Here is a 143,727-nt window from a genome sequence, read left to right on the forward strand (position 1 = left end):
GGCAGCAGCGTACCTCTCTCCTGATGGAGGAAGGCAGGGGGCTCCGCCCCCGAGCCCTCGGGGTCCGTCCTCGTGTGATTGGCCGCTAGACTGGCCCACTGAGAGATCCAGGGGTCACCTGACTCACTGGCCACGCCCTGCAAGGAGGGAGGGGAAGGGGAGGGAGGGGGACAGATCACAACTTAGTTAACATTATTTCTAGCATATACAATTTTCCGTATCGATTAGTTCGCTTGATACAGTCAAAATAGTGACCAGACGGCAGACTGTGTGGAAATCAGAATCACATGCATTCCCAAGAGGGAAAATGGTTTACTTAAATCAAATTCAAATGTATTAAATGAGAGCTTAATACGTTTCCATGACGTTTATCTTTTTCTACACCACTGAAAGTATGCTTAAAATGTACTGATTTTGTACATCCACATGCTTACTGACAACTAATGAAAATGTTTGTACTTAAGTATGAACACAAGTAAAACAGTTGAAAATACATCGAGCTGTCTATTGGTTCAGTTGGGTGTGTGACCAGTAACAGCAGTAGGAAGCTGGGCTATGTTGCTTCCTCAGTGTCCTGCTGGCCCAGCCTGCCCACACCCCTCCCCTGCTGCCCAGTGAGGAGGCTGAGCAGACGAGAGACTGACCTAGTTCATAGGGAGATAAGGAACTGTACTCTTTCCCCAAGGCAGCTTGACGTGACAAGAGGGAGGAGGCTGTGTAGTCTACAGCAGTGGCTTTCTCTCTCTCTCTCTCTCTCTCTCTCTCTCTCTCTCTCTCTCTCTCTCTCTCTCTCTCTCTCTCTCTCTCTCTCTCTCTCTCTCTCTCTCTCTCTCTCTCTCTCTCTCTCTCTCTCTCTCTCTCTCTCTCTCTCTCTCTCTCTCTCTCTCTCTCTCTCTCTCTCTCTCTCTCTCTCTCTCTCTCTCTCTCTTTCTCTCCCCCTCTCCCTCTCCCTCTCCCTCTTCCTCTCTCTCACTCTCCCTTTGTGCATCTATGTCTTTAAATAAAATGTTATTCAAACAGAGATAATCCCACAGTGGTTTAACCGTCAACAAATATTCTCGCATCCAGAGGCGAGCGTTCCTCCGTACCTCAGCTGGAAGGCAGCTTGGCTTGGCCGTCTCTCCAGCCTCTGGAGGCTTGGCGATCTCTCCAGCCTCTGGAGGTTTGGCAGAGTCCTGCTGCTTGTCCGTGGGTCTCGGCGTTGGAGAATCCTGGCTCTGGTTCTGGTCCACCCCAAACACCTGAGCACAAACACAGCAGCACATCCCTGAGAGAGGGGCCCTGGACGGCCTTGCACAGCGCTCTGCATGCTGGTGCAAACCTCCTCTGCTTCGTCTGACAAACTCACACGTCCACGCGTTAGACGGTGAAGAAAAAAGCTCTTTGAATAACGACTTGTTTATTTTTTCCCCCCATCCTCGTTCACGTCCTCTGCCTAATAAACTCTTACCCACACAGGGATCAAAGAAGTGTCCTATACTGGATGTAGTCACACAAGACCGGCGCCATGGCAACAGAGAGTGGGGGGAAAACACTTAAAGACCACGCAAGGAAAAAAACAGACAGCGAGCCACGAAGTAGCCTGCTTATTAGCGTGTCACTTAATTATAGGAATCATCATAATCGCACCTCAGGTTCAGAGAGAGCTGATGCTAAATAAAACCAGATAACAAGCAATACCCACTCTCTATTCCACAGCTCTCAAGTACCATCTTTAAATCCCCTGTAAAATGTTTATTGGAGAGTTTATCTACAATCTTAAGAGTTTATTTCTGGAAATGTAGACTCCTTTCTCAACAATAAAAGCCTTCTTCCACAACAAACCTTGAAATGTTGTCATATAAAAATGTATTCATGTACCCTGTCTAAAGGCTAACCTGCTGCTGGCACCATTAGGAGACAGAGGTTAGAATCCCCCGGGGCATAACTGAACAATGGGCACAGCTTGTCTCAGAAGGCCATTACCAAGCCATTAGCTTTCAATAGAGGATCTTAGCGGTCAGAGAATCACAGGAGGCCAACAGTTACTGTCAGAGAGGGGGAGCAAGGGGGATTCCCACCAGAGGACCTGCCCTCAGGAGCGAGATTCCAGCTCTCATCTCTTCGTTCAGGTTGAATCTAGTTAGGATAAAATGATGCTGTGCACCCAAGGAGCACAAAACGACTTCACTCTAGACACCCTGTGTTTGTTAATGAAGACCAGAGATCAAACTGGAACGCTTGGAGAACAGGAAGTGACATGAATAGTGTTGACAGGTTATTGCAGACAGTCGTCAAAAGCTCAGCTGGCTTGGAGAAGGTTGTCAACGATGCCAGTGTGCTGCCCACAGTGCCTGTCTGACTGCCTGCCTGCTAACTGGACCCGGGTCAAGACACTCAATTAACCTACATACAAGAGATGCCTCATCTTACAAATGTCTCAAATGCAGATACATCTACACTGTTCCTCGTGTCACTGGTATTCCTGCTTCTATGTGGTAGAGTGCAAAGGAAATTCACACTGGACCTCATCTCAGCCAACATGTAGATCCAAAACAAGCAAACATGGGTTTTGTGAGGTTCCAAACATGCTTTGTGGCTTTGAATGTTACGGATAAATAAATAAGAATCAGTACAATAAGGTCACCCGCCAGACTTTCCTTCAGCGTAGCGCCCCCTCCTACCTTGTCTATCATGCGCCTGGCCTCCTCCTCCTCCGGGTTGCGGTTCTCCAGTTCGATGGTGTACGTCCCCTTGTCGCTCTGGTCGTCCTCCAGCTCCTTGTCCCTGTCCTCGGGCCCCCTGGCCGTGTCCTCGCTGGGGCTGGTGGTGTGGTGCCCTGTGCTGGCTGAGCTGCGGCCCAGGCTGGGGTCTTCAGACCTCTGCTTCAGCAGCACGCGCGCCGCCGTGGGCGCCCCTGCCACGATGGCCGCCGATATCGTCACACCGCCCCTGGTACAGTCCGCGGTTGCCGTGGTGCCGGCAGTTTTGGGATGGGAGGGGGGCGTGGGGCAGAGTCCCTCCCCGGTCACGCCCCCTAGCAGCGGGGCAGTCTGGGAGAAGGAGTAGGAGCGCCGCTTGCGAGTGTTCTCCTCGTCGTAGAACTCGATCATGAAGGCCGTCCTGCTGCTGCTGCTGCTGCCGCCGCGGGGGGGGGCGGCGGCCCCTCCGGCCTGGCCGTGTGCCGCCCTCAGGCGCTCCTCCAGAGCCAGGCGGCGGTTGCCGAAGCGCAGGCCCGGCCCGTTCTCCGAGTCGCTCTGGGTGCCGTCCTCATGCTTGCTGCCTGGACGGACAGAGAGAGGTGGACAGAGCCATTAACCGGAGGCTGGACGGTTAGCCCCAACGCCACCTAACCCTAACCTTAACCGTAGACGACACAGGAAACAATTTTTTTTTAGGGTTGAATCTGATTCCGAGTCAACGAATAACCAGGTAGAAGCACATCCCACAGCGTGGGCCCTATAGTCCTGTCTGCTGGTAGTGTAGGCAGTGTGTAACAACACCAGAAAACATGCCACCCACAGCCAGACTAGCCATGCCCCCTCTGTGGGCAGGACGCGAGGGGAGGGCACTGGGTCTGGAAGGCAGACAGGGAGGGAGGCGGGAACAATCAGAGGGAGAGCGGGGGGGGGGGGCTTGTGTTTGAGCGGTGGGGGAGGGGGGACTCAGGAAGTAGCACGCTGCCAGAACTGACAGCGTGGGGTTTGAGAGGCAGGAACCAGCACACTGCTCCAGACAGAGGTCTTTCATGCTGCCTGGAGCAGACAAAGGAGCCGTTGGGATCCTCTCAGGGACCTGAGCAGGCAGCGCCGGCCCGGCCGGCCCCACATGAGTCAGACTGCTCTGCTGCCCCTCCTGCATCACACACACTCACACACACTCACACACACACACATACACACACACACATAAACGTCTAGGCTTACATCACATGTAAACATGAACAACTTACTAACCTTACACAACAAAGTATGGTATTACAAACATTTCAGATCTCACGGAATAAAGATTTTAAAAAGCAATACCTATTCTATTTATCTGAGTAAAGACACTCAAGCTATGAAAAGATACAATCTTACAATATCCAGATACCTAGACACTATTATGCCTGGACTGGTTCCACATCAGAAGATGCCAAACCCACCTGAGGGCAGGAATATTAAACCTTTCTCTCTCTAGGTTTATCGGTTTATCATCATCCTCACTCACAGCCCTTAGAGTGTCTTCCACACACACACACACACATACAGCACCCTCACACGCACACCTCAGACACACACCTACACCCTCGCACATACATACCTTCACACACACACACACACACATGCACTTCTCATTACAAGTTACATGCCAAGTTACATGCCTCAATACATAAGTTACATGAGACCACACACGCATATCTCAAAAACACTCATCCTGATCGAATATCAACGAGTATAGCAACCCCAACCTTGAGCACTCTCTCTCTCTTTCTCCCTCTCTCTCGATTAGATCAGAACTCTCCAGTCTGATGTTTCTAGCATCCAGCAGAGCAGCCACACCTAGAGCTGGAACCACTGAGCTGTCCACCACCAGCAAACGCTCTGCAGCCCTTGCTCCAGCTCCCTCCCTCCAGCCAGCCAGGACTCTGACTTCACCTTCCCAGCACCAGCACAAGCCTCGTAAATCTTTATTCATATCGGCCCCTGTGTGACAGCCCCAACCCCCACCATCATAAATTAGCACCCATTTAATTATCTAAACTCCTGCCCGCCATTTCTGTCAACGCCGCACCCTGAGGCTGAACAAGCCTACTCAGCGTTTTCAGCAAGCAGGTAGGGAAAGCACAAAGCAGAGAGAGGGAGAGGGGGAGAGAGAGGGGGGAGACAGAGGGAGAGAGAGAGAGAGAGAGAGGGTGGGGGGAGAGAGAAAGAACAAGAGAGAGAACAAAAGAAAGAACAAGAGAGAGAGAGAGATAGAGAGAGAGAGAGAGAGAGAGAGAGAGAGAGAGAGAGAGAGAGAGAGAGAGAGAAAGAGAGAGAGAGAGAGAGAGGCAATGCAATCAGTCCTACCCCAAACAGGCCCCAACGACGAAGATGTTGAGATCGGGAAAAAGTGTCTAATCTTTCAAATAAAGGTGTACAAATGAGTCATGGAGCTGGAGGTGCTTCTGCTTCCCTGCCAAGGCACCATGGAGGAGGTGTGTTTGGAGACTTCCTCTTATACGTTCGCCAGCTCGCTAACTAGCGACTAGACTGCTGTGCTATCCCATGCTAAGCCCCGTCAGTGTCTGTCAGATCGCATGGAGACAGACGGGATTGAACTCTGCTGGGAGCTAATCCTCGGGAGAAGCTAAATACTGCAGAATATATTCTGTATTAAGAAAAAATGATGCCTGGTTGGGTTTAGCAGTGGTTTGCCGCAGAGCTGAAGGAAGGAGCTTAACAGCTGATAGCGTTTTCCATTCACCACAGAGCGAGAGAGAGAGAGAGAGAGAGAGAGAGAGAGAGAGAGAGAGAGAGAGACAGAGAGAGAAGGAGACACAGAGAGAGACACACAGAGAGAGAGAGAGAGAGAGAGAGAGAGAGAGAGAGAGACACACAGAAAGAGAGAGAGAGAGAGAGAAACAGAAAGAGAGAGAGAGAGAGAGAGAGAGAGAGAGAGAGAGAGAGAGAGAGAGAGAGAGAGAGAGAGAGAGAGAGAGAGAGAGAGAGAGAGAGAGAGAGAGGGGGGTCTTAGCGGAGATGATGAGAGGGAGGGAGCCTGCACCTTTCAGCCGCTTCAGGTGAACCGGAACGTCACTCTTGATGCTCTTGCTGTCGTCCTCCGCCGATTCTCGGCGCACCAGCGTGGGGTCGTTGTGAGCCAGCCAATCGGCAACCTTGCTTTCCGACGCCATCATGGCGGCCTGCAGGGTGCTCATCTCCCGCCCTCCCGGCTGTCCCGCTTTCTTGGACCGCGGCCGGTGGTCGGGGGTGAACTTTGACACATGGTCCTTGATGGTGACCTTGCCCGGGGACGTGCTGTCGAACTCAATCGTGAAGGAGGCGTGGCCCTGGGCGGCAGCGCCGGCACCGGAGGCGGAGCTTGTGTTGAGGTTGGCCACGTCCTCCGTGTCTTTGGTGGGAATCTCGTGGATCCCGTTCTCTGCCATCTGGCCCTCCTTGGTGGGGATCTCAAAGTAGCTCGGCTCCTGTGCGTCCTCCCTGGGTCTGTCAGCCCTCCCCGCCTCTCTGCTGTCTGGAGGAGGAGAGAGGGAGGACAAATGTGGAGTACAATCATTATTAACAAAACAAATACTTCCAAGATAAATCTTAATTTGTTGAAATGTATCCAAGTGTTGAATGGTTGAAAACAACAACAAAAACTATAGGCAGTAGACAAAAAAGCAAGAGGTGAGAGGTCACACAGAGTCACCAATCAGCTGTGTCTGTTTCCAGGGCCTCGACAGTGGTCAGAATCAGTGTCTGGAGCTTAGGGGAGGAAGCAGGCCTTCAGAACGAGAGAGACCAGTCTGCATGTGGCTCCAACTCTGCCATCTGTGTCACTCAGACTGGGGGACCGGCCAGTGAAAACCCTCTGGGCTACTCACTAAGAAACGATCTGGGCTACTCATTCACTCATTGGCTCTTATTAAGTGCCAGCTCTCAATGTTCTGTGATGGATGAGTTGGTTGGAATTAAGTGACCATCTGTTTTATACTAATGGACAAAGTGATTAGCTGAGTTATCTACCAAAACCAGACTGCCGGATCTACAGATGCACGGAGAATCTAGAGGTAGATGCCAATGTTAGGTGTAAAAAAAGATAACCGAACTTTAAAGTTGAAGATAACCTAACCAAATTCAAAACTGTTTACTGGTAAACATACTGGATCCAGTATATGATTTTTCATACTTCTCTAAGCTACTACAGTATAGTCTGTGGACTGTAGAACTTCCTGTTTTTAAAACAAACCAACACGTCCTGAGAGAGAAAAAATCCCAGTGATGTCATACTCGTGAGACACCCCAGTTATAACCCATAAGGTGCTGGGCAAATGTAGGTCGTAACACTGAACACACACGTTAAGATCTACCCACTACAGGACAGGGAAGGCACTGAACTAGACTGGCACCAACCACACATACACCTTTACATATTAATGTCAGCACCCTCTTTCACACATTGACAAGACCCCTAGCAACCTGTGCAGCACTAACCACACCGACCTGCACTGAAATCCTTCAAGAGAAAACACAAGTAGTAGCTTCTCCTGCTTATTAGGCTATCTTGACTGAACATCAGAGACAACATCCACAGGTAGCCAGATGAGAAAGTGTAAGTTCAGACAGAAACTGGAGCAACAACAACACAAAAAAAGGCTTGACTTTCAACAAACGCCTTTTAAACTGACAGAGTGGAAAAAGTAAAAAGGAACACAGAAGCGTACTTACTTCAGACCCGCTAGCTAACGTGTGTTCCTGAGAAGAGAAAGCGGTTTGCTTCAGCGCTGAGAGAGAAGGAGCTGCTGAAGTGATGTAACCTAATAACCCTGCGTGACAATACAGAGGGGGGGCTGGGAGCTGCCACAACAGAGGCTATTCACAGACTGTTCCTATACTACCTCTTTCTCTCTCTCTCTCTCCCTTTCACTTCCCTTCTCCAGTTAGCTCTCTGCCTTTTGCAAGAGAAGACGTGCACTTTTTTTTTTTTTTTACTCCATATGAAAGAAATACTTTGCTGAGAGATCTATTTTAAGATCATAAGAAAAACAACAGTCTGGCTCAGAAACAGAACTGATGGGATTTAGGTTGGTTAGAAAGAGTCCCGTCTATTTTGTAAAAGATCAATGAAAACCTCGATCACTCATTGTAGAACATCTTCTACCTCTCCTAGCTTTTTGTTAAAAAAAAATTATAAAATGAAAACCTTGGTCTGTGGCCAAGTGAAGGCTGTGGATTGCTAGACTGAGTGTATGGGCTGGTGATGGTGAAAGGTCCTGTGAGGGAGAGAGGCTGGGTACAGTTGGTGAGGAGGTCTGGATATGGTGCCTCGTTTATAACAGAGGAGCTGCTGTCCCCAGGAACTTCACTTAACTGGCTACTGGTGCACTTAAGTACCCTCAAATCTCTGCTGCTTGACAAAGAGCAGAGACAACAGTTTCTTTAAAATCACCCCTCCCCCCCCAAAGGAGAATGTTTTAGTGCACTGTAAAAGCCTTTTGTAAACTTATGGCTTGTTATTTTCACTTGTACGGTATCATACAAATATCACAACAGTACAACCCTACTCTAGTTGGACTAAAATCACATTACACAGCATGACTGACTATGCACTCCTTTGGGTGATGAAGTCAAGCAAAGACGCAATCAAAATCAAACGGCCTTACCGAATTCCATGACAGACGTAACTGCTCCCATTGGTGATGTTTGAAAAGACGTTCTTCAAGCTATTCAATAGTGCATCTCTGTTGAGGATGCACTCTGCTCCACACAGACTCTATTCGCTCTGTTCTCTGTCCAGCTGTGATGGTGGGGTTTGAGGACAGTGGTAGTCTGCTAGTCTGACTGCTGCTCCACCTCCTCCCTGACCCACCTCCTCTCCGACCCCTGCACCCATTGGGTGTCCTGCTGCGATGCAGTCTGGCCTAATCTCTCTAATCCTGTTACTTCTGTCCGGAGCAAGTTAATGGGATCCCAGCCTTGTGGTCCCAATGCACACACAGATGAACACACACACACACACACATATGTGAATTTGAACACACAGACTCACCCACACCAGACACACGCACACCTACACAAACACAAAGTCTGGCTGACCGAATGGCCATTACCCCCAGCACAAACAGACAACATAAGCTGTGAGCATTAACATAAAACCATCCTTTCACTACTTATAGAAAGTATCCTGGTTTTTATATCATAGAACTTTACTCTCCTGCCATATCTCGATTATCGTACAGCACACTTGACCTCATACACAAAGACAACACAAAATCAACACATCTTCCTGCTAATATATAGTTATTCTTGGGGGAAAATACAAATCTATCTAGAGCCAAGCTGAATTTAATACAATCTACACCATTCCCATGACTACCATGTCCAGTCCTCCTATAGGGTTAGCTCCCAGATCTCCAGTCCTCCTATAGGGCTAGCTCCCAGATCTCCAGTCCTCCTAGAGGGCTAGCTCCCAGATCTCCAGTCCTCCTATAGGGCTAGCTCCCAGATCTCCAGTCCTCCTATAGGGCTAGCTCCCAGATCTCCAGTCCTCCTATAAGGCTAGCTCCCAGATCTCCAGTCCTCCTATAGGGCTAGCTCCCAGATCTCCAGTCCTCCTATAGGGCTAGCTCCCAGGACTCCAGTCCTCCTATAGGGCTAGCTCCCAGATCTCCAGTCCTCCTATAGGGCTAGCTCCCAGATCTCCAGTCCTCCTATAGGGCTAGCTCCCAGATCTCCAGTCCTCCTATAGGGCTAGCTCCCAGATCTCCAGTCCTCCTATAGGGCTAGCTCCCAGATCTCCAGTCCTCCTATAGGGCTAGCTCCCAGGACTCCAGTCCTCCTATAGGGCTAGCTCCCAGATCTCCAGTCCTCCTATAGGGCTAGCTCCCAGATCTCCAGTCCTCCTATAGGGCTAGCTCCTAGCGAGTATGTGCTCACCTGCCGCTTGGTTGTCGTGCTTCTTGCTGGACGTCTTGATCTCCTGTTTGAAGGAGTTCTCGTCGTCGGCGTCCCCATCGCCCCACCAGGACGGCTGTCCGTACAGAGGGGTTCCTCTGTGGGAGGAGGCCATGTCCCCTGGGGGCGCACAGACACAAGAGGGGGGGCTGGAATGACATCACGTCACTCTATGATTTTGCGTCTTTTTTTTTGGGGGGGGGGGGGGGGGGTTTCATGGACTGAATCCGTAAATCATTAAATGTATCGGGGACTTTCTGATGCATGTGTTGCAGTGGTATCATGCATCAATTCCTTTAAGATTTTCTGAATCCTGATTGTGTGTGTGTGTGTAATCCCCCCCCCCCCTCATACTGGGGGCTCTGGTTTGGTATTATCTGCACCACTGACCTACATACTCCAGCCAGCTGCAGGACCCAGCAGGCCAGGAGAGAGCCTGGCCTCTCTGAGCCTGCTCCCCCCCCCCCCCCCACAGTAGGACCACCATCAGACAGCCACGCTGTCAGACACACACATCCTCTTTCACTCTCAAACACACACATGCGTGTTGCAATGTGCCCCTACATGCGAGTGCACGTGGAAAACATGATCATAAAACGGACTATTAGTGGGCTAGCATAACCAGACAACCGTGAAGGACTAACGTATGGAAACACAGTCTCTGTGTGTGTGTGGTGTCTCGGAGCATGCTACATGGCTCCTCTCTCATTAGCAGCACTCTGCCACTCAGTTGCTCTGCTCAGCGCCACGTTCAGCAGTGTGGGTGGCATGTGGGGTTAAAAGAGATGGACCAGCGGGCAGTGGGCAGAGAGGGCTGAAAAACCAAAGCCTATTTCACCATCTGACCCGGGCAGAACATCTGGTGTTTGGAGGAGCCCCAGAGATTACGTCAATAATCGAGAACAACCTCTCATTGTCTACACAACAAGCTGTAAACATTTTTTTTTATACTTGTTTCATTTGTTCACGGTATTCCTTTGTCACGTCCCAGTGCAACTTGAAATTACAACCTCTGTAATATATTTATTTCTATATATCGCCTTGTAATCATTCTCCCACCGAGTCACAGAGGACCACAGAATTAGAGTAAAGTGGTCCTGATGTGACAGGAGAGAGGGGAGTGAGGTCTGGATGCCGGAGGAGACACAGGGGGGCGGAGGAGGAGCCAGGGAGCACACAGAGCAGCTGTCCCCATTCAACTTCCTGGATACAAATATAGCTCTGTGATTGGCCTACCCTTCAGTTAATGAGAGTGGGAGGATGTGGGCCAATCAGGTATGGCGGTGGTTCAGCTGGTCATGGGATAGAACGATTGCGTTTGTGATCATGGCTTTGTGAGATTCTGTTAGTTTTATGACGTGTTATTTAAACGTCTCAAACCAAACCGTAGCTTGTATATCCCAGAAAGCAGCATAAACACTCTGAAAGATTGGTCATCTTTCAACTAGCAATCTAATCAAGCCCAGTCTAAATGTCTGTAGATGGTTGTTATCATAATAATTGTATACTATTTACCAATACTTTGTATGCATGACAAGATGCAAGCAGTTTACGGTCACGTATGCTTTAAAATACATTTAACAGCAGACACAAAAATATATTTTACAGCATCTCATAGAACACAAGCCTGCTGAAATATCTACAGTCTAGTCACCATTTAGTTGTATCTGTGCTGTGATTCACACAACATGGTCTGATGTTGTGATATCCTCACCTGCCATTTTGTCCTCAGCCTTCTGTTTGTCAGCTGGTTTGCCAGATGATTCTGCAGGGACCCCTTCTGAACGCTTGTCCTCGGCAGGCTTGGACCTGGGAGACTTGGGGGACTTGGAGGGAGACTTGGAGGGGGACTTGGTGGGAGACTTGGTGGGAGACTTGGTGTTCTCCATGTTGGAGGGCTTCTTGCCCAGCTGGAGCTGGCTGGTGAACTTCTCATGCTGACAGGAAGAGGAGAGGGGGATGGAGGGAGGGAAGGAAGAGTTATAGAGAGATTAGGAGGGGGAGATGATAGGGTTGAGTGTTGTGTTGCTTGTGATCTGTTTTGCTGCTCTGCATTGTGGAATTTGGGATGGTGTGGGTGGGCGTGGGTGTCGGACGTGGGTGTGTGTGAAGGTGGATGTAGGATGTGGGTGTGTGTGAAGGTGGGTGTCGGATGTGGGTGTGTGTGAAGGGGGGTGTCGGATGTGGGTGTGTGTGAAGGTGGGTGTCGGATGTGGGTGTGTGTGAAGGTGGGTGTCGGATGTGGGTGTGTGTGAAGGTGGGTGTCGGATGTGGGTGTGTGTGAAGGTGGGTGTCGGATGTGGGTGTGTGTGAAGGTGGGTGTCGGATGTGGGTGTGTGTGAAGGTGGGTGTCGGATGTGGGTGTGTGTGAAGGTGGGTGTCGGATGTGGGTGTGTGTGAAGGTGGGTGTCGGATGTGGGTGTGTGTGAAGGTGGGTGTCGGATGTGGGTGTGTGTGAAGGTGGGTGTCGGATGTGGGTGTGTGTCGGATGTGGGTGTGTGTGAAGGTGGGTGTCGGATGTGGGTGTGTGTGAAGGTGGGTGTCGGATGTGGGTGTGTGTGAAGGTGGGTGTAGGATGTGGGTGTGTGTGAAGGTTGGTGTAGGATGGAGGCTTGTCTACTTACCTTAAGGGCCTCCTCGGGTACCTGGAGTTCCCCTATCACCACAGTGAACAGGTTGGTATGTGAAACATACAGTCAAGGTAACACACAGGTTTTAAAGCTGCAGTAGGCCACATTTGAAAAGAAGTTCAAATAATGTGAAACATGAGAAACAGCATGTTTCAGCACCCCCTTCAGATCTTGTCTGAACTTCCGTGCTTCCTCCAGCTTGACTTTGAGTGACAGTAGCTTTACAAAATAAGCCAAGGACAAAGGCCCACCTCGACGAATGGCTGAAGCAGGATTGCTGGAACATGATTGGCTGGAAAGTAGCGGGCCTCTTCAAAAGTTAACTGACAAAACTTTCATTTGTTTTTGCTTAAATTTATTTTACCTGTGGTATCTACATCCACACACACTCGAGGCTTTGGAGAGCCTTTGCAATTCATTATTCAAAATAAGGTTGCGCTTCAAAGAGGAGAGCAGTGAAAAGCGTGACATTTATGGACCGTGAGTGCTCGACAAATGAGTCATATTCAACAGTGCAGGGGAGACAAAAGCATAGATGATGAGCCTGTCTGTCTCGCCGAAGAGGGACGACCGAAGTTGAAGGACGTCAGCGTATAAAGGATATCATATCCAAATCTCAGCTTGTCATCGAGCTTTAGAGTGATGTACATCTGCTCCTGGATGCGAACATCGTTTACAAACGTCTGTCGGGGACGCAGAGGAAAAGAGAGAAGACAGCACATTAAGCATTCGTTCATTACTTTCATTCATTTGTTTAATGATACATTCATTTTTGAATCTTCACTATCTTGAGTCAAACGCTCTACCACTGAGCTAAAGACACCAAGACAGACACGGTCCCAGTCTGTCGACTGAGCTGACCTCAGCTCTTTATAGCCGAGTATCAGATGATGCCAGAAAACCTGCTTGGCTTACCGGCACTAACAAACATTCCCCACCACCAGCAACGCAGGGGAGGGTACAGCTCAGTGGTTAGAGCGCTCCAAAAGATTGCAGGTTCGAATCCTGTGACTATGGATAAAATGGTCTGCTAAAGGAGTGAGAGGAGAGTGACTCAGAAAGAGCGTATGAGTGTAACTTCCTGTCTGGGAGTGTGTCAGAGGACACATGGGCCGCTGGGGAAAACAGATACCTTCCAATAGCTTCACAAAGTCACGACTGTCCACCAGGTCAGAAAACCATTTCAGCGGTTTGCTATCATTTACTGTACTTGAGTAAAGTAGCTTGTTGTTTATACAAGTTTGGGGGTCATTCCAATACAGGTTTTTCTAGGAGTCTAAGAGTTGTTTCGTGAAAATCAATCAACCTCTTAGTTCTTGCTGCGAGTGAATTCTAAAGTCGATTGAATTCCAATTAACCCCAACAACCTGGCACATACTTAGCTGTACCCAGTAGATTCATCAAGGTGTCGTTTCAACCAACAGGATGTTAACTACAATTGACCTGGAGATGAATCAGTTGACCCTTGACCCTTATTTACACAACCTTCCTTTCTTCCCTCCTCTCTCTCCTCTTCTTACTCACCCCATTCAGACTCCCCAGATCTTTGACTTTGTGCTCGTCTGTAGCAGGTTCATAATTGATGACCGCGTGCTGTTTGTCGACACTGCGGGACTGCAAACACAGACACACATATAAGGTTACCAACTTGACTACAGATTGTATTTTTTTATTCCAGAATGGTTTGAGGACAGTAGGACATTGGTGCTATTTCAGGAAGATGAACTACTACAGGCAACGCTGGTATCAGCACAGGATCATATCCCATGTCTGAGTATGCTGAAAGAACACATTATTAACAAAGGAATGCATTATACACAATGGCAATAACCATTTTTTATGTCATATGAGATACAAAGGCATTTAAGCTCTCAACGAAATACAGATGCATAAGAGTAGCAAAATACATACAAACACGCACATCCATACAAACATGCACAAACACTAAACTCTCTGAAGGGAGACGTGAGGAAGCACAGATTGATTTTTTTCTCCAGATATAACCTAATAACCTTTCAAGTCAGAATCTATTTGAAACCTAATCATTTCCCATCTAAGTTTTCATGACTTAGCTATTGTCAAGGTCAGAGACTCCGAACCTTTCAGGATTCTTAGCAAGGCAAACATACCAGTGAACAGTCACTGTCTCCAGAAACTGTAATTGGGAAAAATGTTGTGCCTAAAGGGCGAAGGAATGGACTGGCTTCAAGGACGATTGTGTGTGAGGTACACAGTATGTGTGTGTGTGTCTATGTGTGTGTGCATGTCTGCATGTCAAGGGTTTCTGAAGGGCCAACCTTCCCCTGTAGATTAGGTTAGTGATTAAGGCAGATCAAACAAGATGCAATCAGATTAGACACAGGGCGCGCTTTCTGCAACACAAACCACAGCAGAGACGGCGGTCACACACCCGCACAGTGTCCACGCTGATCACAAACTGCATGCACCGCATATGCAGCCACACATATAGATGACTTATTGCATCGCATCGTAAAGTTAAAGAATCCGAAATGTCAACAAACGGCAAGTTACGAATCTAATCTTCTCGAGTTTACTGTGTTGAACGCCTCTAAGGCCGGCGCTTTGCAGATATCCAGTAGCCATGTGATGAGACTGAAGCCCGTGAAAACTATCACATGGGTAACACACTTGGAGTGTATTTTCCGTTGGCAGGCAAACAACTAAACAAAGTGTCTGCTCTTCTCTCCCCCCCAGGTCACTGGAAACTCCTGAGTCCTGAAGGGTTTCCTACATACCTCTGCTGAAGATCCGAATGACATAGTCAAAGATTATCTAAACTTGTTTTTGTAGTTGTTCTGAAGCGGTTTATAGTGCTTTTGTGATTAAGGTTTGGGGAAATCTGTACGTATCAATAGCAGATATACAGAGATGTAAAGTGCAATGACCTATGCACTTTTGTAAAGCTCTCTCTTGGAACTCGCTTTGAATAAAAGTGTCTGCTAAATGAATACATGTGAATGTAAACATACAGGTAATGCTGCTTTGAGAAAGATAGTTCATAAACATCGATTATCTACAGTACTGATCTATTTTTTCCAAATGACAAAGCTGATGTAGTTACACTGGCAATGCAGCAGCAACTCTACAACCCACTGAACTTGCTAGTCAGTCAGGTTACATCAGATCTAACTCAGGAGGTATCTGCCCCACTTTCTATTAATACCACTTACTCCCTCACACACATACAGTCTATAGAGGGTTTGGGATACACTAATCTAGTGCAAATAAACACAGAGTTTAAAGGACTAAGCAAAACTGATCTCTTCCAGGCTTCTAACAAATACGTTTAAAAGTTCCACATTTGTTCCACACAGGGCTGTAGTAATAACAGGAGATTCAGATCTGTGTAGGTCACATGTGCTGTCAAAGGTCCAGAGACAGCATGGTCGCGTGGAGGTGTGTTTTTAAGGTAAAGCTGAATCCCTCAGCTCGCAAACAAGGGTCAAGGGTCATGGCGGGGGTCACACACAAGGGTCACTGCTAGCTTTGTTAACGTCACATGGCCTAATCTCCAGAGGTGAAAGGTCAAGTGTGTAGTTGAAAGACTCTGAGCCGTATCGGTTTCACAGCTGCAGCAGCTCACTAATTCTCACCCCACACATGACGAGCCACTGGCTAAACGAACTGCTTCATCTCAACAAAACTGTCCTACAGATTTATGTAACTAAGCATTCTAGGTCAAAACAGAAGTTATTTCCTCACTGATGTTGAAATACTTTGGTTGCGAATTAAAATCTTCAGCCGAGTCATGGCAAAAAAATCAAAAAACCCGATGCCTCTCTACGTGTCAGTAATAACAAGCAAACCCACACAAGGGAAATACAGCATTCAGAATCAGACTAAAAGGGACTGGCTCAGCAGAGCTTTGATATTCCTACCAGATCTTCGCAGCATTGTGGCAGTTATGGCAGTTTTCCTCACCTGTAGCATGAGCTCACAATCGTCCCGCCCGACAAAGATCATCTCCCGGGGGAGGCGGTGGCGCGTTCCCCCGCTGCTGACCAGGAACCAGGAGGTCACACTCATCTCTGCTGCTGCAACGACACCCCCCTCCACCACCTCTACGGCATCCTGGAGGGAGGGGGGAGGGAGAACGTGAGCGTGGGGAGGGAGATAAATAAATAAAGTAAGTGGGGAGTGCGTGCATGGGTAGTGAATGAGGTTTTCAAGCATTTTAAAACCTCCTTACTTCCTTTGCTAGCACACAGATTAGTGAGTTAACAGTCTGAAACGGCAGTGTGTTGCCGAGTTAGTGAACTCGACATCCTCCCTAGCTTGCCTCTCCACTCCTGATCATTGCCAGATGCTACAGGAAGTGATGTAGGATTCTTGGCTGAGCCACTCAGCAGCACATTCTCTGCCCCCCCCCTCCCCCTCCCCTTCTAAAACTTCTGTTAGTCTGAAAAAGGAGGTCAGTTTTAACGGTTCCAACATTCTACTGCTTAAACATAATTAAGCTGAACTGCCTGGCTTTCAGACTTTCGGTCGACAGACCTTCTTCCTTGTTGATCTTGTGTCACGTTGAAAAATGTAATGACATTTGCCAAGGATGAGTTAGAAGAAGATTATTTCATTGTTTGTTTTGATATTTCATTACCGTTCTGTAGTAAACTTTCTCAATTGAAAACTCGGACTAGGGAGGGTTCTTGGACAAGCTAAAGTCATTGCTAGCAAGCTACAGTGGGTGCCAGGTCTATGGCATAGAAGAGGCTGCCAGCTGAAATACATCAATCAAAGGGTGAATTAAATACAGATTAATGAGCTAAATGTTCAGTTGTGTGACCTTTTAAGTATCTAAACTTGACAAATCCCCATTCCCTAATCCTCAGGAAACGTTCAGATTTGGCACACTGTCTTCTGACTGCTGCTGCGATGACAGAACTACAGTATTTTCTGTAGATGTCCACAGAAAGCCACTGGAAATGCCAGAGTAATTTCATCTCTAACCCTTGTGGTAAAATGTTTTGGTACAAGAGCGAAGTTAGGTAAAGCAATATAACTGCCCACAAATGTTATCCCTCCATTTAGATTATCCTTGTTCTGCTCTAACCTTGTGTTTGGGTGCTGTTGAATGTTATATAGCTGAACACTAGTCATGCTAGTACTCCAGAAAGACTCATACGTATAACATTAGAATTGTTTGCGGTTCTTCTCTTTGGAGATCTGCTGTCATTAGACGTAGGCCTAATGAGCTTCAGAACACCCACCACAGCGCGCAAGGACACACACAACTCCACAACACGGCTCAGATTTTTCCCTGCGTGCCAGCCGGAGGAACGTGCCTTCCAGCCTTCTGCTTATCACACATGAAAGAGACTTCACCGCTGGGGAATGTTCTGGGCTAAGGGCGTCGGAGCACCTTCCCTAGCTACGGCCGCAAACACGTACAGCACCCGAGCACCCTCACAATTAGCGTCCAGATATACATCTGTATGTCAACCGCACAGGTTGATTAGTTCGCTCATGAATCCTTAAAGGATTTTTGGTGGGCTAATGTCAAGGAAGACATAACACCGAAAAGGATCAAGCAGAAAGACCCCTGCAAGACAAGTTGATAAACATTAATGTGAGACCACACGTTGTGAAACCTACAGCTGAACTATATCACAGCAATGGTAACAAACATGTTTTCTTCTCTGTCCGACTCATGCAACAACATCCTTTTTGAGGGATGAGGCATGACTTCATGGTTTGAGAGAATCCCACCCCCGACTTGAGGTCACAGAGCTGGATTGTTGTGGGCTGACTATGCTGCTTTGTGTGGAGAGGGCACGAGGAGCAGGAAGTATGCTTTGCTCTTCCTGTGGCTCATCTTTGATTCGGCAGGAAGTTAGATTGACAGTTTTGATTTTGAAAAAGTCTAGGACGTTAAGCCAGTGGATGTTAAGAGGTTGCTGAAATTTCACTTTGATGCTGATTAGCCATTAAAATGGATTATAACTGCATAATAATAGCAGTATAATAAGCTTTTGATAATCCTTTTCTGGGCTGAAGACTTCCTCTTTTTCAGACTGTACAATGTTCAGCAGATTTCTATACCAACTTCTCCATCTCTGAAAGCCAATCCAAATCCATTGACCCAGACAGGAAGTGATGTAACAGAGCTGTGGTTCACTTCCTGGTCCATCTAATGTGTTTCCCTCCTGTTCCACATGGCTCCTCCACGTAGGAGGGGACCAGAGTGCGGCCAGATGATGCAACAGCCGTGAAACTGTCCTCTCCTCTACACACACACACACACACACACACACACACACACCAAATAGAAGAGAGGAGAAGAAATCTGTCCACTCACACATGTATTCAGGATGCTGAGCCAAGAATCTCCGCAAATGGCCGGCCCCTGCATGTAGAAAATAGCTTACTGTCCATAAACACTATAAAGTGACTAGATTGTTAGCTACAAAACCCCATAAAACATAATGGCATGCGAAACTGTTAACTCAATAAATTCAGAATACTCTTTTGTGGGAACTGAATATATGAAACTATTTGATTTTGCAATTTCTTTGGGAAAATAATACTCATAATTAATTGATTCAATCTTTTGTTGTTGTTGTTGTTTGAACTCAAAGGCTCTGTTTCTCGCCTTTGCTTCAGGGAGCAGCAGCCCAGAGCTAACAAGAGGCATTAACTGTGATATATGGCTACGCCCAAAGAGCAGGAGGCTATTTGGACCAAAGCTCAGGGCCATCAAGAACTAAAAGGGCAGCATCATCAACCAGAATGAGACAGGCACCACAGAGGGACACAGTCTGGTCTCCCATGACCAGCCTATTATTTACAGACAGACAAGGGACCATGGACGGATACCTCTCTGAATCCTCACTAAGACTGAAATGTCTGTCTGTCACATGAGGTAGCTAACGCAGAGGTTTCAGGCTATGATTTGTATTGAAGATGAGTATCTTCCTTCTAAGCACATTGCTTTTTGGGGGGGGGGTGTGCAGTTGTAATGACTCCTACAGTACTGATAGATCTCAATTTTTTTCTCCAGAAATATGCACACAGATCATCGTCTGGCCTGCAGGCACTGGCCTTAAACAACCCACCTCTTTGCTTTAAGATCTTGTTAATACAGCGTTGAATAAGATATCGACAACATGAGTGTATTAATGTAGTCATTGGGGTGTAGATACAGGTTTTGTTTTAGGATCAGTAAGTTATCATAGCTTTAACATAAAAATTGTGGTTTCATTTTTTAGATTTTTATTTCACTGCGAGGTAAAATTATAGCAGAGTTTAAGTCAGATATTATGCTCCTTTGATGGTGAACATTAAGGCCTAAGGCAGGTCAAAATAGAATCATAAGCCATGTTAAATGTACAGTATAAGACCTACAAATACGCTGCATGTTTATAAGATATAATTGGAGAAGAAAGTGACCCTTTAAATTCTTGAAGAGTCTAAAGTTAGAGTCTCAGTTGTCAGGTCCTGTTAGAGGTTAGAAAAAGTGAAGTGAACTTGCTTTGACATTGCCATCTCCAACAAGGGATGCCCAACGAGACACTGTGGAGCCAACAGAGCAGAATAAGATGTATCTGCCAAGCTCTCTGCAGAATCATCTGTCTCAATCCCTCATGTCTCTAAACAGACAACAGAGAAAGAGAGGAGAGAGAGAGAGAGAGAGAGAGAGAGAGAGAGAGAGAAAGAAAGAAAGATATCCTAAACTTACAGCTACATTCTACCATAACCCTTTTCCATGCAAACAGATTTAGTATTACAATTTTACTACCCTTACATATCGCTATACATTATGCACTGCATCAAAGGTCCTGTATTCATGATCATATCAGAGAATAGTACAGACTATTACCCTATTCCAGTAATCAGAAACACTCACAGAAATGATCTCCTGTTGTTACAACAGCAGAGAAAAACTGGAAAGGCAGCAGAAATACCATATGGTCCGGAAAGCTAGCTATGCCCATCACATGTTCACAGTTCATGTGAGACGCAAATAAACAAACGCCTCCATTGACCCAGCATCCATCCAACCTTTAGCCTTGAGAAGCAGACCACACACATGCTCACTGACCACAATAACTCGTACGACCTACATATGTAAATAAAAGCTTGACGTATATGTCTAGTCAGATATCTAAAGCGGAGACGGAGACAGTATAGAGATGTACATAACCTGCTTTAATAAAGAAGAGCTTAATAATGATTCAGTCAGCACTGTACGCGTTGTTGTGAAGAATATAGATCAAGGTAAACTGCGTTGTAGTCCTTAAAATGATTTCCCAGAGGACACGGCAGTACCTCAAGCCGTTATATCAATCAAACAGAGCAAACGTGTTCTGAGAGCCCTTCAGCTGCACTGTAAGTCTATCTGTCCTTAACAGAGACATTAGCGGACGAGTAACCTTGCAATAACGGCATCACCTCTGATAATTCACATGGCGATAACCTTTCTAATTCCTGAAGCGGATAAAAATAGTACTGAAGCAGACACTGGTGAGGGGAAAACCAACATTGATATAGGAGCTCCAGCTACATAATAGTGCCTAGGACATCAGCTGAACGTTTGTCAAATATAAACTAGAAAACTTAATGGAAATAATGTCACACCCCAGAACAGATGTGAAGGTCATTATGACTCGGTTGAAAGAGTTATTCTGGAAACACACCCACATCTTTCCAAAATACGTTTCTGATGAACAGTACACGAGGACAAAAAAATGTTGAAAATTAATAGAGGCCTTGTTGGGCTACTAACACTAATTTTACACTAATCTAATCTGCTAAAATCTCAGAATTCGTATCAGGAACAAGGTTTTGTTCTATTCTTGGTGCCTGGATGCATGTGTCATAATACCAGCATCACAACACCGAGAACTGCTACTACGACTGTCATTCTGCAGGCACGGCCTAACAAACAATATTCAACACAACTGAAGTGAGTGGAACTCATTTCCTTTGCTTCCTTCTCTACACAATGGCAACGACAAAGCAGAAAGCAGAGTTCAGAGACAGGCAAAGAAAGGTTTTTATATAAGGAAAGCTTCAATAAAGCTGAAGGAAAGTCTTGTTGAGTCCTAGGTCAGGGGCATCCTCTATATGTTGTACAATGAGATGAAGCACATCTCAAAGAAACGACGAGAATATGGACACCTGCAGACGTGTTTATCGAGAGTGTTTGGTACCTCACAGTACTGATCCACTTCTCCTTCACAGACTTCAGAAATCCTGTGACGCTGACTTCGTCTTTAAAAAATGCAGCTGACTTTACAGGGATTCTTTGGTTACAGTGAGAGAAAGAGGGAGAGAGCTGGCTGAGATTATTAGTTTAGTGGCAGAGGCCCAAACTCTTAAATTCTTGCAGGAGGAGACAGCTAGCCAGAAGACACAAACAGTGTGCTGTCGTGCTCTCTAAGAAGAACACCAGTCTCACATCGAGATACAACTAATGGTTGTTTGATGAGGAAGGAGCTTGTCACAGTAGGCACAGCCTGTATAGCTTGAATAGATTTATTTTTTTCAGGTTATTCTCCAGGACGTCAAATGATAGATCTCGACTGCATTCGTGTAATACCAGAGTGCATTCATGCCACATGGGGGTCTGTATAAATCTAAGAACTATTGATAATAATAGTATGTTACATTAATTTGGTTACATTTACTGTCCATTGGCAAATCAAAACAGCCTGCAACTGCGACGTCCACACAAAGACGGAGCGGATGCAAACCAGGCCAGCTGTCTTGACTTGAACAACAAAGCCCCCTCTATCGATAAAGGGGTCCATTATCGGGGGAGGGGAGCGGGGCAACTAAACTGAAGAATTTATCTTTGACCACCAGGCAGATTGACCAATACTACCGAGCAATCGAAGGTTAATTTGCCCCGTGGATACAATGTCCCGCTGAGATAAAGCATTTTGTCGGTCACATTGAGCTCAGTGGGCTTCGACGAATTGTTTCAGTTCTTCAGTAGCAGCGAACTGGAGCAGCTAACTATAATCTGTATGCATTTGCAAGTAGTTATCTTTTCTAGCTGATACAATGCGGCTGCGGTAATGGATGTAACAAGGGGATTGCAACAATTCTACAATGCACCGCACGAGTGATCATGCTGCTATGACAATAATGAAGCGGCTTGGTCTCGCGACACAGCCAATCGGAGCCCATTTAGGTTTTCACATTCACATTGTCCCATTTTGGATGTGTTGTTTATTGCTATAGGCTACAGTAATCTAGGTGCCATATGCAATTCTGGACAAAACTGTCGAATCACCACTTATAATCCAAGCTTGGCACAAGTATTAACAATAAAGGAGGAGAAAGAATGCGTTTAATCTATATAGAATATTGGTATCCCACGCTTTTCCACATATTGTATATTTTCCCTACAGGCCTATAAATCTAGAAAAATAGTTACATATGTCTACACACGGGGTAGTCCTCCTTAACTATAATATATGTAACATGCATAAAATAACTCACCCTTTTGTGGCTGTTCTATAGGCAACTTCTGTCTTTTATGGAGACTGAGGCACTGTGTTGAGCTGAATGCCCTGCCCTATCCCTCACTGTGAGCGTCCGTCTCCACTCAGTTGCTCAGCAATAACGCTATTCCAACTAGCGGAGACCAACATTCTCCACGCCAGCGTATGCACTTCCAGCTAAACACGGTGGGCGTGTTTCCTGCCGTTCAGCACGGTACCATTCGTTACCGATCTTCGTATCGCGCACTCATCTACATAGATCTTCCATCATTTGATGGGTGTTAGAGCGCTTTCGTGTATGGACAATATGTTTTTAAGTCCACGAAAGAAGTGGACAAATGTACATGGAGAAAGGATAGATAATAGCCCGCGACTGTTTCTTTCATATGTCGTTATTCCAAAATATTTAAATATGCCTTCTGAAAGGAATTATTATTTCTTCTAAAATGTAGTATTTGTTATCCCAATTTTAAATATTTGATCGTTTGTACTAGCTTCACGATACCACTATCGGCCTCCTCATTGTAACGTAGGCATTGCATTAAGCATAATTGCACACTATTTATAGATAAACTACAGTTGACAAGATAAATGTAATTGCCTTTAAACTAAAACATTTTATGAGAAGCACATGGTTACTGATTGGACGAGACCACCCAGTCAATGAACAGCATTTTAGCTTGCATGACAAAAATATATAATATATTATATTACCCTGTTTGCTAATTGATTTGATTTTCATTAAAAAATACAATACATTTTAAACAAATGTCTTTTCAGAAGACTAGAATATTTAATAACGCTAGACATTTTGAATTTAAAAATGGTACACTCCCCTTTTGTTTGACAGTAGGAGGCATTGAGGAAAACCAACCGAACTAGCTTATCATTGTTTAAAAAAAAACTCGATTTATAATCCAAGAGGCATCGGGGAGGAGGATCCATCCCATTACGTACAATTTCAAATAGCTGAATGTTAAGCCCCACCCCGGTACATATTGTGGTATGAAACGACTTCCCCAGACTAGTGAAGAGCCGCTGTGGTTGGCCACAGTCATCCGTGTTTTGAGTGCAGCGGGCAGGGGTTTGTCCAACCTTCCATACACAAATGGCGAATACGGATGATCCGCGGGAGGTTCAAAATTTCAGAAGAAACACTAGTTCCAGATCCTCTGTTTCAGCATGCTCCTCTCTCGCTATGGAGATCAAAAGAAAGAAAATAAGAGAAAGTACTGTGTTTTTGCCGTCCGAGGTAAGATTAAGAATATGTATCTCTGAAAGCACGAGCCGTGCTAACTTTAGTTAGCTAGCGAGATAGTTAGCTGACGTGTGAGGAAGCTAGCTAGCCCAGCCAACTCACCTGCTCAGCTACTGTAAATAAAGCAAATAACAATAGCGCTAACCCTTTTCTACCATATTTCCTACATCTTCTCGTTAGATTAGCTTGCAATAAGTAAGACGACTTTCTTTGTCAAATTCAACTAGTAAGATACGTCATGTGTAGCGTAGCTGCATGTCAGGTGCATTCCGTGCGCCTTAAAACAACGGCCTTGCAGTGTTTGTGTCAGTGCTGCAAGCTACGCAGATACAAATTGCGTTTTGTATTGGTAATACTTCTAACAACAAACCTATGTTCTTGCAGGCGAGGTGCATGAACAGATGTCCACGTTTGAATGACACGCTTCAAATTGTAGATGACACGAATTTGTTGTACATTCGACAGATTTCTAAGAAACTATAGGTAGTCAGAATTTAAGGCTCAAGGGAGCTCCCTCGAGGAGGGGAGGATGATGATGATTTCGCTCCCAAAACAACCGCTGAAGTTTAAACGCATACAAATATCTCCTTTGCTAAAACAGTGGAAAAATGCTTTTTGACCTGCTGAGAGGGTGTCATCAGAGCTTAATGTTGTTAAAATAAAATTTAAATAAACGCATACAAATTGTTTTAGCTTACAGAGTAATAAAAACATCATCATAATCCTTTTAGGACATCTGTTTCATTACTTGTTCAGAGTTTGTCAGTCCATTTAATCACGCTACAGGCCATATCATTGCTAACAACATCAAACCTGTCTGAATCTGTTAGTTCATCAGTAGCTGTAACTCATTCATTCTACCATTCATCACTGTGTCTCGTGTCTGACCAGCTCTGTATGTATCTATAGCTTTAGGATCACATGACCTCATAAACTGTGACTCATTTACTATACCTGTGGACAACGGGGGCAATCTTTTTCCTTAGGACACCAACATCCAGGAGAAGATCGATTTTGAGATCCGCATGCGGGAGGGTGCCTACAAACTGCTGGTGGTCAGCAGTAAAAGAGAGCAGGTACTAAACGCTTCGAAGAACCTCCTGACCTGCAACTCACGCATCAAGGCCTACCTCACGGAACTGCAGAAGAAGAACGAGGAACAGGATATGATGATGGCCTCCCGGAGAAGGTGATTGGTTATTGAGTGTTCTTGCCATCATGCAAGCACACGTTGGATAATTGTTTAACCTTTATTTTGTCTATCCTATAGATCGTTTCCAGTTTCTAATGAACGCATGGCTTGTCCAGGGAAAGTGGCGATATCCGGTAAAATTCCTTGGGTTTCATGTTGCTCTTTTTGGGTTCTTGAATTTGTTTACTGGAATGAATGCACTTGTGATAAACCCTTGTTTTTCTCTGCTTGGGACTGTAGGCCTGCGAATTCCGTTGATGTGGAAGGATTCTGACCATTTCAATAACAAAGGCAGTGAGTTCCCCTTTTTTTGTGTTTGGAAAATGCAGGTTCTTAGCAACAGCTGCTTGTTGAAGGAAATTAAACATGTGGTATGTAGAGTTCATTTCAATCAATTAAGTCTGTGTGGTATGTGTTAAACTTTTGGAACAGCTGATGACAAAAACACTCTTGTTTAAGGTTCACGGAGGGTGGCTGTCTTCTGCCTGTTGAGAATTGGATCACAGGTGTTTGACACAGAGATGGTGGTTGTGGACCGATCGTTGACCGACATTTGCTTTGAAGGTGTAACCATATTGTGAGTAGTGACTTTGCACTACAGCTAACATGCAGAAGTGTGAAATACTGCTAGTAGATGCAATTTGGCTGTCCTGGTTTAGTTCCACAACCACCTGAAATGAACAGGAGCGAGTAGGACAAACACGAAACAAAAAGGATAATGATTTAGAAATTAACGTCCACATCGATGTTTCACAGCAGTGAGGCATCGCCCCAGTTTGACCTGAAGGTGGAGCTGTACAGCTGTGCCATCGAGGACGAGACTACTATGGTCAACACCCCCAAGAAGCTGGCTAAGAAGCTGCGAAACTCCTTCGGCCGAACCTCCGGGAGGAAACTCTGCCCCCTGCTGGAAGCAGGAGACCCTGACGCCTTCCTCCAGTCCAATCCCATCCCACCGTATGTCATTTCCTGTTCTGCAGCCCTAGTGTTACTTACCTGCACGTGTTTCCTGATTAAATACATTTATTCATCTAGCAGACGGTTATTATATTGGAGTCAGATGGCTGAGCAGTTAGGGAATTGGGCTATAATCAGAAGGTTTCCGGTTTGATTTCTGTCCTTGTGCAAGGCACTTCAACCTACTTGCCTACTGCAAGTCGCTCTGGATAAGAGCGTCTGCTAAATGACTGTGCGTGTGTGTGTGTGTTCTTCAGAGGAGCCAGGTACAGCCTGCTGGCCTCCACTTCTCTGGGCCTGGACGAGGCTGAGGGCAGCTTCCAGTCCCACTCTCTCATCATCCTCCAGGACGGTACGAGCAAAAGCACTTATCGGCAGCTGCGATCGATACTATAAGGAATGTTCCTTTTTTATTTGTGTGTATTTATGTCCTGCTTGTTGTGCCTCTCCTCAGCTGAGTCATCCTCCTGGCTGCCGCTCTATGGTAACCTGTGTTGCTGCCTTGTGGCCCAGCCCCTCTGCATGACCCAGCACATGATGACTGGGTATCTCAGTCAGGAGGTTAGCTACACTAGCTCAGTGTTGCCATACAGTGCCATACCATACAACATCATAACAAACGTGATGTTTTATGTAGGGGGGGGGGGGGGGGCGGGAAGACGGTTATAATACTTTTTTTAAATGTGTATTTTGTTGCAGCAAAGGGTGGAGGGTATGTACCGCTGCTGTAGCCTGTACTGTGCCCTCAGCGCTGGCTCTCTGTCCTGCTACTACACCCCCGAGGAAATCACTGCCAAGGTGGAGCCCTCGCTACGCATCCCCATCCACAAGGTAAACCACACCACGGAACCATGCCTTGTGGAGTATAAGTACTATTATGTTACTGCAGAACCAATCGAACCATCAGTCTACCTGCAACAGGCGTCCAAAGACCTTTACTGTTTGGTTTCATCTATGCCCTCGTTCCAGGACACCAGGATCACAGTGGTGGATAAAGATCCAGGGTCAGGCAGGCGGTCCAACAGTCTGACCATCCTCAACCCTGCCCCGGGAGCCTCTCAGGCCCACGTCTTCAGCGCCGACACCAGGCAGGAGCTGGAGGACTGGCTGGAGGCCTTTTGGCAGCACTTCTATGACCAGAGTGAGTGTTCTCAGATCTTATGGACCCACAGCCAGGTTCACCCTCTCTCTAACTGTCTGAAAGCGCTTCTCCTGAAGTCTGTGTTTGCTCACAGCCTTCCTTGTGTCTTGTGTTTCTTCCTCAGGTAAGTGGCTGCACTGCTGTAACCAGCTGATGAAGATTGAGGTCATGTCGCCACGGAAACCCCCTCTGTTCCTCACCAAACAGGCTGACTCCGTCTACAATGACCTGAGTGGGTTCTGGATCTCAACTTGTCTAGTACCTAGATTGACCTCTGAAGGATGCTCCAGCACAGCACTCATGTTTTTTCTATGATCCATATAGATTTGTGCTTATGCAGGATTGACTGATAAGTTCCCCATAATGTTTCAGAAATTCTTAGATTTTTTTTAATTGGCTTTGTTTTTAGGTATCAACTCTCCTGGAAAGTTAGAGAGCATCACAGACATCATCCACAGCAAAATTGAGGAAACAGGAGGTCACTTCCTTATTGGCCACGAGGAGGAGAGGGAACCGCCCAACTGGTCTACTCTTTTTGATGGGACCCGCCCTATGGTTGTGCAGAAGACTGTCCTGAAGCCAATCAAAGACAGCCCCTGTCCTAGCCCCGCCTCCAGCTCCTCCTCCTCCAATGCCAACAAGAAGAGACGGGCCCCACCCCCACCTTCGGACCAGCAGCCTTACACCCCAGAAGCCACGCCCACCAGGCCAGCTAAACCCCCCCTTCCTCCTCCTCCTCCTCTTCTTTACCAGGAGAAGGAGAACAGGGGCACTCAGGCAAGACCGAGAACCAAGACTGGGCGTCCTTCTCTGGACACAAAGTTCTCCGCCATCATCCAGCAGCTCCAGAGGAACCAGATCCCGGCCCGGAAGAACGCCCCCCTGGGCCAGGTGGAGCTCTCTGGGCCCCAGCTCCTGCTGGGGGGGTACCAGGCTCCAGAGCAGGACCACCCCCCCAGACCGGTGCCAGCTCCACGCAGTAAGATGCGGAAGTCTTTCAGGGAGAAGATGAACCCGAAAGCCTGGTGATTCGTGATTATATGTTTTAAAGGGAGTCTTTTTAGAGATGATTATGGAAATATCATAGACAGACTGGTCCCAGGTACTGACTGTAAGCAATTAAGAATGATTAAATTCAGAATGACTGACAGAAGTCCTGTGAAGTTAGTATTTTCTTTAATTTATGCCACTTACATCAACACTATGACTAGAGTGAAACCACTAACTGTTCTTTCTTAACCAGAACAATAATGTCGCTGTAATGCCGTGTTCTGTTGAGCACTGTGATCAAAGTGGAACTGAAGGGAATATTTGAGATGGGGTGTCCGTTTTCAGCTTGCTCCAGTGTTCTCCTGTTAAGTCATAATGCACAGATCAGCAGGATGCATCAACACTGATGGGAATAATATCACTTTACATTATACTATAAAGACTAAGTGTACTAACTGGAATATCACCAAATAGAAGTTAATGATCTGTAATGTAGCTACATCACATAGGGCCTGTTAACTGTAAAACACTTTTCTATAGGACCAAACTAATGCACAGCATTCTTGTCAGTTTTTGCCACTTTCATTTTTGTGTACTATTTAGTGGAACGTAATTGAAACTTGTGGAAATTTATTGAACAGATTTGATGAAAAGGTTTTGTGGAATTATTACTTTTCATTTATAATAATTGTATATGAATCATGTTTTAGATTAACTTTGTCATTTACCTCTGTAATTTGTCTTGCCTGCAACGTTTACTTGGCGGGAATCCTATCTGTTTAAAATATACTGTAGTAGATTTTTACCCCATCATGTGCAATTTTTACCCTGCCATTAATGTTGTAATATCTGCAATAAAATCTGTTAACTCTTTTTGGGTGTTATTTTCATTATCTTTTTAAAAGCATGCAGTTACTCTATGAATATTATAGAATTGGGACACTAGGGGGCGATGGCTCACAATCTACTGTTCAGCTGGAGCATAAGCATGTGCGTTAGCGCTGCAGCAAATACTGCTCTTATCAAGCAAAACAAGTGTTCCTATTATATCACTTTCAAGAGTGTGGCTGCACCACAGAGCAGAATTATCCCTGATAAAATTTAACAGACTCTCAGTGGATTGTAAAGTAAACAAGCTGGGTTATAAGCCTTTGTTCAAATCCTGAGGGATTTTCCACATTTGAGTTCATATGCTGGCAGATTGCAGAGTTTCAATATTTCACTGAAGCTTCTCCTGACCCCACCCATCTGTCAGAATATAGCACCAAAACCTTTTAAAGAAGAATACAAAACAATATGAGAGGGATTACACACAGGGACATGAGTAGATATTAAAATATTTTAATTAAATATACAGAGGGTCATATAATACAAAATGTTTTTTTTCCTCTGGTTTGCCAGCTGGGTGATGGGTAAACAGATGGCACATCGTATAAAAAACACTTTAAAGGTGAACAATATGAAAACAATGTGAAACACAGTAACACAAAACAAGCAAATCAAAGTGTCCTCATTCATATCTGTAGTGTTCTTATCAGTGAAGGTGACCTTGAGATTGAGCAATAAGACAACACTACTAGATTGTGTGACCTGCAGTATGCACTTATAATATTTACAGATTATACCCTACATACAGTATACATGACAACAACAACCAATGTGTCAGAAGTCAATAATATTTACAGTATAATTTACACAGGAAATAAATCTAAAGAAGTTTACTTACAAACTATGTTTTTGAAGCTGAAATATTTAAAGGCTTATTAAGACTACCACTGTCTCTACTGGCTTTTCGGAGTCAAATGCGTAGAAAATGTACTTAACCATAAACAAACACATTAATATTAAGTGTCCTGTAAATCCATGGTGATTGGCTTTACAACGATCTTTTAACAGCACGTGTAGCAGTGTTTCAAATGTCCTAAATCCCCATTAACAGCAGTTTTGGAGGCAGTAAGAACAAGACCAGGTGTTCTCCAGTCTTCAGGCGTTGCCTTGCAGTCTGACCAGGGAAGGTTCTAGACCATTTCAATCGGGGGGCCAAGCTTTGGTCATTTGAACTGTTAAGAGGGGCCAGTTACATTAAACATTATTGTTGTCATATCATTTTCTCCACTGCATTGCAGGCATTAACAGGCAAAAGGCCATGTTTATAATTATTCAGACTCTACATTTAGGGGGGCCACAAGGGAGTCCAAGCTTGTTGTCACAGGGGCACTGCCCCCCCCAGAACTGCCCCTGTGTCTGACATACATCTCCTTCTTCATGTTAAACCTTCGTTAACCCCAAATATCCCTGCCAGATGTATAACAAATGATGGATGACAACTAGGTCAATTCATTGTTTAAGTGTGTCTCCATGTCACTTAGAGATAAAGATAAATCCTTGTGACCCTGGTGCTCTGATAAAAGATCGTAAAAGGCACACATACTCCCAAAGCAATCTCATGACACATTCAGTGGTATAGAAGGTCACTGTCCAATGAGGAAATCTGTTTGTAACAGTATTTCAAGTCAATGAGCATTTAAATGTACTGCATAAATAGGAGCATTCCACAGTAGATCGCTGCTTCATAATGCGTCACAAAACAACGTTCTGCCAAGAACGAGTACAGCACCTCAGCACATTGTGGTTTTGAAGTGAACAGCACCATGGTTTTAGCAGTCATTTTGTAGAATCCAGGTGGTTTCACTGTAACATGAACAGGTTACAACACCGCACCAGAGTAAAATGATAAAAAATAATAATAATAATAATACATTGATTAAAAATTGAGTAATGTTCTACAGCTGCATGGCATTTCCCCCTTGGTTAACCTTAAGCTTAAAAGAGTTTATTTTGAGACATTCATGGCATGTTTTCTTTATTTCTTCTTTTTGTTAGTGTTTCAACGTTATGATGGAATCCCCAGGACCGATTCAGAGGGGACTTCTGTTGTCGGTACTACAGTGATGTCGCTCATGGATCCAAAACCTTTTAGAAACCCAGCAAATAGGATTATCCCTCTCGGGTGTGCGCAGTCTGCCAATGGCTTTTTCCCTGGCTCCCTCTGCCGTCACAGATAGTAAGAAAGGACCTGACTTATACGTGTGAGAAATAACCTGCTTGGTGGAACATTACACAAACACAGTAACATGATGTGCACATGGGGACAAACATACCTTTAGGCTAAGTGGGGTTACGAAGCAGTGCAAACGGTACACACAAACAAATACACGAGCGAGGGAGGGAGAAAATTGTTTTTTTTTTTTCGTTTTTTTTTTGCCCATCTCCAACAAAAATAGTTCATCCTCAACCTTCCATAGTCTGCTCATGCTCAACGGAATCATAGAACACAACAACAACAAAAAGTTCCACTGTTCCAGAGAGATAAAGAAAAGCGGCCGTAGGACTGGGAGGGTAGATTGAGTAGGGGCGTAGCTCGGCCACTAGAGTCTGGTGCTGGGGTGCACGGAGGACAGCGGAGGGGGGGTGAGGGTGGAGAGGGGGTAGAGGTGGTGGAGGAGGTCCCCATACAGAGCCGCCGCTCCTCCAGGGTGTCTGTAATAATGGTGGGGGCTTGGCCCCGATGCCATCAGCTGCCTCTGGAGCATCATGGAGTGGAAGGCCAGGGGGGGCATGAGGGGGGAGACGGCTGTCTGGCTCTTCAGGTACTGGAGGGGGTGTTGCAGGGAGTCCTGCCTGGCATGGACCAGTGACCCTGGGTACATGCCGGGGTAGATGGGGGCATGGGCAGGGTAGGTGTGGCCTTCACCGGGAATGTGGCTGTTGAGGTGGATGGCGTGGGCCGGCTCGGCGGGTTTGAGCTCCTCGCCTTGCGGGTCGCCGCGGCGGAGCGAGCCGGCGGGGTGCATGGGCGTGACCACGCGGATCTTGCGGTCGGGCAGACCCTCGTTCTCCAGTTCCCCCAGGCTCCGCTTGCAGGGGACTCGGGTAGGGAGGGACTCGGAGGAGGGTTTGCAGCTGGGGTACGACTGGGAGGCGTCCTGGCTGCTGTGTTTGGGTGCGGAGATGGTCATGGGGGGAACCCGGCATGCCTTGGGGTGAGAGTCCAAACCTTGATGCATTATGGGATATGGGAGGCCACAGAACGAGGGCTTGGAGAAGGACAACCTTTGAGAAACCGGTTTGGAGATGCTGAAATCCCGCGGCTCGTCCTCCAAAGCTCTGTCGCCGTGTGTGTGTGTCCTCTCGTGATAAAGGGGAGCTCTGTAAGCCAGGCTTTCTCTGTCAGTGCTGCTGGAGTGGAATCCCTCCCCGTTTTCACAGTCCCTGATAAAATGCCCTCTTTTATCTCCACCAGGATAACCGCACATCCTCTCCTGATTCAAGCAGTTCTCCGTCTGCCGGTAGAGGCTGTGCAGGTGAGGAGAGGAGTAGCAGTCACCTCTATAGCTGGGCGCCTGGGGGGGTACCTGCATCAGCTTCTCCCCAGCATTCTCCACCCCATCCTGGGGTTCAGGCCGGTGGAGGTAGGGGTGCCATGGAGGGTTGATCCGGGTCTGGAGGTGACTCACCCGGCTGGAGTAGGACTCGGACAGATCCCCTAAGGGGCTCCTCTCCTGGGGTAGGTGGGGCTTGATGCTCTGGGCGTGCTGGATGACTGACGGCCTGAAGACGGGAGCTATCTCTGGGCTGTCTGGAGAAGAGCCCTGCCTCTGACCCACTGCCTCCACTACCCTGTCACAAACATCACTGATCATGGGAGGAGGGGTGAGGAGAGGAGGAACACAAGGAGGAGGAGGAGGAAGAGGGGGAGGAGGGCCACTGAAGGAGTACGGATTGGTCTCGCAGACCTGAGAGAGAAGCTTCTTCTTGGCTAGGGGCGACATGACCCCGAGGTTTACCTTCGAGTACACCGGAGCTGTAAACTGACCCTGACTGGACTCCTTCTTGCAGGCAAAGTCCTGCTTGTCTGCCATGGGGTTCGTGGCATCTAAATGCTGCTGCTTTGGAGGTGCCGGTGGTTGTTTGCACATGGGCAGCACCTTCCCCACCCTGCCTCCGTGAATCTCTACAGGCTCCTTGGTTACAGGAGGGTCCAGTCTGCCTGGTTCTGGGGGACAGTTAAATCCAACTGGCTTGCTGTGGTCCCAGGAGGGTGAGTACTTGGGGTTCCTGCTGGGGAGCCTCTCAGCCTGGTCCTGGTGGTTGGGGCTAGGCTTGTCTGTCTCCTGGCCAGAGGCCCTTGGGGCCTGTCGTTCAGGCAGGAGGCAGGGGTCTCTGATGAGGGCGGCGGGTTGAGGGCTACTGCAGTCTGAGTCTGGAAGGAGGATGACGGGGGATTTGACCTCGCTCAGAGGCTCCTCCTTCTTGAGGGTGAGCTGTAGCTCCTCCTCCTCTGGCTCGTCTCTGGTCGAGACTTCCTGGTTTGCAACGACGGGATCCGGGGTCTCCTCTTTCACCTCGTCCACCTTCGGGGGGGACAGGACACCAGAGAGCCACGATTAGTTCACACGCACAGAAATTTAGGAAAGTGAAAAAAAAAAAAAACATTGAGCCAGATAGAGAGAAATGACAGTGATTTACTACTATTCTCACCAATCTCTAAAACCAAAGGCAGATTTCCATATTTGTGAACAATAAAGATTTAATTGAAAGAATAAAAGAGTTACAGAGAGAGAGAGAGAGAGAGAGAGAGGGGGAGAGAGAGAGATAGGGAGATAGAGAGAGAGAGAGAGAGAGAGAGAGAGAGAGAGAGAGAGAGAGAAAGAGAGAGAGAGAGAGAGAGGGAGATAGAGAAATAGAGAGAGAGAGAGAGAGAGAGAGAGAGAGAGAGAGAGAGAGAGGGAGAGAGGGAGGGAGAGAGAGAAACGGCAGGTTTAACAATCTTGAGACTGACCTGTGTTTGCTCTGTGACTGTGATCGTCTCATCCTTGTCCCTCTTGGCCGTCTGTCTCTGGTTCGCTCCACTCTTGGTCCTCTTCACGCCAGCGACAGCCTTCGGTTTGCCGGCCCCCTCCACCCCCCCGCCTGCCACCTCCGGCTTCTTAGACTTGGCGGAGGGGAGGGGCTTGTCTTTTTCTCCCTTGGTGTGCCTCTCGTATGGAAGGAGGAGTCTGGAGAGGTCAGGAGGAAAACGCTCAGAGTTAATCAACCATAGTCCAAAAGGTGAGATTTACCACATAACTAAACTGTGGCAGAGGAAAAACTGGCTTCCATTACCTCAGAGGCAACGGCAAGGAATGTCTTTCACAGTAGGCTGACCAAAATAATACATTTGTGGGCGTGAATGGGTTTGTATGGAGCATGGTTCAACATAGCTTGTATGTGCTAGTTCTGTTGGCAGACATACAGTGTGCAGTGTGCACTAAGGCAAGGCATATAAGTGTGGTGATCTTCAAATCATATTACCATAAAGACATTTAACAACTTACAGCTGTGTAAACCTTCTAAAATAGCTTATTCTTAGTTCTGCTCAGAAAATGAAAAAATTCTGGCTTTTGTTACTCGGCATGCTAAATGAATATAGGATATGTGTCGGAATAATGTGAAGGGATATGTGAGATGTATTGAAAACAAATATTCTAGTGGTTAAATATTCTTTTTCAAAGCAGTTCCAACTCCTTTGTGAAGATAACAATCTGAAAAACGATGCAGAAAAAGGGTTTTATGGTCATGAGACAAGAATATAGGTTTCATCACATGTACGAATAGTACACTGACTAGTTGCTCAATTCCTTTTAAGGGACACTGCTGTGGTTAAACAAACAATAAATCAAGAGAGCTTCGTCTCCTCTTCAAAAGAAACAAAAATCCCTCAGAGAGTTCAAGTGTCTCCATGGGATTTCTGTTATTTTTCCTCTGAACAAAAGTGCTGGCAGAGAAAGCGGTAAAACTACATTTCATTCAGCTGGCACAAGGCCCCAGGCCAGAAAAGGAAATGTACGATTAAATGTGACTTATTTGAGAGAAAGAGAGAGAGAAAGAGAAAGAGAAAGAGAGAGATGGACAAAGATGAAGGACAGATGTTAATAGAGCACAAAGAAAACGATTCTCCATAAAGCACCGCACCACTGAGCCATAATGTGCTTACTGAATATGACTAACTACCAAAAACATACATATGTATTTATATACTGTACATAGAAAGCGCATTCCTATTCCCTGACTGCATCCCTTTCTCTCCACACATGATAAATGGTGGAGGATATGATCTATTGTAGGGATGAACATCACCCAGCACAGTGTTGTGTCTGGCTTCTATAGTGCGGATAGACTCACACCAACAATCACACCCCTGTGTGGATTGAGTATCTACATATATATGTAGAGACAGGGATGGTAATAAAATCATTTTTACATTGTGTTTCAGGCAGTACGAACACACCAGAAAAGACCAGGCATTTTTATCTTTCGATGAAGAATGGCTGCCTTGCCCTGAATCAACTCTGTGGAATATCATTATGGGTCTGGGAGCCACTGTGACATAGATTTCTGCCAATTGCTGCTGCTACCTTCGACAGAAAACCCCATTAGCAACCCCTGTCGCATGGCACTTTAACAGAATCAGTATTCTGGAGCTGCCCTCCATGTAATTTAACTTTGAATAACAGAATCTCTAACAAAGCAACGGTTAGCGTCTTTTTCTCCTCGTGTTCAACCGGCAGGAAGCCTGCTTCTTCTGAGATAGCTTGGAATTGAACCATCGGACTACACATGGCACCCACACAGGGGAGAGACGGAGAATGAGTCTGAGCTGTGCATATAACCGGTCCACAATCACATAATACAGCAACCATAATACAATACTACCACTTATGTAAGTAGCAATTTCCTGAAAGCATAGAGCAGGCTGAGGAGGCTGTCTGCATGTATATTTGTGTAATTTGGGAGGCTCGGAGGGGAATTCAGATGTACATTCTGTGATGAGAGTTTGCGACCTCGATGCAATAAGGGTTTTCTTACTCTTCAGGCGATCCTGCATAGTTCAAAGTAGGAAGTGCCCCCTTAAGGAATACCTCTAGTAATGAATACAACAGGCCAAGGCAATTACAAAAACAGATGCAATACACCACTCTGTGCACTAGAGGGCAGAGTGAGCACCGACTGAAAGTCCCAGGGAAAATGAGAAGGGGAGTGCTTATATTTTTATGGGATCAATAAATACTTTACTTCCGCTTACGGCAATGTTTCACTGAGGCTTTGTTTGAGCAGCCATTTTTCTTGCACATTACACATTGAAGCATGTCAAAATTACCCAATAAACTGAATCCAGGATGTTGTACAGGCAAGCACATTTTGAATATCTGTCACTTTCAACTTGTCATGATAATCGAATCAAGCAAATGCTAGCATAGCCTACAACATTTAACTTCTCTTTTTTCTAATCCCAAAGTCAGTGCTTTTTTATTCAGTGGCTCAAATGCTTATAATAAATGCAACAGCAGCAACTATGCAAAAATACACTCAACTGGCACACTACCAATGTAATGGTTGGTCTAAACTGCGTTTTAAATTACTACACAGGGTGACTAGTGTGTGGAATCCAAGAAATGCCTAAGTCACCAAATCAGTGGAAAAAGACTGCAGGCTATTCCATTCAGCACTTTTACTGATGTTGAAATTAATTTTAGCTGGCGTTGTGTTTAGTTTACAACAGTCTTTTCATGCGTTGAAGAATCCCTTTTTTTAGGAGCTAGTCGACAGTGCCTGAGGCCGTCAAACTATTTTGAAGAAAATATAAGATTTTTTATTACAACATCAATAACAAAATAAGTGTGGAAGAAATTGGAAAAAAAATGTAATCCATATTTATCAGCAACTGTTTTGATTAGACCGCTTCAAAGGTCTGGCAAAACAGTAACTCCTGTCAGTAGGAAAGCAAATAGCATGTGTTCAGAGGGGAGTGAGTGGAGGGATAAACAGACATTGTTCCCTTTTAGCTTTGGAAAAGATTTGCCTTCAAAGCTTCTCTTTTGTTGAGAAGTCAAACCACTTGAAGTGACCCTGATTCACGCCGTTAAACGGAGCCTGAGAAGGAATGTAAAACTAAGGCCTTTGTCAAGTCTGGAAATACCCGCTCTAAACTGACCTTTACCATTCCCTCCAGGCTAACCCTCATTAACTACACACAGTAAACGTTAATCATGGCAGGTGTTGGGCAAGACACCGACAGAGTGGTTTGAATTAAAGGGACAATCCGCGATGTGTTCATGCACACCTTCACAGGAAGTAGCAGAACCGGCAACATTCCTTCTTTTTAAGCTTCTAAACTTCCATATATGCATGAACATATTTAATTTGAAGTGAAGCTATATATCATTTGTTTACAAACTCTTTCCAAATTATAAATAGTACCATCTATTTTCATAAGTATCAGATTGCCATCAGTGAACAGGGAACACTTCATCTGTTTTGCATAGAGGAACACTTAATGACTATGGGTAAGGGATACGTTTCAGGATCATAGCTACACTAACAGGAACCACAGCGTGGCAAATGACCAAGAGCTTTCTAATCTTGTCGTGAGCCTATGCACTAAGCGCAGTATTCTCTCTCTCTCTCTCTCTCTCTCTCTCTCTCTCTCTCTCTCTCTCTCTCTCTCTCTCTCTCTCTCTCTCTCTCTCTCTCTCTCGCTCTCTCTCGCTGTCTCTCTCTTTCTCTCACTCTCTCTCCCTCCCTCTCTATTTGTCTCTTTCTCTCTCTCTTTCTGCAGCCTGGGCGAACACAGAGCCACATCAATACCGCGAGGAGTAAATAAAATTAATCGATAGGAGATCTGGCAGTCTACAATTGGATGTGACGTGTTTGTATCCAAAAGACACAAACCCAAGATTCCACCTCACCTGGGATATGCACAGAGTACATCTGGAATTCATCTGGTAAAATAACCCATATTAGCTCACGATGAGAGGAATTCATAAACTTCTCTGCGGTTTCTTCCACTCTGCCTGACCATGGGAGATTTAAAATAGTAAATTATTCTAAATGGCTTCACTGTTGCCATGGATATCACCCCCCACCCTCAACCCCACTCCCCACACTGCAATTACAGTAATATGCTTCGACATGGCAGGTATTAAAGCTGTAATAACTGAAAGCCTAGAAAGGCATGACATTGGTGAAAACATGTACGCTGTATGTAGGGTTTCTGTAACACGGATTGTGTATGGAGCCACAGATTAAACATTTAAGAGCAGTTAAAAAGCATTGACCTGTATAATCAAAGAAACCAGTGTGAAGCCTAAAAAGGGAGAGAAGCGCAGAGAGAGCGAGAGCGGGAGCGAGGCAGTCTATTTCAAGGTTATTGATGCCATCTTTTCATGACCTCATTTTTAATTCAGAGAGCCGAGGCCTGACAGCTAATCTGGGAAACGGTTTAAATAAATATCATTAGAGCTTTTCCCAGCTGGAGTTGCAGGCCTTGGTTGGATGTTAAATATTGATTTTTCCCTTTAAGCTAATGAACACTCAGATGACCGCAATGAGCAACTTTGGAAATGACAATTACTTAAGGTTATCGTGAAGCTCAATTCTAACGCTGCGCTCCATTATCCTGCTTGCACTGCCACTCCAGAGCAGCATAAATACAGTGATTATGTCTCCCCATATCATTCACAATAATGTCTCCTAGGCAACCATTTCAGATGATCTCCGTTGCAGTGAGGTAAATGGATAATGTGGATCATTTCACATTAGTCAGAGGTTGGGATGTCCAAGGTCTAGCAAAAAAAAAAAAGACCAAGTACTGAATGTTAACTTAATCTAACCCAATTACATCCAAAATGTTCCACATCTTTTGTGGGGAGAGGGTGTGTGTGTGTGTGTGTAAGGAACGTTCCAGAAAAAAATCTTGATTGTGTATGTGCGTTTCCTTATTGCTGAGTAATCATTAGGGGGGAACAAAGCCTCCAACAGGGAACAAACACACACTTCAACAAACACACAAACAGGGTCATTCATCATACGCTTCCAACTCAGGGAGGTGGAGGGAGGAATAGCTTTGTTTGCTGAGCTAATACAGTGAAGTTAATTGCCCTCAGAGCAACTGAAACAGTGAGCCTCAGCTAAAATCCCTCCATGTTTTGGTTTTTTTTCTCACTGATATTACTACCATTTCTCTCTCTTTCTTTCCCTCACGCTCTCTCTCTGTCTATCTCCCCCTCCCTCCTTTTTGACAGGGTGATATTCACCCCGCAGTGTGGATTATTATTGGTTTGTTTTGATTCAGCACTATTTCTCAGTATTTCTGTGGCTGGAAAGAGTGGGGGAAAGTAGCCAGCGCAGCAGTCACACCTCACTGGCCCCTCCGTCCCTCTCTCAGCCCCCCAGCCTCCCACCTCTCACTCCCAGCCCTCTGCCACCCTCTGGGTTACCACCATGGTGAGAGAATACAGCACTGGCTTGTACAAGGAAGCTTAAAGGCTGAAGATACAGTTGAAATGCTGAACCGTATCCAATTACCGGGTACACCGCACTGCTTTTATCACATTAAAGGTGATATTTACCGTAGTAACCCAGAGATGTTACTGAATCGAAAGAGCCAGCCAATTCAAGTCTAATTGTAACCACCGCGCTTGTCAATATTGCCTTACATTACATCTGCACCCATCACTCATTCACACTTTAGAACCTTTATTCAGAACAACTACTTGTCATTTTGCCTATTTCCACAGATGCTCTGTACCCCCCCCCCCCCCCCCCAAAAAAAAGCTCCTGTGCCTTCAATATTTCTCAGTGCAATATTGCTAGCTAAGCTGTCTTTTGACAGGTAAGTCTGTTTCCGCGGCGATGCCGGTGCCTGAGCGGGCGGAGCCCAGAGGCCTCGCTGGGGTTTAATCGCCCGTCGGAGAGAGGCTTTCTGAAAGAGTGGTTTTCTGCAGCCAGGCAAACTGCATTAGCCATTTGTTTAACCTTGAGAATCTGTGTGTGCGTGTATAATGCAGCTACGGCTCTCAAAGGACGTTCATGTGTTCGCTTGGGTTCAAAACCCCCCCTAGATAATGGTGTCACGTAAGAGAGAGGCAGAATGGAACTGTTGGGTATTGATCAGTTAACAACAATTAAAGATAATGATTACTTTATTACTTCTATACTGTTTAAAATGTTCTGAATATTCAGTAATAAACAGTGTTCTATGCCTTGCTATATTAAGCTTATGAGCACATAACCCTTTATGTCCAGGAGAGAAATATGCCTATCTATTAATTATGTTCCTTGATTCATTGATAAACTGTCATTATTCTGTTTTAATATGCCTGCATAGCCATAAGTTATGTCTATGTAAGGTGTGACTAGGAAAGGCCTGGGTTACTAATGTAAGTCAGAGGTCTTTATATTGCCAGAGTGTATAATACCATACAATTATGAATGAGGAAAATGGAATGGCTAAGTTGCTTTCTCAGTTTCCTTACAGAAACAGCAAGACACAGAAACCATATCAGTGTATTGTTGATTATGACAAAAAAAACAACATATACAGCATGTAGCACTAACAACTTGATGAATACGCTGGCGTGCTTCTGAGGAAAGGGTTGCCTGCCTTGGGAGTATCCAAGGCAGGCAACATATGTCAAAGTTGGACGCATGATGAGCAGGGTTGGATGTGGAGAAAACTATCTTCAGACGGGAGCGGAGGTGCCAGCCAACTGATAACTCACCTCTCGTAGTGACGGCGAGTGCATGTGGCGGCGCTTGTGCTTCCTGGGTTGCCACCCAGCTCATCATATACATTTTTCCACTGTCGGCGAACTGTGATCTGAGAGGATAGAGAGAGAGAGAGAGAGAGAGAGAGAGAGAGAGAGAGAGAGAGAGAGAGAGAGAGAGAGAGAGAGAGAGAGAGAGAGAGAGAGAGAGAGAGAGAGAGAGAGAGAGAGAGAGAGTGAGAGTGAGAACTTCAGATAACTGTTTCTCCTGATGCAGTTTTTCATACAGTAACATCTTTTGACACGTGTCTATGTCAGGGAGATACGTATTGATCCTTTTACACAGTGAGCTGCTGATATCACAAGACAAACTGGTCTGTTATGTAATCAATCTCGTCAACACGAGGAAGCTATGGATAATAGCTGTAGATAACAGCATCGCTACAACTGGGGCAAAGACAACACTGTGGTTAAGATGCTTCTTTTAGAAGCCTGACTGCCTGCCTGAATTATGAGCTTCATCATTGAACAGATACACAAACCACACAGTTTCCTGCTCACAAAGACAAACATGAAAGGGTGATAATCAGCAACAGATCAAAAACGCTCCGAAATGAAACAAGTCTCTATTACACGAGCCGTTTCCTGTTTATGGTTTGGCTGGCTGTCTATTTGTATGACTTTAACGCTGCTAATGAAGTCAGAGGCGTTTGCTACTCACATCAAAAGGCTCGAGATTTGGAAACACTTTTTGTATGAATAGCAGGTAGCTCAGCTGCCAAGTCAAATGTCTTTTCTCTGCCATCTGACTTGAATATAGCAGTCCGCTTTACGGCCCCAACATGGGAAAAAGTTACAGATTTGACCAATTTCCTCTGACAGAGGAGAGAAACATATGTTTTCCACTTAGAGGGGGTTTTAAAACAACGGCATCATTTTGCGAAATGTGGGGCTAACCAAGAATTTCTTGGGACTATACAACTGTGAGGGAGACTGCAAAGAAAGGGGGAATGGTGCAGAACATGTGTAAACACTTACCAACTCATATCCCCCAAGTCTTCTGGCTGCTTGAAACATAGTCCAAAGGTTTACTGTTAAAAGGACAACAAACAATGAGGTGATTGGTAAAGGAGACTGGCCATAAGAGACATAACTGTCAAAATCACAAACTGCAGTAGAGACATTACAAGGAAAGATATCATGGCAAAAAATGGTAATGACACACACAAAAAAAACTCTGTGAAAGACTTCTTTGTCTCTGAAGTTATACGTGTAACGAGTAGCACTTGGAACTATTTGGAACGAAGTCTGTCATTAAAACCATTGTGTTGAATTCTTGGAAGTACATACAGAATAAGCGCAATAAACATTACGATATCAGTTTCTGGTAAATGCCTTTCAAACTACATTGTTAACAAGTACATGCTAACTAATTAGCCATTTTGCAACAATAAGCTGAGCAACACTTCAATGAATGGGTATGAATCAAGATAATTGTAACGATCCAGCATAAATTATATTTGTGCCCTCAACATCAGGCACAAATGCAAATGATAGTTTGCATATTATATCTCCATGCAAACCCTGGCAGACAACATGATGTGAGGTCATAAGTACTGTGCAACGCAAACGATTCTGAGGTAATCAAAATCCTGCCTTATAAAAACCTTATAAAAGCCTGCAATCTCTCCATATCTGACATTGTATTTACCCGCAAACAATGAACTTAGGTTATTGTGCGATTTTCCCCCAAACAATGACATTTGTATCTGCTTTCTGTAACATCATTGTTTAACATTTTTATATGAAGACCTATAAATAAAAAAATAGGCTCGCCCGGGGAGAAATCCATCAAAATTCAATCTGTGCGTACACAAAGGCTTGCATTTGTCAAAATGACATTTTCCTATCTCCGCATTTGACAGCATTGATTTTTTTTTCTCCCTCTTCTCCACGACTGTTGTCAATGCACACACAGAATAACAAAGGCAGCAGGCTGGGTTTTTCATTTGAACTGAGGAGACCGGCTTTGTGTTTTCCTACTGTAGAGCTAACTCTGGCCTATTAACTGCGTTGTTGTGCATCGACTGTAATTACCACACCGGCATCCAGAATTAGGAAGGACAGACAAGAGAGATAATACAAAGAGAATCTTCTTCTTAGATGCGTCGGTGCCTGTACTTTTTTTTACTATTAATTCCTTCCATTCAACAGGGGTAATTATCAGAGAGATAAGGATAACAAAACAGGCCAACACAATGTTCCCCTGAATACACACAACGTCAATTAGACAGAGGGCTACAAGAACCTCTATTAAAGGCACAATGAAATTAATTTTCAACAACAATAATAGATCAAGGCCATTTAGAATGTGCGATGTGATGTTAAACTCTCAACTATCTCTCTCTCTCCCTAGTTCTTGCTCAGCCTTCCCATGCACCACCACCCCACCCCACCCCACCCCACCCCCTCTTTATTCTCAGCCTTCCAACTACCCCTCCCTGGACCCCTCACCACTCCCATCTTCCTCTCATACTCGCATTGGGAATGCAGTGCCATTACTGGGAGTAGCTGTTTACCCAAGTGAATGGAAGATAATGAAACTGCCTTTTGTCATGTGGCCTTGTAGTCATCAGAAGTGCATTTCTCTCCTGTCTGGGGCTGGGCTGGGCCGAATTGCAGACCTGGATACCTCCTCGAGCTCCTGCTAAACCTAAGGGTTCCAATCTATTCAGACAGATAACAGACTCTGAACTGTGGGGCTGTAGATCAAGCAGACTCTCAGCTAAAACCCTCCATTCAAATAAAAGCCGGGATTGATTGATCAGTCTTCTGCATTATTTCTCTACAATCTGTGCTCCACTGTCTGGCCTGTATTGTGCTTCCAGATGAGGAGGAATGTGTTGCTGTCTGTGTGTGTATTTGAGAGCCAAAGGCGAGAAAGGAAGATGTCATTGAATAGACTGTGTTAACAATCACACAGGAGTGTAGGAGGGAAATTAAACAGAAAATGACAGGACTACTCCATTCAAACATCATGTGCTTTGCAGTTACGCTTAATTATAGATTAACTCATGAAAGCAAATAGACGAAAAAAGGCACATATTTCAATTTTCATGACTGAAAATGTTTTCCTTTGATGCTTAAAAAGCGGTTGCAGTGGTTAAAAAGGAGTAAGAATAGCTGATTCCATCTGAGGATTTGTTGTAATAATTATATTAACTCTGTCTTGCCCCCCCCCCCCAACTCTCTCTTTCTTTTTACATGTGTCTGAATATTCCTGCTGCCAATTCAAGGACAAAGTTTAAACAGCATTACTACCAGTCTGTAATGAGGACTCTTCTCTTATGATGTGGCTGAGCTAGTAATTCAAAGCATACTCTGTATGTAAAACAGTTGGCGTTTCGCCTGCTACAAAAATACTGTGGAGGAGACAGATTCTAAACTACAGTAAGAGTACACCAAGGCACTTTCATACTTTCTCAACCACAATGACCTACTTAGCAGCAACATCTCTTGTATCGAGCATGACATATTTGTCAAAATATCAGTAGAATGGTGTTCTGGCCTTCATATCAGGGTTAACCACCACTTTTGTGTGTCGAAGAGCTTTTCAAGTGAGCATTACAGAACAGAAAGTGTCATTAAAAAGACACTCATCTTCCTAATGCACAAATTGCTCTTTCCTAACGCTGCATTGCTGCACATCGAACGTTGAATGGCCCTTCCTGTACATGGTTTTCTACAAAAGGCATTTCCTCCTAATGTGTACAGTGCAGGCCCGACATTTCAAGGGGAAACATCCGACCTACATACGCCTCATTTGATCTGATCTGTTTTACTCTGCCTGTGATGCTTCGACACTGCTAAGAAAGTGTTTTGGAGCGACTTGAGACCTTGCTACAGGAAGACAGGTGTTCCTGCCTTGTCATATGAACACACGCAGCACAGCACCTTGACACGTCACAAATCATCAGATCTGTGTCATCCGGTTCTCTGTAATTATCTTTTAGATAGGGAGATGACTATACTTTAACTGCCACACTTTACATTAGGGTTACATAAAATACCATGCAACCACATCCCAATACCTCTAGTAAAAACATTGTAGGTAAATAGGAACTGCTATGTAAATTATGTAAATTGCATTCAATGATATTGTAGGCTATAACTAAAGTCTGAGAAGGCCCAGCAGGCCCGGAGTGGCCATCGGGAAAATCGGGATAATTCCCGGTGGGCCGCTCAGCCCGCTCATAAATTGGGCCGGAAGATTGCCTGCTTAATCTTAGTTTTTTCACACACCGAATAAAACTATACATGTAAATTAAGTTACTGTGTGACTGATAAGCTAATAGGCTGCACTAGGTTTTAATTTAAATAAGCGCATGATCAGACATTGTGCATTAAAAAGTGCAGTTTTCAGTTGTCGCGCATGCTCTCTTTTCCAAACACAAGCGCGTGTACCAAGGTTGTTGCCATGGCGACAACCCTAAACCATCATTTATTGTTGTGGAGGGAGTTAGCAAGTTTAAGCTGATGCGAAAAGAATGAAATGGATGGGAAAAAGATGCCAGGAGGAACTGAAGAAACCAGGTAAAAAAAGAAAGATCTGTCACTTCATAAATCTAGGTTCCTGCAAGGGTGGGAAAAATGTATTTTCTCAAAAGCCCCGAATCTTTCAGGTAGAAAATCTGTGTTGCAATTGCTGGCAAATATAACAATATGAGTCCAACGTAATGTTTATATTACATAAAGCTCGATTTTGCAATTTTACACTGAAATTAGTTATTACTATGTAGTTACATGATAGTTAATGGCAGTTTAATGTGTTGACCTTATGCCCATAAATAATTGTATGGTTTAAAACACTACCGGTACCTTGATGGTTTGAGCAGTCTTGCAAACGACTAAGAACAAGATATTAGATCATATGATAAGCATGGATTAGAAGTTAGAGAGCCTGACTCACTCTGCTTGAACCCCAGAAAGGGGATCCTCTCGATGGGAGTGTCCCTGTCTTTCATGTACTCATACAAAGCCTCCAGGAAGGTCTGCTCCTCTGCATCACTCTCCTTTGACGATTCCTCCTCTCTCTTCTCATCCTTCTCTTCCTTCTCCTCCTCCTTCTCCTCCTTCATCCTCTCCTTCAACTTCTCTTCCACAGGAGCTTTTTTACAGATGCTATTGTTCTTGGGTTTGGCTACTGTTATCTTGATGTTAGGGATGGACACTTTGCAGTTGACTTTGATCTGTGGGTAATGCAAATGAAAGAAGTTTCAGAGGCAAAAGTGAACAACGAATAGTGGAGGTTCCATGGGTGATTGGTTCTTTCATACAAAATAATTTGTCGTTGGCATCGAAAAAGCATTCTTTTAGACAGTTTGTTTTCCTGTGGTTTTCCAACAGAACCAAAAATAGTCTAATAACAGTCTAGCAACTGAACTGAACCAAAGTGAACATGATCACAATTGTTAGGGGAGTTGGTACCTTTGTTGGGGACTTTTCTGGGCTGCTGGAATTCTGTGACCCCAGTGACCCCTGTGACCCCTGAGTTTGACCCTGGGAATCTCTCCTCTGGGAGACCGACAGCTTCTTCTTCCTGGGTCGACCCTTCAGGTTTGGGGCTGAGAGGAAGACAATAGAATTAGAGAGATGATGCAGCGGCTGTAGTAACTTTTATAACTCTTCACATCCCTTTATCTCCTTGTACTGTAGCGCTCGCATTTGAGCTTGTAAACATTGTTAATTAAAGATAAATAATAAAAATATAAACCTGCCAGATAAGATTTATATGTATAGAAAACAAACAAAACACCATCAATAATTTAAAACCTCCAACTGTTTGTACACCCACATCTCAAGTTAACTAATACCAACAGCAATGCAGTGACCTTCTAGAAACCTATGCTCAGAGGATAAAGGAGTCACTTGATTGGAGCCAGTTTCAGTCAAATACTTCACAGCAGCATTCCTAAAGCAATGACAATTAAATCATATCCAAGGTTAGAGGCAGCCGAGGGGAATCTCAGATTGCATTTTCATAAGGAAAAAAAAAAAAACGAAGCTAAATGAAATGGAAGGGGAGGACGTAATTACCGGAGGTGAAACTTATAGTGACTCAGTGACCTATCACATCATGTTATTTCCAAAACAGCCTTAGAAAATGGCATGGAAAACCACACTTGGCCTTTAGTGACAATCTTGGCAACTGCATGTTCACAACAGAAGAGTATTATACTGCACATACTATTTTCCTTTAGTTTGTTCTCTCTCTCTCTCTTCCTCTCTCTCTTTCTACTTTCTTTTCTTCTTTCTGTATAAGGCTGAAGTCTATCAATAACATCAAGTGCTACAGTATTCCTTTTAAACGTTGTGTCTGACTCACGACAGTTAATGCTTACAAGTTGACCTGAGTGTCACCAAACAGAGCTTGTTTTCTCTCTCTGTGACATTAGTTTAAACAGGCCAAGTCGTATCTGGAACAGGCAGGCTGTACTGTAGGCCCCAGTGACTTCATGCTCTGAATCTGGGACTGTTTTAGAAAACCAATCTGTAACCTTGTTACATGGAGAGCTGCACTCAACAGTGAGTGTATTACATAACAGTGCTTTATGGTGAGTTAACACTTTTTTTCACACCAAATGTTCCTTATGAAAAACTAAAGAAAAAAAGTTCCCTGACTTTTTGTTCTATTTTGAGGTATAGGATTAAACATTAGCTTGAGAGAATTACATTTTGTTAAAGCAACAGTGGTTAAATAAAAATAGTATATATAACATATATATATATATAAATATATATATATTCACTATGTGTTTGTTTTGGACAAAGCGGAACTGTGGTGATATACTAAGCTCATATGAAATCGGAATTATTGAACACCCAGTGACTTTATCATAATACGTCTGTGCTGACGGCTATACAACATTAATTACACTAGTTGCAGAGCAGCTGGAAACATATTAGGAGAGGAGAGAGAGCCCCAGGCCAGACGAACCAGCAGGCAGGACCTTTAGGATGTCAGCTTGGAACGAACTGCAAGGTCAAGTGAAGGAATGCAGGGAATCTGGCTTTATTAGTATTCCGCACCAAACTAATAACGTCTCCTTCTTCGTGGCCTACTGTTCCAGAAAGAAAAAAACATCCTTTGTGGGGCACATGAACAGGCTTGTAGGTATCAGCATGACTCTGCCGTCACTGTTATCTGGGTCACTGTCATGACTTGAGATGACCAGAGAGGATCGCTGGTTCCGGTCCTTGGAGGATCACTTGCGCACAGCTGTTAAAGGGTCTCAGCAGAATCTCACTTTGGATTTTTGTAACTTGAATGAAAGAGCTCCTCTTGGCTAAGGCGCACATAGGCTAACCTCAGGGGGGTTAAATCCATCACGCCTTGTCATTGAGCAGTACCCAGAAGGCATGAAAGTCACAATGAATTCACCAGCGTGGCTCAGTCTGACAACTTGATCTTTTGATGCATTGCAATGCTCCTCTTAATGTCTGACAGTGCTTTGTCTAATTATTTCCAATTCAATTAAGGGCTCCCCATACTTCATTATCATTCAGCGAACGCTATCATTGAAAAAGCCATTAGAGCCCCTGGAATGTCTTCTGACGCCTCACATCGACGGTGCTGCCATGGAGAACTGGAGGAAACATCATCAGGAGAGTTGGTTTGATGGCTAGTCCAACACTCAACACGGGTTGATTTGAAAATAGAACTCTCTGTAGGCTCAACACTAGCACACACCTCTTATACCGTACTGGATATGACCATGAAAGCTTCAGCTAATTGCTTTAATGGACAGAAGGTCATCCTTCTGTCAGAATAAATCATTTAAATCGGAACCGTGGAAAAGTGCTGCAAGCAACGCAACAAAGATACAGTGCTACTCCCCACTGCAACGTCGAGTTAAAATGCTGCTGCGCTCGCTAAAACGATTTCTCAACCACATACAAATGAGCTGCCCCCCTTCACTGAAAGAATGCTGACACAAGGCGCCACTTTGACTTTACTAGTCCGAAATAGCAACTTGTCGGTTTTTATTCCCACATGATTCTGTAACCAAATCAGCAGAAGATATCCTCTGTATAGCACTGATGTCTAAATAATGCCAATGAATCTTTTGACATATTTCCCAGAAAGCAAAAATAAAAAGGATGGGTTTTCCTCCAAGCCCGGTGACAGAAATTGGGTCAGAGTTCAAATGAGTAAGAGCAAACCACAAGGAAAATGGCTGTCAGCTCTGTAGAAAAACATGCTTTGTCCCTCTGGTTGAAAACCACTTAAGCACTGACATCAAGTCAAGTGTTATTAGGATAACAGAATTAGAAGAAAAAAAACAAGGCTAGTGCCCTATTTAAAGTCAACCTCTATTTCGTCTGTGTCAAAAGAGATATTAGCGTGTGGGTGAACTGCACATTAGACCTGTGTTATTAAGTTATGAACAGCAGCCAATATCAGACTTGTCTGACATGCCCATAATTTTCACTGTGGCACCTGACAGGGGAGTTATTATTTCTCTACTGTGCCCTTTGGCGTATTTCCATGACAACCATATATAAAATACTGACAGTGAAATGGGTCACATATCGTAATAATAACTATGATAATATTCCTAAGAATTTTGAAAAGAATACTGTAGGTATATATGAATGGAACAGATATACACATATACAAATTGACCTACTTACTAGGATCAAAATAGACGTAAATACACATTTCTTTCTGCAAAACAATACCAGATGATGGTGTTATTTGTACAGTTAATGTGGTCAAACACAATCAGAGAGAGCGCTTGGTGTGGAGTGCACATGAAAACACTTAAATAGTTAACTGGCATCACAAAAGAGCACATTATTGTATGGCTGGGAGCTCTTCTAAATTTAATGAGGAATGTGGTACGCTTATTCTTAGCCAAGGCAGGGGATGCTGTTAACACACAAACCCATCCAAATTATGTCAAGCATGCAAAATTTCCCTCCAAGGTATTGCCCTGGTTGTCCATTACCCAGTAAGGAAAATATGGGAGGGGGGGTCTGAGAGAGAGAGAGAGAGAGACTGAGAAAATGACAGAGATACTTAAATGACGGTAAAATGGAGGAAGTGAAAGGTGGAGGTTGAAAGAGAGAAGGATTTGCATACACAGTCTCCTGTTCATTTCCATTATCTCTTAGTGAGCGGCCATTATTCATGACTTCTGTTGCCCAATTTGCCTCCAACATTCTGCACATGCACTCCCCCCTCTGACACAGAGAACAAGAAACAAGCAGAAAAACTAGACTTGACGATTGACTCTGACTTTAACATATGCAAAATCATTGGTGGTAATTTATGTGCAATGGTGGGAACTAACCGTGTTCCCAAGGTGACACTGGATTTTTACCCGATTAATGACGCGTTTATGAGCTTGTGTCTGGTGATTTCAATGTGTGTGTTGATATACCACACCAGACATTGAGTCTTTCTGGATTATAGATCCCACAACATGACCCCATAACAGTGTCTGAACATGTCGTGTAAGAAGAGGAACTCCATCAAGGACACAACACTGTGTTCCATGTGGGAGCAAACCAAATAACGTTTACAAATCAACTAAATCTCATGTAAACAGCCTCAAGGTGGCCAGCCCAGGAACTGAAATCTATTTGAGTTTTCTCTTTCTTCCTTTCACACACACATACTGTGCACATATTTTAATACACATACAGTACTTGACTTTGACTATAAGATGGTCACTCTTTAAATGTGTTTAGGCTTGACTGATACCATAAATCGCCCCCGCAAAATTCACCCTTCTCTACTCTTACGTTTGACATAGATGGACAATATCCCAAACAAAACACGATCATATTCTCTTTGGCAGAACCTTCAATGCACCCAAACTTCTCCTTCTAGTCTTGTGTGTGCAGTACACACCTTCACCCCAACAGCACAGGAGCATTCAGACCTCTGGTCTTCGTAATGTACTAGATCTCACGCCCCCTGTGCTTCATGCACAGTGGGGTACATACACACTGTGCATGCACAGGAAGGGAGGACAGGTTCTGCACATTGAACAAAGACGTTGTGGGGTATAGCAAGCTGTGGATATGTCATTTGATACTTTTAAGTCAATGTATTTTTCTAAAAGGGTACTGTGATGAGATTGCCTAAAATTGTTTTGTAATCATAGTTTTTATGGAAGATAACATGCATCACGACGTAATGTTCTCATCTCAGAAATGGATGGACTAGATTGGGTCTCCACTGAATAAAAAGCCATTGCTACAACCGCCATTATCAAGTACGTTAATTTTAATATGCGGCTATCACCGTCAAAACATGTTCGTCTCCTGTTTATTTCAGCAATTTGCAAATGAAATTCTGCCACCATATTAGATGGGTCACATCAATTCATCCTGAAATCGATTCTATTTCTGGCAACTTCTATCACAGAGTGAGCAAATGTAATTACAAGAGAAAATGATTGCTATGCCTACCCAACAAACGTCTGTGTGCATGGAACATTAAAAACCTATTATGAAAGGGAACAATTTGACAGATATATTGTGGAGGGCAAATCCAGCCATATGTTTAGTGAAGATGAGAACAAAAAAACAGGTAGTAATTATCAATCATCATCGAAAATGCTGTCAAAACAGCAGGGCAGTTTGGACTCCGGTCCCCATGGCAACGAGCCCAATCTCAGCATGTGTGTTTACGGGATATTAAATAGTTATTTTTCAGTTCTGACTCCCTCTAAGCTTTTTTTTTCACAGGTGGACACAGAATGAATCTGCCTGTTTTTGGAGCTACAGAACACTAATGTGTAAAACCACAGCAGGTTGGGTTTAGTGTGTGTTGAGGCGAACAGGGGTTAGGGGGTGTAGACTCATGTCATATGTCCATGACTTTATCACACTCACACACAAACACTAACCTACCAATTAGTCAGCAGATATGCAAACATCCACAATTTTCTCCAAAGAGGGCTTAGTCATTGACAACGAATTAAGTCAGCAGATATTTAACAGGGTATTCGAGAGAGAGCTGCACTGTTGTGACTGATGTGGTTGATAATGAAACAGAGGTTCATGTTTCTCTCCAAGATCATGATCTCTTTCATGATCAAGTCCACGTCTCTATTTTAATGCGACGTCCACCAGATGCCTGAATAAGGATCCACTACTGGCCAATCCATGACGTATGCGCTATTCACAGTCCTGTCTAACATAGCACATCAGCATGTGTGAATTTGAATAGATCGTATGTAGAGAATGTTTTTGGTACGCTGCCAAATTGGCGCGACCCTCTGGCATACATCACTCAGTACTGTATGTACCAGTTATATCGACTATCCAAGAAGTAATATTGCATTCACTTAAAAACACAGATTTGCTAACTAACGTGATTAACAAATAAACATAAAAGCAATTTGAGGAGGAATTGGCAGAAGTGCGCCTGAATTTATTTTCCTTGTTTATCGTTGCAGTCATTTGCAAATGGCAGTGTTATTTATGCAATGTTGTTTTGCATGTGCTCCCTGGGGAGAGAGAACATTACTCTTTCATCAGATCAAATGAAGTGAAACGGAGCGATTCCAGGAAGAGCCAATTAAACTGTTCAAAGAAGTTTATTATTGCAAGGATTATGAAATCATTCTCACTGGATGGGAGAGTGTTGAGGGTGTGAATATTTGTGAATATTTGTGTGCTTACCGCTGAGAAAACCTCATAAATGGCCAGTATACGAAAGCTTTGCAATTCAACTATGTTATTAATGTATGTATGTACAGTATCAAGCGTTACTCATTACAATGAGAAATAAATCGTTCTCCTAGAAAATGAATGCAAGATACTGAACACGGTATGTAATCACGTACACTGCCTCATCACGTGAATACAAAAAGGTTGCTATGTATCCTTTATTCATTTAATTCGGTTTCCCTCTCTTTTTTCTTCTATGTGTTTCTTCTCCTCAGCTCATGTGATACACTCTTGATCTCTGTGGCAAGTCATCTACTGGTCCTCATTAATACATATCATCCTCTGGACTATGCAAGCTTTCAACCGGGGCTGTACTGCCAGCCATATTGCGGAATACGGTGACCTTTGACCGCAAGAACTTTGATAACATCAAATCTCATTTAAATCATGACATGGGGTGTGATTGCAACACACCAAAGGCACTGGCTACAGTTCATAAATATAGATCCATCTCTTCTTCTTAGCAGAAACGCACAATTGATGCCAAGTTGTCAAACGAAAGCAATCATCTGAAATGTATACATCCAAACTGCTCCTATGTCTAAATTTAAAAAAATGTATGTTTTTTTTCTTCCAAAAAATCTTGAATCGATTTGTAATCGTATTGTGACCCCAAGAATCGATTCGAATCATGAGGTACCAAACGATTCCCATCACTACTAAAAATACACAGCAGATGACATGTCTGGAAAGTTTATGTAGTTTTAAATTCTATCTGAGGTCTTGTGACTGAGCGTTGGCATGGGTTGTCAATGGCCATTGTTTAAGAGAGTAAAAATCCCTTTTAGGGATGAAAGGAAAGCTAACTGCACACAGAAAGACCATGTCGTTCCAACGCGTACGAATGTAAAACAGACAAAATAAATTACGTAATATGCGATTTGCTAAAAAACGGGCTAACCTTCAAAAACATTTCCAGATTATTGGTATTGACAGAGTGAAACAAAGACTAAATGGGGCTGGGGCTTTATGGAAATCAAACAATCTGTTTTGAATAGAACTACTGAAAAAGCAGAGGACAAGCTTTGAGGCTTATGCTATTCATTACAGTGAGGGGGGGGGGGAATCACAGCACTCTATAAATAAATGACTGCAAGGATAAACACACATGCATCAATAAAATAGATGTATTCTAATAGATAACGCTCCAGTTACACTAGATGGGATTGAGTTAACCAAGGACCTATCATTACGACTTTGTCAATTAGGGTGATCTACGTATGTAGCAGTGGAGCGTGGTGATTATAAATAATCATTTTAAATGGGCCAGCGCATGCTTTTCCACTGCCTTTTGTCTGGTTATGGAGCAATTTGTTCCTACGAGAAATTACAAAATGTTCCCTTCACTAAACAACAGGCAATACTCTTTCTTGTATTGTGCTTGTCAAGAGGAATGAGACTGCAGACATGTTAGTATTTGTCTGAGGTTATTGAAGTTAAACATAATCTATGTTCAGAAAAGACCAACATGCCCCTACCTGCACCACTTAACACCAAGGCTTACACAAGCTTCTTTATCATAGGGAGGTATTAGAGAGTACTCTCACCATTAACATCAATAGAGACTTCAGGGGTTCAGTAAATATCTTCTACAGTTACTCAGTGAGATCACTTAGTGGACTCCAGGTCCCAGCATGCCTCAGTAGCCTCAATGGAACATTTGTGTTTTACTGCAGGAGCAAATCCATATCAAACTCCTGGTAGAACTCTATTTCTCTCTTGCTCTCTCAATAATATCTCTCTCTCTTTATGTCCAGATAAATGGTATAGATCTCTCTGAGGCAGTTTACAGGGGAAATGATGGTAATAATGCCCATCTGGATAGCTTGCATGTTTCCAATTAGAACAGAAAAATAGGGAATATCATGATTCACCACATGGTCATGCTAATTCTATCAGAGGGCTGAAAATGCTTTTATTTTTAATGCCATATGAATGTCAGCTTTTTGTTAGCATGGAAATCTTTTCACTGACTCTTCCTCCTTGCTCAGAATCTATGTCTCAATGATGTGACACATCAATGATTGAATGCGTGGTTTACACAACTATAAAGAGACCAGAAAAATCACTTAATGATTCACCAAGTATGAGCACAGTGCCAGTTGCTATAGGATAGAGGCTGCACATCCTGCACAGCCTGATGTAAGCTCAGGAGGAATAAAGCATTCATGATAGCATCAAACCTTCACCAAAGCTCAGGTCACACAGTGTGATTTCAACACGGCAAACCAGCTCCATGTTGCTAACAGTTTAGAGAGGATAAAAATTGTTCTGTCGTAAGCAATCTGCAGCTCCACTGGGATCCAGTGAAGGGGAGTGACACAAGCACACAAAGGAAATCACTCCCTTATCAGACTGTTTACATTCAGTCCCCATCCTGGCCACGCTGGGCTACCCTCGGAACATAACCAGCCTTTACACTTTGCTATGACTAACCCCTGCATTTCACAACCCCTTTTAAAAATAGACCTCCATTCCCCCAATCTGTTTAGAACACATGCATCTGGAGAGCATTAACATATAAAGCAATAAATCTTCTTTTTTTTCTCTCTTTCTCTCCTCCCCACAAGAGGATTACAAAAAGGATTCCGATGGATCCCAGAAAATTCCCCCCTTTTTTAATAAACATCAAACAGCAACAGTGAAACTAAAAACACTGATGGAACATAAAAGATATTGATTCTGTTTCCTTGTGCTTGAGAGTTGGAATCTAGGGCGAATGAGAAAGGGGAGGCTAGAGCAAAAACATGATTGCCTCACCAGCTTTCAAAATACTGTTGATTTAAGCAATGAGCACACACGGGTGTTAGGTTTCTACACAAGTGGGGGCAGGGAGGGGAGAGAAGTCAGCAACTATAGACTCTCTTTGATTACAACAGAAAGGAAACTCGCCCAGCAATATTATACATGCATGCTTTTATGGTTACCATGCAGGCATGTAATTAATCCATTGTCGGGACAATGCACAGTGTCTAACGCCATATTTAAAAACTGAACAAAACAACTTCCCCTATTCATTTCTATGCATAGTAATTGCTTCTACTTAAAACACAATTCATCCTGTTATGTAATGATTCATGTCAAACCTATTATACATGTGGTTCTTACATGTAAATGTTATCCAGAATTGTGATAACATTATGTAACAGTTTCTTTCTCATTATCATCCAACAACGTCAAATATGAAAACAAATCACAGAACAAGTACAGGACGCTAAATGATCTTAACTTATGTTATGCTGTTTCCCTAACTACAACAAGTACATGTTTGCGCAGATACAAGACACCCATTTCTATTAGGTGCTCACATCCATATATGTCCTCAAGGTTCTTGTAAATGACAAAACCCACTCCTCCACCAACCTCTTACAGCTCTGTTCCAATTACACTACAGCGGAACAGAAACTCTGCAAAGACATGAAGCCCCCCCCCCCCCCCCCCCCCCCCAACTCCGCCCCCACCCACCCTGAGGAGGGTGACATACTTTTGTGAATTAGAAAAGAGATTCTCTATCAAGGGGCAATGGCAGACTAAGACTTGGCCCAATGATAAAGGTCATAATTAGCATTAAAAAAGCAGAACAAACAATCGTCTCCACAGTCCGTTCTTGTTTTTTTACAACTGGCCATTATTCAGTATTCACATTCCCCTGGCACTCAACCCAATAAATTGTGAATTAAACATGGGCAAATTTAATGTTTCCCTTACACGAGTAAAACACACATTATGCGGTTTATTCAGGAAAATGGTTGTTTACCTAGCAGCTTTTCAGACACCTTCAGTCAGTCTGAAAAGACTTGTATTATATAGTATTATGAGCCAAGTGAATAAGCAACATCAACAGGGTGTTGGGTTTGCTAGTCAGAACATATTTTCCGATGAATAAAACTGTTTCCCCTCACCTTTGCTGCTCTCTCAAAACTCAAATTACCCAACCAGTCAGCCAGCTAACTGGGAACGACAACTACTTTTGGGACGTTCCAATATTTTAAGTGAAATGAAAAAGAATACAGCTCTGTTTAAGAAACTAAGTTGAGTGCTGATGAGCAATCTTATCTTCAGATCAGTCGGACAGGGACGCTCATTAGCTGTGCTGATCTACTGATTGGGTCCATTTCATTCCAATTCATGAGGCGACTCGGTCAATAAAGGAGTCAGATGGCTGAGCGGTTAGGGAATCAGGCTAGTAATCTGAAGGTTGCTGGTTCGATCCCCGACTGTTCCAAATGACATTGTGTCCTTGGGCAAGGCACTTCACCCTACTTGCCTGGGGGGAAATATCCCTGTACTTACTGTAAGTCGCTCTGGATAAGAGCGTCTGCTGAAACGACTAAAAGTAAATGTAATGTAAATAAACAGGCCAATGACCTGATCTCGACACTTACCAAACTCGTCGCACACGCTCTCGTTCTGGAGCAGCGTTGGGTTCTCGAAGGTGTCCCTGCAGTACAGGATGCGTGTGTTGCCGTGGAGGGACGCGATGCCCCCAAGCGCCAAGACGGTGTGGTCCGTCTGCAGTGCGGACGGCTGCTCCCTGAGACGGGCTTGGACCGAGCGGTACCGACAGTACTGGGGGTAGCTCAGCACCAGAACCTTTCTGCCATCGTCTTCCTGACCTGAGAGGAAAAACAAAATGTTCAAAAAGGGATATATTATGATATTATTATTTAGCAAGTATTTATTCAATTCAGCCTGGGTTGAAATGTCACCCTACCACCCCACTGGCATGTTAACCTAACACTTCAATGATGTGAGTATCAATGCAAATGATCTCAACCCTCTCTTTACCTTAGGCCGTGTTTATATATATATATATAGCATGCGTATAACAGCGGAACCAAAAGGGCAACAGAATGTCAAGGTAAGCTCCTGGATTTTCACGTTTCGACTGACAAGCTTTAACAAGCTGGTTAAAGCGGACGGTTTACCAGAGATGGCTCACTTTAAGGGAAACAAGTGCAGGAGAAATTTTCCCCCGAGGGCAGTGTTGTCGTTCAGACTCCTGCAGTAAGGAGGCAACAGAGAGAACCTACCCTCGATCCATCACAATCCATAACGTCACACATGCTACACAAATCATTACCTTTGTTAAAGGGGAAAAACGTCTAATGTATTCCATGGCATATGGGGGGTGTAAAAAACAGGTATGCCAAGTCCAAACAAGAAACCGTTGACACATACATATCAAACACACCCCTAGTCTCCCTCAGCCCAACCACAGTTGAAAAATATCCTGCCAGGGTGTTTTGGATACACTGAATCAACTAGGTTAGAATTTCATTGGAAGTGAAACCACACAATACCATGCAACCCGTATTCAGATCCTGACATGCCTTGTGAAATATCTGGCATGACACGAATGCTATATACAGTATAAACAGACCTTTTATGGGTTAGACTTGGTCTGTCCAGCAGGATAAGGACCTACACTGCAGATCAATTCTCCACAGACTAACACAGACCCCCTCCTTATGATGCCCCTCATCGCACACACACATTTATCACCGGCTGTTTCAGCTGTCACACACCATTAAGGCATAGTGGCAAAGGCTTTTATATATCCAAATGTCAAGACTTTTATTATAACCAGCTACCACCAGACCTGCTTCTCTCCTGAGGATCCTTGAACCATTCACTTGATTAGACTCAATTTAGGCATTAAGTGCTGTTTGTGTGCATGTGTGTGCGTGTGTGTGTGTGTGTGTGCGTGTGCGTGCGTGTGTGTGTGTGTGTAGCCTAAAGTACACACAGCGTATGTACTCTCTAAATTACATTGTTCACAGAGTATGACCTATCTAAATAAAGGACGTCCTTATCTTTACACAAGCATTTTAATTGGCTGGGTATCTAGCTTGGGTCACTTGAGAGTTGAAAGACACAGAAAACCTTATGCAATATCTCTCTTACATTCTTCGTACCCCTCCGTTTTCCTTCTTTATCTTCTTCTTCATCTCTCTCTCTTTCTCTCTCTCTCTCTCTCTCTCTCTCTCTCTCTCTCTCTCTCTCTCTCCCTCTCTCTTTCGCTCTCTCTCTCTCTCTCATACTCTTGACCAAGCAACGTATTGTGTGGGTCTTTTAGAGGCCCTATGGTGATGATTAAACAACTGTGTAGCAGACTGTGGTAGGAACACATCGTAAAGCCATCACAAACCTCATAAACGCAACACAGCTTTTGTGTCATGATCATACACAACATAGAGGGACACCTGATATCATAACCACTCATTCAAGACACTCACCATTCATGGCAGGCATCCAAGACTCGCTAAGGAACATTTGGAGGATATTATACAAGCAAAAACCAATCATATGGAAACTACAGGCCTCCAGTGAATGAATAGTAATTTCTGGTTGAGGAATTAAAGAGCGTGAAAGCAATACTTCTCTTGGACTGACAGATGCTGTACCTGTAACATCTTTTGTTAATAATATCACGTTTGATAGCATCATTGATGTGTTGAATTCGCTGTGGGAACATTCATGGTCCTATGAACATTCAAATATGCATTGGGCATCTACTGACAGCGCTGCAGTATGAACACTTTCGATGTAGCAGTGGAGCATAGTGTGAACAACACTGCAAAGTCTATTTTCAGCCACGTAAATAACTGGTCTAAACAAGAAAGAAACAAATCAAATGTCCACAGCAAATTTGACTCATGTTAACTGAGTGGCTAACATTTGAACAAGCATAAACCCCTTAAGCCGGGCATGAACTCTGACAGGATCTTTCAAGCGCTGCAAGCACAGTTGTGTTCGCAGGGAGAGAAAATGCTGAAAACCATTATTCTCATACTATCTGTCACCCACTCGGCACTAAATCACTCACTTGGCCGAAATTTGCTGTTGTCGACATTTCCACATTATCTAAGCAGCCAAGGAATTTACTGGGTCTTAATGTTGTTGGGCTCATGCATGAGTCAATAACGTCACATTCATATTTGATTTAACAATTTCATACGCACTATATATCAAACCTGAATGAAGAGCTTATGTTCAGCCACATAATCAAAAGGAACTCTTTCTTACTGAAACTGGAGAAAACAAATACTGTACACTAGAGGAGAGAAAAGGGGAGAGGAGAGGAGGGGAGGGGAGGTAAGAGCAGAGGAGAAGAGGAGAGGAGGGCAGGGGATAGCTCTTTCAGTATTCTTCCTCCATCCTTTGCCGTTTTGCTACTCGCCTCTGTATTGATTTCAGAGGTTGCCCTGTTTCCATTTAGCCAAGACTCCTTTCATAATGTATAACACATCTCGGATTCATCCGCCTCTCCTTCCTGCAGCATCTATGCTTTATCATAGTGGGGACGTGACACTGGGAGGCTGTAAACAGTTGGCAGCCTTGCTGTTCGTTTATCTTTATTGAAACCCTACCACAACACAAAAAAGGATAGCATCTGTTTAAAGTCACAGAGCTGGAAATCTTATTTTATTCCTTTAACGGCCAGCACACTACCCTTGTATTTGTTTTGAAGGAACGAAAACAGAGAATCCAATGTCTTCCATATTCATGAGGTACTGCGGGACCATAATAACTCAGTGGCCTTCAGTCATCTCTTCTGCATCTCTCTCAAGTACTGACTCGTCTTTACACGGCCATAATATCAAGCTGCACAGGAACACTCCACAGTGTAGATCAGGCCTTTAAGAGCTATCAGCCTTTTACATTCACAAGGCATGTCGGCTGTGGTGAACCCCTTCAAAGGGAATCGTATTCTCACAAAAGGGCACAAACACCCAGAGGAAATGTTCTATTGAAACTGTATGAAGGGCGTAGAAAGAGACGGTGGAAAGAGAGAGGGCGAAGAGAGAGAGAGAGAGAGCTCTTGGAGCAAGTTGGTTCCTGTTCTTAATTATCGAAAAGCACTAAAGTGACTCTCTCAATTTGGATGGGGTGGAGCGTCCTGTAACAAAAAAGGAATGTTTATATATTTTTCACCTCGATTTATTCAAGTGTACTGCACAAGGACTGGGCACGCAGCTATGCATACAGAAATATGTGCACACGCTGGCAAGCATATACACGCGTGCACGCACACACAGTCTACAATTAGACTACACTGTTCTTAATTTGGTTCCAGATGTTCTCACAGTTGACACCGAAAAAATGGCAATAAACCACACTTTCAAAAACATACTCCCATTTCAAATGGTTTTAGTGGAAAAAAACAAGAGCACTTTCCTTGAGTTGATTTATGTGATTCTATTACATTAAACATTCTTTCCCCAGAGCGGGCTCTGCTCCCTAGCAACAAGAGCTAGCAGCTCTAATGTGGCTGGCATGGGGCCAGTGTAAGCTGTCTGCGTTATTGATTGCTAGATTGAAAAGTTTGCATTTAATAGGCTCTGTAATACATGATGAAATTATTCAGGGGCTTCTCGCGCCAAATTGGTTCCTTTGACTATCAAAGAGGAAGGCTGTTACAAACGAGGCAATGGAATGTTCCAAAGGGGGGTCTTTCATCCCTAAAACAAAATTATACAGCTTCAACCCTGCATCTCCACAATCATATAGGAAACTTGAAACCATAATTGCCTGTAACCAAAATAGGCGTTATTGACATTGAACAAGCAGAGCGTTGTAATTCTCAGGACAAGAAACACAGGTTTTTTAGAACTGACCCAAAGCGCTGGGTGCATAGTCTATTGTGTTTTGATAAACTGACTCTTAACAGTGAATCTTTGTGTGACACAACCCAGAGACATTCATACCACAGTTTGCCTTTTGAATCACAGATACTGCCCACAACCCATTGCAGTGGCACAACTACTCATTCAGCAATCATTAACAGTAGCAGTAGATGTTATGGAACAGACATTGCTGTGTGGGAACAGCCAGTTCTGAAAACAAACAGAAGGTTATAAGGAGAAAACTCAGTGATTCCTTCCACCATTCCTAGCTAAGTCTAAAAGGCTTTTGCACTCAGGTGAAGATATTCAATCTCTTCTGACGGCCTCTCCTATTCGTCACGCCATGTTGTTCAACACAAACTCCATTGAACAACTGAGATATCCACATCATAAACATTGGGACAGAGTTTCTAGCCTGCCATTCCCTGCGCATCCCCCCCCAAATGAAACAGATGAGATGTTTCCTTTAAATGTATCTTAAATGGGACGCCACATTCTCATTTGAGAAGAGAATTCCACGGGTAGGCAGAAAAAATAACATCTTATCTCAAAGATTGGGAACTGGGTCATGTGGGGAATTACATGTCATTCTTGATGAAACTAGCTGTGTGTATTTCCTCAAAGGGGCCCCATTATAAAGCCATGACAGATATCCACGCATACAGGCATGCACAACGCATAAAAGAAAAACATGATTTAATATGTTTTCAGTGAAAAGGACAAAAAGGCAAAGGGGGAAAAATACTACAGGCTATTTAGGACAAGCATGTAGCCCATTTTAAGAGCTATAATAAGAGAGGGGGGAGGGGGCCTGTCATTCAGAACAGCCCATTGTGAATTCCTGTCATTATATAAGAACTTGTGCTATCAGCAGATCTGTACAGGAAAGGCTTTAAATAAACAGCCGATAACTTAGCCAACTGGAACTATTTAAATCATTACATCCAGCAGCACAATGTGCAATTTGCATGGATTTGTAGAGGCTGCTGGCACAGCCAATCCTTCTGAACGGGTAATGACTTCAGTAGCTTTTGATCAAACTAAAGCCCTTTGTTCCCATGAGAAAAATGCTTTAATTTGGGCTTGAGAAAGAGTTTTATAGCAATATGTCATAATAAAAGTCCATCTGTTCATGAGTTGCTGTGTATATAGTTTAGTACAGTGCAAACACAAAGCAAATAGTGCTTACATAAGCTGTCATCTACTAATCCGTTCAGTTTTTAAAAACACTGAGATTTACTTTGTTTCATGTTCTTTTACAACATAACTACAGGGTCACAATATCTCCAGTGGACAACTGTTAGGAGAGGAAATGGAGGGGAATAACATAGTGATGAATAAAAGTCATTTGCCAAGTGCCCCTTGTACAAAAGACGGAAATGAAATAACTGCCTTGACAACAGGAAGTGGCAGAATCAATGAACTATTGTGCTGTAATTTCTTTCCTACCTTTCCATGAGAGCTCTTACACATTTACAGGGCAGAGAACAACAATAAATAGTTCAATATGAAAACATTTTCCAAATGCTCGCAAGCGCAATGTGCCATTTCAATATTTTTTTCTGACATTGGAAAAAACCCCAATCTTTTTCCTTAACGCTGACTTAAAGGTTGTAAATCGCACACTCTAGGGTCTGGAATCAATCAACCGGCACTGCAATTAGCTAGCGCGGCAGGACAATGGCATTGTTCCGATGCTGTGAAATGTACGGCGTGCTATTTCCATGGTATTTCTTTCTGACTGGATTTCCCTCAGAGCATGTTGTGAAAGGACTCTTGTCCAGTAACTGCAACATGCTCAAACACACAGCAACAGGAGACAGCTTGACGTGCATTCATAACACAGACAGACTAATATGTGTTCTCATGAAATATTCAGAGATATTAAGGAATGATAAAATGGCAATAAAAACGGTGAGTCATTCCAACTCTGGAGGACAGGTTTGATAGGCTACTGTACGCAATAAAAGCCACATTTAATATTCGTAAACAAAGTGAATACACTCAGATCAACATCAATAAATGTAATTCAAAGGGCTACTATGAGGTGTGCGTTAATGTGCAGAGCGTGCGTTTTAGATTTAAGGGGAGTCTAACTCAATTCATTGTGTGTCTTTATTGTGTTTCTCAGCTTGAATTTTAAAACACCTAATCCAATAAGGAATAAATACAGTCTGGAAATATTGGAGCAGACAATCATTCTCTGTCTCCATAACTAACTCTGTTTTCTCTCTTTCTCTGCCCTCTGAGAGCTCTGCTAGCTGTTTGAGATGTCTCTCATGTTATGGGAGAGGTCACATCAATAGTGCTTCTGTTGTTTCAGACCCGACTAATGGAGCGACAGAACCCTTCATTTCCTCTGAGGTCACTGCAGTGTTCCACTCTCATTGTTAAACCGTCCAGCAGCCCAGTCATTCAACCCCCAGGGTGTACGCAAAAACAGCTGGAAACACACTGTGACATTTCACACACCAAAAAGAAATTATAATTAAAAAAATTAAAAATGAATAAATAATTATTTTTTGGTGTTGGAATCCAAATTTGATTATAAAGCGAGTGCAAGCCAGAACAGGTCGTGGTTTACTGTCTTTCCTTCTATTGCTCCCATTCAAATTCGAGGCATGCTCAAATGCTCCCCACATCTAATAGATTTTTCCACCCCGCCACACAATATACTGCTTACAGATTTAGAATTCTCTGGCTTCCGGCCAGGCCTCAGTCATAAGGGAATTAATGATATGAGCAGATCAGTGTAGAAAAACAGCTTGTGATTCTCTCCCCAACAGGTCTGAAAATAATGAAGAGGACATGAGCATAAACAAAAACGATCTATCTATCATTCTTTCATTATATCTGTCTATCTATTTCTCTATATATCTATATATCTCTCTATTCAAGTGCAGTAACAGAGCAGAATGAGGAGCAAAATCAATACAAACACTTCATTAAATAGAAGCACAAGCTTTGGCCAGCTTCTGAATTAGTTCTGAGGAAATTGCAGAAGGTGGAAGAAATGCAACAAAGAAGCAAATCAAATGGCTTCAAGTTCGGCTCACAATACTCTCATTTCAACTGTCTCTGTTGCAACATGCCGTACATTTCTTTGACATTACTTTGCTGTAAAAGATACATCTGATGTTTGTACTGCATGCAGTATTAGAAAGATGAAGCAGGTATGTGGACCAGACAGGTTCTTTTCTACTGTTTTATCACTCCACTCTCTTGTATCAACATTAGTAATCTTTGGTATTTCCGAAAAGTCTGAGAAAAGAAAAGGACAGACTCCTAGGACTATATTAATATTAGATGTTCAGACAGGAACCCCAAATATCACGGATGGTTCGGTGTGTCTGCCGGCATAGATAATGAGCGCCCCCTTCAACAGCCTACATCTGTGATTACTGGGACATGTGCCATTTTAGTCTCAGTGTGTAGAATGTAGAATGGGGGCTGTGAAAGTGAAGAATGGGGATAAAGATTCTGAAGAAGAGCCGTTGTTCTTTTCTTCCAGAAGATTCCTCCACCACGGTCCTGAAGGTGAGCACAGTGGTGAGCGTATGAGGACGAGGAGGAGGGGGGGGGGGGGGTTGGGGCATAAATGTGACCTTGCATAATCCCTGTCATCATCTCAGCTGTGAGAGCCACACTGGGTGACAGAGGGCCACTGTGGAGAGCGAGAGACTCACAGGTCTAATGGTCCCACACCTGTTTTATAGATCAACCACTCACTCTAATGTTCTGGTAATGCACACAGCAGTATCATATTCCAATTGTGCGGCTCCATCACCATCAAATTACCAATATCTGCAGTTATTCGTCTGTGTACTGCGGCAAATTCGTACTTGCTGTTCTCCCGAATTTAGATATCGGTTATAGGTGGTTGAGACTCTGCCACATTTTGCACCGAATACAGTTGGTCTAAACACCAGACGACAGTAAAAAAAAAAAAAATCTCTGTATTTTGCCTGAAAAAACCAACTCTGCTGTCTCATGCCCAGGCTAGTGGAATGAAACAAGAAAAGCAATTTCGACAGGCAAAATATGGGACAGTCCTCTAGGGACACAGTCGGAATGTTAACTTTTGTGGCCCATGTTGGTGGAATTGCTCATCTTGCAGCTGTGGGTCCATATAGGCCTAAGTGTAATATTAGTCTTAACCCTGCCAAAGCTCTCACTGTGAAGAGTGCCTTTAAAACAGTTCAGTGTTTCCCAAGATGGCACTTGAATTATGACACCAATCTTCTCTCGCCTCGCAGTTAAAGAATCACAGTGGTCGATGCTGCAGCATGGCAGGCAAGGTCGCTTGTTCTCAAATTAATTACTTTTTTTTTTCTGTGTGGACCTCTGTTTCTCTCCGCCTTTTGAACCCAATTCTTTGCTCGCTTGCCAAAAATGACGCACCGTATAATTTAGATCTAGAACAATACCACTGTGACAAAATGTGTCTTGCAGCATTTTTCTTACGCTGAGAGACAAATGCAGAGTGCGGTGCCTCAAATTGGCTGTGTGCCAGGAAATGTTAGGATACGCTTGAAGGAAGAAAACTAAAAAATATTTCCCTCGATAACAATGGCACATTTTATTACCTTTTAGCTCACAATTGTTTTCAATGCAGTCTGCAAGATTATAGCAGTATCCTGTTTTGTTGAACATACCTTAGGCAGACATGGCATACTAGTGACTAATAAATAGATAGTTCTGAGTAGGATCGAACAAGCAGGCACCCTTTTACGTACACTTTAACTACTAACATGGAGGCATTCTGAATGCTAATTTATCATATCACACTCAAGGAAAAATATGAAAACACAATATTTATCACAAGGCCAGCGAGGACATTGAGAGACACACTCAAAGCGCTCCACAAGGGCTCTATATCTCCTTTCAATGAACATTTAATCTCAACAGTCAGTGGGTGCATTACACACAGTATACACACCATCCTGCACTTAGTACTATAGCCTGTCCCTGAATTTCGAGTGTGAGTACGAAGATCCTTATCTTACCATGAGTTTGACTACACGTCAACCCACACCACCGATCGCAAACTGCCGGTGGTAAGCAGGGCCAAGAAGTGCTGACCTGGCACATTCACTGGCAGAGTGGCAAGTCCAAGTGACAAGAGCATTTATATACGCGGTGATGGAATCATTACCGATGACATCACGCGTTAGCATCACAGTTATAGCCAACAAAAATGATTGTCGTTATCATCAGGTTTTAAGAGAGAAACGTCACTGAAAATCTATACTGGGTGGGGGGTCGGGGGGGTGGGGGTAGGGGGGTGGGGATGGGGGTGGGGGGGTGGTTACATCTGAAACTTTACTCAGTGAATGGCCATAACACACTCAATAAACAAAACATCAACACAATCATTCATGAACGAAAGCTGACACTGACACATGCACACACAGACAAACTCAAACACTATTGATTCCTCCTGTTGTAAAACGACAAAGTGTCCATTATTGATCTTCCCTTCCACTTTGTGCACGAGATTACAACAATGCAGAATGTATCCAAGGGCAATATGACATTCAAAGGCCTGCGGCGCAGCACTCCCCATATAGTTACTGCACATGTAGACAATGAAAGACTCAATATATAATCCTTCAATAAAGTATTCTATGAGGTATTGGTTCGTTTCTTTGGTTCAACACTCTTAAGTAAAGGTTTCGATAATGAAAAAATGAATTATTAAGAGGCAATTAAAGTTTAATTTCAACAAAACGGCAAGCTACTACCCAGAGTTGTGGTATATGTGCTGGTTTTGAGCATTTTCTGAAAGTGCAAGTACCTTCATAAAACAATTTCACAGTGCATTACTTTACTATCTTCTAAAAGGGTAAAAAAAAAAAAACATACAAAGCTTCATAGGGAACACAAAGTTCTCCTCAATTCTTCTGTATGAATAATACTAAAAGTGTTTCATATCTGCAGTCGGCTTAGCATGACTCATCCAAGACTGCTGCTTTTTTATCTAGTGATTCATGTTCAATGCAGCGGTGAAATACCCCAGCGCAGAAATCAAATACATCAATGATTCTAATAGTCCTGCATATGACAAATACCAGATCGGAAAACAAGTCCATAGCGTGCACTGAGAGTAGTGATGCAGACTGTATACACTGAATGCATAAGAACACCAAATATTACTCTACCATAACGTAATATCCTGAATTTGCAAAACCATCCTCCCAAATAAAAAAACACAGCTCAAGAAAGCTGCGGAGAAGATGAAGACTCAAATACAATTACAGAGTTGCGAATTAAACAATGACAATCGGGGGGGTCAACTTCTTCTCCAGGGCGGGTATCGACCACCCCCTACCTGTTGTTTTTACCTATTTTGGGGGGGTCCAAGTCTTAATCAGGGGGGTCAGACCCCCCCAAACCCCCCCCGTAATTCGCACCCTGAATAAAAACACGAGCACGCGGTAACAGCACGGCCAATCATGAACGAAATCCCTTCCAACTGACAAACGACGAGACGGAACTCAGCAGACAAACAACGACACACAGAAACACACATGACCAGCGGGCTCACCTAGCTGGGCCCTCTCTCTCTGGATGTCTCGGAAGTTGAGGCCGCTGGTCAGGGTGCTCTCCCGGTACCGGTGCAAGGCTTCCCGCCGTCCGTTGGTGCCCAACTCCCGTAGCACGGTCGGCTTGAGGGGCTCCGCCTGGAGCCCGTGGGCCCATCCCGAGAAGTCCGGCACCGTCCACTTCACCAGGTCCTCCAGTCGCACGATGACCTTCTCTGACACGGCGATGACCTCATGCTGGGAGGAGGCAGGAAAAGGAGAAACAAAGTGTAAGGCCGGAGAGAGAGAGAGAGAGAGAGAGAGAGAGAGAGAGAGAGAGAGAGAGAGAGAGAGAGAGAGAGAGAGAGAGAGAGAGAGAGAGAGAGCAAACCAGCACAAGTACATCCAAAGGTGAACTGGCGTTTGGCACCTTGCTGAGGTATATTTAGCAAGGTGTAATTTTGGGGGGGGGGGTGTCAACAGAATTGCACTTTAAAAATGTTATGTTTCGAAGGCTGCACCTCAGCAACAGCAGGTTCTATTGCCGAAGTGGGGTTTTCCAAGTCGCTATTGTTGCCATCAGAGTCAGGGACAAAAAGAAAAACATCACAGAGCAGCCTTTTGTTCAGATCTGATACCCTCAAGTAGGTTCCAGGGCTGTTTCTACTCCATTGAGGGAGATTAAAATTAACTTTTGTGTTTTGGAAGAACCGCTACTGCAATGGAAAAAGTCTCACTTAGAAATGTTGAAATGTGTTTCCATTTTGTGAAATAATGGGTGCTGGGCTTGTCGTCAGGCTGGGCAAGAGAGGGGCGGTGGGAGAATGTTATTAAGGCCTACAGAATCTGGAGGGCAGATGTGTCCATACAGAGAAAATTTAGAAAAAAAAGCTTTCTACCATTTAATACGCATCTGTTTGTACACACATCTCCCCTAAAGCTACTGTACCTTTAAACACACATTGACACACACATGTTCGCACACTCACGGCTGTACAGACACGCATGCGCATGCTCAGACACAATTTGTGCAGTCTGCCAATCCACCCATATCTCTCCACAAAACACACAGCAAATCCATAACAGTTAGTATATCAAGAAAAGAAGAAGAAGAAAAAGAAGAAGCTGTGAGGAACAGCTTCATATATCTGTGTCTTTTCAGTAAGTGAAAACATCAAACATGAGTTCTCAGCCATTCTATAATGAGCTGTCTAGAGCTGTCAAGTGGTTGGTGGTTGAAACTGGTTGCTGCGCTGGCTGGCTCCATGCAAGAAAAAAAAATGTTTTTCTTTGCTCAAAAAAAGGAGGTCATTTGAATAATGTAAAACTCCAGATTTATAACCACTGAGCAGGGGATAGTTGATGCCTGCAGCTAAAAGCAACTCGACTGAAATATACTTTACTCATATACTTTGATGTAATTGCCTGGTATATGATCCCTCAAAACAGGCAACTCAAAGGAAATACATGATATTTAATATCAGGCAGCCCAACTAAGATATCTAAATAGATTTCCCGGTATTGACTTCATAGTAGATACATTGTGCAACACAGGAAAAAAACACACTTCTGCCAAACCCACTCACTTTACTATGACAAGTAGTGTGCTTGTGTGTGTGTGTTTGTCTTGTGTACTGTATGCGTCTATGCAATGTGTGTCTCTTTCAGCATGCTAAAACTAGCCATCTCCTTTAAGAACTAGTTTCACATGTTTCACAACGGTTGACAGTCAACAGCTGTCAATGTAATACATCACCGGTAGATGAACAGATGAAACACAGTTCCCTCAAACACAGTTGGCACACAGTCCTGTTAGTTTAAGGAGGGGCAAGATAAAAAACACCAAGCTACATATAGGGCAAAGGACATACAATGACATGTGGTCACTCTCCAAAATAAACCAATTCAAAGAAGGGTTATTTACACACAGTGATGGACATGTGTCCTGATCTAAATCGCTGTACAGAGTAAACATGTGTGACATGTTTTGGGAGTTAAATATATATCAAGTACTGTAAATAAACATTTGCAATGAACTGACCGTGGACCTATTATAGGATTTCTCAAAAGACCCTCATCTATCAAGTTCATGTTTATTGTATCCCTGACAAAAACAAGCTGTTATATTACAATAACAGTGCCGTAGTTCCCCTAGATTGTATCATCCCGTTAAAAGCCCTGTGACATCCATATCACTATCCTATACTCTGGCATGGGATGGGACACTGGGGTGTAATTTGGAACAGTGTGGGACATTCCAGAATGTCACCATTTTGAGGCGTAGCGTCACATTGGTTGGACAGGCCTTTGAGTCGAGGAGTCAGGAGGCTGTTGGCCGTGCCCAGTCACGCTGAGAGAGTTTCAGGCTGCTGGCCCGGGGGGTCAGCCCAGGAATTCCTGGGGCCAAAGGAGATTAGTAATTGAGTAATGGACATGGTGACACGAACAATGCTCCTTGGTGCGCTCCATGGAGAGAGTGAAACACAATATGAGTTCATTATCTATCCTCCTCTGGACTGACCTTGGCTAGTCTGTCTCAAAGTAAACTCAACCTATCTGTTCAAAAAGAGCCCTCCAGTGGGCACACGGCAAGTACATCCCAGTCGGGTTATACTATTATTCATAAGCTGTTAATCATTAGCTTCTAGATTACAAGTCAGACTGAGAATGATTATTGTGGCTGACTAGTTAACTGTATGGCTGACAGTGTCAATGGTTCATAAGCTGGTTGTGAAAGCATTTCAGAACCATTTTATTGATAGAGTTATACTTTTCTATATTTTGTATAGACAACAAAGGCCGCAATGACATTGAACTTAACACAAAATGTCATGGCAGCCTACCCGCATTAGATGTGTGTGGATAGGGTGTAATTAAAACGAGATGAAGAGACACTAAAACCCAAACTCACAGCTGAATGTTTGCTATATTATTTTGTCTGTGCGGTGCATAATCACAGTTTTAAAACACAACAAGCTGAAAGGGTGCTAGGAGCCCTCGCTGAAAAATGAAAATATAGCAGGCACATTCAGTAAGAACCACTCATCTGAGGTTTCGTTCTTCCAAAGGTTATAATGATCCACTATAGCCCCGGGCTCCCTAGTCATGCATTATGGGAAATGTTTTGATGTTTAAGCGGTTAGTCAATGACAAAGTGTAAACCAATCTGAAACAGTATAGGCCCACCAATCTCTCGTGTTGAGAGAGAAGGCTCTGTCGTCAGTTGTAACGTATCATTATGCTGTATGTATATAACAAAACAGTTCACTTAAAATACCAAGTTGTGTGTGGAAATAACACAAACCTGTTGGATGTGCTTAAAGCCATTTCTAGTACATGGTTTTCAATTTAAATGACCCTGTTCAATCCTAAAAACCTGACAATAATTTACATGCTATTTTCAAGACGCAAAAAGGAATTCACTTGAGGGCAATGTTCAGAGTTAATGGCTTTTTCTATTGGGGGGGGGGCTGCCCCCTACTCTGCTTTAAATTCCTGTCATTGTTGTGTGCATAGGGAGATTTGGTATAATATTCCCTGGCTATGAGAACAGTATGAATCTCTCATGAGCCTTTACATGTAACATGCCAAAATGAACTGCGGGTTACAAGTCTGAACCACTTATGTGCTTACTAACTGAACTCAACCGCCATCCCAAAAGGCCAGAATTATCCATTATCTAAAATGAATCCCTCCAGGAATATACAATAAGTAGCAGATGAATACCATCTCATTTCCCCCACAGACTGGTTCCAGGCACTGCAACAGTCATGCACTTGTGCCATCAAGCCAAAGATGTCTCTGGATAGCTTCCAAAGTGTTTTACAGCGATCAATACTACTGCTGCAGTTATTGCTGTGCCATCTCACTGTTTTTTTCACTTGGAATGGAGAAGAACAGACTAGATTTTAAGGCGATAACATATTGTTACATCCAAATGCAGAGGCTCACCTTCCAGGGAACATTTCGAGTTCCACCATTTGCACTAACCGTGAAACCTGGCAGAGATAAAGCTCAACAAATAGCTGCAGCGCAACCGAAGTGGCTTTAGTGCAGTAAGCATGATCTAAAACAGCTCTATGTTAACACAAGCCTAAAAACAGACTGGAATAGAAGCCAACATAGACATTAGAAGGGCACCACATTAAATACTATGTCACTCCATAACCAGTTTAACCCGTGGCATGTGACTGTTATTTTGGGAGTGTGTGGGAGAGACATGAGCACTAAATATTCAGAGCCCGCAAATAGAAACTTTGTTATTAAGGGAACAAACTCCCGAAACACAAACTGCCTTGACACAGGACATAGTTCAGCTGCACTCCTAACCCTGAAACATCCACTTGAATCCCCCCCCCCCCCTCAAACACATTCAAAAGCCTTGGATCGGTGCGAGAGGCTGTCTTCCATGTTTCCTCCACCAGTTCTTTTCATTCAGATCCATTAGGGGAGGTGAACAAGTGGACAGAGAAAGGTGGAAGGGAGGGACGGTTGTCAGTGGAGGGTGAATGAGCTCAGTGGGAAGTCTGTGGTCACCCTGCTGCACTGGGAGGAGCGATCACAGAACAACAAACATACCAGAGAAATACTCAGGAAATTCATTGAATTCGAATTCAATGAATTCATCAGCACAGATGACACCAGGAGGGATGTCTTCAGAGATGTATAGATTTGTATCCCTTGGAGAAAACATGTATGTGTTTTTTTTTTTGGTCCTCACCTGCAGTCAACTGTGTACAATTAAAGTTCACTACAGTACAACTATAAGTCATGCACACAAAATCTTTTAAGCTAGTGGAAGATTAGTTGACTCATGATATTTCTGTTATTATGCAGTAGAGCAAGTCAGATTATATTTTATGTGTGTCAAGGTCATAAAACTGACTGAAGCTGTTAGATGAATCTCCAGTGTAATCAGACTAGGGCAACTTTTTGAAACATGTTCAATCAAGTTCCTTTGATTTGAGTCAGCAGCATAAACAGTACACTTTAACATTTTGTACCTCTGGGCGACTGGAGTCGAGAGGAGTTTAAGAGGGATAAGCGTTCATCCAGACGCTATATTGGTATCTGAAGGCTAAACCCATATTATCGTCAAACAAAAGTTAAATCACATCTCATTACTTCAGGCATGTTCTGAGTAAGTTTATTGATTCTCCAAAGACAACACTCTGGGCATTGTCCTTTGATCCTGAAATGAGTTGAATGATATTGTCCAGATATCCAATCCAGAGGAATGTCACCACTTTGCTATGCAAATTAGAGCTCTCAAGGGGCGGCGCTTACTTGTCCTTATTGCACGAGCTCGTTCCTAAATCGACACTACGTTTACAATCTGACGTTACGATACGTTTAGGGGCTAAATATATGATTGGTCAAAGCAAATACCAACTAAAACCAAGGATTTGTTCAATTTACGCAGTGTAGAAATAGCCTACCTTTCTCATGAACAGGAAACGTGATACCTACTGTATTACTCAAGAGGAAAGAATGTAAAGCATCAGCACAATAGTCATGTCCAAGCGGGGCTTTGTCCTTTCCCAATGACAATTACAACCGCAGGCAAAATTCATGTGACCTCAAAACATAGTGATCAGCTGAAAATTGTTATGCTCATCTGTCACATGAATTGGCAGTAGTGACAATGATAAAACATTGTTATGATATTGCTAATAATAACACCTTCAGCAACTTATCACAGCCATTCGTCATCTGTTCCCCATAACACGGCGTCACATTTAGCCACAGTTAATCGTATTGTCACTGCCAACAATATCGAGCTATCTTTGCCATCGAGTAGCTCGCTCGTGGTGCAGTTAATGGTGCAGTTAATTTCAGTTGACATTATCATATTTTCAGGAATGCCAATGACTTTATGGAAATTATGCAAATGATTAAGTAGTTTGACGTGTTTCCACTTGCTTCAAAGACTGGGCAAATGTTTTGCATCACTGACAGGCAAGAAATATATAAATAATGTTTACTGGAGAACGTTTATGATCTCATGCATTCATTGCCATTTCTCAATTTCCGTTCATATGTCGCCATTTGACAAGCATCTTACAAAAAGATAACGACGCTGCCATACGCGCTGGATTCTTGCGGATTTTCTTCTCTAATACAATTAACCCCATAGAGCGCACGAGCCTTATTGCGCGCAGCTGGACAGATTTAAGTGCACATTCAGCAGTTGACACTATGCAACGAACAAATAAGCGGTAGCTTAAGTTGACAAAAATACTGCAATGGTTCAATCATTTGCTGTTTGTAATAGATCAATGTCAGTACGTCAATGTAAGCAGTGTCAATGTGACACATGTAGCATAAAGGCTGTAAGGCTACGCCACATTGAATGCTTGGAATGAAATAATGATGTTATTCATTAGAGGGAGGAGAAGGTGTAACTGGCTTGAAAGAATAAAGCGCGTTGTTACCTCTCCGTGTTTTACAGTCCTTCCCAAAGGAGTATTCTCTGGTAAAAAATAAAGTTTGGAGCTTGATAAAAGTTGCTTGGTGGTTCTTTCCTCCCAGAGCAGCTGTAGCTCCGCTATGCAAATCGGGTCCTCTGGCTTACATCTCACGAAGAAAAAGTCTCCAAGGGATAAAATCCTTGGTTTACCGTTCCGATGAAATTTAAACGCCTTGTAGAATATATATGGTCCATGTAAACCGCAAGATGAGCCTACCCACTGTTGGGAAACAACAACAAAAAGCTCATTAATGAATTTGTCATTGTATAGTAAACAGTATAACAGGAAAGACGAAACATTGACAATGCGCAATTTAGCATTTCGTGGCAAAAAACATATTGCTATGGACTACCACCTGCACACTGTTTTAGGACAGGGTAGTCTGTATTCAGCATAGGTTTTCAATAATAAAACTAACTATTTAAGTTATTAACATGATTACCCTACATATGTATACACCAAAATATGTAAAAGTTTGGGTTATACCGCAAAACACACTGTAATAGTAAACGGATAATGTGTACAAATGTACATGTAAAAATGCTATAAATGAATTGTTATTAACACATGTATTACCTTGAGTGAGTTCCGCTCCATCTTGACGTTCTGAATTGATTAAACTCAACACGCTCTCCAAACTTGTTGGCTTGAATGGATTGCCAAAGGTCCTGTAAGAACTGTATCTCGTTTCAAGTTTAAAAACTCGCTGGTATAAAAATTACACACGATAAGTTTTTTTACGGTTCCTAGACGTAATCTAAGTATCGCAATGTTAGATTAAGTGTGTCCATTTGTTGATGAAAAGTGCACTAATAACATATTACACCCAGATAAACCTATACATTCACTATTTCAGAAGATACTTGGCCGTGACACTTAACTGTTCTTAATATTTCACTTTAGAAATTATTGATAACAGTGTATTATTCGTTTAATCAGCTGATATGTAAATTGCTGTTGAATTACCAAATATTCAACAACCAAATTAAATGCATTTGTTCAGTTTTTAATTATCTATCTTACAGGACCTGTGTAAAGACGTTCTCTATGAAAGCACATTTCTCACAGTAATGATACAAGGGCGCTTGCTGTGGATGCCTTCAAGAAACAATGTAACATGAAAGTTAATAGGGCTATCAAATGTTTCCTCAAAAGGAAATGTGGGAAGCGGGACGTTCGTTATTGCTTTGAGGGAAGTTGGTCTTGGTAGGGGTGCGTTGGTCTGCTGAAAATAATTGCTTAGTCGAAACGTTTGAAGGAATATCTCTGTCCGAAATGGCAACAGCGTCACGATTTTATTAAATTCACTAGGCATTGAATTTAGCTGGAATAAGTCAATGCCAGAAAGGCAAGCCTGCTATTCGCCAGAAACCCTAAAAAGAGTCCTTAGAGATGCAAAATTGATAACACGGAAACTGAAAGGTGAATTATGAAAATATTTGTAAGCTAGTTAATTGTAGTTTAACACCCTTGTCATTACAGTACGTATATGGTTTAGAAGTAGCTTATATAGTGTAACATTTTCCTGAATGCTCACAGTCCAAGCATTTTAGTCGCTTATGCGCAGTAAACACACTGTAGGTCATTCATCGATTGCTAAGTTCTTCAGTTGGCTACATAGCTGTTCATTTTCCTCCCACCCTTGCCCTCTTGTATCCGATAGAAAAGCTCCGAGCAACAGCGACATTTTTCTGACACTGGTTATTTTAAGTACACGATTACGCAATATGCTTTTTGAAATTACAGGGACGGAGCGATTGATCTTTATCCAGAGCTGAGTGTTTTCCTTCCTGAGAAAGTGACACATTTCCCACAAAGGATCGCTGGCTATGAGGATAGAAGACATTTGGAAAGACAGCGTGGATGGAGAATCAATAGCCTGAGAGATAATTTGCCTGGCATAATGTGAATGACCTCTATAAACATTAGAACAATAGACCAATCAGAACAACAATGGCGTGAAGGCTACTGTTTTTGAAGCAGTGTGGTTTAGCAGATCACAATTGTTATGAATCATCGAATGGATTTGCCATGCATGCAATGTGCTTTTCATGCAACGCGGGCTTGTTTAAGTGAAGGGTTGATTGAATAGCTAACCGTTCTCTCTTTTTGAATCCCCTGCCCATTTAAATGACAAAATCAATAGACTTGCATTAATGACAGGGGACCTAATGAAGTTCCTGGCAAATCAGTGGGACTACTTTATTCCTTATCTGGTAATTAAAAGTGCTTGTTGTCAATGGAGTCCAGCGGTGATCACCTCATTTTAAGGCAAATGTACAGCTTGATGTAAGGGTTGTTATACACGAGTCACATCGTGTAACTCTGTATTTATAGAGAATATAAATAAAAGCACATGAAACTAGAAACATTTAAAAACAACACATTGTTTTACCCGCATTAAAACATGACCCAGCTGTGCTTGCACACATCACACTCCCAGTGGTATGCAGGCAGGCATTAGATAACACAAGAACCATTACGGACATTCAAACATTGACTTTTCGAGAAAATTATATTGGTTATCTCAATCCCTTCAGTGCTCGCAGAATGATGCTGGCATGTAGATCTTAACAAACTACAATAGCACAGCATTATACTGATAAAGGCTTTACAAGTTGGTATAAACATTTCAGAATCAGTGAGTCTGTTAATACTCACACAAATACTAATAAATACTCTTTGTAAATCCATAAAAAATGGTTGCCTTATGAAATGAAATTACAGAGACAACTAGTTAGTTTAATGGGGTCATTCATTCAGAAATCCACTGTTGACTCAATATCAATTTACCATGGAAAACCAGCTTTGTGATGTCATTAAAAATCCATCAGGTAAATTTGTTCCCTGACACACGTATCAGATGTAACCTTACACCTGGGCTTTGTGTTCACATGATTAAATGACAAAGGCCAGGGTTAGCTAGATGCATTTAGACCCAGGAACAGGAGACCAGAGCAGTGCTACAATCCAAGTTTAGCCTCTGAGCTTCATTATAAAGGTGGTTTAACATTTCAATCCCAATCACATATGACCTCTGCATGTTCTTTTATGTTCTTGCTTGAGGCTTTGAAGACGGAACTGACTGTGTTTTACGTCAAAAGATTGATTCACTCACTGTGAAGTCAAGGAGAATTTCAGTTTGTGTTTGCCGGTTCAGATCTATTGAGCCTGAATAAAACATGAATAACCTTGGGTGTCTTGACAGCAGTTCATTCTCAAACAATTCAATGTACTACTAACTCTGAGCTGGAGATTACATTGTTCAATTTATATCTAAATAATATATTTTTCTCATTTTGTCCCTGTTGTCTGTCTTCCAGTCACTCTAATAATGGAACATACAGTATCAACCATAGCCTTAATCCCACATACTCAAAGTCTACATACACAGTTCATTTTCTATTTGCTGCATGTTGTTGAATATGCATATCACATGTCTATGTGCAAGTCGCTTAAAATAACTCATAAAATAAACATTGTTTGGCATAGTGTGAATGGCTGCCATTACAATTCATTAATTGACTGCAAAATGCAATTTCACATTCACGGTCCTTATTACAGCTGAATTGTATGATAATGTCAAGCAAGTCATTTTATTAAGCATCACAGAAATGTAATCATACACTGTGGAGCTTATATTATTCAAGCGAACATGAGCGTTAACACCAGTTCGACTTTATTGCTGGCATAGCACATGTAAATTGCATCATAGAATATGAGTGCCAGATGAATCTAAATTCTAAAACCACCAACAAAATGGACAACTCCCCTGCCGTCAGCATGCACTATCGTTATATCCAAAACTGAGATTAGAATAATGAATTATGCATTTATGCAAATACACAGTGTTTAACTCACTGGAATATGAGAGTGATTGAAAATGCACTTGTATTGCATATAAGAAGCATACACTGTAGATTCATAATGGAACTGCAGTCGGTGAACCCTGGGGAATAAAACACCAATACTGTGAAAGCATCACTCCAGGGGTCACTGCATCCCTTACTGGGGTGTAGATTCAACCATCAAAGCCCACCTCTGCAAATCGTCACACTTTTGTTATGCACGTTGACATCAAAACAGTTGCAATTGATACGTATCAGTCAGACTAGGTACACAAGTGTAATTTTATGATGGGGAAGCAACAAATCTCGCGTTAATCGCTGCTCAATGTTTTGGAGCATTATAGCAGCAGGCTGCTACTCAATAGCTGGAGTTAATCTACTTATAACCACAGTCCCTGAAAATAGCTAAATAAAAAAGAAAATAAACAACATCTAGATATTGTTCATAACCGCATGCAGCATTGTTCCAATGCAGCGAAGAGGCAAATAATGCATTATGTTGAGAGTGCAGTGCTTAGCTGCCTGAGAAAAACCTCTCAGCATTAATAATTTATCTCATTTTATATGGCAATTTAGGAGTCACTTGAAGTTGCTATGGTGACAGGGGTATTTTGAGAAGGCTAATGACCTATGCCTGAAACCACTCTCTGTAAACTTTCCTTTTGGTAAATTAGACTGGAGTAGTTGCTGTCTAAAACATGGAGAACACAATTCTTTGCTATGTTTGGACGTTTTCAACAGAGGCCTGATTTAAGTTATAAATATTAATGTAAAACATCTGTGAGTTTATTGACAGTAAAGGGAGCAGAAGCTAAGAAGCAAGCCATGCAAGTCTTTGTTTTTATTCTTAACGTAGAAAACACATAGTTGTCAAGGTTATTATGATCCGACATGAAGAAGAGCAGCACAGTTTTTTTTTATTGTTGCAGCAAACCCCTTTCAATATCTCTATTTACTTCAGCTTACGTAAAGAATTCCACATTTGAAAGGCTTTGAAGACTCGCTCTGAGGCAAATCATATTTGTCCAATAACTGCGGAGCCTGTGCAGCTGTTGAAGCCCAGCGATTGAGTCATGTGTTATCCATTTATGTCCTATTGCTCCCATGCAAATGCCTGACATGTGTGAGTGTTGCAAGAAAGAGCTTTCTGGAACAAGGAGTGGATTGAGGCCAACTCTATCAAGACAGTTTCTCCACCTGTCTCACCCTTGACCCTATTGTTCAAAGACTATTTACATTTATCATTAGTGTGCCAATGTGTTTTTGTCTCTTCAGGGTTTGTCAACAGAAGAGGAGTAAATGAAGGAGGAGACAGACTTTGTGCTTGTTTACTCTAAAAGGGTCATTATTATGAAAATAAATGTGCTGCTATTGTTCTTTGAAAGGCTCTAGTATATTTCAGTAATGGAAACAGATGTTGATTTTCTGTTAAATGTCCCCAGAGAAAAGGAGTGGTCGATGAATGTTCATTCAACTTGCTGTTTAACTTCAGACCAACTAATTGAACATGTTATAATGTATTCATCTTTCAGTTGTATCTTGCTGACATGCAAGATATTTGAAATATCCACCCTCACGTTGGTGGGCATTGGTCCCAGAATCCAGGCAAAGGAATTACTGCCATCTGTTGGAATTTGTGGAAATTACATTCACCCAACTAAACCAGTGTTTTGTACAGAACCTTCACAGACATTTGCCATTATAAGATGTTTACCATCTGGAGGTCATCACCTGTGAAATATTAATGGCGAATGTGAAAACAAACCCCCTGGTAAAATGGTGGGGTAAACAAGGGTTATAGTGCTGGAGGGGGAACTTTCCCATGCAGTGATGGCCCTTTGGTGTATCTGGGGCACCACAGAAGAAGAAAATCTCCCCCAAAACACTGAGTTCCAAAATGCCATCCAAGACCATGCCAACAGCGACTCTCCCGGTCTTGTCCTACATCTATAAAGTTCAAGAATAGATTTTTGGTGTTTCAAAACCCATTGACACTGTATGACTATGTTTAGCCTGTGTTCTGCTCCTCTCTCTCACCAACCGTCTCTGGAAAAGGGGATCCCTCTTTGAATTGCTCCTCCCAAGGTTTCTTCCATTTTTTCTCCTGTTGAGAGTTTATCTGTGAGTTTTTCCTTGTTTTCCTTGAGGCTTTAGGTTAGTTGAGGGGCAGTACTATGGGCGTATGTGAAGCCCTCTGTGACATACTTGCGTGTAAAAAGGGCTATACAAATACATTTGATTTGACCATCAACTGTGCTAGGGATTGGCCTGACACTCATTTTACAGCACATGAAGAAGAAGAAACAGCCTGAATGATCCTTCCCAAGCCATTGTCACATGAGAAAAGATTCCTCTGTGTCTCCGTGATTGCCTTTATTGGTGTCAGTGATGTTATCGTAGACTGCCACAGACGAGGGGAAACCTTGTTTATGCTTGTCAAGAATGTGCCAGCTCAGCCATTTCTCTCTGAATAGACAGTTTGTTATGCCTCTCCCCTCATGATCTCAAACCAGGCACAGGTCAATCTCCATTCTAGAGGTTAACAGATCCAAGGTAGACATCAGCACATGCACCTTATCAAGAGACGCAAAAAGGTCTCGATTTCACCGGGGTTTGGTAGAATCGGTCTAATAGAATTGGTCCAGTAAATCCAGACGTGACAAACCAGTCACCTCTGGTATGGTTTCAATAACTAACCCTGAATGGTCCGTTTGTAAAGTTCAGCCCAAAGTAGGTTGCACATGTGTCATGGACTAAACCATCTGCGTGGAAATCACCAGGAATACAGTGGTTGTTATTTATATTATGATTGATTTTCAAGAGTTTTTGTATTTTCTTGTGACATGGAAAACAAAGGAATTCTTCTAGAATCACGTTGAATACATCATCCCCCAAAGTGTTGAAACTGTGATTGTAATTTCAGATACAGCATTGTGGATGATAGAGTTAGGAACAAAGACAGGATGAGTTCTAGCTATTTCCAAGGTCACAACTCTTCCTACTGTTTCCTCCCCAGAAACCACACTGGCAGGGAGGATGGATCTGTCTGGGAACAAGCTCCATCAGATAGGCAGAAACAACACATCTTGCATGTGAGCTAAACTATAGTAGTGAAAGATTGGGTATGGTGGCATTGAAGTTCATTTTCACTTCCCTTCTAGATTTTAAGTGGAACATACTATGTCACACAAATTGGGTGAATGGCTGACAGAACTAAGATGCATCATTCAAACATAAACATCTTGATGTAAAAGGTAGGACATTGTCCTCGTTTCTTGGAGGTCTATTTGCATTTTCCACCGGCCCTGATGAATAAGTAGATTAACTATCTGTCCTCGGGTGTTAAATAAAGTCAATTATCTGATCGGTCATAGCAAACATATGACAATTATGCTAAATAAGTAATCGTTTGTCACTGACCTCAATCGGCCAATGAAACAATTAGAATCTTGATTCCTAATATAACTAGCTATGTGAGGCATTGGTTGCACCTATAATTAGTTTTTTTGTTATTCTCTCAACGATTAAAAAACAATCATTGTTTTATTTTTGCTTTCATTAGTCTAAACATAAGTAGCATAAAGAATGTGTACAAACGAGTTTAAAATTAGGTCCATACTGCCGCCTGCAGCGTAAGGAATGGTCTTTCTTTGTTTCCGCTGTCGCCAAGCTCATTCTTCATTGTGTTATTTCAATGATTAAACTGAACATTTTATAACGTAGGATAAGTCACGTAGGTTAGTAATATCTTACACACGACTTGTTGTGTAGCCTATGGCTCTTGTAGATTGTCAGTGATCTTTCTCCTAGTTTATTGAATGCAACACGGGGCGGAGCGTAACTTTGGGGATCTGTCTGGGAAAATAGAAGTTACTCATTTGTCACCGATTAGCTGGACTTTGAAGAGTCGGGACTATACTAGACTAGACTGCACGGTCGTGGGCTACACTACCCTTCTCCAACATGACATTTTTCACATTTGTTAGTGCGATTATTACTAGAGTTATTTTTATTCTAATATCACTCATTGGAGTCTGGAGAGTGACATGGATCAAACATGATAACATGTACTGGTTTTTGACGTTCCTTTTTCTACCTCTCGTTATTGAAATGATCATAACATTAAAAAAACGAAAAGGACAGGATTACAAATGGTAAGTTCTAATTCATGTACACTGTTGTATTTTTAAGAGTATTGTTTCATTACTTGTTCCTTTTTTTCTTTCCTCTCACATGAACTGCACCCCCCCCCCCCACACACACACACACACACACTACCCCTTCCCCAGAGATCCTGTATCCTGATAATCCTATTGTTTTACAGTATGACGTGAAATGTCCTGGGACACAGTAAGATGGGGTGGTACTCTGTAAACTAGGTCTGCTTACCTCCTCTCTCACTCTCCAGGAGAAAGTAACCCTCTTTTTTTCTTGAAAAAGACTGTATTTGGTTCATCAAGTGTTTAACGTGCTTCAATCTCAAGTTTTATGATAAAGACTGTCTGGGGAGGAAGTGTAAGCTTGTGTGAGTTAAAGTTTGGTTAAAGTTGTATTTTCCTTTGGCTCTAGGTTCTCTCCAGCCATCCTCCTGTTCCTCATCAGCATCATTCCGTCGATGTGGATTCTAGAGCTGCATCATCAACAGAACAAACTAAGCGACGGTCAGGTACAGGAAAATATGTTTCCCATATTATATGTTCATATATGTGCGTCTATACAAAGCAATACAGATATGTTGGTTATCTATAGCAAATAGATTTGCCTGTAATGCTTTACATTCAGTTGGATATAAACAGCTTGATATCCTTCATATGAAGTATATCATATTTATCCGACTTCCATCATTTATCTCTCAGTGCAAGAAACTGGACTCCTGGGCAAATTTGAAAAGCACGTTTTCTAACGAAACGTCTGCAAACTCCACCATTCAAGACTACCTAAATGTAAGTAAATCTCAAAGGTGTTAATGCCATTCTTTTTAGCTTTCAGTATAGTTGTAATAGCTTGGGATGTACAACACCCAGGAGGAAATGCTTGTTTAGCCTCAATGTTTTCATTAGAGCTCAATTTAAATACAGGAACTATTCCTGCAAGGTTTTACTTACATTTGACATTTTTGGTACAGAGCTGGAAATGACTGAAAATTGATTGACTTCCTCTCTATTGTCCCTCCAAAGAGCCTTGACAAGTTGCACACTAGCTTTTGTCCCAACGACTGGATCCTGGCCCTCCATCAGGTTCTTCTCATCCTCCTCATCGTGGGCAAGTGGGTCCTTCCCCTTGGGGGCGGAGTTACGAGAGACGAACTCTCCCAGCTCCTGCTCATCTTCGTTGGCACGGCAGCAGATATCCTGGAGTTCACCAGCGAAACGCTGTCCGATGTCAAGTGGGTTTTTGTTCAGTGTTCAATCTTGTTAATTTGGCCCTTTATGCCATCTTCAAAAAGAAAGAAAAAAAGTGGCATGGAACTCTATTACTATGTAATAACAACAGACAAAACCAAAGGAATGGTTATTAGTTTGGTGGTTAATGTGTATATTGTTTTGACCAAGTAAGATATTGAACAAGACACTTCTCTGCATTGTCATTGGAAGCACAAATCTAACCCCTAAGCAGTGTACGATAACCCAGCTATGAACTTGTCCAACTTTCTGTGTGTGTCCCACAGAGAGAACAGCCCCCATCTGGTCTACATCATTCTAGCAGTGTGGACCTGGAGCATGCTCCAATTCCCGCTGCATCTGGCTGGTAAGTGGCCCATTCATACCTGTATACCGTACCTCCTAATTATCCATGGTTCTCTGTGAACCAAACCGCCCGAGTCCCTATCCAACAGGGATATGGCACTGGAAGTATGTTGTTATGGAGATAGAGTTGCTCTTCTTGCTTGTCACATTCCTTCATGTTTCTACATGTTGAAGCTGCACCCTATGTGTTTTTGTCAACTTCTGTGCTTAGAAAACATTGCAGTGTACTTCCCGATCTTTTTCTTTCAATGAAAACAGTCTGTGTTCTGTTTGGTTATTAAGATCTTTCTAAACTTCCTGTGGCCAAACCTCAATGACCACATCATTGAAACATTCATTGGGTTGAAAGGCTGCATTTGTCATTGATGTACTATGGATCACCTCAACAGGAAAGAAATACACATAAGGATTTACTCTAAAGTTGACATGGGCTTTTATGTATGTGTACAGAGATTTGGTTTCATCTATTAGTAATGTAAACACATTAGACTCCACATCTTCTCCTGCCCTTAGTGCTTGGCTGATGTGGAGTAAGCTATTGTCAGGCAGGCGGCCAAACCTGCTGAAACTCATTATAGTTGTGGCTTGTTCATTCTCTGATTCTAAGGATGCTAAGGAGTTCATTTGTAAAAATAGCCCCACCCCTTATCTTCTCTAAATCAAGATCAGACGGCTGAGCGGTTAGGGAGTCGGACTATTATTCAGGAGGTTGTGGGTTCGATTCCCGGCCGTGCCAAATGACATTGTGTCCTTGGGCAAGGCACTTCACCCTACTTGCCTCGGGGGGAATGTCCCTGTACTTCCTGTAAGTCGCTCTGGATAAGAGTGTCTGCTAAATGACTAAATGTAAAACCTTCTCTCAATGTATGAAATATTAATAACCTGAATAATATGGTTTCGGATAAGTGACCAAGTAATCACACAAATGCATTTAAGACTGTACAAATCAAACACAATCAATATCCACAATCAGAGAAGTACTGTCTTAAGGTCCTGTTAATAAGACAATTAAATGCTTTCATCCTCATAATCTTCCACAAAAATACGCTATTTAGGGAGTTTTCATCACAAAAGAGAACATAACGTATGATTTCAGTCATTCAAGTTAGTAGTGTGTGTACGCAGCAATGTGTGTATGCAGCAATGTGTGTGTGTTTTGTGTGGGAGAGTCAGCCCTTGACCTGTGTCCGTCTCCACAGTGGTGAACTCCAAACCTGAGTCGGAGACCGAGGGCCAGGAGGTGGGTCTCCTGGCCAGACGCAGCACGGACATCTGGACCATAGCTGAGAGCCTGTTCCTCCAGGATGGGCCCTTTCTGGTCGTCCGGCTCACCGTCATGACCCACTTTGATGTTTTCCACCAGATGTTGGTTTTCTTCGCCATCAAGAACTTCCTGGTGGTCATATTGAACTTGTACCGACTTTTCATCATCTGCCAGAACTTTAAGAGGTTGAGTAGTGGCAGTGCTGTCCCCACAGTTCTAATATGAAACCCTGCTGATACTGGTCCTGATCATGTCTTTCTACAGTGCCCTGTCTTTAAAGGCAGAGTTAGTGAGTTTTGCAAACCTGGCCTAATCATTAAGTTCGGTCCAAACTTAATGATTCTTTATTTTGTATTCACTCCTACAATGCCCAGATGTCGGATTTTATGATCATTTTACTGTCAAAACTTTTAGATGTATTATTTGCTATCAGGGTGTGAAGTTTATTTCATCAAATATGACAAAAAGTGCATCTCAACGACATTACTGACCCTACCTTTAAGTTCAAAATACGGAGCTGAATAGGAGCTGAATAAGACCAGCACGGCCCGGCTCTGATTGGTCTGGTTCAGTTTAGTAATGTGAAATGGGTGAAAGATGAGAGGAAATGGGGAGGAAGGGTGAGGGGGATAAGCTGTTGAGGTTTCTCGCTTATTCTCTGCTCATGGGAAATTCAATTGGAGGATGTTCAATCAGAACAAAATGTGTCAGTGTAGTGTAATATTAATCAGAAAGTCAACATTGGGTAAAATGTTTTTCTGGTAAATGCTGATATGACCCTTTTGGCTCTTCACCAAAGCTTAAATGTTATCTACAAAATGATGTGAAAACATGTTACAGTGTATTTGTTAAGTGGAAAACTGACAGTTGTGAGGCAAGCTGGATCAGTCAATGTAAACTTGCTCTACTTGTTTTTATAAAATGTTTTTGTTACATTTTTTCACATAATAGTACTTGAACAATCTGGTATGCACACAGAACCAATTAAATAAAGGATATGAGACTAAAGACAATGAATGCGCTCTACACAGAATATAAAATATATTCTTATAGAATGTAAGAAACTCTATTCAATACCGCTCAACATGCAGTGTCTTTTTGTTTTAGAATTGAAAGTCTGACATTTGGGAACCATTTGCCTTTGACTACATGCCCTTTGAATAAAATAAGCGACAGCGAAGGACACAATAGACAAAGCTGGTTAGAAACTGCCTGCAGCATTCACATGAACACTCTCCCACTCACTATGACATCACTTTATCATTCAAATGAACACCCTCCCACTCACTATTACATCACTTTATCATTCACATGAACACCCTCCCACTCACTATGACATCACTTTATCATTCACATGAACACACTCCCACTCACTATGACATCACTTTATTTATCCAGTTTTTAGTCAGGATATCTGATCAGTTCCAAATAAGAAAAATAGTAAGTTTAACGGAATAAACCCAATTACTCTGATTTATCGTAACATTGTCAGTCCCTTAAAATCCAAAACTTTAAACTTTAAACTTTATAAAATAGTATATTGCCAAAACTTCTGTACATTTAACATCAGATCCAAACTAGCAGGTCCACACTGCTAGAATGATGTAGACCAGATGGGGGCTGTCCTCTCTGTGGGACACACACAGAAAGGTGGACAAGTTCATAGCTGGGTTATCGTACACTGCTTAGGGTTTAGATTTGTGCTTCCAATGACAATGGCAGAGAAGTGTCTTGTTCAATATCTTACTTGATCAAAACAATATACACATTAACCACCAAACTAATAACCATTCCTTTGGTTTTGTCTGTTGTTATTACATAGTAATAGAGTTCCATGACACTTTTTTTCTTTCTTTTTGAACTCATTCTTTTTTACAGAAATGTGTATTTACAGAGAAACTACCCATAGAAAAGACAAACAAAGAAAACGCAGAAACAAACAAACCAGACAAACTAAATATGGATTCATATACTTCCATAATTGTAATCAGTTAGAGGCCATCAGAGTGTGGAGGTGCTGAGTTCACATCTTGACAGTGTTTGCAGGTAGAGTCGATTTGTCCAGGTCATCAAAGTAAGGATGGGTCATTGCCTGTCTTGCAGAGATCCTCTTTGGTGGGTCTCGAAGCCTCTTTGGCCTCTGGCCTCGTGGCTACGGCCAAACACCACCCGTGGGAATATCCCTTACCAACTCCACTCGTACTATATTGCTTAAACATTTTCTAGAAAGAAAGAAATAAACTGTCAATCTCAATTTAAGAAAGGTATTCTTCTGACAACCGTCTGGTGGTCCCACCGCTCAAGACCACCCGGTCCCAACACAAGCTCTTCTCCTGTCTGGCCCCCCAATGGTGGAATCAACTCCCCACCTCCATCAGAGACACTGACTGTCTCCCCACCTTCAAGAAAAGGCTCAAGACGTACTTGTTCCGGGAGTACAACGGTACTTAGGAATGATAGGCTGGACCTGATGTTTCCTCCAGGATCACAATTACTCTTATTGCGAGACTTGTTGCTTTTGTTGGTTAGTTGTAACTGGCTTGAAACTACTGTACTTGCTGTGTAATATATTTTTGCTTTTTTTTCCACAGGTACACCTTTGTACTTTTTTGAGGTTCATGTCTCTTATGGTTCTTCTCTTTGGGACTTATTTCATTTTCACATGTATGCTTCATGCATCCTCTCTCTCTCTCTCTCTCTCTCTCTCTCTCTCTCTCTCTCTCTCTCTCTCTCTCTCTCTCTCTCTCTCTCTCTCTCTCTCTCTCTCTCTCTCTCTCTCCCTCTCTCTCTCTCTACTGATGTGTATGTAAGGAAGGCCAAGAATGCTTCTACCCTTGACTCCGACCAGTGGCAGGTAAGCGCAAGTACAACTGTTTCTTGGTTGGCTCAGACTGGTGGCAGATTGGTGATAGTGCAACTGTTTCTTGTTGGCTTCGACTGGTGGCAGATTGGTGAGAGTTCAACTGTTTAGTGTTTGGCTCCGACTGGTGTCGGTTGGGTGGTATTACAACGGTTTCTGGTTTGGCTCTGACTGGTGTTGGTAGTGAAGTACTTTCAAGTCAGACATGACCTTGTTTGTCTTGAATGTGTTCGTATTGTTTGTCTTATGTTTGTTTTGAACTGAACGAAGAGCATAGTGAATGTGTAAAGTAAGTGTGTATCTGTATGCATTAAGGGAAGGACAAATGGAAGACCCCACTACCGCGAAGCTTAGCGGCATTAATTACCTTAAGAGTGAAAGTGGGGGAAGGGATGCATGCCTTCCTGAAAAGATGTGAAGATCTGTGGTTTGAAGAGGCTGGAGAACGCCATGGGGGTGCATCTCATGCTGTGGAGAGGAGCCGTGGTGCGGCAGGCCGAGCGGCAGGCCGAGCAAGAAGCAGCCAATCACCAAGAAGCGGAGGTAGGGCCTGGGGATTGGGTAAGGGGGGAAAGTACACAAACAAAAGTGGACTGACCCTACGTGGACAGGCCCGTGGCAGGTGACAGAACGTGCCTCCCACGCCCTGAAAGTTAGAGGAAAAAGCGGAGATCACTGACATCACCTCACACACCGTGCATCCGCAGAGGCCCCATCTCGCACTCTGGGGGAGGTTACAAAGGATCTGTGTTGCCCGGAAGACAAACCCATTGACAAACCTAGAAACTAATGGAGAGGACAGACAGAGACAGAGCCCCAGCTGTAGTCCGGATCGAACCATTCAGACGCCCTCTTAGAACAACACAGCCCGTTGAACAACAACCAATTACTAACAACGAGAGGTTTACCACAGCTGATGTGCTCACCATATGCTTTATAGCAAAAACAGTACTCCTTCTAGCCCAATTGGTTTTCTTTCTTCTGGACAAATTCCATCAGAAATAGACCTGACGACACATCACTATGTCAGGTTTGCTTTTGGAGACGACTGGTATGCGCTATATTAGAAGGGAGTGGGAGGAGCGATAGTAGTGGGTTGTCTCAAAACCACCGCTGAGGAAATGTGTCTAGTCAGCTGAAAGTACACCTTGGGCCAAACAGCAACATTGAAGATAGACCTCTGTGACATATTACCATGCAATTGGGGTAATCAAATGTACTACAGTTCTTTGAACATATACATGGGATAACCAAAACACCGTGGGTCATGGGGAGATGTAGGATGGAACATTGGACCACATAACTGGCGATACAAGCCTGTGCCTGTGCTAAAAAGGGTTAGTAAAGGCAGAAACCAACTGGAAAGGCTATCGGTAATCAGAGGAAAGGCTGACAAACACTGCAAACCTAAATCATGTAACCAGTTGCGGAGTCAGATGGCTGAGCGGTGAGGAAGTTGGGTACAGACACAATCTCAACTTTTGGAATCCTGATATCAAAAGAAAACACATTTGCAGAGAGCACCAAAGCTCAAAATTCAGGGCAGATAACACTCAAAGACACCATTGTAGCTGAGACAGGATATGCAGACAGAAATGTATGGGTAGATTGGAGGATGTACACTGCAGAATGGCACAAAGTTAAAAACTGTGTGGCTTGTGGGACCGCAAGAACATTACCAGGAACCGTACATTTTCCTGTCACACCAAAAGATGATGCAAAAACGTTACTGTTTCCTCCAGTACCCATAGCAAAGCCATCACATTTCACCCCATTCAGCCGCACCAGACGGCCTTGTAGCGGGGCATTGAAGGGGCCAACATCTTTGAGTAAGGAGCTGGCTGAGAACAGTGGAGTGGACAACTACTTCACCACAATGTTGCAATCATGGTTCGGTGAATGGACACCTGTTATTGTCTCAGTGGCAGCGACGGCAGCCATCCTGATAGTGTGCTGTTGCTGCTGCATAGGAGGGACACGGACCAATGTTTTAACAGTGGAACAGCAGACAGAGTTTTATTTGAGAACGGAGTGTGGTGAAATTGAAATGTTTTGTGAGGATGCAGGTGACGGACATGACTGGTGTGAAAACAGTTGTTAGGGCCACCTCATCCTGTTTCTTATTTTCTATTTTTCTTAACCAAAGATTTCAGTTTTTCTTATTTTACTTTATATTTTTCTTATTCTACTATATATATTTTCTTATTTTATTATAATGATTAATGGTGACGGCTTGGCTGAAGTGAAGGTAATCATTGCTATGGATGGTTTTAAATCTGTGTTTGTTGTCACACCCTTTAAAGGGTGTGAAAGGAGAGATTTATGTGAACTTGTCGCAAGGGCCACATTCTCATTTCCTCATTTTCTATTTTCACCTTCTCATTTTCTAATTTGGATATTTTAAATGTGTGTTTTTGTAAGGAGGAATCCTACACAACTTTAAAATCTCCAGTTTTTAATGTTGACATCTGTGTGGCTTTCATCACTCTACCTGTAGGAACAGTAACACTTATTCTTCAACAAACTTGATTAAAGTTGAGTTTTGATTCCTGATTATCTGAACACTTGTATTTTGATTTAATTGCTTATGGTTTGATTTCATTACATTCTATCACTTATGTGTTAACATGGTTAACAGCTGACGTATTTACGGTATGTCCTCAGAACACGATTTTGAAAACAAAACTTCCCAATAAGCAATGGAACATCTTCCTTAACTACCTGTCACCTTTCAGCACTCACCTCAGCAACAGAGCTGTCTCCACTGCCCCTGCATGCTGCCCCTGCCTCTGACTCACTCTCAATCTCAACCACCTATATCAGGAGACATGGAGGTGCATTGAGCACTTTTTCATATCGATAATGGCCTTAAAACAGTCCAGAAATTGACATTTCACATCACTGCATAACAAATGTCATGTCTCATGTTATTGGACCAACTCTCATTAGCAGTTTTTGGTCACCTTAATCAAACCCAAAGTTTTTGTTTGTTTGTGTCTGATTTTTAGAAATTAAACTTTGGTCGGGCCATGTAGCAAGGACTAACCTACTCTTTGTAGAAAAAAATTGCCTGTCACCTTTCAGCACTCACGTCAACAACAGAGCTGTCCCCACTGCCCCTGCATGCTGCCCCTGCCTCAGACTCACTCTCAATCTCAATCACCCATATCAGGAGACATGGAGGTGCATTGGGCATTCTTTCATATCGATAATTAAAATAAGCTTAATGTAGATTGTTCATATGAAGATTTCTGAGATGTAAATCATGTCATGTCGAATGTAACTTTTGATGTGTGATAGAATGCTGAAGGTCAGCACACTGACTGGGGAGGCTGAATGGTGGATGGGTGACTGGGTGTGAACACAATGGGTCCCTCAGCTCTTTTGAGTAAGGTGTCAGCATCAGGAGATAAGGAGACACATTGGGTGTGGAGGATGTAACTCCTCTGGCGGTTGGAAGTCATCAGACCAACTGGTCTGTCCCCCCACTGCACATGGAACTGGACCCTGGACAATATCCGTTGGATGTTTTGCCCACCCTTGGATGCCCCCTTCCCTTGGACACCATTTACCCCCCTTCCCCTGACATCTTATTATTACTATTATCATCAGACCTTGGGATGGTCTGTTCCCCACCTTGGAGTCTCTGTCCCCCTTCTCCTGCACGTCAGCAGTTTCTTGGACTGCCCACCCTAGGTGACCACGAGCACCCTTGACACTTGATAGGATGACCACATTCCTTCCCCAATGTCTTCTGACCAATCACCTAACAAACACCTCCCTCTCTTGGGGGTACAAGACTTGTCTCCCAAGGACAGGGAGACAGAATGGGCAGAACTCCGATTTCTGTCAAGACTACTTTCTCACGAAGGCCTTCGTTATCATCTACTCTGTAACTCTTTGCTCTGTGAAACTGTACACTGTAACTATAAATAACTTGGTCCGGTATTTAACCTTGTATCATTCTCCACTAGCCAGTTTGACACGCTTTAACACTTATAAATTAGTTGCTTTTCTAAATCTGCAGTATGTGTTTAGCTTATTCTGTTTAGAGCTGACAGCCAAACCTTGTATGATGCAGACTGTTTTAATTTGACCTCTGAACAGGTATGTGGATTTACTGTGTAGTGTTTTTGGATTATTTTCGTGATAATTGCAGTGGGTTCTGGGTGTTTTCTTGGGTATGCTCTTTGTATATTACCACATGGATGTCATGTATTGTATTATCATTGTACTCAAGCTCTTGCGCTGTACATGCAGGATGGAGAGCTGACAGCAAAACCTTGTTTGACGCAGACTGTTTTAATTTTACGTCTGAACAGTGCCATAAAGAGGACCGATCAACAGCAAATATTCAACATATATGACGTCTGTACACGTAAAAAATGTAACTGTTGTGGAGACTATGTTCTCTGGTCAGTATTGCTTAGAAGCCACTGTGGTGCATCTGATTAAAATGCCGGAGATGATGTACTGTTCCAAAGTAGTTTTTTTTATTGTAAAGTTGAGAGGAATGGTGTTGGTTATATTTGCCTTTAAGATTGGGTTTGTGTGTGTGTGTGTGTTCATGTATATGAACGCACACAATACAACATTTTTTACTCTCCTCAATAAACTAATGTCCGCACCATAACAAGGCAGTTCACTACTCCGCTATTCCCGCCACTGGGTATCGTCAGCGCGAGCATCCCCAAAACTGCACTCCGATTGGCTGTACCAGTGTAGCCATAAGGGGTGCATGCACTAACGGCATGACCCAACAGCAGCGAAAGGGGCTGTTCACGTGCACAGCCTAAGGGGCCAAAAAACCATCAGTCCTTTGCAACAGTAACATCTATACACAAACGTTAACTTAGACATTTTGGCACAGTTGGCCAATACAAAGCTTCCATACAAAGTTAACAATCACTGCCACCACTACGTCGTCTACGTCTATGTAAATGCATAAATGTCTTCCTAGGTGGTATGTTGGCTATTACCGGTCTCAAGTCGGCAACTGTAGGTTAAGAGGCTGGCTAGCCGGCCCCCCACATATAAACCCACAAACTAGAGGCAACTAAATATTTTATCTAAAAGCTTCTCAAAACAAGAAGCAACAATGCAAAAGCGTAAATGACATAGCCTATTGAAGCTAATAAGCACAGCTATACAGTTTTTCTTGATGTACAGTTCTGATCATGTTTATTAGAGATTGTTGGAAATGTTTCAGGAAGTTGTTGTCAGGCTGAAGAGAATGCTGTTGCATGTGTGTTTGTGTGTGTGACATCTTTGCCCTCAGAAAGAGAAAACACCGCACCCAAATGTGGTTAAGCAGAAGGGAAACACTCAAGGCAGGTTCCTGTTTGTCTTTATTTCATACCTTACTTAAATATGTTGATAACTGATCTTTGCATTGCATGTTTGAAGAACAGAAACTGTTGCAAACAAAGCATGAAACTTTCCACAAGCTTTAAACTGACTGGCTTACATAAAAAAATGACAGACTTCCACCTTCACATGCTCCATGCTGCAAGTAGTAATCTTCCTTGACTTGATCGACTCTGTGCAGTACTTGGTAAAGAAATGTACCTAACAAAGATTTCTTTAAGCGCATGTATGAGCAGGCCTATTGTTGACAGGAAAAACCAAAGCTTTCAATTATCAAACATAATTTCTCTGTGCGCCCAACCTACTAGTCTGAGCCTTTGATGATTGGAGGCCTGTTTTCACCAGTGTACTTTCACATCTCCACCTTGTGGTTTTATTTACGATTAATGTATTCAGGAAAGTGTAAAATATTCAACAGTCACCACCCAGCTCTGGTCCCAGCCCTTTATACCCTGGACTGCCCCCCCAGCACCCTCCAGCCCTGCACTGCCCCCCCAGCACCCTCCAGCCCTGCACTGCCCCCCCAGCACCCTCCAGCCCTGCACTGCCCCCCCAGCACCCTCCAGTCCTGCACTGCCCCCCCAGCACCCTCCAGCCCTGCACTGGCCCCCCAGCACCCTCCAGCCCTGCACTGCCCCCCCAGCACCCTCCAGCCCTGCACTGGCCCCCAGCACCCTCCAGCCCTGCACTGCCCCCCCAGCACCCTCCAGCCCTGCACTGGCCCCCAGCACCCTCCAGCCCTGCACTGCCCCCCCCCAGCACCCTCCAGCCCTGCACTGCCCCCCCAGCACCCTCCAGCCCTGCACTGCCCCCCCAGCACCCTCCAGCCCTGCACTGGCCCCCCAGCACCCTCCAGCCCTGCACTGCCCCCCCAGCACCCTCCAGTCCTGCACTGCCCCCCCAGCACCCTCCAGCCCTGCACTGGCCCCCAGCACCCTCCAGCCCTGCACTGCCCCCCCAGCACCCTCCAGCCCTGCACTGGCCCCCAGCACCCTCCAGCCCTGCACTGCCCCCCCAGCACCCTCCAGCCCTGCACTGGCCCCCAGCACCCTCCAGCCCTGCACTGCCCCCCCCAGCACCCTCCAGCCCTGCACTGCCCCCCCAGCACCCTCCAGCCCTGCACTGCCCCCCCAGCACCCTCCAGCCCTGCACTGGCCCCCAGCACCCTCCAGCCCTGCACTGCCCCCCCAGCACCCTCCAGCCCTGCACTGGCCCCCAGCACCCTCCAGCCCTGCACTGCCCCCCCAGCACCCTCCAGTCCTGCACTGCCCCCCCAGCACCCTCCAGCCCTGCACTGGCCCCCCAGCACCCTCCAGTCCTGCACTGGCCCCGGGCTCCTAGCCCCTGCCTTGCATCCAGTGCAGGTTCCTATCACCTATCCTCTTCTCTGAATGAAGGGCATTTTAAACTTTACTTTGATTCAGAGCCGGGATTGAAAATACAACCCCTCCTGAGCCACTTTGGATCCAGCATGTCATTAGCATGATGCAACAAAGAACACTTTATTTATTTAATGTTGACTAACTCGGCGTTCCATATATTTCATATGGAATGAGGTGAATAGAATTGGTCTGATAGAATTGATTGATATGGATCTTGTAGATCGTCAAATGTTCTTTCTTCTAGAATGCAACACGGGGCGGAGCGTTAACTTTGGGGACCTGTCTGGGAAAATAGAAGTTACTAATTTGTCACCGATCAGCTGAACTTTGAATAGTCAGTGTTAACGGGACTATACGGTTGTAGGCTACATTACAACATGTCTTTTTTCACATTTGTATGTGCGATTATTACTAGAGTTATTTTTATTATAATATCACTCATCGGAGTCTGGAGAGTGACGTGGATCAAAAATGATAAGATGTACTGGTTGTTGACGTTCCTTTTTCTACCCCTCGTTATTGAGATGGTAATAGCATTAAAAAGACGAGAAGGACAAGACTACAAATGGTAAGTTATAATTCATGTACACTGTTGTGTTTTTAAAAGCTTGGCTACAATTGTATTTGCGCCCGCAAATGCTATACAATCTATGTGTACCTGATGGTTGAGGGGGTACATCAGGCAATTTGTTTGGAGTAGTATAGTATATAAAACCAAAGGTTGTTAACACTTTCGTTATCGTTGCTACCATTCCTCCTCTTGAGACATGATTCATCCCATGGCTCAAAATTGACGCATAACGTAACCGATTTTTTGGTCATATAAATTTGCCGTCTTGTCATTTGTATACCCCGTTGTGAATAGTTTCCCCGTTTTTTTAACCATTTAGTTTTCTCTGACTTAGGAGACACTTCTTACATATATTTTAGTACCGTCTCTTCTAACTATATAGCTTGGCCTGTCTGATAATACAGGTGTATTCGACTTCATGCAGCACCGGCGGCGTCTACAGTCGGCTGCCTTGAAGCTGAGAATGCCATTGGCTGCTTCAAGTCAGCCGGGCTGCAGGCGGCTGCTGGCGACGCCGGCGCTGCATGAAGTCGAACGCGCCTGATATAAAAATGTCTTGCACACCTGCTTCCTTTGCTGCAACATCCGCTTTGGCGTTGCCTAGCGATATTGGGTGTGTGCTTTACATTTGAATATAGCTACTTTCAGTGGTAGCTGGATGGCTTCAAGTAGGGCGAGTATGAAATTCTTGTGGTCAATATATTTTTGTGGTCAAGGCATATTGTCTGTCAGTATAATTAATCACAACTTTTCCTTTTGCAAGTTTACATATTTCTGTTAAGGCAACTAATTCTGAATAGTTTCTAGGAAGTGGTTTGGCTTGTAAGACTCTGGTTAGAGTAACTACAGCATACTCAATAGCGTTTGTTCCATCAGGATTTTTCCTACTCGACCCATCAACATACATTGTGATGTCACTATCATTATAGGGTGTGTCTTTCAGGTCAGTTCGCAGTAACACTTTCTCAGAAATATTGGCAAGGCAGTCATGTGAGTCTAAATCTTTGGCTACGGGTACCAGAGTGGAGGGATTAAGTGTGTTAAATCTATCAATAGTCAAATGTGACTGAGATAATAATAACGTCTTGCTATACCTGCTCTTCATACATGCACTTGCAAGACATCAAAGGCTCAATATTTTAGCAAAGCATGAAGTTTAAGACAAACAGGAACGTTCCTTGGGTGTCTCTCTGTGCTTCTCTCCCTAAGCACAGAATGATAAGACACAGCAGTATTCTTTTCAGACTGTATAACAATCTTGCTGAAACATTTCCAACAGTAAGATGGGATGGTACGCTGTAAACTAGGTCTGCTTCCCTCCTCTGTCACTCTCCAGGAGAAAGTAACCCTCTTTTTTTCTTGAAAAACACTGTATTTGGTTCATCAAGTGTTTAACGTGCTTCAATCTCAAGTTTTATGATAAAGACTGTCTGGGGAGGAAGTGTAAGCATGTGTGAGTTAAAGTTTGGTTAAAGTTGTATTTTCCTTTGGCTCTAGGTTCTCTCCAGCCATCCTCCTGTTCCTCATCAGCATCATTCCGTCAATGTGGATTCTAGAGCTGCATCATCAACAGAACAAACTAAGCGACGGTCAGGTACAGGAAAATATGTTTCCCATATTATATGTTCATATACTGTATGTGCGTCTATGCAAAGAAATAAAGATGTGTTGGTTGTCTATAGCAAATAGTTTTGCCTGTAATACTTTACATTTACATTAAGTAATTTAGCAGGCGCTCTAATCCAGAGCAACTTACAGGAAGTACAGAGTCATTCCCCCAAGGCAAGTCAGGTGAAGTGCCTTGCCAAAGGAGACAACTTAATTTGGCACGGCTGGGAATCAAACCGGCAACCTTCTGATTAAGAGCCCGATTCCCTAACCGCTCAGCCACCTGACTCCCTTTACATTCAGCTGGATATAAACTGCTTGAAAGCCTTCATATGAAGTATATCATATTTATCTGACTTCAGTAATCTATCTTTAAGTGTGAGAAAGTGTACTCCTGGGCAAATTTAAGAAGCACGTTTACGACCAAAACGTCTGCAAACTCCACCATTCAACACTACCTAAATGTAAGTAAATCTCAAAGGTGTTAATGCCATTGTTTCTTGCTTTCAGTATAGTTGTAATAGCTTGGGATGTACTACACCCAGGATAAAATGCTTGTCTAGCCTCAATGTTTTCATCAGAGCTCAATTAAAATGTAACATAACATTTCTAAGAAACTCATTTTTGGTACAGAGCTGGAAATGACTGAAAATTGATTGACTTCCTCTCTATTGTCCCTCCAAAGAGCCTTGACAAGTTGCAGTCTAGCTTTTGTCCCAACGACTGGATCCTGGCCCTCCATCAGGTTCTTCTCATCCTCCTCATCGTGGGCAAGTGGGTCCTTCCCCTTGGGGGCGGAGTTACGAGAGACGAACTCTCCCAGCTCCTGCTCATCTTCGTTGGCACGGCAGCAGATATCCTGGAATTCACCAACGAAACGCTGGCCGATGTCAAGTGGGCTTTTGTTCAGTGTTCAATCTTGTTAATTTTCCCCTTTATGCCATCTTCAAAAAGAAAGGAAAAAAGTAACATGGAACTCTATTACTATGTAATAACAACAGACAAAACCAAAGGAATGGTTATTAGTTATGTGGTTATTAGGGGTGTAACAATATATCGTGGAACAATATATAGCAATAAAACATTTTTACAATATGCATTGTAGAGTTATGGCAATATTTTTACAATGTGACGTACGTTTGATTCTATTGGTTGAGCTACCAGCACGCAATCTACTCTGCACCTGCGTCAAGCGTGCATTCACTGCATTCACAGAAATCGATGGAACAGAGTTAACTAAATGTACAACAAAGAAAATGATTGAAAATGTTTAATGTTTTAGAATCTTTTTATTGAATTTCAGTTTAAATTAAAATGTTGTTCAAAAATATTGTGATACGCATTGTATTGTACACCCAGTATCGTGATATGTATCGAATTGTGAGATGAGTGTATCGTTACACCCCTAGTGGTTAATGTGTATATTGTTTTGACCAAGTAAGATATTGAACAAGACACTTCTCTGCATTGTCATTGGAAACATAAATCAAAACCCCAAGCAGTGTACGATAACCCAGCTATGAACTTCTCCGACTTTCTGTGTGTGTGTCCCACAGAGAGAACAGCCCCCATGTGGTCTACATCATTCTTGCAGTGTGGACCTGGAGCATGCTCCAATTCCCGCCGCATCTGGCTGGTAAGTGGCCCATTCATACCTGTATACCGTACCTCCTAATTATCCATGGTTCTCTGTGAACTAGAAACACACTCACCGCCTGAGTCCCTATCCAACAGGGACATGGCACTGGAAGTATGTTGTTATGGAGATAGAGTTGCTCTTTTTGCTTGTCACATTCCTTCATGTTTCTATATGTTGAAGCTGCATCTGTTTTTGTCAAACTTCTGTGCTTCCTGATGTTTTTCTTTGGGATATCAATGTAAACAATGAAAACAGTCTGGTCTGTGTTCTGTTTGGTTATTAGGATCAGTTTAAACTTCCTGTGGCCAAACCTCAATGACCAAATCACTGAAACACCCCTCATTGGGTTGAAAGGCTGCATTTGTCATTGATGTACTATGGATCACCTCAACAGGAAAGAAATACACATAAGGATTTACTCTAAAGTTGACATGGGCTTTTATGTATGTGTACAGAGATTTGGTTTAATCTATTAGTAATGTAAACACATTAGACTCCACATCTTCTCCTGCCCTTAGTGCTTGGCTGATTTGGAGTAAGCTATTGTCAGGCAGGCGGCCAAACCTGCTGAAACTCATTATAGTTGTGGCTTGTTCATTCTCTGATTCTAAGGATCCTAAGGAGTTCATTTGTAACAATAGCCCCACCCCTAATCTTCTCTAAAACCTTATCTCAATGTATTAAATATTAATAACCTGAATAATATGGTTTTGGATAAGTGACCACGTAATCACACAAATGCATCTAAGAGTGTACAAATCATACAGAATCAATATCCACAATCAGAGAAGTACTGTCTTATGGTCCTGTTAATAAGACAATGAAATGCTTTCATCCTCATGATCTTCCACAAAAATACGCTATTTTGGAAGTTTTCATCACAAAAGAGAACATAACGTATGATTTCAGTCATTCGAGTTAGTAGTGTGTGTACGCAGCAATGTGTGTACGCAGCAATGTGTGTACGCAGCAATGTGTGTACGCAGCAATGTGTGTACGCAGCAATGCGTGTGTGTTTTGTGTGGGAGAGTCAGCCCTTGACCTGTGTCCGTCTCCACAGTGGTGAACTCCAATCCTGAGTCAGAGACCAAGGGCCAGCAGGTGGGTCTCCTGGCCAGACGCAGAAATGACATCTGGACCATAGTTGAGAGCCTGTTCCTCCAGGATGGGCCCTTTCTGGTCGTCCGGCTCATCGTCATGATCCGCTTTGATGTTTTCCACCAGATGTTGGTTTTCTTCACTATCAAGAACTTCCTGATGGTCATATTGAACTTGTACCGACTGGGTATCATCTGCTATAACTTTAAGCGGTCGAGAAGCAGCAGTGTTGTCCTCTGACTGGAAAAGGAAAGGGAGGGGAGGGCAGAGGCATGGCCGGAGTAACCATATGGGCAACTGGGCAACTGACCAGGGGCACCAATACTCCAGGGCCAACAATCAACCAATGTATTAAAAAAAAATATATATTTTTTTTTCTGTATATATAATAAATATATATATATATATAATTATGATATGGCAACGACAGTACGAGTGTTCTGACTGGCTAATGGGTAGTCATGCCGGTGTTGTATCACTCGAAATCCTTCACTCTTTGAACCGCGCGCGCTCCCGCGAGGGGGTGCCAATCCAGAGAGTCATGCATCGGGTGATACAACACCTGTCTTCGGTCTGATACGTATTCTTATTGCCCTCCTGACGTCTTCTGCGGTCTGATACGGATTAGACAAGTACTATAGTCAGGGGCGGATTTACCCCATTAGGCATAGTAGGCAACCGCCTGGGGCCTCCAGCTGCCAGGGGGCCCCTTGAAAAACTCAATAAAAATACTATATGATCAATAATAACTATAATAATAATACAAATCAATTAAAAGTCAAAACCTTCCCCAAAAGTATCAACAGAGCGTTTATTCTATTTGTGTCAACGCATCGATTGCAGCCACTGCGCAGCAAAGCACGTCGTTTCAGTTGGTTAATATGAACCAGTAGAAGAGTGAAGTGAATGCAAAAAACAATTTGCTAAATGAAACGCAACTCCCCGAGTGGAGCACGAAAGAGAAAGACAAAAGACGAGAGTAAACAAGTAGTTGCCAAACTGAAACTACTGAAGAAAACGTAATTTTTCTCTCCACTGCCGGTATCCAACGATGCGACAGCTAGCACAAGCGCTGCTCAGTAAAGTTTTGCTAGCAACAGCAGCTACTGTAGGCTAGCTTACTCGTTGCACAATTTATCGGGGTCAGCTTCTCCCTGATAATTGTTAACTTTCTAACTTAGTCGTTATTTGTGTTGGAATTAAAGCCCTTTTAGCAGAACCGTGTTGTCCGCTTTCTGTTAAAAGTAGCTAATTGTTTGCTAGGCATCAACTGAAACACACCGTGAGAAGATTTGAAGACGTAGCTACAATTAGCCTACCATTTATTTTCATTTACAAAATGAAAAGAGCAAAAATGCCATATAATAAACAACTTACTAACCTTGACCGTTCGGTCATCCTTGGAAATATCAAACCTTGGCTTTGCCGTATTAACCTCGCAATCGCTCGGTCGATACGTTCAAGCCTCAGTTTGATTTTCCCAGCATGAACTCACTCTCAGTTAGTAAGTAGTTATTATCAAATGTAAATCTGTTTTTCAGAAGGCAAAGTGTGTGTGCACTATCTGCTCTTAATGGTTCTGAAATGATACTTCGTTGACTCGCTGCGCTTGCTAAGGTTTGAACAGTGTAAATCTGTGATTTTCTGAAGGCAAAGTGTGTGTGTGCTGTCTGCTCCCAATGGTTCTGAAATGATAGTTCGTTGGTAGAGTCATTGTGCTTGGAAAGGTTTGACGTGTTTTTACGTGTGTCACTAAATGCATAACCTCGCCGATGTTTTTGATGGCCGTCATCACTTCTTGTTAGCTATTTAAGTTTCGGAAAGCTTTGTGAACTGCAATGCTTATTTGCGGTGCTGTGAGTTGGTTTAATGATAACTGACTCCAACTAATGTTGGATTGTTCGATTAAATAAATAAAGCTTTTGTACATGTGCTCATGTTCTCCTTTTCTGTGTAGATTAGGCCCCTATAGTAGATTTAAGTCTGTATATCGTACTTAAGTACCAAAAGTAAAAGTATAAACTTTGTTATGTTTTAGAAGAATAATATAGGCTACCTGTTGACATTAGTAATTATATTTAATTAGGTAAAAAACAATCAAGTAAAGTACACAACAAAATAAATAACAATACTTGAGTACAGAAGGAATGTATTTCTACTCAAGGACCAATACACGCCTGTGGATAGGTATGGTTTGCGTTCTGCGGGGTGGGGGTAGGTGGGTACCAGAGTCAATGTTGCCCAGGGGCACCAACAAGTCTTTATACTGGCATGTGCAGAGATGTTTACCCTCTGGAAAGAAAGGGAGGGCAGAGTTGTTTACCCTCTGGAACCCCACAGTTCTAATATGAAACCCTGCTGATACTGGTCCTGAGCATGTCTTTCTATAGTGCCCTGTCTAAGCAGGGTCGATACGTTTTGCGAACCTAGCTTAATCATCAAGTTCGGTCCAAACTAAATGATTGGTCGTGTTTAATTCACTCATGCAATACCCAGATATCGGATTTTATGGACATTTTACAGTCTAAACTTTTAGATATATTGGTTGCTATCAGGGTGTGAAGTTTATTTCAGCAAATACAAAAAGTGCATCTCAACGACATAACCGACCCTACCTTTAAGTTCAAAATACGATAAGGAGCTGAATTAGGCCGGTGTTGTGTAAAAGAAAATTTCTGGTAAATGCTGATGTGACCCTTTTGGCTCGTCACCGAAGCTTAAATGTAATCTACAAAACGATGTGTAACATGTTACAGTGTATCTTAAGTGGAAAACTGACAGTTGTGAGGTAAGCTGGATCAGTCAATGTAAACTTACAAATAACACTTTTTAAATGTTTTTGTTACATTTTGTCACATAATAGTACTTGAACAATCTGGTATGCATGAACACAGAACCAATTGAATAAAGGATAAGAGACTTAAGACAATGAGTGCACTCTACACAGAATATAAAATATATTCTTATAGAATGTAAGACATTCAATTAAATACTGCTTAACATGCAGTGTCTTTATGTTTTAGAATTGAAAGTCTGACATTTGGGAACCATTTGCCTTTGACTACATGCCCTTTGAATGAAATAAGCGACAGCGAAGGACACAATAGACAAAGCTGGTTAGAAACTGTCTGCAGCATTCACATGAACACCCTCCCACTCACTATGACATCACTTGATTTATCCAGTCTTTAGTCAGGATATCTGATCAGTTATCTGATCACCAAATAAGAAAAAAATAAGTTTAACAGAATAAAGCCCATTACTCCAGTTTGTTGTAACATTGTCAGTCCCTTAAAATCCAAAACTTTAGGTTGTGTAGATCAGTGGTTCTCAACCCTGGTCCTCAAGGACCCCTGTCCAGTTATGCAGAAGCCTGCTAATGACCATTAATTTGAATCAGGTGTTGGAACAGGGAAATATCTTAAACATGCAGGACAGGGGGGTACTTGAGGACCAGGGTTGAGAACTACTGGTGTAGATTATTCCATAGAAACTTTGAAGGATGTACACCTGAGGCTTGGACTGACCTAGCAGATCGTTACTTCTACTTTGTGGTGCTGGTATTAATCCTGATGCCTATACAAAAGTGCACCCTCTACTGACATTAAACCAGACTGCAGTACAGATCAAGATGGGAATGTCAGAAAATATTGTTGACTGGTCAGAAATGTAACAATATTACTAAAGGACGCACAAGTCAGAGTCCAATTGGATCTAAAAAAAAGTGCACATTTATTGAAAATATATTGCCAAAACTTCTGTACATTTTACATCAGATCCAAACTTTATTCTTTTTTACAGAAATGTGTATTTACAGAGAAACTACCCATAGAAAAGACAAACAAAGAAAACGGAAAAACAAACAAACCAGACAAACTAAATATGGATTCATATACTTCCATAATTGTAATCAGTTAGAGGCCATCAGAGTGTGGAGGTGCTGAGTTCACATCTTGACAGTGTTTGCAGGTAGAGTCGATTTGTCCAGGTCATCAAAGTAAGGATGGGTCATTGCCTGTCTTGCAGAGATCCTCTTTGGTGGGTCATAGATTAGCATTTTCTAGAAATAAATAAACAGTCAATCTTAATTTAAGAAAGGTGACACATTTCATACATCACCTTTTGTACAAATAACGTGTGAGATCGATGGTTTTGTTACAGGGGTCGTTGCAACGCTGGTCACTAGACCTGCCCATTCCTGGGTGTGAACCTTGTTCGTCTGACCAAAAAATGCGATGACCTCCATAAAACACCGCTGTAACCAGCTATGCCATCAACAATCTATGACACAGGTTGGCGGTATTTATACCGAGAAGTGTGTGTAACCAATTAAACTCAGTTACACTGGGAATTTAAACAGCAATTCTAGTTATCATTTTATTTCCAGAAGTATTGATAATCTCAAAACTGAATCTTACAGCGAGCAGGTCAATGCCGTTCTTGTCCAGGTTCTTCACCATGGACGAAAGGTTCCCAGATTTCCACTTGGGGAACGTGTTCTTGTAGTCTGGCAGAGACTCCACCTCCGGCCAAACATCGTTGTTGGGAGTACCCAAGGTTCTGCAAAGAAGAGAGGAAAGTATGTTAATATGCAGGTCGTCAGTCTTGTCATACACCTGAGTAATCGCTACAGGGAAATGTTTTCAGTTGTGTACACGGACAGAATGAGTGTCTGTGTCAGTCCAATGCGTGAGGTACTGTCAACATTTCTGGATGGCTCTCGCTACTTTTGAACTTTTAAATTAACGTAACAAATGGATATTTCTCAAGCCAGTTGACCCGAGAAAGAGGGAGCTAATGTTCCACCTATGTGCCTGCATGTGATGAGCAGTACCTTTGAAAGGGACAGAACAACAATATTCTAGTGACAGATAAACTACCGCACCTGAAGATCCTGAAGAGCTGGTCAATCTCAGAGTCTCCGTGGAACAGGGGTTTCTTGGTAGCCAGCTCTGCAAAAATCGTCCCGATGCTCCACACGTCTACTGGGGTGGAGTAACGAGCAGCACCCAACAGAACCTCTGGAGCCCTGTACCACAGCGTCACCACCTACAGAAGCACACACAACAGTCTACTGCTAGACAAAGTACAGTAGGAGAGTCATGTTTTTTTTGTCACTAAGTTTTGGGCCCTATTGTTGTATACTCATCAAGCAATAAAAATAATAATTTACAAGTCATTTTATTGAAGTATAACATAGATTGAAACAAATTGCAGTGTTCATCAGATCTGGATTTTTCTTTCTTTTGATATATATATATTTTAATACAAAGTATTTAGTATATAAACCCAACCCCCTCTCTATCCCTGGGTCTGTATGTCCATAGAAATATCTCAATATCATTAAAAGCACATACCTCGTGAGTGTAAACCCGCACTGGCACCCCAAAGGCTCTGGCTAGGCCGAAGTCGGCCAGCTTGATGACCCCCTTGTTGTCGATGAGCAGGTTCTGGGGCTTTAGGTCCCTGTGCAGGACCCTCCTGCAGTGACAAAACAGGATGCCCTCCAGAATCTGGTAGAGGTAGCTCTGGACGGGTGGAGAGGCAACACACGAAGAAACATTTACATGAGAAAAGCCGTGTATGAAAGTCACAGACACACGGCCTCCGAATCTCTCCTTGCTCCTTTGTTTGAGGAGCGAGTGAGCAAATGGTGTGACTTTGCTCTTACTATCCTGTATGATAATTATTGAATTTGTGTTGAAAGTCTAGGTGTGGTGGGGGTCCGTACTTTAACGAGCATGGGGTCCATGTACTGTCCAGAGGGGATGGAGTCCAGGTACTTCTTCAGGTCCATGGACAGGAACTCAAAGATTAGGTAGAGTCTGGACTCCTGCATCAGCACATCTAGGAGCCTAGTCAAGATAAAACAGAGCACTATATTCCTGGTTCCTATTAAGATCACATGGACATCTTTACAAATACTTTAAAATATACAATACTTCAACAGCATGGTACTTTTTGGGTGGTTATTCCTGAGAGGGAGTTCTGTTGTCGTTGTACCGGACCATACACGCACACATACAGCCTTACCGTACAACGTTAGGGTGATTCAGTTCCTTTAGAAGAGATATCTCTCTCACAGCTGTGCTGGGAACTCCTTCTTCTTCACTCTCCAATCTAATCTTCTTCATGGCCACCACCTGGCCAGTCGACTTGTGTCTGCCCTTGTACACCACCCCATAGGTACCTGAAGAAAAGAGCGAACGTTGTAGACTGTAGTGAAAGCTACCACAATGCAGAAAGGCATACGCTAAAATTGTATCCAAGTTGTCCACTGCTTTGACAATGGTGAAACAGCTTGACATTAACGTTGGTGAAAGTACATCTCAACGCACCCTCTCCGATTTTCTCTATTTTCAAGTAATCTTCCATTGTTCCCTGAAAAGGAGAAAATAAGTTACTGCATCTGGTAGCAAGCCACGGATAGGTAGCTAGCTGTGTACAGTCCACATTGACAGAGTACTGTAAACTAACTATCTACCGGGACACTGTAATGCCTAATCGTGTCAACTTCTTTAATTGATCAAGTACAACTACTTAAATTACTTAAGAGCTAGTAAGATTTACATTGTTAACTAGCAAACTAAAAATGCAAAAACACATATCATGTTACGCTAGTGTTTAGCTTAGCATTTGTTAGCTAGCTGGCCAGTTAGTTAGGCTAATCTCAATGTTTCGCTTCACGCCAGCCAGCGAGCTAACTTAGCTCTAGCTAGCTAAGTGGTCAGTCAATCGTTCACTTGAGTTATCATGGTCACATTTAACATTTTACCGTTAAATACATCTGTGATTAATCTAAATAATGAAAGAAAGATTAAACATAACTACCTGAAGTCCGATTTTTCCGTGTAACAATTTGACTGTAGTGCTTGTCGACCTTGTGGTGAAAAATGAATGTGTTTCTGGAAGGCAGCTAGCTACAGCACTGAATGCATTCTTTCGAATTGGCCGCGGAGCCCGACGCCTTTCAAAACCAAGCAATCGCGTTGCTCGCTGACTTTCAAAAAGGCCAATCGGGAGATGGAGTGACCAAAGCGGGATGTGGGTGTCAAAGCGCGCCGGTATTAAGGAACTCAAGGCTTTGCTGACTCCTCTTGTTTAAAAGAGAACTTTACTTGTCACTATATTGTTATTATATTAATACTGTGTATTCAGAACTTTATAAAGAGCCCTAGAAAAAAACTACGATAACACTGGAATTAATTCAAGTATCAGAAAACATCAAAGGGGTCATCGTTCTTGGTTTTGTCACAGTAGATGATACCAGGCCCAACACCACATTTAATATTTAGATTACATATAGTTTTTTATTAGCGGTCCACTTAAAATCTCGAACATATTTTTTATAAATACAGTTTTTGTAATACCCATTTTATAACACAAGATGCCACTGTTGTATCGCTTTGTTTCTCAATGTGTTTTATGACCTAAAATAATCAACAGCATGTGCACTATGCTGACAAGTCGCAACAGGGGTCGAGCATCTTCAAGTATTTTCCATTATCATTTGACAGGCCAGTTTGCTTGGGACCCGTTGCGGGAGAGGCATTCTGTTAGAGAGAGAAATTAGAGGGAGCGTGCATTTCATGGTAGGGCTGGAAATGCATATTCTGTCTTGCCAATAAATGCACCCCCTGCTAACTCTGACTAGGAAAGTACTACATGCATGAAAGGTATTCTGGTTCCTCATACTAGTCCGCTCAATATACAGTAAGAATCATTTGATGCTAGGACAGAACAGAAATTGCACTTTTGGAATCTGCTCTTTCTTACACTGACCACTGACCTCACCACTGACCTCTCCACTGACCTCATCACTAAAATCCCTAAATGAAATAATTGATCATAAAGGTAATTAAATTAATTTGATCATGGTGTATGGATTAAGTATTCAAAACACCCTGCACATAGTCATAGTTGTATGACGTTGTCCTTGTCATTTGTATGGGGTCCACCATCAGTACAAAAATATAGTTTCACAAAGAAAACAACTGCGATAACTTCATTGTAGCTAGATGGAACCAGAGAGTCAGGTTAGTGTTTTGATTCCAGCAAGCTGGGCTGCCACACCCACCCAATCACACTGTGTGCAGAAGCAAGGCCAAAGACAGTCTCCAGACAGACCGCCGCTCAGCCGAGGCTGAATATCGATGGAGGTGCCGGCACATATGCACACAACAGCTTCTCATGGGAACCCTCACAAAATAGCACTGGAAATGGCAACTGAAATGTATAAAGAGATTCTGTTTACAAAAATAATCAAATGGTCAGTCGTGGATGGTCTACAGTGTCGTCCTTCCTAAACAGCAATATTGTTCCTAATTTAAGGCGTTACATTTTAACATATAAGTAATCTGTTTCCATCAAATTATTTGTGTATAATTAATGAGTCCATTGCATGTTATTACATCGATTTAGTTTTGTTGTTCCATAAAGGTTTTGTGAGTTAAAGTGAAGACTGAACTCAATTTTTAGCTTGACCGACACCGAACTGGCGAAGCACTACGCATGTTAATAACTGTTAAATTGAACTTGGGCTTAGCCAAAGTAGATCATATCTTACTTTGCACACTGTTCATATTTGGTTGTCTGTTTAATTAAAGACAGTAATTAAAAAAACTCAAACCACAATCAAGCTCCTTATGCACTTTGGAATGACTACTTAATATGCAGCTCAGATTAAAGTCAATGTATGTAATATTTTATAAAACAAATTCGCAGCTAAAATCAAACAAATTCCATAGATTTTTATGGGGCTGGGAGGTATTATTGTGTCAATTGTTAAATAAATGTGCTGTATATGTACAAATTTGGTTGGTTGGATGGGTCTAAAGATTTCTCTCTCTCCTCTATCTCTCTCTCTCTCCCTCCCTCTCTCTCTCTCTCTCTCTCTCTCTCTCTCTCTCTCTCTCTCTCTCTCTCTCTCTCTCTCTCTCTATCCCTCCTTCTCTCTCTCTCTCTCTCTCTCTCTCTCTCTCTCATAGCATGATATGTGTTATAGCGTTTTTCCTTGACAGTGTGGATGGAGTAACACAGACAGGTGAGCTAGTCTTGATGTATGTTCAGCCAGTGTCACACTGTGTTTCTTACCAGGGTAGCTGTCTCTATTAACCCAAGGCCTTTCACCACTTTATTGGTCTGGTCGGTTATAGAGGCCATAGTGTGTGTCTGTGTGTGTCTCTCTGTGTGAAAAAGAAAAAGAAAAAAAGCAAAACCTGTGCGTGTTCAGGCCTTGTTATTGTATTAGTCACATCCTTTGTGTAGCGTCAAAAGTGTGAATACAAGCATCATTCACAGCATCATTCCTATTTGAACAGTTAGTTTGGTTTGGATGTTTCCGATGTGCCTTGCAGAAGGATGTGTTCCTAATGCCTCTTGCGTTGTGGCTCTGTGCGTACGTGTGTTTTCAAATAGCCAGAGGCCACGTACCAGTATTCCCTTACCTCCTCCGTTGCCATGGAGAGTGCATGCCGTTTTGTGTGGTTACCATGGGGACTCCAAATCACAGTACACCTCCAGCCCTCATCTTGTTTTTGCATGTTCCTTTGTGTACCCTCCTGTAACCCGTGACTCTGTTATATACACCCCAGTGTCTTATAGGGTTGTACACTACACTGTAACCCTCACTATCCTTGGGTGTTCAGCCTGAATGCTGAAATGACTTGGGAAGGAATTTTGAAAATACTACTATAAATGCATGACTACTGTTTTAGAACAATTCACCCTTTTTTCTTACAAACGTTCGAATTGCTTAGAATTACCAGCCACAACCACCCACAAATATGCTAATGATAGCCAAGCAGATGCATGAGATAAGGACATATTTTCTCTGACAATAATAGTCTCTGTATGTGCTCTGTGATCTGTGTGTGCGATTTTACAATGCCTTGCGCTGTGCTGTAAAGAAAGAGCCAATGGAAAAGGCCATTGGTGCTCTCTCTAGTATTTCACAACCCCTATTAAGGCTGATGGGCTACAACAACATACCTCTAGGCAGGGGCGTTGACATTTTCATAGTTTACCATCTTCCCCACCATGGGATTTTCAAATAACATAAATCACATAAATGGAAGCACATTTTATTTTGATGATAGTTTGCTAACATTAAAGATGTGTGTTTCGGTTGTTTTACTGGATATATTTTGAAAGGCACAACTGGTTAATCACACATTTTATTTTCTCGTCCTGCCCCAGTCCCCTGTTCAAACCTGTTACAGCCCAATTAAACACACAGAGATCCCCTGAGGCACCAGCAACATAAATTGTCGTCTGTGGCCCTGCTCAAAGCACTTCAAACCAGAGCTCCAGTCTCCAGTCTGCCTGGCTGACAGCATAGAGCCATGTGTGTGTGTGTGGTTGTGAGGCCCCGGTACTGTCAATGAGTTGTCACTTCAGCCCCGCTAAGGCTTGTTCACTGGCACAGAGATGGCATGTGTTGGAGTGTGCCTGCTAAGTGCTCTTTTTCCACGGTCGAGACCCAGTAACTGGAGACGGGACAGGATGACAGAAAGGCTGATTACCCCTGTGTGTGGAGATGACAGAGGGAGGCTTCGTGGGCCGAATGATAACTGACATCAGACAAGAGAACACACGGGGAAGATCACCCGGTGTCGTCTCTACGGCGTCATTAGCGCAGGCTCTTGAAAGGGTGACGCAAAAATAATCAAAATATATTCAGAAAATGACAGCTCTGTTGTTTTTGAAACATTCCACGGTATGTACCCTGCCAACTATGTACTTAGACGGCATGTGCTTCCCCTCCAATTCCCTTTTGACAGCTACTCTCACGTGGGCGTGTCTCTACGTCTCACGTTTCAAATGAGCCGTAGATACAGCTTGGTGACAAGGGGACTTAAGTGGCCCATGCTGCCATTCTCCACCCTAATTCCCCTTCTTAAAAGAACTGTGGAATGTCCCCCAGTGTCCTGACCTATGGAAAAGGGTCACTTCCTCTGTAATGGAACACACTCTTGGCACGGTAAGCATGCCTGTTTAATGTGCTGTGTATTTATAAACATCCGTGTGTCTGTATGTGGGACTGTGGGTGGTTTCAGTCGCATTCCCGGAACTTCTTTCGGCGGGGGTGCTAAGCTGACCAAAAGCCCCTCTTCTTCATTCTCCATTGAAGCTGATAGCATCGTACCCCCCCCCCCCCCCACACCCACTACAACCCCTTGAAACACACTAAACACTTCCGACATGGACTTGACTGTAGAAGTGTCCAGCTGGTAGACGTTTATCATGAGGCTCAGAGCCGAGTCTGACCCGTTTCCTTTGCGTTGACGTGGCAAAGCACAGGACGTTTCCTTGACTCGACAACCAGGGTCAGCCCTTCTTCAAAGCCCCGGTCTTTCCTGCAGTAGGCTGAACCAGCCCGCACAGCTCATCCCTTCCCAGCACGCCCAGTCTAGACCTCTTGCAAACTCATGAACTCCCCCCCCCCCCCCTCGTTTTTCCTTGTTAATGCTAACTGCGCTTGGCCTCCTCACAGACCTTGGTTCTATTCTTGTCCCCAGGTAGACGCTGTACAACGTCAGCTCAGTACGACTGCAGCCTGGCAGGGAGAAATGAACAGCTCTCCTCACAATATTTATGGTTTGAAAGTGTCAGGTCATGGACTCTTACTTGCTCTTTTGAGTCAGGCCTTTTTTACCTGAATTGGCCTTGGTGGATCTCTGACTAGGGTAGCAAAGATGTACGACATGTTGTTAAGTGCTTCTGGGTAAAAGCAAAAAGTAAGTAATAGGGAGTGAGAAGGAAATTGGAACGCTTAGCCAAGGACACATGTATGGGAATTAAATGTTGGTATAATTCTGGAATGTTCCCAATCAGAAATCATAGATAATAGATTAATAGATTAATTTGTCATGTGGGATTTGAGAAGTGACCAATTTGTATAATCATTACGTAATACTGCCATGGCAACTGTGGGAGTAATTACATAATTTACAATTGTTTTATGTTAATCCCAATCGATAAATCTTACATTACGAATTTAATATTTTATAATATCCATTGTTTCTTCATAACACTGTATTGATTGATACTGATTCCTGTAACACAGTCTTGTACGTATGTTCCCTTTTCACCCAGTGTGAATTCCCCAGTGTGTGTGTGTCCTGTGCTTAGAAGAAAGCTGTCAGGGCCATAAACAACATCAGAAACAAGGACTGCCTTTCGTATTCATCCGCCTGCTCTCTGTATACCAGGTGTTGTGTCTTATCTGTGTTCACTATAGAAACATTACCTCTGTGACCTGCATGCTCCAGAAAGACTTTACAGGGGATGTTTCAGTCTCTCTGATCAATTTATTATTCATTTTTTGGTCTGGTGTTGCTCTCTCTCCATTCGGCTGACTGATTAATGTTTATGAAATACAAAACCTGGACTGAAGTAATACCATTGGCTGGAGACAGACCAAGTTTTCTTCCACATAACCAACAATCACAAAGGTCCAGCCTTCTCGCTCGGCTGTCTGAGATTTTGATAGATAAAATGCTTTAATTTCCTTTCACTGTAAGGCATTCATCCTTTTCCCCTTTCTCCCTATTCCTACCCACTCTCACCCTCTGAAATCTCCTCCTACCTTCACCCTCTCATTCCTCCCCATTCACCCTTGCTTCTCTCCCAACCCCCCTCCATCCTCACCTTCACCCTCATCATCCCTTCTCTCCTCCTCCTTCCCTCCCACCTCATTTTCTCTCCCCCTCACTTCTCTCCCCTTTCCACCCTCCCTCCCTTCCACCCTCCCTCCCTTCCACCCTTCCACCCTTCCTCCCTCCCTTCCACCCTCCCTTCCACCCTCCCACCCTCCCTCCTCACCTTCTCCCTCACTCCCTCCCCACTTTCACCCTCCCTTCTCTCCCCCTTCCCATCCATCCCTGCTGATTCACAGCGTTCTAGAGCCTATCTGGCCCTCTAGATGCTGGTCTCCATGGAGACAGGGGTGGAAAGGAGAGTGATGTCGTGTATCGGCAGTGAAGCCGGAATAAACTGTTTGTCTGTGTGAGAGTGTGTGTGCGTGAGTGTGTGTTTGTGTGTGTTTTTGTGTGAGAGAGTGAAAAAAAGACAGAATGTGTGATTGCTTCTTCTCGCTCAAAGAGGGGCAATTTAGCCCACGGTTTGTCTAGCACCATATGTGAGCCAGTCAGAGAAAGATAATTACGCGACAAGTGAATGCTTGATTTAGAAAACTGGCTCACAGTTGCTAAGGTATTATCCCAATGTGAAGTTAACCGTCTATGGGTTCTGGCAAAGATAAGATGGAACACATTCAAATGCACTGTGTTTTCTAGCATCACAAAATTGTACCTGACGCAAACAATAGTCTCAGCTGTATATGATAGATATGTCCCTAAGAGAATGACATCAACAAAGACACAAACATACAGACACATACGTTCTTAGCTTAGCCTTTGTCTGATCAGACACCACACCAAGCTGATACAATCGAAGACAAGGTGTGACTTCCTGTTTACAAGCCTTTTCCCTATCAAATCTATTGGCTCATCCCACCATGGATTCAACCGCCACACACAAGATCTCATAAACCACTTTTACTGCTTGTAATTCCAGGAGGTGTACTTAACACGTGTACTTAACATTCAAGCGAGTTCAGGATAAGGATGAAGATTTGAAGGATTTAGGCACTTGAACGGTTTATTTGCGTACAGGAAGTCCTTGGTCTTCAACAGATAAAACATCATGCCCAGGCATTGATTTGAGAGAGAGGATGAGGAGGGTTACGAGGATGAAGAGATGCCATTGACACTCCATCTTAGTTCCTTAGTTCTCTCTCTCTCTCTCTCTCTCTCTCTCTCTCTCTCTCTCTCTCTCTCTCTCTCTCACTCTCTCTCTCTCTCTCTCTCTCTCTCTCTCTCTCTCTCAACACCTCTGTCGCCATGGCTTCCAGAGCAGGGACACTCATTTTTGATGGGCTGGACCAAGGCAGGTCAGCAAACACATACAATTTCAGCTGGTGTTTTGAAAACAGGCCCTCTCCTGTCTGTCTCTCTCTCTCTCAGAGGTCTCTCAGAGGTGTTGAGAGAGAGAGAGAGAGAGAGAGAGAGAGAGAGAGAGAGAGAGAGAGAGAGAGGTGATAATGGAGATTTGAATTGGGGAAGAGTGAGGGGGAGAGGGAGTTGTCAGATGAGTCTCTCTGTGGACTGAGGAAGGAGAAAGGGAGAGGAGAGGAGTGGAGTGGAGAGGAGAGGCTGTGAAAACGCCCGCTCGTCACACGGATGTTGATCAAAGGAAAGACTGAGTCACTGCGCTTTGCAATTGCCACAACTGCTAAACTAACACACCTAACCTACCACAACTTGTGTCTCCACCTACATTGAATCTGGCTGGTGTATATTGGTCCAACCGTGAGGAATTCTGTCTTCAACCTGTATTACATAACTTCAATTAATTACCTGTCTTTGTGGATGATTCAAGTTTAATGAGTATAAGAGAGGCAGAATCCAGCACTCTTGAAATGTTGGATTGGCCATGAATATACTCAGAATGATATTTAGACAAAGTCAAGTTTTCAGAACAGAATAAGAATATTTTGGTCAAGAAACAACAATAGACAATGATCTGCTTTTGAAGAATTGACAACCAAAAATGTTCAACAGACAACTGTTTTATGACATAAAGATCACACGATGCTATCAACCTGGAAGATGCCATTTGAAACCAGCCAACTAAATGTTTTGGGAAACTCAATTTTCTAACCTGGGAAAAGAAGACTTTGCCTCGTGAAAATGCTCGTAGGATTTTTGTTATTTGAGTGGATTGGATGGGTTAGCCTTAGTTTAGTTGCCTTTCTTTGTGTATACATTAGTGCTGTCAGTTTAACGCGTTATTAACGGCGTTAACGCAAACCCAAATTAACGGCGTCAATTATTTTATCGCGCAATTAACGCTCTTTTTGGCCTAGCAAACTTTGTAGTTTTTTTCACATGCTGTTGCAACAACTACCGACGTTAGAAAAACTACAACACCACGCCGGATCTAGCTAGACCTGAAACAAAACAACAGGCACGCCAAACACTCGTTTGGCTTGCGAGCTGGCTAAAGAGTAGTAGCAGAGCCCGTTTACGGATATTAGACATTCTCTGGTAGTAGGCTAACGTTACGTTTTGAGTGGATGACGAGCGCGAGATGCCGAAATGGATGCCAATAAGATTCTGAATGGAAAGTTTGCTTTTAAAAAGTTGCCAAATGGTTCTATTGACAAGACCAGTGATCTGTGTGTTTTGTCGTTGTAAACTGAGCTATCATCGCAGCACGTCCAGTCTGAAATACCACTTGATGGCCAAGCACACAGCTGATGCGAATGCTCTGCCCCCTTGTCAAAGCCAGGCGATTGCAATGTTGTTTTCCATAAAAAAAATATTTGCACAAAGCAATCCGAACCACTTTTCTATGTTGATAAGAGCATTAAAATTTGAAAAAAGATTGGGACAAAAAGAAATCAGGGACATTTAGAATAGATAAAAATGTGCGATTAATTGTGATTAATCGCGAGTTAACTATGACATTAATGCGATTAATCGCGATTAAATATTTTAATCGTTTGACAGCACTAGTATACATGTGTGTACTTGTTATAAGAGGTATTATCCTCACCTTCCTTAGACAAAGACAGTCAGATAGTGTACAGAGCTCTCGCATCTCTCCTCCTTTTCCAGGAAGGGGAGACTGCCATTTATGGCCCTCTCAAGCAGCCAAATGTAATTTGTCTGAGTTTTAAATAAAGTTATGGCAAAATGTAATGGCACATAATGGAGCATATTTGCTGAGTCATGGCGATAAGGTATATTTTATCTCCCAATATAGAATGCAATACTGACACAATAACACGGCTTACAGTTCCATTCTACAAAACTATAATCATATTACACAAATGCTCTTCGTGTGATATTTAATATTGAACGCCCTACTGTTACAAAAGGGGTTAATTGTAATGACTTTAATCTTGAAAACAACCTACCACCCTATCACACTCTTAGTTTATTTAATAACTGACATGTGAAAAGTGAGTTTTTCCATTTCTGATCTCTATGGCCTGATCTTGCTCCTCTTGCAAAGGCAATTATTCACACAGAACTTGTATTTTGACAGGTGAGAACAGGTTTTGATTTGGTTTGTTACGAAGGGTTGTTGTTATTGGTTATGATTTGTTTTGTACAGCGGAGCTGCGAGGCGAAGGAGGGACTGCCAAGAGTTTGAGAGGCATGTGATGTGAGATCCAGTTAGTATTCCATCCCATCACTCTACACTAAAACTCCCACTCTCTTTGTAGCCAACAGTAGAAAATGACACCCTGAGGAAGGCACGACTAATCTACAATAACGGCAGCTACACTCGAGAAAAGAAAACTACTTATATTATGAAGATGAACTTCAGGTGTGTCAAGTTCTCTCTCATCTAGGTCTGTGGAGCCTGTGAACCTTCAGAGGAACGGTTCAATGTCCAGACCCAATCAATATCTCCAATATAGCAGTAAACCTTCTTGCAATATAACAGTATTTCTCTCCTTGGCAGTTAGACGGCTAGGAACAGCCCATCGTCAATCAGTGTCTCATAAGTTACAATCATAATGGGGTCTGTGACTGCCAGTTAAATTGTCCTCTTTGTGGCATTCCAGTGATTGATCTCTGAGACTGGAGACTTGCTGCATCTTCATAGTCTACGGGTACTTCAGAAGATTGTTGTTCTATGAAAGGTGTAGTAAAAATCATTTTTCTGTCATCTTTATGGTCCCCATAATTACATTCGAACATGATTCTTGTTTTTCCCTCCCCTTTCCCCGCTTCTTTCATCCTCTCTTTTCCTCCTCTCCCCCTCCTTCTCTTCTCTCCTATCAAGCTCCTTTCAAACTGCTTTGACACAAAAAAGCGAGGTGTTATGGGACATTGTGTAGTCAGCAGAGGCACGTTAGGCTCTGACACAGGAAGTGGGTAGGCACGTAAGGCTCTGACACAGGAAGTGGGTAGGCACGTAAGGCTCTGACACAGGAAGTGGGTATGCACGTACACTTGTGGACAGTTAATCTCGCACACGTACACAGCACACATTGTTTATTGGAGTCAGATGGCTGAGCTGTTAGGGAATTGGACTATTATAATCATAAGGGTCCTGGTTTGATTCCCGGCCTTTCCAAATGATGTTGTGTCCTTGGGCAAGGCACTTTACCCTACTTGCCTCGGGGGAATGTCCCTGTACTTACTATAAGTCACTCTGGATAAGAGCGTCTGATAAAAAATGTTGTCCAGTTCTTTTGAATAATCACATCTGACACGTTCCTGCATGGGTAGCTGTCTTCTCACCAAAGCGTTCTCTCCCTCGAAATGCTAAAACATAAAACCATGTGACACTCCTATTGGGAAATGAAAACCCAAAAATCAATGCCCTGCTCTTTGTCATGTTTGCATGCTGTATTCATATTCACACAGCAGCCATTCAGAATATTGATTCATATAGCACCACAGACCCCAACAAAACAATGTGGTGTGAACAAATACATGAGCTACCGAAACATTGATCCATTTCTTGAGAATAAACACAGGACAATGTAGCCAAACTGTGTAGATAATGTATGTGGAATTCTGGTGCTCAAGATATTTTGTGAGAGGAATGCACATGCACACATTTGTATGTGTCTATGCAATAGCAAGTTCTTCTCAGTTATATAACTGCAACAATAGAATACATTTTGACCCTTGTCAGTCATCCAAGTCTTGTTGGGGTGGAAACAACTCCAGTTGGGCAAGATTCCTCTGTGAGCATGCCAGCTGTTGTTGATGGTTACCTTATTATTCATCAGTCTGCCTTGAGCAAATTCTTTAGAAAATACCTAAAATATTGCCACAGGTTTCTTTGAATATCTCCTCCTCCTCCTCCCCCTCCCCCTCCTCCTCCTCCTCCTGTACCTTTCAATATCTCATCATGCAGTTTGAATGAGAGTTTAAATCCCCTAGCGACCTGAGCTAAATGCCTCTTGGTGTTCCTCTGATAGTTAGAGAGTACGTCTCTTTGTCAGAGGGGGAACACTTGTCCAGAAGTGACCTCCTTACTGGGAAAGTAGGTCTGAGTTGAACCTGTGTTGTGTTTCCACTCTCTCAGCAGACTCTACAGAGAGAAAATTAAGTCCATATTTCTCTCTACAGAGAGGAACATGTGCTAGTAGATGTGTGTGTGGTGGTGAGAGAGAGACAGGACACAGAGAGAGAGAGAGAGAGAGAGAGAGAGAGAGAGAGAAAGAGAAAGAGAAAGAGAGAGAGAAAAAGAGAGAGAGAAAGAGAGAGAGAGAGAAAGAGAGAGAGAAAAAAAGAGAAAGAGAGATGAGGGTTTACCTGGCCTCATTTTAGAAGACAAAAATCTATATTTGCAATCCTCCACCCTCGCTTAAAATGCCAGTGAATTTCCAGGGGAAATCCCTTTAGATTTGACCTTTGGACAGGCACACCTGGAGCCTTCCACTCAACGAATCTCATGAATCTCGACTTCCTGTTCCTGTTCTGAACTTCCTGTTCCTGTTCTGAACTTCTTGTTCCTGTTCTGAACTTCCTCTTCCTGTCCCATGTTCCTATGTTACACCACCTCACACTATAGCTCCAGAGACAACATTCATTTAATTGATGAAAACAACAACTCAGTTCCAGCTACTACAACTGACAGTGATTGCAAATACTTAGCTTCTTATGGTCATTTGTGTCACTTTTGTATCTTCAAAGACTTGTTACCCTTATTGTTAGCGAAATTTTGCACTGCGCAATGAGCCATCCATTTACTAAATAAAAGAACAGCGTTGTCGCTGCCAAACTTACAGTAAGTTAGAACATGTCCAGGCCAGTAAAATATCAACGTGACAGATTTAAAAGGTTTGACAAGGTTTTTTATGGCGATTTTAAAAGAGCGGTATTTCATTAATTGACATACTGTGCTTTAATGTGTCAGGCACTGTATGTTCCAGATGTAGCACTAGATCTCGGCAATAAGGACCTCTCAGCCAATGGGGAGTCAGTCACGCGGTAAGCAATTATCCAAAGTCTCGCATAAATAACGTGTCATGTCTGGGTCAAACTGAACGGAGAATCAAGACTCAAGCTCCACACACAGTTATAGATTTCAGATCAAATGGAGCACAGAGTGTTTTTTATAAAGGAGCTATTTAGAACCGAGGACATGTGTGTTATTGTGTTTGTACTTGATGCCCTTGTTGAGTTTGATGGGTGTGGTGATGCATTGGAGATGGTTTCAGGGGGTGTGCTGTTAATCTTGGCGATGATTGATTTCTGGTGATGGGGTCTTGATGGCGATGAACCCCCACAGAGACAGCGGGCCCTGTCTTCAGGACCAAGCCCCAAGCTAGCCATCTGTCAGTCCCACTCGGCCTCAGCACCCAGGAATTGATTGAGAAGATTCGATCGAAACATGATGAATGTGCGAGGACACTGGTTGTTAGGACGACTTTAATACCTGTCTATATGTGTCAGAAACTTACATTTATTTGAACATTACTGGCCAGTTTCCTGAGCACAGAATTAGACTCCTCCATTAACACTTAATTCTAAATCAAGTTCTAATGAAACTCCAATCTGTGGTCTAGAAGTAGGACTAGGTATTGCATTGGTATATGTACTTGCATGATGATCTTATGGTAGTGTTGTCACAAGCTATTATTTGACGCTATAGTGTGCTCAGTTTTGAGTTGACTATCCAGGGCCGGCCCAAGCCTTTATAGGGCCTTAAGCAAAATGTATATGGGGGCCCCTCGGCATCGCTTATCGTTCCCGATAAAAAATAAATAATAATATATATATTTTTACATAATAGGCCTACATTAAACTGTAATTTCATTTGCTCTTGGGGGCTCTCTGGTAGCCACAGGGGCCCTAAGCAGCTACTTAGTTCGCTTATGCCTTGGGCCGGCCCTGTGACTATCAGTACTACTACAAACACTGGATACACCAACAGAGAGAGGACAAACACCACATGGAGAAAGCCTGATCCAACATGTTCCTGTGAAGTATGATTTGTTTGTGTCATGGCTTGATATCATCAGTAGAGGGCAGGCAGGAGAGGGGAGAGAGATAACCATCTGAGATGAGGAGAGGAGGGAGAGAGGGAGTGAGGGTAATCCCTCACGTCCACACCAGTCAGCATTCCACAGAGAAACACCTTCAGATGATCTAAAATGGGACACGTTAGAGTTAACTTGTGTTCTGCATATAAGAGCAGTTCTGATCACAGATTAAGGACTTGTGTGTGTGTGTGTGTGCTGGTCGATGTTTCTAAATCACAGGTGACATGTAATTATAGCGCTGCACTTCAAATTCAATGGGTTGAATGAAAATTGAGTAGGAGCGTGTTGGAGATAATCTCAACCACGGCCACAAAGCAGAGAGAAGCGTTACGAAGGATGTTTGCAGCCTGCACACTCAGCCTCGTCTGCCTGGCTGTTTTTCTGTCTTTCCCTCTCCCTCTCTCCTCAACCCCCCACCGCCCTCCTGCTAATGCTACATTATCTGAAGCCACTATGTAGTTCCGCCACACCAGGCTTTTCGGAGGATTATTGCAATGAGAGGAGAAATCCCCCTTTTGAAATGGAAATGATCAATCCCCAAACTTTCACATTTCAATTCAGTGTTTGTGAATCCCTACAGGTAACAGGTAAACTGCCAAATGATTATCAAACGTTTATATTTTCTGTGGTGAATTGGGATATTCTGTAGGTATGCCAGCTTAAAACACATTGATACTAAAGAGGGTACACACTTATCGTAACAGACTATCGTATTTAAATACTGCTCTTGCTCTGTAAAGTTATCATACCTTACCATAACCTCACATTTCATTTTACAAAACTAAAAACGATTAGTATCAGTATCTTACATATTGTTGTTTCTTAGTACAAAGTATAGAAGTAAATTAGTGGAACAAGCTAGCTGGCTGGCTGAATAATCTCCACTCCCTAGTGACACAACAATTAATGCCTTTTTCAGATCAGCTAAGAACAGGAGCAAAAATTATAGTCAACCCAATCCCTCCCCCCTCCCCCCTTCTCTTTCTCTCTCTCTCCTCTCAGCTTTTCTCTGTCTCTCATTCTCTCTCCATGTCTGCCAGTACATCACTTGGGCTTGGCCTGAATGTAGCTTGCTAGCTGGCATCATGTCATCTCCTTTACTCGGCCAAAGTGTGTGTGTGTGTGTGTGTGTGGGAGTGGAGGTTGGGGGGTCAGGCAGTCAGTGACAGCCCGGGCTGTTCAGGTGGATGAAGAGATGAGGATGTGGGTGGGCGGGAAGATATGTATTTATGGTGGAGTGAGTGGTGACTGTCTGCCTGCCACCCCTCTCCTTGTGAGGGGCGGCAGGCACCTTGTGTTGGCTGGGGATGCCTCCCTCTGCTGGGTCAGTGACAGGCAGTCAGAGCGGCCTGGCTTGGCTGGCTGGCTGGTAGTACAGTTAGTAGATTTGAGAGCCCACAGTCTGGGGATAAAGAAGCTGTTGTTTACCACGCGCTGGCGGAGAACAATCACAACAGACCGAGCCCTGTCGCTTTATGACCGCTTCACCCTCCCTCTATCTCTTTCTCTCTCTCGCTCTCCTTCGATCTTCCTTCATCATTCGCTCTTTTCCCCCTCCTGGTTTCTCTTCCTCTCGCTCTCCCTCCCTTTCTCTGGCTCTGTCTCTCCATTTTCTCTGGTTGTCTGTCTCTCTCCATTACTGTGCCCTGTGCCCCCCACCTCCCCCTTCTCTTTCCCTGTCTCACTCTGTCATTTTCTCTGTCATCTGAGTCTCTGTGTATTTTTCACGCCCCCCCTTCCCTTTTTCTTCTACCTTCTCTTTCACTTCATTTCTCTCTGTCTAACCCAGGGCTTTTTTTGTCCTCTCTCTCCTTCCTCTCTTCAGTTCTCCTGTCTTATTAGCTGTTTATTGCAGGATTATTAGATCCTGGGGAGTAACAGGGCGTGGTTAACTCCCTATCCCTCCCTTTCTTTTTCTCTTATTCTCTCTCTCTCTCTTTCTAGGTATTTATACTACCATTCTACTGTAGTACAGGTCCTTCTCCTCTCCTCTCCTCGCTCCTCTCCTGGCCAGCCTCAGTAAGTTGATCCTGCTGGCACAAGTACACAGAGACTTCCATTTCTGGAAGGACCTGATGCATCGTGTTAATGATACACGCCCAGATCTGTCCCTCTCCCAGTCCTCTTCCAGTCCTCTTCCAGTCTGAGTGTGAGTCTGTCAGGAGAGCAGGGTGTCTCACTCGACGTTCGCGCCCCTCCAAGGAGCAACACACGGCGCACAGCGTTAGTGACAGCCCAGACAAACGTGGAGTCAACCAGCCACTGATTTAAACTCTGCTCTGTCACTCGGCTAGTCTGTTTCTCTGTTATTCTCACTCTACCTTTCCTTTTTCTTTTCTTTTTTCCTCTGACACTGTTTGGATCACGCCCCCTCCTCTCTCTCTCTCTCTCTCTCTCTTTCTCTCTCTCTTGCGTGCGCTCTCTGTCTCTCACTAACTCCCTCTCCCTCACTCATTCACTAGCCCCTCTTGCTCTGTGCCTCTCTCTTTTTCTCTTTTTTCTCTCTCTCTCTTTCTCTGTTGCTGGGAGAGTCTCTATCACAGATTAAGAGGGAGTTCTAGACTTCTATCTCCAGTCTCAGGTAGGCGGCACCAGATCCACTGACCAAAAAGGATTATCTACCTTCAAAGGAATACTATCTTCTTTCCCTCGTCTTCTTCTTCCTGTCTCCACTGATCTCAATTATCATCTCCCTCTACGTCTTCATACTCCTTATTTTCTGTCTGCCCTTTTCTCTCTCTCTACGTCTTCCACACCCTGCCTCTGAGTGTGGTGAGGAGAACAAGCGTGCAGCAAAGCAGTGGGAGTGGACCGGAGCGCGTGTGTGCGCGTGTGTTTGTGTTTGAGCGTGTAAGCGAAGGAGCATCAGCCTTCCCAGTCTGTCACACACTCACAGTCCGTGGAACATTCCATCCTTTTGTAAATGGACTTTTCTAGGGGTTTGAAACTGTTCTAAAGAAAGCAACACAGCCAAAGCACCACATGTTGGAATAACAAGCTGGTCAGGAGGAGATTCTAAGTCCCAAGATGAGTGAGGAAGTTAAGGATAAAGGCAGCGGCAAACCAGCACATCGCAAGAAGAAAGGCAAGAAGGTATGTCTTTTTTAATTGTTGTACATTTCTTTTTTTGGTTCCGTAAAAAGCCGGGTTTGGCATGGTTTGTTGACAATTATTCTGTCTAGGTTGCCAGTTCTGTGACGATAAGTTTAAGAGGACATAACAGTCCCATCTTGTATGTAAATACAACTAAAGAAAGAGGCTGGATGGTGATTTCTGTGTTTGCATGTCTGGATATGTTTGGGTTTTAATTTGGATTTCTAACAACACTTCACTCAGCACTCGTCTAATTACTTTAAGCAACCCTTTGATGTGCATGTCAAAACAAAACAAAACGTAGAACATGGTGTACATTTCCTGAAAGATCTCGAGGGTGTATGTGTGTTGCTTCTGTGTCCATGTTTGTTGTGATAGTTGAATTTAACTGGGACAATAGAGATTCATGTTGTTTAATTGAAACTTGCTTAACTACATGCTCTTATGGTTTCTTCCCTTAAGCACTTATTATTTGGTTGTTCACAATGTGTGTTTCTTGTTTTTGGCTACCCGCAATGCTTTGGGGCTATCTTGCTGTTATTATCAGTGACCATTGCACTTTGTAAAGCTCTCTCTTGGAAGTCGCTTTGGATAAAAGCCTCTGCTAAATGACTAAATGTAAATGTAATGTAATGACGCGCAGCCTCACACGGGTCCCGTATCAAACCAGTTCTGGTGACAACTTACAGGTACTTCTGGTATTTCCACCACACACATTTGGAAGAGCAAACATCATTATTACCCAGGCATGCATGCATGCAGATCCAGGGGGATGCCCTGGGGTTAGGGTGGGGGCCGCAGCAGGCTGGTGTGTGCCCTGAACAGCGTCACGTCCACAGCTTTAACCTGAAGCTTTCCTGTTAAAACTCCCTTAGGAGCCAGTGTCTTTCAAATACTTTAATTAAAGGGGTTAACACAGTGACATATGTCGAAAGCCTTATTGTTGTGTGTGTGTGTGTGCTCATATCTATGTGTCAGTGTGCCTGTGCTTTGGGAGCCGGCAGTGTCGCTAGCTGTGTCTTTCTCCCTGAGCTGTGTTGTCTGCCAGGCGAGGTGAGCGAGGCGAGCCTGTGACAGATGAGCCAGTTGGTCATGATTTCTGGGAGTCAGGAGTGAGGGTGTGTTCCTCTCTGGCAGGCAGGGCTATGAGGACAGTGCTAGACTGGGTTTAGAGTTACCCCTGAGTTAGAGGGTTACAAGCAGTGCTCTAAACCAGGACAGCCTCAGGACATTGGGAATATGGGTTTGAAAGCACAGGTGCCAACCAATATGTATTTATTTATAACGGCAAGCACAGCAAACAAGCCTCCCAAACGTCCATAATCATGAACCCAGCGTAATCGAATGATAACAAACTATCTTATCCTTAACCCTGACTGGCCTAGGTATCTTTATGGACAATACAGTATTGTGGCTATAATAATAACATAGGTCACAAAGGATCCACTTGTGAGACCTACCACTTGGAAAACATAAAACAGCACAGTATGGGCATGTATACTGAATGTTGACGATGGCATGTTATTGTTAAAAAGTCAATGTCTTCTAATTAATATAATCTTTTATGTATTATACTGTATTTTTGCAATGTAAACTTGGCTTTCTCACATTAGTATGGTTCGTTTATGTCAGGCGTGTTTTTTTGATGTGAGCACGGATGTTCAGGAGTGTTTCATGTGCATGTGTTCGTGCACAGTATATGTGAGAGTGTATATTAGGCTCAAATGTGTCTGCCTGTGTGTGCGTGTGTGTGCGTGTTCCAGATTACCATGCCAGATGTGTTAATGATTGTAGCCATGGCAACTAGTTTCTGTTCAGAGCGAGGGATGTAGAGGGCGAGAGAGAGAGAGAGAGCGAGGAGAGGGGGTGTCGTCCTCACCCTGTGGTGATCAGACCAGATCTATATTTCATGAGGCTGTCTGTTGACGTGAGAGGCTCAAGGATACAATCAAGTATATTTTGACTCGAGGCTGTAGTCTTAGAAAGAATATGACCAGGTAATAAATCAGACAGAAACACAATTCAGTATTTGGGTATGTGTGTCAAACTACATCAAATCATGGCAACCCCAGCGTTCAAAACAAACCAGGAGTGTCCTGAAAAGATCCCTCAAAATTGAATCAGCCCTTGGGCAGAAATGTGGAATTTTTCCATTTAAGTGATGCCTTCGGTGTCCTGTTCCTCACGACCAGACAGATAGTGGCCTGTTCTGTTCTTTGTCTTAGTGAAATAACTCAATGATGGCGGTGTTTAGAGGATTGGTGATATAAACCCTGTTGTGGAGCAGCCTTCAAAGAGCGACGACGCAGAGCCTCGAATGATAACAGCGGGGCTGAGCTGAAACTGCTGACAGATTCTCTCGTGCAGGCCGCTGGAGAACCAGTCAGTTTGGTTTTTCAGATTAGGCTAATGGTCCTGGCACTGACAGTATCCTAAGAGAAATAGGTTACGCTTTGCAGAATGTATCGAGAAGTTGGTGTGTGTGTGTGTGTGTGTGTGTCAGCTAAGCAACAAAGTCAACAAACGTGGATTTTCACTTTCAAGAACAGAAGGGTTTGTGTCGAAGAGAAATTTCTCCTCACATCACTTTTGTCAAGATTTTGGGTGTGTCTGGGCCATCTTACCCTTTTACTTACTCCTCCACACACACACACACACACACCTCCAGTGGTGTATCCAGGCGGAGGGAGGCGTCGCAGGGCACAGCTGTGTGCCCTGGGGGGAGGGCAGAGAGATCAGCCTGTCAGCCTAACTGTCAGAGCAGAATCAGGCTGAAATGAACTGTGTCTGTCTCCCACAGCGAGCCTGCCACACGGAGGCCAGAGCGTGGAGAGAGACAGGGGGAGGGAGGGAGAGACAGGGGGAGGGAGGGAGAGACAGGGGGAGGGAGGGAGAGACAGGGGGAGGGATGGAGGGAGAGAGAGACAGGGGGAGGGAGGGAGAGACAGGGGGAGGGAGGGAGAGACAGGGGGAGGGATGGAGGGAGAGAGAGACGGGGAGGGAGGGAGAGACAGGAGGAGGGATGGAGAGAAAGACAGGGGGAGGGATGGAGGGAGAGAGAGACAGGGGGAGGGAGGGGGAGACTAAGGCATAAGGATGGATTGAGGGAGAGAGGGAGAGTACGACTTGGAGGGATGGGGGGAGAGAGGGAGGGAGAGTAAGACAGTGGGGGGGGGGGGGAATGGAGGTGGGGACCTAGGGAGAGAGTGAACGGAAGCAAGAGAGAGTGTGTGAGCGAGAGGTGGTGGAAGTGGAACGAGGGCGATAAAAGAAGGCATGAAAATTGGGAGTTAGGCAGAGCCGAGCATGGAGAGGGAGGCAGAGAGTGGCGAGAAGTCAGAACAGAAAACAACAGAGTGAGGCAGAGCAGAGAGCGAACGAACGAGAGCACAAAGAGGGAGTGTATATTTACAGCACCAAAACCGGCACTAAATCATCGTCAAGCCGCGTGGGTCTGTTGCCATGGTTGTGGTATGGTTGCTTAAAGGCATGGTACAGAGTGGATGTGTTTGTGTGTGTACAGTAGGGGGTTAATTAATCAACTTCCTCCTAACCCTCGCCCCCAAAGACGGGTGACATTTTCCTCTGGTGCTGTAAGCCAGAGGAGCACAAGGGATTCCTGCTTTAGCACGGCAGACCCAAGGGCAGGAAGTGACCCGGGGAGACCAGGAAGACACCATCTGGACAAACGCCCCAAAAGTCTATTGTTGTCAAACGTTGCAGATGACACCAATACACTAAGATGTGAATCTATAATACAGATATGACAATCATATCTCCAACAGGGGTTATGGTGTTGAACATTTTCCACGTCCTCTATACATCACCCAGCTTCTCAACCTTCTCTCATCCCTTCATCCATCCTCCAGTTCAAGCTCTTCTCTGTTCCTCCTTGCCATCGCAGCAGAACAATTTGGACAAATTTCACGCCCTGCTGACTTCAATGCTCAGCAGAGAGAGAGGGAGAGAGGTAGAGAGCGAGAGAGGTAGAGAGGTAGAGAGAGAGAGGAAGAGAAAGGATGTTCCGATTTGTCCTCCGCTCAGCAGAGACGAGTCTCTCTCTTGGCTCCTCTTTGTGCTCGGGCGTCCCGACGATGATGTCATGCAGGGGAAGGCTGCTGACGACGAATCAGCAAGCAGGTCCACGACTCAACCTGCCATGACCCAAGCTTTTTGATCTCACCCAGCCAGTCCAAACAGTCCCTTTATGCTGTTCCGTGGGCAGATCAAGGAGCTCAAACCTGGGACCTCTCTCCTCCTTCCCTCGAGTGTTTTACGGAAAGTAATTTAGGTGTAGCCCTCTCTCCCCATGCCCTGTAAGCCTCCACTGTCTGGCTTTCCGTCAGCTTGCCACTTCACAGGCTCCAGAGATATGTCGTTCCCAAGGCGTGAGTCAGCCAAGACGTGGAAACCCTTTTATCAACTCTGAGATTTTCTAGAAGCTTTCCTGTCTGCGTCACCATGGCAACGGGCAAATATAAAAATAAAAAAAAAGAAAGGGTTGAAAAGAGACGACAAAGCTCTCTTTCCTGAAACGTCTTTTCATCCAACACCGGACACTGGCTGTGCTGGTCTCTAGGGCTATGCTACATGTTTGAGCTCACTCGTTTTTTGCTGGCAGTATTGATTCTATTGAGGAAGCTACTTTCCTCTTTCACAGCCTCCGTGGAACAGTCGCATCTGTGTGTGTACACCCTACCTCCCCTACGCCTCTACAAGCCTCAGTCTTGACCTGGTTGAGCCAAATAGAGCCCCCCCCCCCCCCCCTGTCTGAGGGCCGGTGTAACCCTACTCTCTGTCCCCCCGGAGCCGTCCAGAGCCCCCTCACCACGTCAGCACGCCGAGAGCCGCTCGACAGCCCCTGGAACCCCGGGCCTTTTCTCAGGCTCTCTGGTGTCGGCTGGGCAACATGATAGGCTGGCTGCTGAGACCAGGATGAGCAGGGAGGGGAATGAGGGGTATGTGGTCTGAAGGGGGCCGGTCTCTGGCCCTCCTGCAGGAGGGGAGGGGGGAGGAAGCTGGAGGCCCTAGATCTAGGGGGTGTCAGGAGCTGGAACCTGACCTCACAGGGAACATCACCTGAGGAAGGCTGCTTCATAAGAGGACGGAGGGAGGGGAGGGATATCTCTAATATAAACTGTAAACTGACTTGTCAAAAAACGTATGTAAAAAAAAAAAAGAACTTACTTATATGAATAAACTACTATATATAGTCTGGCGGTGAGAGGACTGACGCAAGGTCCGAAATAGAGAGGAAAGGTAGCGCAGGATTCTCACACACGCGACTAAAAAAAACTTCCAGAGGCATGCGATCCAGATTCCCCGTGGATTTCATGAGCGAGAGACCCTACTATGGACGGCTAACGGCACCGTTCTGTCACCCAACCATGCAGCATCTCGGGGCCTTTTAAAAGACTTCCAAATTAACCATGTCCTGCACTTGTCAGAAGCTATTTCTGAACAAAACTGGCTATGTGACTTGTCATATTTAGATGGTATCACTAAAGTCAATCTTTGTTAACTATTGCCGACAGGAGGAGTCGGACGAACGACACTGCAGTTGATATCGATGCGTGTGTTAATGGTGCAGACAGGCTGTCTGTTGATGGGGTTCATCTTTTTATGGGCTTGTTGGAAAGTGAGCGGAAAGAAGGCGCTGCTCTGTCATCGTTTATATGGTTTGTCTGAGTGACTATGCTGCAGACGCACATTAACCTGAGCTCCTTTGCCTAATGCTGCCTTGGTTCAAGGTTTACACACACACACACACACACACACACACACACACACACACACACACACACACACACACACGGTTAAGAACTGGCCTCGTGATGAAATCAACATTTGTGGCAGCAATTTATTTCATTCCTTTTCCCGTCAAACTTGAGTTTCGGGCTGTCCGTGCTCACGCTTAGCGCGATCTCCAGATCCTCACATCTTTAAACAGGCCGTAATCATCTCTCTTCGGAAACGCTAAGACGTGTTTGTCCCCGTCTTCTCTTCTTAATTCAACTGATCAGCCGCTTGACAGATCTCATTAGTGGGTATTATAGCCAGAATAATCAAGCAAATCCTGACTATAAAAGTTGAATCCGCTCGTCCCCTTCCATCCCACTAAGATCCTTCCAGAAAATCCCGTCTAAAGACTCTTTTTTTTTTTGTGCGGGCCTACGCGACACAGAATGCCATAAAAGATGGACATTTATGTGAAATCGACAACCAAAAGGACAGCTTCCTCCCTTGTTATCTGATAAGAATGAGATGTCTGTCTCAAACTGTTAAGCCATTATTTGCATAAACCAAACGTAGGATCCTATTTCAAAGGGAGCAGAAGTCTTTGTTAACTCGATTTCAGCTCGCCTTCTGTGCCTCAGCCACATCTCCCAAGGAGCACGCGCAGTCATCGCATTATCAAGTCACAGGGCCCAAGCCCATCAATAGCAATGGGGTTTAGGGCTAAACACAAGGATGGCTTGATGGTATAACTCAATTAGTGTGATGTTTTGTATGGAAATTCTAAAATCGGGATATTTGAAAATATAACACAGATGGATGCTGCTTGGCACAAAAGTTTATTTGAAAATGTCTAGACAGGTACTGCTTAGAACGGGCATAATCAAATTCATATTGTATAACTCTGCTCAACATTTATTAATCATAAAAACAGACATGAACAGACATGTTGAACAGAATGTTTTTCACCCTGAGATAAGAGGCATTTTTCTCTAAACTGTGGACGTCCAGAAGTCAATACAGGGATACAGCCAATATTGCAGTGCACTCTGGGGTATTCAGTCCACAGGCTGTGATCCAAGGTTATGTGCTTACCTTGCACTTTGACAGAGATTGGTCTAAGAAGTGTATTAAGTGCTTGGATATGGAGCTTGTAGAATTATGTTTTGTGTAGATTAAGGATCACACACATACATGCATACACACTCACACGCATACACACGAGCGCACGCACACACACACACACACACACACAGCCAAATACACGGTCAGTCCCAGCCATATGAGGAGAACTCATACGCCTTGTAGTATTGGCTGTCTTTCCCCACCCTGCTATTAGGCGTGAGATGTCTAAGTGAATTAATGGTACCGCACCCTCTATTTGAGCAAAATGGACTTCAATTCCTCCCTAGTCCTCCTACCGCTCCATTACTGTAGTGGCGTGCTCCTACAACGCTGAAAAAGCTGTATTTTGTAACCTCAATGCTGACTTCCAGCCATATCACATCTTCCCACACGTCTTTATGTAACACCATCTCCGAATGCTAATTTGACAGGTCAGGGATTTCCGATGTACTTTTTCTATATAATATTGACGATGGGGCACATTGATACCGCAGTCTCAGAAACATGGAATATTGTGGAACGTGGAGACCTGATGTACAGAGTAATTGGATGAGCTACACAGAAACAGGGGTTGTGGCCAAACCCTGCTTTCGCCAGCAAACTGATCTCCACTGTGATTTATTCATGACACCAATGGGCACGAACCCTCTTCCTGCTCCTCTCTCGTTCCTGCCTTCCCTCTCTCAACCCCCCCCCCTACTCCCCCATCCTGCTTCCTAAGACACCATTACATCATCACCAGACACCCTCCTCCACCCCACCCTCCTCTGTCCTCCACGCTCGCATTAATCACATCATATCAGGAAGTGTCACAGGCGATTCAGCCTCACCGTCTGTGTGTGTGAGCCTTGGCAGCCTAGGACTTCGGCAACGCCGGCACGCCACGAGGGCTGCCCGGTGTGGACGGCACAGTCTTCAATCCCGGTCCATACCGTCTGTGGTCCATACCGTCTGTGGTCCATACCGTCTGTGGTCCATAACGTCTGTGGTCCATAACGTCTGTGGTCCATAAAGCCTGTGGTCCATACAGCCTGTGGTCCATACAGCCTGTGGTCCATAACGTCTGTGGTCCATACCGTCTGTGGTCCATACAGTCTGTGGTCCATAACGTCTGTGGTCCATAACGTCTGTGGTCCATAAAGCCTGTGGTCCATACAGTCTGTGGTCCATACAGCCTGTGGTCCATAACGTCTATGGGATAATATGCGACTGTCTCCCACAGGCATTCAACTACAGCATTTTGGCTTGGAGTACACTTCTACATTTGATATATATTTTCATATATATATATATATATATATTCACCCACAGTCCAAACATGCCTACACATTTACCTAAAAAATAGTTTAGTGGATCTTTTTGATTCCGTATTTATAGAAACATGCCTCACAAATGCGAGTGGTGTTGGTTTAGAGAGCAGGCCTGGTCTCTGAGGTGTTTCATTAGGGGTCCCCACAGACACGTCCATGCACACAAAGCTCTCCCCGGGGGTCTCTCATTAACACCGTCACACAGCCTCACACAGCCTCAGCAGGGGGCTGTCACACTCCGCTGTCACACTCCACACTGACCACAAGCTGTCGTCAGTGACAACAAGCTGTCGTCAGTGACAACAACAGTCCACCACCACTAGAGCTTACCTCAGACTCCCCCAGTTCTGGCCCAGGGCCCGAGCCCTCCTGCAGAGGCTTCACACGGACAACTGTACCACCCAACCCCATTCTTCTTCCCAACTTCTATAGGGTTAGGGTTAGCCCTAAGCCGAACCCTGCAGTTCCTGAGTGTTAGGGTTAATTGGAGAGAGGAAGGCAGGCAGGGGGAGGAGCAGGTATTGTTGGTGGGGCACATCTGTGAAAAAGCTCACTTTACAAACACACATAGATTATTCTTTTCTGGCAACCCTTATCTTGAGTTTTAGACTTTCCAGTACAGTAAAAGGACAACAATCTAAACATACATAGACCACAAACCACTCTGATTAACAGTCAACTGTACCTGTTATGACCTAGGTCATTGATAGTTTGATTAATGAATCTCGACACTTGAGGCAAACCTACATCCACCCTCCACCCATCAATCAAACATCAGTGTGCTTGTGCCTGCTAGACAGAGAAGCAAGAAAAAAAACCTTCAGGGGTTCACACTGGCTCTGTGAAGTAACACAGACTGACCTCCTTTTTCCCTCTCTCGCTCCCTTTCTCCTCTCCCTTTCCTCATGCTCCCGGTGAATTCATCACCGATGTCTCTCTTTCTCTATGCGTATCACAGACACAGCAGTCTACCCATCCATTTGTACTGCACCGACCAAAACACACAGACACAAGTCTGAACATCAAAGGGCTCATCATCCTTTGGCTGCCAACAAGCAGTAATCAGTGGCCGACATACAGAGATTTGTGTGCGTTTGTGTGTGAAGAGGGGTGAGGGTAGTGTGTGTGAGTGAAGGGGTGAGAGGGTGGTGTGTGGGTCTGTGAAACTGCAGGAGTTTGAGAAAATGTGAGCAAGCCCTCAAATCTTCCCCTGCAAGCGTGTGTGCATGTTTATTTAAGATATATTTTAGGGGGAATTTCTGCCTTTAATATCTGTATAGTGACAGTGAACAAAGACAGGAAATGTAGGGCGAGAGAGAGAGGGATGTAGCAAAGTGGGATAAGGCCTTTGACTACATAGTACGGACATTTATCCAGTGAGCCACTGGGTTGCCCCTGCTTGCTTGTTTAAGCCCTTGTGTGTGTTTCTGTGTCTTGATACCTTTCATGAAGCCGCAGCGGAAGCAATGAACATTCTCTGCTTGTCCGAGTCGACATCTATTTCCTCTCCTGGCAAGGATGCGTGTTGCTGAAAGCTGCATCTGAAGTACTTCCTGAAGGTCTGCTTCCCCAAGATCCCAAGAGTATGTAAAAGTATAAACAAGCCAGTGTATATGTGAAATATGTATTTCGGTCAGTGTGTGTGCCTGTCACTCAACTTTGTGTGTGTGTGTGTGTGTTAATCAACATGTGTATGTGTGTGTGTGTATGTGTGTGGTAAATGAGTCCTCAATTAAAGTGAAGCTGATAGCTTGTAGAGGGATATGGGTCAGACTGAGCGAATGGCTTCACCTGCTGTTGTTGTTGAGGGTAGCCTCCTCTCTTTCTCCCTCCCACCCTTGCTCAACACCAGCTACTGATACTCCTTTCCAAAACATTAATCAGTGTTTCTGAGTGTCTCATTGCAATGGCATAGCCCCAATTTAAATACTGTTTAAGTTGAATTATCGACGTCTGAGTCAACAAACCACCTGGAAAGACATCATCCAGGGGCTGTTACCAGAGCACATGCATGACGCTGCTGTCAAATTGGCTCCAAACCTAGAATAAGAACAGCCACTTGATGAAAAATCAGCAGTTGTCACTGGGATGAAGAAGCGCTGCCAGTAAAGAGGCGAGTCTAATGCATAAGAAATCGTCGCTGGCTTTGTGACTGTCAGACAGCGGAGGCGTATGGTTAAGGGATTTGCCGCTAAAAGCATGTGGCCAGATGTGCCAAGATAGAATATATTAAAATAACAATTACTCAATTAATGTGACTTTTTCCTGGTAGTGTGTGACTGTGGTCGCCACATTTATAGTATTATTCGCACATACACCGTGCCAACGTCAGTTCAGTTGCCAATGCCATACAACTTGTAGAGCTAAATGCTAGAGCTATCAAACTTACTTCCAAAGTAGCTTTGGGATCAGGATTCACCACAGTATTACAGCATCTTCAATAGTTAACAAATTGTTTAATTTATTGTGCCCTTCCTCCCTTAAATAAATTTACTGTCGCAGGTAACCTAGCATTGTAGCTAGAGCTAGTCGTGCTCGAGCTTACCCTTCTCTGACCTGGTCCACTGTCTCCTCCTGGGTTCCTTCTGGTCGGGGACTCATTTGTTGATCTCCTAACTAGATTAGCACTTGGCTGATTAACTCACTGTAAGCCTTCTGTCACTTGCAGCTAAAGTGGGTTGGTCACAGGATGTACACTGCCACGCTCATCCTCTTTTCTTTGGTAAACAGTAAACACGCCACCACACTTTCAGCCTTGGCAGCTTGTCCAGAAAGGCGAAGAGTTAGCTACAGTACACTATAGCTAGCTAGCAAATTTACCGTGCCTGCCCTTGTGTCACCGCTACAATGTAGTTGTCTGCTACTAACCTAAGGATGAGAAGAGTATTAAAATGGGTAAGTCTTGTGCAGTGCATTGCAAATGCTTTGAAACTAGAAGCTAGGTTTCCAAATCATGTACCCTAGTCATCCGGCCAATACATCCATCCTTTATTAGCTTCCTGTGCTGACAGGCAACGTCCACAGGTACATGGTTAATTTAGCAGCACATATGCAACACCCGCAAGGTATTAAAATATAAGTCATCAGGTGTTTGAAGAGAGAGCGGAAGGATTCCTGAGGTCAGGGCAGAAATAAAGCAGGTTGGCAGGTGGGCAGTTTATACTTGCACTAGTGGAGGAGATACTGCTAAACTAGAATTAGAGCGTGATGCAGTAACGGATGATGATGTAATTTGTAGGCCTACAGGATATTACAGTCACGAACAATTTCCTTACATTTTCATTGATTCGGTTCCCAAATGCAAAACAAGGTCAGTGTGTAGTGGATCTTAAAGATGGGCTGTGATGATAACGATCAAGGATTCTACTATGAGGAAAAAATCTCCAAATGTGACCTTTGGGGAACCATCGAGTTTCTGTTCACCTCTACACTTTCACCTTTTCACTTCCCCCTGGCTAAGTTGCAGTGACAGGATTAGGTCAAGGGAGGTGAGGATGCAAGGATGGTGCGGCTAGTTTGGTCTACAGTAGTCATACGCACCGTTGCCCAAATATTATCTCAGCATTGAGGTGGAGATGACAGCCCTCATGTGGGGGAGGGGAAGGAAGAGTGTGTGTGTGTGTGTGTGAGAGAGTCAGTTTGTGCAAGTAGTAGAGTTGTGTGTGTGTACAGTTTGTTCTTAGGAGATGTCCTCCGTTATCTGTCACTACATCCCAGTGCCACTGGAATAACATTAGAGAAAATTGTCCACTGATGTCGGAGGGCTGACAAAGGATAAAGGGTTGATAGAATTAGTGGACTAGAGGAAGAACTATGATGCTTATCAGATGTCAGAGCCTGAATGTGTGGTACAGTGATAAGCGCCTAAGTACATCTCTCCTTCCCCCTTTCTCCCCTCTCCCCCTTTCAGTTAGCCTATAGCATTTCAGAGATGGTGAAGATGATTGGCTCTCTCTGCTGTTGGTAGATCAGGGATTTTAAATGTTAGCGTTCTCAATAGCGGACCCGGAATTTAAAGTCTTATTGATTGCTCTTTAGTTACCATACTTCACAGGCTTATGCTCGACCCAGATACAAGTGTTGAGCTGTGTTTGACATTAATTGTCAATGGTATGTATGCCTTATCACAGTAAGGTTGAATGACATATACAGTCTGTACGTTTCAGTGTGTGTTATATAAGTGTGGCAGTTTTCCAGGGCCCTATCTTGGCTCCTTGTAGGGGTGTGTTGCAATGTGGGACCAGGGGGACTGAGAGGAAGAGGGGTAGAGTTCGTGACAGGGGGTACGAGGCGTGTCAAGCCCTTGAGGCGGGTAGAGAGGGCACGACATTTATGCCACCTCTTCTCTTACACCTCCCATGTGAGTGTGCATGCCAAAGTGTGTTTTTTTTGTGTGTTAAAAAAATGTGTTAGAACATGTTATTTATTTTGGGATCAGTGGACATTTTATTTTTTTTAAAGCTTTCCATGTACATGGCCTGAAAAAGAGTAAAGAAAAATACATGGTTGAAATACTTGACATTGTCTGTCATTCACTTGTTGTTTAACCTTGCTAACATGTTGGCTAGCAGTTGCTGTAGTGAAATAGCATAGGCCACGATGAGCCCTGGATGCAACTCAAGCCCACTAGCAGCTCTGGATAACTCCAGCGGCCTCCTTGCCAATCAGTGAAAGCTAAACCTGCATGCCGCAAGCAGCCCAATGCGAGCAGCTAGCCGTGCTATTGGGGCAGAGGTCAGCTGTGAAACATACTTGAAGGGTTGAGACCTAGACAGGGCCTGGCGGTGGTTTCATGTAAGAGCTGTTCCCTCCTCAAAACTAGTGGTTTTATAAAACGAGTTAATGTTTGTTGCGAATACGGACACGTGTTTCACTTCCTCCCTCACCTCTGGGTGTTTACTTACACACCCTGATAGGAAGTGAGACAGCCATAGCTTTAAAGATGGGAGGAGCCACATAGAAGATAGCATGAGGGTACACACTGTGTGTGTGTGTGTGTGTGCGCTTGTGTACCAAAGCCCAGGACAGAAGTTCTCTCCGTCCTTCTGCTCTTGCCAGCTGTTTGCTGTGTACGTGTGTGTGTGTGTATGTGTGTGTGTACGTGTGTACGTGTGTGTGTGTGTGTGTGTCCGTGTGTACTGATATGGTGACACAGGACATCTTTAGAGGGGAGGGAGTGTGTCCCCATGCAGGGAGGCCTTGGCGCTGCGCTGTGATCCCATCGCGATGGGAAACTCGACACTCAGGATATTCCACTGCCCACTAGCTAAAGCATGCTTATGAGAGTAATAGGGTCTGATTGCAGTGAGCACGCACGCACTCACACACACACACACACACACACACACACCTTTCACACTTTCACACTTACGCTCGCTCGAGCAAAAACGAACCCAAACACCTGAACAAACACCCACACGCTTACATGCACATTCATTTGCCAACCGCCGCGAGTGCTGAGACTTACACACTTTCTAGTCACGCGCAAGTGCACTTTCAGTTACACACACTTTCAGTCACTTGCACACACACACACACACACACACACCTACCTTGTGACTAAGCTAATGAACACCCCCATCCATGAGCAGACAGAGGAATGATGGGCCCAGAGAACACATAACACCAGCAGAAAGCAGGCATATGGCGTGTGGACCCACTGATGGGCACACACATATGGTGCTGGTGGTTTGTACATCGCAGGGAAGAAGAGACTGGGCTTGCGTTTGATGAGCCTCCCAAACAGAACAGTCAAGCTCGCATTCGGCACCCACTTACAATGTGTTGTGTAATAACTTTCGGTTATCAAATTCAAAAACGATTTCTATAGCACAGTGTGTATCAGCCTGCACATTGAAATAGATAGTACGTTCCCAAAGAGAGAGAAGGAATCATATAAGAGCTAAACCTCAACCATCTTTATAATATACTGTGCTGGATTTTCAATATGTGAACACAGTCTAATAAATGCGCCTGCACAAATGGAATTCCTTTTTCATGAATAGTATTTGCATAACAGTAGCTATTTAGATGCCACAGTAATGCGAGGCTTGTTGTGTATGAGGAGCGTACACACAGAAAAATGATCTCAGGTCAGATTTAATTTGGACTCCGCACAAGTGAGGCTCTAATGGCCAAATCGGGCTCTGATTGCCATGGCAACCTTTGTTTGCTCGCTGTTCCTTTGTGTGAAGGTTCCGGAATATCCCGGCGACTCGTTGGTCACATTGCCCACCAGCGTGACTAGGGAGTTTTCATGACAATTTTGGTGGCTGTCGTCATGGAGAACAGTCGCCATGGAGACATGCTCTCTGAGAGGTTCCTGCAAGCAGGGGTAACCATGTGTCTCAACCCCGGAGGGGGCAGGGTCTTATGATGGGAGGTTCTGTGATTGGTTGGATTGACGGGGTTGTGACTCTTGACTTTGACCGTCACATTTCTTCAACACTTCCATTTAAACCCTCCCACAGGACGGCTGCGTCGATTTGGTCCAGTTTCAGCTTGCCTCAGCATCCGTCGTGTTCTTCTCCCCCTCCCTCCCTCCATCTCTCCTCTACCTCTCAGCAGGATCATTCCCTCTCTGTGGCTCCTCGTCCCCTCTCCCCTCGATCTCTCTCTGTCTGGCTGTCAGTCCCACTGCATCCGGCCGCCCATTTAGGGAGTCTGACTTCAGTCAGAAAGCCACAGGGCACTCCGCAGCATCATTAAGATGATGTGACAACCAAGGGTTGGTGTTTTTTAATAGACACTTATGGTTTCTCGTCAGCATCGTTGAGCTCATCCCATCTGGGTCTCAACTCATTTTCATGTGACTGTACATTTTCATTTACGGTCTGATCTATAGTAATGGGACCAAACAGTTCTCCTTTGGTTTGTTTTTTGGGCCAAATTGTTTTTGTTATCGGTTGTAAATCCTTTTTTTCTCAGTCTGTTTTTGATGCACTGATGTATTATCTTCTTTAGGAAGGAGGGATTATCACAATACACGCTATGGTAATTGTCTCAAGTTTAAGTAATGAAGCCTTGTTTTATAGCTGTGTGGATCGTTATGTAAACGGACCTTCTGAATAGGAAACGTGATCTCTGACTGTGTGTGGCAGTGAATTACCCTCCTCATTCAAGCGTGAAATGGTTTATTCCTTTTATTATTGCAATTTATTATTATTACAGGAAACAGAAAGGACTGCTTCTCAGTGGGGGGTTGAATGGGGCTGCTCACTTCAAGCAGAAATTAATTCCCATTGATTTAGCAAAATTCCCCAATCAAGAAACAAGTCAATGTGTTCATTGACTATCCCAAAGGAAAGTGTTCAGGACAAAACAGCAACGTCGTCGAGGCAGTTTAGCAGAAATCAACTGGCTACAAATGCAAAAAGCGATGTGACTGTAATGGCTTTCAGTACTCTAATCTGTTTTGAGGTTTAGGGTTTTGAAATCATCCATCAGCCATGACAACCATTCCCTGTGGTCAGAGCTTTCAGGGGTACACCATCTGTTGCGTGCAGGAAACATGTAGGATGACTTAAAAGTGGTCAATCTATGACTTTGATACTTATTAAGTTGCTAAGAGTTGCCGTGCTTGGTTTGACTTCGTTTGATGCTGGATGATTAGAGTTTCGGTTGCCCCCGGCAGCAGATAGATCTTCTGAGTGAATCCTGCAGGAATGATCTTTTTTTTTTTTTTTTTTTTAACCCCTCTCTTTGATGACAAAGTTCATTGAAGCGATAGGTTGAGCGTTCCTTCACATAGATTGAACAGTGTTCTGTGTCGGAAGTCCAAGAACACACTTCATTCATTTAATGTTGATTCCTTGATTGTAACGTTGCTCTTCATAAGCTTATCCCGCATGGTTTAAAAGATCCCAAACTACGTGGGCTACACCCATTGCAGGGTAACAGTTGAGGCTTTCTGATATATTCAGTATTTTTAGATTGTCTCCACAGTGGAAGTGTGTGACCCTGGGTCTGCCCTGGGCCAGACTGTGTGGGCCTGCCCTGGGCACGTCTTCCCTGGGCACGTCTTCCCTGGGTCCGTCTGCCCTGGGCACGTCTTCCCTGGGTCCGTCTGCCCTGGGCACGTCTTCCCTGGGTCCGTCTGCCCTGGGCACGTCTTCCCTGGGTCCGTCTGCCCTGGGCACGTCTTCCCTGGGTCCGTCTGCCCTGGGCACGTCTTCCCTGGGTCCGTCTTCCCTGGGTCCGTCTGCCCTGGACCTGGCCGACCCACACAGTCTGGCTGCCCCTCTGTGGGGAAACCGTAGAAAGACATTTTGGTCCCTTTTTTTGACGAGACTGAATGTGACACACATTAAGGTAGGTTACTCCCTGTTAACTGGGTTAAACCTCTCATCGGCTGGTTCCTGCGAGCCCCGTTCTCCGAAGGGAGACATTAGAACGTGGACGATGATGAGGCCGTGGAACGGACACCAAGAGGAGAACCTGCCTGTGTTCTCCTGACCTGGTTTCCGCCCGGAGTCGACCCCTGCGGACATGATGCTAATGAGGGGGGAGTCATGGAGGGTCGTGAACACACGTTTGCCCTCAGCGTGTAAATGACCTGGATGTTTTACCACTCTGGATGTTTTGAAACAAAGAGATGTAAATCGTGCAGTGCCACTCCAGAGAGATGTGTGGGGGGGCAACAGAGAATTGATTTAGTTTCGAACTCTTTCCTGTTTTACCTCCCCATTTTTTTGGTCACCAACTCTGTGTCCTTTATCATCTTTGAACTCGTTTTGTAATTCGGACCTTAAGCTTTTTAGTTTCTCTGTATTTCTCAATCTCTCTCTCTCTCTCTCTCTCTCTCTCTCTCTCGCTCTCTCTCTCTCGCTCTCCACTTTGAGAAAAAAAAAATCTCCTTTATTTTCCTCAGCATTTCTCATGTGAATCTCACCAGCAGTCAGAACCAGCTCTCTTCCCTTGCATTCTGTGCCCTGTGGCTAGAAGCCCATGCACACAAGAATAATGTTCTGTACTCTCCTGTGTTCATGGTTGCATTGTCACAGCCAGCCTAGTAACCCCACCTCAATGGTTGTAATGAGTATATTTTCCTCAGAGAACTACAAAAAAGATTAAGTTCAGTTGGCCGACATAGGGATTTATTTGTAATTCTAGTCTTTTGTAATCATATTGGTATTAGTCACACGACTACGTTTACAGAATTGTAATACTCATCCGCCATGTGAGGAAAAAAAATATTGTGTCACTCGGTGGAAATAGTTCAACAGCAAGTTCCAACTTTTGACCACTAGAGGGGGTCAGAGAATGAGGAAAGAAAGCGGTCGTTTCACAGCAGAAGGCTTCAAGCTCTTTCATGACATGACCACATACACTCCATTGTTATGGTTAAGAACAAACTGATATTGTCGTCTTCATAGGCAGAAATTTGACATTGGATTAGAATTAACTTGTTTCTGTGATAGCTTCATCCTCAGAGAGAGAATTTGCTTCTCCTGTAATACCCAAAATAGACAATCAAAGCCTTATCTGGGCTATTCTGTGCAAAATTGTTAAATGTTCACAGTTGGAACAGTTTTAATTGTCTTCAATACTCCATATCTCTTCATGTTCCATTCAGTTTGTTTCCTGGTGCAAAAATACAATTAATTAAAAAATCTGAGTATCAATATAATAAATAACATATTGGGCTGTAGCAGATTTTTTTTTTTCTTCAATTCAAATATTTAAATGAAAATGTAAGACATCTGTGCTTTACAGCTATCAACACCACTCTGGATATTGAGGCATCAGGGTTAACCTCGTCCTGACCTGGAGGTATCGTCGATCACCACACTGCTGTGTCTGTTCCCAGCTGCTGCTTGGTGTCACCATGGAGCGTGTTGTGGCTGCAGAGGTCAAAAGGTCAACGGGTACGAGCACACTGGGATGGGTTCAGTGACCCCCCCCCCCCCCCCAGGGACAAATACACTGCAAAGGTCTAGGCCTGTAACAGCGTAGATAGCTCACCAGGGAGGGAGGTCTGTAACACCACTGGAGGGATCGGGATCACAGAAAAACAGCATTTATACCGTTTATTCCAACTGTATTTGGAATACTTCATATCGACCCTCTCTCGTGTATTGATGTAGTAACAGGGTTTTACTATGGTTGTAAATCCCATCGATACAGTAGCAGTGGATGTGGCAGCCTGCCTGGAGACAGGGAGAAACAGTGCCGTTAAAGACGAGCCCCATCTGGAACAGACCCAACTCTGCCCAAGGTTATGGCACAGTGTTCGTTTCTCCACCCATGCCAACACCAGGAGTTCTGGGAGCCCTGGAACTCCCATTTAACTGAATCTCCCCTCTTAAAACGCCTTTTGGCTGTGATTTAATCGGTCGATTCGTTCTAATTGTTTTCTCTCAAGCGACATAGCTTATATTTTATAACTTGCTGAAATGTGTTGGTTTTTGAAACGTCACTGTTGGAGTTTTGCTCCTTTGAAGCTGTGTACGGCAGCGTGTTTAGATTGAGCGTGGAGATAATCTTCACTCCTCTGTGCTTGCCTTTATTCAGAGAAGGAGGATTTAGGTTGGGCTGCCTTGAGTCTTCCTCTGAACAAACCCCCAACTGCTGCTGTTACCTTTCCATGCACCCCATCCTCCAGCCTTCGCCAGCAAGCCCATTGGCCCTCGCTTAGCAACAACATGATAATTTGGCATAATGTGACACCCCCCTGATGCATGATGGGGCACGAGGGGCCCCGCCCCTGATGCTTGTGTCTGCACGGCCGTTTGAAAAGGAGGATGAGCCGAGGACAGAAAAAAGGGATTTCACGCCAATTTTCGTTTCATGGCTGGTGTCCGCAGAGTAAACCTGTTATGTGTCCCTCGTGTCTTTCCTCGCTCCGACTAGAATGAGGGATGAGACTTCTTCCGTCTCTTCGAGTCCTTCCCTCCCATCTGCACTACACACACGCACGCTCGCAGAGAGCGGAGGCAGAGGAAGGCAGACCGGCATGCGCCGGGGCAGCCTGTGTGCGGCAGAGGACCCACGCAGCCTCACAGGTGCTCTGACGCAGACCGAGCAAAACAAAGATGGCCGCTGCCCTTCCACGTTTCCTCGTCAGACTTGAGCCAAGCGGTGGTGAAGGACATTGTGAATAAGACATCTCGCTCTCTTTCGCTCTCTCTCTCTCTCTCTCTTTTGTCTCTGTCTCTCGCTTCCATTCTTTAATCACAAGAATCAAACCCTGTCTATTGTTGTGGTTCACCCAGCTCTGTGGATAGCCTCCCCCTCCTTTCTTGCCTCCCTCTGTCCCTCCCTCCCCTCTCCTTTCAACAAAGAGCCTTTCGATTTGGTGAAACAATAGCTTCCCTGATCCTCTTTGACCTCTCCATCAAACATGTCCCCGACCCCAGATGGTAGAATGACCACAGTGTCAGAAACGGGAATCTGAGGTATTTTATGATCCGATAGGAATAACTGATGGCGACAAATGATGTTGAGGAGATTAAGAAAAGCTAGCATTCTTTTGTCTAATCATCTGTTTGTTTTTGTGTAGAGAAGAAATGCCCATTACAGTGAGTTTGCCCTTTTTATTTTTCCGACCACGGACTTCATTGTCATCGTTCCAACACTGTCGGGTGAGGTAGTGTGGCTATTGGCTTTGTGTTCATCCATCCTCAGAAGAACAGGTTGATGAGGGGGAGCAAGGCTCAGCTCTGAATATGATTGGACAGGTCTGTTGCCTCCTCTCCCTCCCCCAACCCCAGTGTGAATCTGTGTGTGTGAGCGTGTGTGTGTGTGAGCATGCGTGCGTGTGTGAGCGTGTGTGTGTGAGCGTGCGTGTGTGTGTGACCGTGTGTGTGAGCATGTCTACACCGAATTACCATCAGAACTGTCCCACCTGCCCCCTCCCCCACAGCTTGTTCTCTACATGCCCCCCCCCCATATCCTCGCTCACTTGGGCACTTCCAGCTGGTGGTGGTGGGGGGGGAGTACACACAAAGTACATCCACCCTTCCTTACTCTCCTTCACTCCCCGCTCCCTCCCTGCCGAGTCTTCCCCAGCTGGCTCCCATACTCTCCATTCATACATAGCCACGCACACACACGCACACACACACACACACACACACACACGCACACACAGGGGGGCAGCAGGGGCGCAGGTAGTGGACCACGGAGCAAGAGGGGACGGGAAAGAGGACGGCCAGAAGCCGAGCGTGGTTACCGTAGTAACCGCTCTCCTCTCTCGCTTCCCCCCTCTCTCTTTCTCTCTCTATCTCTCTCACACACACACACACACGCTCGCTTGCTCGCGCTCCTCCACCTCTGTGACTGGTGATGCTCATGTCCCTCAATCTCGGCTTCTCTTCTCTCACTCCCTCGCTCCTGGATAAACTACTGGATGACACAGAAAGAAGAGGAGAGGAAAAAGGCTGTTTATCATCTGCTCTGCTTCTTCTGAAAGGACAAACCAGGAGGGAAACCTACTCTCCCACACACTCCTTTTCAGGAGGGGAATCTTGGCGTATTTCTTATCCTTTTATTTTTTTTGTCTCTCTCTTCTGATTTGTCATCCCCTTCCTTCTCTGAGATCGTTGGTGAGTCCATCCTTAACTTCTCGGGGGTTGTGACAGTGTGTGCGTGCATGCTTTTTCGCCATGGCACATGCCGCCTCCCAGCTGAAGAAGAACCGGGATGTGGACGTGAACGCTATCGAGGATGAGAAGGAGAAGAAGAAAAAGAGCAGGAAACTGTCCCGGGAACAAAAGAAAAAGGTACGAGCTGTCATCAGCAGAGCGCCACTTTCCCGTTGGGTTTGAATGGGCGACATTG

At 43.8% G+C, this 143,727-nt stretch overlaps 7 protein-coding genes across 20 annotated transcripts in view; 4 read left to right on the forward strand and 3 right to left on the reverse strand.

Annotated features, from left to right (window-relative positions):
* cep170aa (centrosomal protein 170Aa) overlaps window positions 1-23,298 on the reverse strand; it is a 31,886-nt gene extending 8,588 nt beyond the window's left edge. Inside the window, exons 1-11 of the mRNA XM_084709800.1 lie at window positions 22,718-23,298; window positions 16,193-16,342; window positions 13,775-13,864; window positions 12,852-12,933; window positions 12,245-12,300; window positions 11,335-11,557; window positions 9,603-9,740; window positions 5,728-6,198; window positions 2,664-3,262; window positions 1,089-1,241; window positions 14-137 (exon numbers count right to left, since the gene is read on the reverse strand). Coding sequence (XP_084565926.1) covers window positions 14-137; window positions 1,089-1,241; window positions 2,664-3,262; window positions 5,728-6,198; window positions 9,603-9,740; window positions 11,335-11,557; window positions 12,245-12,300; window positions 12,852-12,933; window positions 13,775-13,864; window positions 16,193-16,297 — 2,041 coding nt within the window. The 5' untranslated portion in view covers window positions 16,298-16,342; window positions 22,718-23,298. The remainder of the gene's footprint in view (window positions 1-13; window positions 138-1,088; window positions 1,242-2,663; window positions 3,263-5,727; window positions 6,199-9,602; window positions 9,741-11,334; window positions 11,558-12,244; window positions 12,301-12,851; window positions 12,934-13,774; window positions 13,865-16,192; window positions 16,343-22,717) is intronic.
* A 388-nt stretch (window positions 23,299-23,686) lies between these two features.
* rtkn2 (rhotekin 2) lies at window positions 23,687-28,420 on the forward strand. Of its 2 annotated transcripts, none has more exons than XM_084667233.1 (12): window positions 23,687-23,971; window positions 24,964-25,166; window positions 25,248-25,303; window positions 25,410-25,463; window positions 25,629-25,746; window positions 25,929-26,126; window positions 26,384-26,478; window positions 26,581-26,687; window positions 26,826-26,957; window positions 27,096-27,267; window positions 27,392-27,499; window positions 27,677-28,420. In XM_084667233.1, exons 1-12 carry the CDS (start codon window positions 23,828-23,830, stop codon window positions 28,294-28,296), a joined length of 2,007 nt encoding a protein of 668 aa, XP_084523359.1. In that variant the 5' UTR covers window positions 23,687-23,827; the 3' UTR covers window positions 28,297-28,420. The 2 variants fall into 2 exon arrangements, with proteins under 2 accessions (XP_084523359.1, XP_084523358.1); XM_084667232.1 differs by having other exon boundaries at window positions 23,688-23,971; window positions 25,926-26,126.
* Window positions 28,421-29,582: 1,162 nt separating this feature from the next.
* LOC146268567 (AT-rich interactive domain-containing protein 5B-like) lies at window positions 29,583-74,824 on the reverse strand. Its single transcript, XM_084709831.1, has 10 exons — window positions 74,793-74,824; window positions 74,181-74,435; window positions 67,770-68,004; window positions 56,978-57,208; window positions 46,332-46,468; window positions 45,814-46,093; window positions 41,883-41,935; window positions 40,860-40,957; window positions 34,100-34,316; window positions 29,583-33,671 (listed from the first exon to the last, which is right to left on the reverse strand). Exons 1-10 carry the CDS (start codon window positions 74,811-74,813, stop codon window positions 31,686-31,688), a joined length of 3,513 nt encoding a protein of 1,170 aa, XP_084565957.1. The 5' UTR covers window positions 74,814-74,824; the 3' UTR covers window positions 29,583-31,685.
* A 6,930-nt stretch (window positions 74,825-81,754) lies between these two features.
* Window positions 81,755-86,088, forward strand: LOC146268568 (transmembrane protein 26-like). 3 transcript variants are annotated; one of them, XM_084709834.1, is made up of 7 exons: window positions 82,097-82,218; window positions 82,389-82,443; window positions 82,634-82,730; window positions 82,921-83,007; window positions 83,242-83,450; window positions 83,733-83,812; window positions 85,011-86,088. In XM_084709834.1, exons 3-7 carry the CDS (start codon window positions 82,680-82,682, stop codon window positions 85,298-85,300), a joined length of 717 nt encoding a protein of 238 aa, XP_084565960.1. In that variant the 5' UTR covers window positions 82,097-82,218; window positions 82,389-82,443; window positions 82,634-82,679; the 3' UTR covers window positions 85,301-86,088. The 3 variants fall into 3 exon arrangements, with proteins under 3 accessions (XP_084565958.1, XP_084565960.1, XP_084565959.1); XM_084709832.1 differs by lacking the exon at window positions 82,389-82,443 and having other exon boundaries at window positions 81,755-82,218; XM_084709833.1 differs by lacking the exons at window positions 82,097-82,218; window positions 82,389-82,443 and having other exon boundaries at window positions 82,467-82,730.
* Window positions 86,089-94,922: 8,834 nt separating this feature from the next.
* LOC146268569 (transmembrane protein 26-like) lies at window positions 94,923-101,533 on the forward strand. 11 transcript variants are annotated; one of them, XM_084708754.1, is made up of 7 exons: window positions 95,875-95,923; window positions 96,132-96,198; window positions 96,753-96,849; window positions 97,241-97,327; window positions 97,549-97,757; window positions 98,420-98,499; window positions 99,563-101,533. In XM_084708754.1, exons 3-7 carry the CDS (start codon window positions 96,799-96,801, stop codon window positions 99,838-99,840), a joined length of 705 nt encoding a protein of 234 aa, XP_084564880.1. In that variant the 5' UTR covers window positions 95,875-95,923; window positions 96,132-96,198; window positions 96,753-96,798; the 3' UTR covers window positions 99,841-101,533. The 11 variants fall into 11 exon arrangements, with proteins under 11 accessions (XP_084564874.1, XP_084564885.1, XP_084564880.1 ...); XM_084708753.1 differs by adding an exon at window positions 96,535-96,597 and having other exon boundaries at window positions 95,881-96,245; XM_084708755.1 differs by having other exon boundaries at window positions 95,892-95,932.
* A 1,781-nt stretch (window positions 101,534-103,314) lies between these two features.
* cdk1 (cyclin dependent kinase 1) lies at window positions 103,315-106,584 on the reverse strand. The gene is made up of 8 exons (XM_084709798.1): window positions 106,432-106,584; window positions 105,939-105,981; window positions 105,634-105,790; window positions 105,332-105,455; window positions 104,958-105,128; window positions 104,486-104,649; window positions 104,019-104,160; window positions 103,315-103,660 (listed from the first exon to the last, which is right to left on the reverse strand). Exons 2-8 carry the CDS (start codon window positions 105,973-105,975, stop codon window positions 103,547-103,549), a joined length of 909 nt encoding a protein of 302 aa, XP_084565924.1. The 5' UTR covers window positions 105,976-105,981; window positions 106,432-106,584; the 3' UTR covers window positions 103,315-103,546.
* A 36,432-nt stretch (window positions 106,585-143,016) lies between these two features.
* Window positions 143,017-143,727, forward strand: part of LOC146268571 (ankyrin-3-like) — an 87,256-nt gene continuing 86,545 nt past the window's right edge. The window contains exon 1 of the mRNA XM_084709859.1: window positions 143,017-143,669. Coding sequence (XP_084565985.1) covers window positions 143,553-143,669 — 117 coding nt within the window. The 5' untranslated portion in view covers window positions 143,017-143,552. The remainder of the gene's footprint in view (window positions 143,670-143,727) is intronic.

The sequence above is a fragment of the Hypomesus nipponensis genome, chromosome 11 (assembly GCF_054491055.1).
Source record: "Hypomesus nipponensis isolate SF chromosome 11, ASM5449105v1, whole genome shotgun sequence".
Classification (NCBI taxonomy): Eukaryota; Metazoa; Chordata; class Actinopteri; order Osmeriformes; family Osmeridae; genus Hypomesus; species Hypomesus nipponensis.

Coding starts and splice junctions, on each gene's coding strand:
- rtkn2 (XM_084667232.1), top strand. CDS start 23,828: ATGGCGAATACGGATGATCCGCGGGAGGTTCAAAATTTCAGAAGAAAC. Junction 23,972..24,963: donor CTGTGTTTTTGCCGTCCGAG/GTAAGATTAAGA, acceptor CTTTTTCCTTAG/GACACCAACATCCAGGAGAA. Junction 26,127..26,383: donor CAGTCCAATCCCATCCCACC/GTATGTCATTTC, acceptor TGTGTTCTTCAG/AGGAGCCAGGTACAGCCTGC.
- LOC146268567 (XM_084709831.1), bottom strand. CDS start 74,813: ATGGAGCGGAACTCACTCAAG. Junction 46,469..56,977: donor GAGCGTGTGCGACGAGTTTG/GTAAGTGTCGAG, acceptor TCTTCCTCTCAG/CCCCAAACCTGAAGGGTCGA. Junction 33,672..34,099: donor CAGTCACAGAGCAAACACAG/GTCAGTCTCAAG, acceptor TCCCCCCCGAAG/GTGGACGAGGTGAAAGAGGA.
- LOC146268568 (XM_084709832.1), top strand. CDS start 82,028: ATGACATTTTTCACATTTGTTAGTGCGATTATTACTAGAGTTATTTTT. Junction 82,731..82,920: donor ACAAACTAAGCGACGGTCAG/GTACAGGAAAAT, acceptor TTTATCTCTCAG/TGCAAGAAACTGGACTCCTG. Junction 83,813..85,010: donor ATTCCCGCTGCATCTGGCTG/GTAAGTGGCCCA, acceptor CCGTCTCCACAG/TGGTGAACTCCAAACCTGAG.
- LOC146268569 (XM_084708748.1), top strand. CDS start 95,062: ATGTCTTTTTTCACATTTGTATGTGCGATTATTACTAGAGTTATTTTT. Junction 96,850..97,240: donor ACAAACTAAGCGACGGTCAG/GTACAGGAAAAT, acceptor TCTATCTTTAAG/TGTGAGAAAGTGTACTCCTG. Junction 98,500..99,562: donor ATTCCCGCCGCATCTGGCTG/GTAAGTGGCCCA, acceptor CCGTCTCCACAG/TGGTGAACTCCAATCCTGAG.
- cdk1 (XM_084709798.1), bottom strand. CDS start 105,975: ATGGAAGATTACTTGAAAATAGAGAAAATCGGAGAGG. Junction 105,456..105,633: donor AATCACCCTAACGTTGTACG/GTAAGGCTGTAT, acceptor TATCTTGACTAG/GCTCCTAGATGTGCTGATGC. Junction 105,129..105,331: donor TGGACCCCATGCTCGTTAAA/GTACGGACCCCC, acceptor CCACCCGTCCAG/AGCTACCTCTACCAGATTCT.